We start from the raw sequence: 144,179 nt of genomic DNA on the forward strand, positions 1-144,179 counted from the left end.
TGCACAAAACAGGCCTCTGCAGTCAAAGGATGTTACTTGTAGATTCAATCTGGTTGCATATTGGTTACATTTTCATAGAGATGCAACATACCATTCCTCAAGGCTGAGGTCTGCAAAATCACCTTTTATGTGGGATGTGAATTTGGCTAAGTTACTCAGTTTCTATAAACCTCAGTTCCCCCAGTCGCAAGATACAGGTGATAATAGGGAAGATTATACACATATGGGCACTTAGCACAATGCCTGGCACATAGAAAGGGCTTAGTCAATAGTGACCATTAATATTATTCAGCCTGAGCTAAAAGGAGCCCGTTGATCTCTATCTCATCAAGCAAAATATGCAGGGGCTTTGAAATTTTGAAGGAAGGCTATCTAATATTAATCTTCACTGTCTCCCTCTCATTTTCATTTCAACTCATTAAAGAGAATAAAGCCTTGATGTGCATGGTTTCTGTCAGAGTCATTTGTATGAAGGTATGGGTGTGAGTGTGATGAATTTTCCAAATAAACCTGCTCTGTGTGCTGCAGCAATAGGGAGCTACTCCTTCCAGCAGGAGACCAGTCACTTATAGAAATGTAACCATGGGAGTTCCTGTCATGCATGGCTCAGTGGTTAGCGAAGCTGACTAGCATCCATGAGGACATGGGTTCAATCCCTGGCCTCGCTCAGTGGGTTAAGGATCCGGCGTTACCATGAGCTGCGGTGGTCGCAGATGCAGCCTAGGATCTGGAGTTGCTGTGGTTGTGGTGTAGGCTGGCAGCTGTAGCTCTGATTGTACCCCTAGCCTGGGAACCTCCATATGCTGTGGGTGCGGCCCTAAAAAGATAAAAAAGACCCCCCCAAAAAAATTGTAGCCACGTGTGGAGAAAATTGCAACTCAGGTTTGGACACCTTTGATGGAACTGAGCAAATCCTTTAAAAACAGTTAAATCCATTTGGCTTCAGAAAAGCTTTTCAATCTATTTTGAAATTTTGCAATGGTCAATTTGCTTTTTTCCCCCTTAGCTTTGTTGAGATCTTACTGACATATGTAAGTTTAAGATGTGCAAGGTAGTACTTCGATAACATGTACATATTGTGAAATAATTACCACAGTAAGATTAACAAACTCCTTTCCTTCATGTAATTACCATTTTTGTGTGTGTGATGAGAACTCCTAAGATCTATTCTCTTAACTTCCAAGCATACAATACAACATCGATAAAAATATAGGCACCAAGTGAAACTGTGGGTTATATGCCTTTCCCCTTGCCTTCACTAATCAAGGTCATTTTAAGATTTGCATGTCCTCCAAGCAGCAGTAAGGTATTTCCCCAGGTTGCTGTCCAGGAACTTGGAGTCAGCTGTGTCTAGTCAGAGATGAACTGGTTAGACTGGATAGGACCACCGAGCCTCCAGCTGGGCATACCCGAGGGTCCATTCTCCTTGGCCTTTTGAACATGCAGAGGCCTGTGGTTTGGTTACACCTGCAAAAGAGCAATGATCACACCTTTTCCCAATCACCCTTCCCCGAGTTCCCCAGCCTCATGCCCTGCTGCCTTATTCCTCATCCCACAAATACCTGCAGCTCCTCACCTTGGGGGTGTTGGGCAGAGAGCAGAGGATGGGCTTGTTCTCCTGCTTGTTCTCCCACTTGTTCTCATTGATCTTCGTCGTCTCTTGTTTGTTCTCCTCTAAACCCTCTCTGTGTCGCAAACCTCAGCGTCTTGGCTTGCTGTGCTTTGGGCAAGAGAAAGCTGATTTGATAAACTCCTGCTCTCCTTTAGATCCCCAGAACTTAATCATTTGATAGTTAGAAGTTGGTGCCCTTAGATCGGCATCTCGATTTCCCCCACTGCCCCCCTGTCCCTGGACTCTACTTTTTATAAGTTCATCTTTTTAAAATTCCACATATGATTGAGATCACGTGTCTTTCTCATCTCATTCATCTCACTTAGCATAGTGCCCTCAAGGAAGGTCCAGCCATGTCACAAAAGGCAGGATTTTCTGTTCATGGCTAGGTAATATTCTACTGTATGTATCTACCACATATTCTTTATGCATTCATCCCCAGTGGGCGCTCAGGTTGCTTCCATCTCTTAGCCATTGTGGGTAATGCTGCAATGAACATGGGGGTGTGGAAGCCTCTTCAGCACAGTGTTTTCAGATAAATACCAGAAGGTGCATTACGGAGCCCCTTCACATTCCTGAACAGTAATACCATACAAATGAATATCACTTCCACAAAACTCTTAGGCAAGCAAAGCTTTTTATTAAAAGAGCTCGCTTGTCCACAAAGGACAAGATAGGTGAGAGAAGTGCCACCTCCCTGTATAGAAGGGGTGAGTTGCTTTTAGGACAAAATTGAGAGTTATCACTGATAATCTCCAGAAATCTTCAAACTTTATTAATCAGCAGCAGGTGGCTCCGTGATGGCTGTCAGGAACAGGGAATGCTTCTGTGAAGGGAAAGGAATGTAGGAGAATTTTCTGCAAAAAAACACCAGACCAGATAAAGTTAAAATTTCTAGTTGAGCTTCTTATCTTGTGGCAACTGAGTATACTTATTAGTGTAGCAGATAAAGTTAATCTTTCATTCCTGAAAGCCTGGGTTTTTTCCCTCTAGGACCCAAGCCCCCAGGGTCTTTGTGTTTTTAGCTTGCCAGGCCTGTTTTGCCCAAGGCCATTCCCTAGTCCTCTTCCAAAATGGCTGTGCTCTTGTCTTTTTGTTTCAGTACGATTGCTGTAGTTCTATTTTTAATTTTTTGAGGAACTTCCATGCTTCTTTCCATAGCAGCTGCACCAATTTGCATTCCCACCGACAGTGCAGGAGGGTTCCCTTTTCTCTACACCCTTGCCAACACCTGAGTCTGTTGTCTTTGATAAGAGCTATTCTGACAGGTGTAAGCAGTTTGTCGCTAGCTGCTGTATAATCACCTTGGTTCTTCCATTCTCTTATTCTGTTGTTCACGGTAAAAGTAAGATTTGTACCCTACAGGAGACACAGTAAATACTATACTTGGTGACTAAGAACTGAGCCAGTAGCCAGAGAAATCACTGCGCTGGGCTCTCAGTGCAGGGGTGTTTATCTGTTAACCTGAGACATCTCAAGCTCTAAGAAGCTGGTGCTTCTCTGGGAATCTCATTCAGGGAAATCCAGCCTACTTAATTCCAAAGGTGTTTTATGACTGTTTTGCAGTTCCTCAAAGCAGAGTCAAGTTTAGTAAGACCTTTATTGGAATCATTGCACTTGACTGGCCTACTTTCACAAGAAGGTTGGCAATGGTGCATTTTCAAAAATCAGCTTTTGCAACCAACGTGCACGTGAGGGTGTTCATTAAGTCCTTAGTGAGACATTGAAGTATCAGAAGATGAGGGCGGATGCTTTGACCTGGAGAGGAGAGTGGAAAAGACAATGGAATGAAAGGGTAGCCCCATGGTTTCGTGCCGAGGCCTGGAACTGGGGAAACCTCACTTCAAATTCCTCCTCTGCCCCCTACTAATTCTGAAGACCTTGGAAATCTTTTGCCGTTTCAGCATTAAACTATCAGTCTGGCATTGAACTCTGGCATAAATCAGTGTGTCACTGACCTGAGAGGAGGCTGTAGGTGCTCCTTGTGCATTTCTCCATGAGTGGAGAGGAACCCAAGGTTTAGCGTTAAAAGAGCTAGGGTTGGATTCCAACTTTCTCAATTTCCTTAGTGGAGTGGGAAGATAAATTCATAAGATCAATCTGAGCACTTAAAGTAGGCCAAGGACAAGTCACATAAAACTCTTGATCACTGTCATTTCCCTTCTAATAATAGCTAGCACTTACTGAGTATTTGCTGTGTACAGGGCACTGTACAGGACTCCTCTATGGACCTACTCATCTAGTCCTGTGGGAGGAACAAGGCTTACAAGAAATTCATATCTTGCCTAAGAGATGATGTCAACACATCAATGCAAAAAATCTGAACCTAATAAGTCAAACTGCACGGCTCCAGCGCTTAACCTAACTTCACCCCCCCAAACTTTTTCAGAAGAAATCACAAGTTGATTGATATTGTGTTGCTTTTCCTTATCAAACGTGTAGAACTTTTACCTCAAAAAGGCTTGGGAGTGGTTCTCAACTACTGCACACAGAGACAACCCAGAGAGTATTACGACTTTCGTAAGAGGTCAAGTATAAAGCTCAGGCTACAAGCTCAAATGTACTAACTAACTAAATAAATAAAACAATTTTTTTCTGTGATGAAACTTTCCAGTTCCATTCGGGCGTGGGGTGGTGGGGTAGAATGGAGACAAATCCAGGTGATCAGAATCAGTTAAGAATCCATCACTTATCTATTACATCTGGAGTTCTCACCACATCCTGACCATCTGGTCTCTGTGGTCACCTGTCCACTCCCCTATCCTCTGAGAGGGACGTCTTCCTGATGGATCATTGATCACTAAAGCGCATAGGCTCAGCTCCATTTCAATGGCTTCTGAGTCCCTCTCAAAAGAACAGGACAGGAGTTCTGTTGTGGCTCAGTGGAAACAAACCCAACTAGTATCCATGAGGATTCAAGTTTGATCCCTGGCCTCACTCAGTGGGTTAAGGATCTAGTGTTGCCATGAGCTTAGGTCTCAGAAAGGGCTCAGATCCTGCATTGCTGTGGCTGTGGCATAGGCTGGCAACTACAACTTCTGTTCGACCCCTAGCCTGGGAACCTCCATATGCCACAACTGCAGCCCTGTTTTAAAAAGTACAGGACAAATTGAGGGGGGAGGGGGTCTTCCCTGCCCTTCTGTGGCCATGGGAAATTCTAGAATGCTGTCTCATAAGCCTTCTGCTTAGACAGTCCGCAGGCCACACAGTCATTTCTACCTTTTGCCAGATAGAGGGCAGGCATGTGGCAGATTGCCAAAGGTTTCCACCTCTCTAGATGCTGCCCAGGAACTGAGACAGAAGTTCCCTTTCTTCTCAATAGATTCCGAAGCAGTGGTGTGCTTGTAAGTGTGGAATGATCAGTTCTCCACAGGGAAAATTCTTGATTTGTCATAGTTGCCAATTCTGCAAATGCTCCCACCCTCATCGATTCCAAACAGCAAACAGGGCAACACTGAACGTGGAGTTGAGCAGGTACAGCAGCTCCGGCACAATGCTGCCTCAAGCCCACTGAAGTGGCTACAATCCTCACTCACTCACTCAACCCATCTCCATCTAGGAGAGTCTCATACAGGAACCACCCCCCCCCAACAACCCACCAACATCCAGCCCTTCTCCTTCCCTTTTCCATCCCCAGTCTGGCCACTTTGAGTCTCTCGGGGGCTAGAAACAATTGACTTTGCCTTACCACGTGGTCATCCAGTTGTATCTTTTGAAAAAAATCCAAAAGCAGACTCTCTGCTACACTAGTTACTACTCAAATTATTCAATGACAGTCCTTTATAGGTAATAACCACTTACAGTCTAGAGCTGAACTGAGCAAAAAACAGTTTAACAGAAACTACCCAGCTGGAGGGTGAATGGGAAGGATCTATATTTACTATATCAAAGTGATACTCATTACATTACAGAGAATTCACTCCCTCACTTCCCAAACCCTCACTGGCACTGCCCACCAAGGATCGTACCCCTTACCCGCTCATGAAGGCATGACATGGGCTTCAGTAGATGCTCAGGCTACAAGTTCAGCTGTGCAAGAAATGCAATGCCATTTTTGTCTATTTTGAAAATTAACCTTTTGTTCAGGATGGCCATATGACCAATTCAATAAATTTAAAATGTAAACCCTCTTTGACACCCCCAAACTTCATGGGTTTTTTTTGATATATACCTGTTATGGACTGAGCCATGTTTCTCCCCAATCCATTCCCCAAATTTATATGTTGAAGTCCCAACCTCCAGTAACTGTGACAATTTGGAAAGAGGGTGTTTAGAGAGGTAATCAAGTTAAAATCAGATCATCTGGGGGGTCCTAATCCAATGTGACTGGTGTCCTTATAAAAGAGATCAGGACACAGGGAGAAACTACGTGAAGACACAGGGAGAAGGCAGCTGCTACAAGCTGAGGAGAGAGGCCTCGGAAGGAACCAACCCTGCCGACAACATGATCTCAGCTATTTGACCTCCAGGAATGTGAAAAAATAAGTTCCTGCTTAAGTGCCTTAGTTTGTGGTACTTTGTAATGGCAGCCCAAAATGATACCCTGGAAAAATGCTTGTGCTTTTTACAAGGCAGGTATTTGTGCGACAGGACTCTGGCTCACAGAACTTGACTTGAAGGAATCAGAAGGACAGAGGACAGAAGAACATAGCACTGCTGCAGATTCTAGGAGCTCCCCTCTACCTACCCCTCCACCTCTTTGGTGCACACCTGTTGCTGCCTTCTGGCCGGGGCACCTGCTCTCCCTGGCCTGAGGGCTTTCTCATCACTTTCATGGTGGGAGTTGCCATGACACTGTTTCATTGATGCTTATTCGCTTTCCTTTCCATCCCCACATCCTTCAGTCAGTGACAGATGGGAGCTCCCTCAACTCAGTCCTCAGACATGAGCTCCCAGAGGTTTCCCAGCTGTGCTGAGCTTCAGTTACCCGGCATGGTCGCTGGTTTAACAAACACCCCTTTACTGGCTGCTTCTCTGATGACTCTCCAGGAGAGGTGACTTGCTGTAGTTGCAGGCTTCCATATGAACAGCATCCTCTCTCTTTTCTCTTTTTCCTAACTTCTCTTTCAAGTCCCATTCGTGTGGGTGGTGGAATTAAGTCAGAGGAGACCATGCTCAAGGTCCAGACAAAAAGATGCCAGTGAGCATCTCTTAGGATTGACCTCATGGCCCTTAGGCCACTGCCCTAACTTCCTGTCTCACTTTCCAACTAAAAATGTTTTAAAGGATAAGTTAAATACCTTTCATTCTTCCTGGCATCCCTCACCGCCAATAAAATAGAGAAATGAGAAAATAATAACAAAACTCAAAAATTTTAACTGCGTGCCAACATTAAGTGCTTCGCATGCATGGAGTTATTTCTCACAATAATCATTTGTGAGAATTATGCTTATTATCCCTATTTATCCCTTCTCATGAACTGGAGCTCAGAGAAATTGGGTAACTTGCCCAGGATCACAAAGCTAACAAGTGGCAGAACCAGGATTCAAACATCCTCTTGTCTGACCCAAGAGCATAAGCTCTGTTTAAAATGAATATCTGTCAATTCCCGTCATGGCACAGCGGAAGGGAATTGACTAGGAACCATGAGGTTGCAGGTTCGATTCCTGGCCTCTCTCAGTGGGTTTAGGATCCGGCATTGCTATGAGCTGTGGTGTAGGTCACAGAAGTGGCTCAGATCTGGCATAGCTGTGGCTGTGGCATAAGCCAGCATCTACAGCTCTGATTAGACCCCTAGCCTGGGAACCTCCATATACCGTGGGTGTGGTGACAAAAAGACAAAAAAAGCAAAATAAAATGAGTATCTAGGCATATTTCTTTTTTCCCAGCTTCACTGTAGCCTTGTTAAGATTGTCAGAGAAAATCTATTGTAGAAAGACTTGTGGGGATTGAAACATTCACCCAGAGGAATATATGGTAATACACTCTAACACAATTGACCTTGTATCCTTGCCGAATCTGTATCTGAGATGGCCTGCCAAGGCCAAGGAAAAGATGAGTTCTAAAGTAACCAGAGCCTTGGAGCCCAGGAAAACCAGAAATCAGAGACAGGGCAAATATTCTTTAAAGATTTGCCAGGGAAAAAGGCATAGGAGATTTGTTATATTTTACTTAGTGCTCATAAGGGAACTGCGTTAGTGCTTTAGTGTCACCAGTAACACATGCCAACACATACCCCCACGTGCAAACCACGCATACCGTGTTTCCCTGTAATTATGATGAATTTTTTTGATATTAGGGACTAGAATTCAACAAAATAAACCTTACGCAGGAAAAACAAAGACTCCCTGGCTGCCTGTAATGCCCTTCAAAGAAAAGGAATTCCCTGGGTAGCTCAGAGGGTTAAGGATTCAGCATTATCACTGCGGCGGCTGGGGTTGCTGCTGTGGCCTGGGAACTTCCATGTGCCACAGCTGTGGCAAAAAAAAAGAGGGAGAGAGAGAAGGAAATGGAAGTTACAGAAGATGTGAAAATCCATGAAGCATGGGGGGAAAATGATTTTTACTCCTTATATGGAATTAGCAAAATGTCTAAATGTCTGGTAAATTATTTTGCAATTGTCACTTGTTTAAGTGGAGTATGACCTACAGAGACACCGGGATGAACCTTGCACATGGCGGAAAAAATCTGTGGAATTTTGGCAGTTTTAATGAATAAACGAACATAGTCACAATATATATAAAACGATAGTCAGATTTTTAAGAGCTTCACTAATCAAAATGCTCTGCCTCTAAGGTTTTTAATATTATTTAAGTAATGATTAAAGAACTGTGCATGTTTCTCTGTAAGTCTTTACTATCTGTATTTTTATATCTCTTCAATTTATGGGAACAAACTGAATGACTTTTTTCTTGGTCCCCACATTTTGATTCTGAAAATGAAAAAAACTGGTATGTTCTTAGAGCTTTGACAGGTGATGTTTTTAAAGTCTTGGCAGCTATAATTCACAGTAATTTAAGTGATCAGGCTGGAGTGTGTATTAATGCCAGGTTATACTCTCCAATTAGTATAATACTTCGGATGTTTCATCTTTGCAAAATTACAAGTTAAGCCTTATACTATTACGACTTCTTTGCAGAACAAAAGCGTATTATCATACAAACCTCTTTTTAATTTTCTTTGGTTTTTCCAGACCCTTAACTGTTTTGACCTGAATAATTTTTAACAGGAACATGAACTGTTAACATAGTCATTGTGGGCAAAATTTTCCTGGATGACATGACCAAACTGACTGTAATTGAATTTTAGTGTACTGCTTCTACGTTTTCCCATAATGTGTGGCCTTTAGGATAGTTTATATTTTCTTCTTGAAATAACAAAACCCTGAGTTTTGGTTCGTCTTTAAAAAAAGAACTTGCAGCAAACATAGGAAATCTCTGATATTAAAACCCTGAGTTTTTGTTCACCTTTAAAAAAATAACTTGCAGCAAACATAGGAAATCTTTGATATGGGCTGTACATTCATTCAGGGACCAACCTTGCCTATCTTTCCTTTCATCAGTAATTACCGTGGGTCCTTTATCACTGCATTGCCTGACTCACCCCTGATAACATCTCCGATTCATGGTTCCTCTCCTACAGTTTGCATACATCAGGTAATTGATTCCACCTTCCAGAGTCGCTGAGTCACAACCCCGTGGTCACAGTTTTCTTTGCTTTACCACATAACGGAAATAGACAAATCATTTCAGCACTCCTGCCCCAAACTGCCTCTGTGTGAGCTGAATGTAGGTCATCGCAGACAGGGCAGTGATGAGAGAGCCATGGTTTCAGGACATGCCGCCTCCTGTTTTTTGATTTAAACTCAGTCTCTCTAAAACACACATTTCCTCTCCATTGTTTGAATGAAAACGTACCTTCAACACAATAGAACTAACGTTTTCACCTGAATGACATTTCGGTAACACACATGAAACATCTTTACAGACCTTAAGCCATTTGATTCTAAGTCTCGCACATGAGAAAAACAGACTCAAAGACGTTTAACGAGCTTGCTCAAGGTCAAGTTGGGATTTGACCATAGCTTACTATAACCCTAATGCCAGTGGCTCCCAAACCACCTGAATGTCAGAATCACCTCAGGATGACACATACAGATTCCCAGGCCCCACCTGGGTAATTCTGTGGGTGAATCATGGGTAGTGTCCTTCTACAGTCTATTATCTGCTATTTGTAGCTTATTTTTATTTTCTAGGTAGACTTCAGTTAAGAAAGAAAATGAAACCGAAGTACTTTAGAGGCCAAGGAAAGATGTGCATGGTTTAATAAATCTTATAGCAGCTTATCTTTAGCTGCTCTTTTCTCTTCTGAAGTGGATTGTTTTTTCCACTTCAAATGATATAGAAAGAAATGATATAGAAAAAAAGCAGAAACTGGTTTAGTGGCTGCCACGGTGAGCTTGTAAACTGCCTCTAGGGGAAAATCAGGAGGAAACCCTAGTTTATAGCCGTTGCCAATTTCTGTGGTGTAAATATTCCCACCATTTTCAAACAGTCAGTTTCAAACTACTGACACTTTAACAAACTGCTTGCAAAAGTTCTGAATATTTAACAACTGGTCCAAAAGCCAGATTCAGTATATACCACTGGGTGTGAAATACATGGAGGGAAACATCAATTTTCCATCATTATCAAAATTGTCCATTACGTGGTTTGAATTGGTTATGAATTCCACAAACATCACACTTATCTGTTGGCCTCTTGCTCTGACTTCCAAAGGGGCCTCGATGACCTCTGTCCTCCTCTCTCTCACTTCAAGAACATGCTATGATAGTCTGGGCAATAATGAAGCCACAGAAGATACCAGTAGATGGGGAGCATTTAGTGGAGGAGAAGTGGATGCCATCTTTAGAATGACCAGTCTTTCCTCTTACCTGCCTTATAGCAGGGGTAGCACAGCAGGGGAGATGCCCTCTGCTTGAGAGAGGCTGTTATCCTTAGCAGACCTTGTAGGACCAGGTGGGAATGAAACACGAAACAGGGTTTACGGAAGCTTGGCTCTAAACCTGAGAGCAACAAAAACGGCTGACTCTTTCTGTTCGTCTACTCACCATAGGAGAAAGATGCATAAGGTCAAGTCAGAATTCGGGATCAACATTAACGAAGATACTGCTGGCTTGCTTTCATCCATGAGTTAGGCTAGAGGGGCAGGGTGGCTTCTCAGGAGGGGTACAAGCCTAGCTCATCAATGACAAAAACTGTTCTTTTGCCTGGAGTAGCTTTTGTGTCACTGACTCATCTTGGGAAACAATGATGACGGTAGTTTGACACAGACTGGGCCCTGAGCACGCTATCATGACCAATGCCACCACACAAAAAAGGACCAAAAACACATTCCAAAACCAAACACAAATGATTTTAGGATCACTTACCATTTTAGATTATTTGTTCCTTTGGTAAACTTCCAGAAATTGGGATAAATATTTTGGGGGTGTCTACAACTGTAGCAAAGATATATAGTTCATCCTTGAGCTCCCTGGGTAGCCAATTGCATCACTACTTATATAAGGACAAACTTACTTTGAATATTAACTCACTCTCATTCTGGCTGAATCCATTTGTACAATAATTCACTGCCCATACACTCCTTTCTCCTGACTAGAAAAATAGATGTTTATCTCCTAAGGTGAAAAAGTTATAAATTAATTCCCAAATGAATAAACTAGAGAGAACTGCATCACAGTGGAACTCACAATTTTGTTGTAAACACTCCAGAGCAGGTGGCATGGGTAGATTTCGAGTAAGAAGACCTAAATTTTATCCACCTGTTATCAGATGTTGGCCCAGTCATTAAATCTAAGATGATTTTCCCATCTGTAAAATCTGTTAAATCTCATGGTAACATATCCTACCATATACTAAGGGTGTCTATCATGTTCTTTATCCTTAATTCTCAAAATCATCCTTTAAGAGTTCTTTAACACTTTTTTATTAAAGTATAATTGATTTACAACATTGTGCCAATTAAGAGTTCTTAACTTGGGGTTCAGACTCTCCCAGAGAGATCAAGGGGAGTCCCAATGCGAGCATGCATTCCCATACACGGATAGGAAATTGATTTGAACAAAGCCTCCCATATATATGTGTGTGTCTGTGTGTGTGTGTTCATGCATGTTTATCTGAGTTTTCAACCAGGGACACAGGAATCTCAGCATCCGGGTGAAGATGGGGGTAGAGAAGAACAGAGGCAGTAGGTGCGCACATTTGGGGAAAAACTGGGGTTCTGCTGTTTGCTCCAGATCTAGTTTGTGAGATACTAACTTCTCCAAAAAGGCCAAACCACCAGTTTATTAACAGTGATTTGGGTGCATACTATATACTCAAAGTGGAAGTTATATTAGATGAATAAAAATCAAATTACCTAGGATTTTCCAGAGAAATGAAAGCATATGTCTACACAAGATTTACACACAGAGGAGTTCTTGCTGTGGCACAGCAGGATCAGTAGCATCTCTGCAGCACCAGGATGCAGGTTCAATCTTCAGCTGGATACTGTGGGTTAAATGATCCCGCCTTGCCACAGCTGCAGCATAGGTCACAACTGCAGCTCAGATCTGATCCCTGGCCTGGGAACTCCATGTGCCTCTCGGTGGCCAAAAAAGTTAAAAAAAAAAAAAAAAAAAAAAAAGGTATTATTTTTGGTTAGGTTCAGGTAAGATTTCAAACTTATAATTAAGACTTGCACACAGATATTGATAGTAACTTCATTATAGTCCCAAACTGCAAATAACCTGAAAGTCCACCATGAGTGGATTAAAAATGAACATATGTGCCAAAAGACAAAGATGACTCTCAAAAACATGAGTGAAAGCCAGATATAAAAGATAGTTCCACTTATATAAAATTCTTGCAAACGTATACTGCAGAAAGCAGATTAACAATTGCTTTGGGGACCAGGGGTGGAGGGATGGATTGAATTGCAAAAGGAAACAAGGAAACTTTACTGATGACGGAAATGCAATGTATCTTGGTTGTGGTGTTGGTTTAACAGATGTACACATTCTTTCCAAACCCATCAGGCTGCAATTTTTTTCTTTTTTTTTTTTTTTGTTTTTCTTTTTGTTGTTGTTGTTGTTGCTATTTCTTGGGCGGCTCCCACGGCATATGGAGGTTCCCAGGCTAGGGGTTGAATCAGAGCTGCAGCCACCAGCCTACGCCAGAGCCATAGCAACGCGGGATCCGAGCCGCGTCTGCAACCTACACCACAGCTCACGGCAACGCCGGATTGTTAACCCACTGAGCAAGGGCAGGGACCGAACCCGCAACCTTATGGTTTCTAGTCGGATTCGTTAACCACTGCGCCACGACGGGAACTCCTGCAATTTTTTTCTAATGGTTACTTTATTGTACATAAAAGTAGGCCTTAAACTGATAAAAAATTGAATTAACAATCCCAACTCCTAGATGCCAGCAAATCTCATGGATCCTTTCTCATGTAATTAAAGCTTACTCAACCAACTCAAATGCATGTCCTCTGAGTTCCTCTTTTGGTAAGAATGATGGACTAGTACCGATCCTTCAACAATATTCTCTCCCTTGGACCACTGAAGAGGGCTCTTAAGAGGCAGTCAGAAATACACTGCAAGGCTAAATTGTCATGCGGAGACTGGGGTAATGCCCTTGACCTCATGAGAACCATACCCTAATCCACCTTAATGCCTGATAGACCAAGGTTGTGTGTGTGACTTATCCAATGGGTATATCCAGATTCCACAGCCTAGGGCTTAGATAATAGACTGTGTTATGTACAATTCCTTGAAAACTAGCTCTAATTCCTCTCTTTACTGTAGATCAGTGATGAGCCATTGAAAACTCTATCCTAACTAACGAATCAACTTTTAAGAAGACAATGCCTCTTTAGCTTCCAGAGGAACAATGTTGCACATTTATTTTATAACTACTATGCCTCTGCACACATTTGTATAGAAGCCAAGATGATTTGTGTTTTAAAACCAAGTTATACACTAATTTTTAACTTTTACTTCCATCGTCAGTGTCTTAGTAACTTCTTAAATCAACAAACTGTTTTAAAAGGTCAGTGGGATGTAAGCAAATACTTCCATATGCCCACAGGTTTTTTTTTGTTTGTTTGTTTGTTTGGTTTTTTTTTGTCTTTTTTTTGCCATTTCTTGGGCCGCTCCCACAGCACATGGAGGTTCCCAGGCAAGGGGTGTAATTGGAGCTGTAGCTGCTGGCCCACGCCAGAGCCACAGCAACACCAGATCCGAGCCACATCTGCAAGCTAAACCACAGCTCACAGCAACGCCCGATCCTTAACCCACTGAGCGAGGCCAGGGATCGAACCCTCAACCTCATGGTTCCTAGTCGGATTCATTAACCACTGAGCCACGACGGGAACTCCTGCCCACAGTTCTTTATAACCTCATGATAACATAGGATCTTTAACAAACTTACTGTGAATCAAGGATTTGCAAAAGCACTCTTGGCCAAACTTAGCACTTTAGAACAGAGTATTCACTTGTTTTCTAACAGGCATGAATATTCTGTGTTCAGTACCTTCTACGTATTGTTGTAAATATTTTATGTATTATATTTTATAAAATCCAAATTCTTTAGAAAATTAAATTTATCATGATTCTCAAGACAAAGAGTAAGACCACAGAACATGTCCTATGAGTAAAGCAGTATAGTTGAAAATTTTGTTTTAAAGTTTTAAAGAATGAGTCTGCATTTTTCCACAAAAATACTATGGACTCAATTTTCCCTGTATTTGGACAGAAGCAAAAGAAGTGTAACATGTTTAACCTATTGTGAGCAGAATGTTTTTAAGAGATAACTATTTGTTTCACATAATAAAACACTTGATCAATTTTTATTTCAAGATCGCTATAAAGTTTCAATTCTCAATTATACAAATAATTTTTCAAAATTCAGACATTATTCAAATGTAAGCCAAAGTCCTTATACAAACAGAATACACACAAAGATCAAAAATATACATATTCTCTCAGCAAACGTTGTTACATAAATAAGAAAAGTATATACAAAGCTAGTATTTTCAATCTAAAGTACAATTATCTTAAAACACTGTAGCTATATACAGAAGGTACTAAAATAAAAATAAATACCACAGAAAAAATTAAAGGAACAACAAATTCATTTTATGACATCTATAATTGGAAAGATACATAAAGCCAATCTTGGGGGAATGCATACTTCACACTTAGATCTTAATTTTTACTTCACTTTAGTCTTTTTTAAGAATATTCTCTAGATAGGTGAATTTCATAATTTTACCAGCTCTCCCTGACACCTAACACAAGTTAGAACATGTGAAGAAATACAAATCTATCTATGTCTTTGTACTTTGGGATAGAAACAAAGAATTCTTCAAAAGTTAAATTTGTATGAACCTGTGTTAAAATTTTCCAAGTAAACTGAACTGGCTATTGAAAAATCAAACAATTCTTTTAAGTAGGAAATGATAGGAAAAAAATCCAAACATTTGAAAAGTTTTAACATATTAAAGCAATAAAAATACTCTGCCAATGGTTCACCTAGATAAAAGCAACTCAATTAAGTGTATGTCTAATTACGTTTTGCCCCAGAAATTCTTCCTTTTTTGAGCTCGTGCCAGAGTCTGAAAAGCCCGAAGACTAGAAGCTGCAGAACGAGCAGAAATCTCAGATAATCTGTCTTCATCTGCAACGAAAGAATTATACTCAGTGCAAAAATTCTCTTATAAAAATACTGTTTTAAAACATTAACAGAAAATTAAAAGCATCAAGCTCTGTAATGTCAATACTGACTGTAAGAAACAAGTATCTATTAAAATATAAGATATTAACATTTTTAAGAAAGTTCACAGTAATTTTCCAAGTTTATCATATTTGGAAATCAAACATTTTAATGTTAAATGAGCATTCTGTTTCTTTCCTGAAATCCCACAATGATATCACCTAAACACATGGCCCGTGACTTCGATCTTACTTGGAAACAATTCATCATCGTACTGTCTTGTCCTACTTTAAAAAGCACAGCTGTTCTGAGCAAAAAAGCTTTTTTAATGTTTTAAAAACAAAACGTCATATCCTAACATGGTACTCACATCACATTTCTAAAAATAATTTCACTTAATGTAGAAATAATGTTTCACTTTAACATGCTACCCTTCATTATTACTGAAATTCATCATTATAAGCAAGCAAATCTACTATCCAATTATTTGCAAACACTGTTCTTCCATTAAAAATAAAACAGAATTGGATTCAAACCGTCCAGATATTGGTATTTCAAAACATAACTTGATTTCTAATTAACTGAATTCTTAAAGTCCCAAACTTGCTAAGAGGAGAGACATCCTTTAATGTGTGTGAAACCATAATACATGAAGTATTAATTCAAATTGACATTCAAATTTAAAACATATATTTATTAATTTCATACTTCTTAGGGTGGATTAAAATAGCAATTTTAATTGTTCAACATCAAGAAATCCTTCCTGCCATTAGAAGCAAACGAATTTGTCAGAATAAAAACTATACAAGATAAAAAATTATTTTCCCTAGTCATACATTTTTTGAGATAATACAGACATTTGAAGAAAATGATGGATATAGTGCTAGGCCAAGTTCCTGAGCCACTAGCCAGTCAGGGGGGGAAACAGAGAGTACTGACCTTGGGTGTGATGCTAGGCATAATCTCTTATCATCTCTTTGCTTTAAAAAAGATTCAAGGCTTTAGTTCCCAGTTTATTCATTTACAAAATTGGGATAATTTCACCTTCTTCACAGGGTTTTAAGATCTAACGAAATGACACCTGTGGAAGTACTTTGTAAACTATAAAGTGCTAATCGAATGTAAGATCATTTACTATCATAAACTACCATATAATAAAACCTCATACATTGTGTTATTTGACTACTGAATTACCTTCATCATTAAAGGCTTCATGCTGAGGTAACTGGAAATTATTCATCCTTGATTTTCCCACTAAAGCAAAAAAAAAAAGCCAGAAGAAATTATCCTTCAAAGCCACCTAACAGTATGTCTTATTTATAGTCAACTCTAAGTGAAAGTAGGCTTTCAGATAGTTTATTAATTTTGTACCTTTAACAGAAATTACTACCATAGGGCCACCCGTTAATTTGTATGTGCTTAGCAAATATGTACACAAACAATAGATAACTTCCCAAAATTCTTTTCAATGATAATATTGATCTATTCTAACTTTAATATAGTAAGCTTCCCTTTAAAGATGGTAGATGAACTATTTACATCTACAAAAAGGACATAAACTCACAGGACAAAAAAAATGGGAGACAGTGACAACATTTTGGGAAGTAGAAAGCAAATGGCAGGGCAGTGAATGTGTGGCTGACAGCCAAGTGAGCTGAATACTAAGGCAGCAAACCAAGGAGCAACCAATCTGCTCCCTACAGTCCGGGAGTACTGAGTACCACTGAAATTTGGAGTGAAGCTAAGATTGAATCCGAAATCTAGTTGAAAGTCTTTCTACAAAACAGTCTGCCAGATCTTTTAAAATTTACACAAGGTAACCTCCACCTCTTCTAAGAAAAGAATGTAGGTCTCATCTCTAAAGGTTTATCAGAGCTACTTTAACTGAAGGACACTAGATTCAACTGGCGGCAAGGACACCATATTCAAAATAGGAGTATTATTACATACACCATTTAGCTCCTCAAACAGATAAAACCAATGCCATCTATGAAACAAGAACAGTATGCTATATAAAAGGAAAATGCAGTATTAAAAAAAAATCTTAGAAATTAAAAATGTAGCAAAATATTGTTTTAAAAACTCAGGTAGAGATAGAAATTAACAACCATTTCAAATTAAAATAAAAGAATGGAAAATAGGAGAAGTAAGATAAGAAAATATCATGTTCAACATGTCCAAAATCTGAAAAATAGGAGTGCCAGAAAAAGGAAACAGAAAATGGAGGGGAAGAAATTACAGATTAATAATTTAAGAAAATTTCTCAGAATTGAGAAACATGAGTTTTCAAAGAAAAAAGATCTACTAAGTACTATTAGTAAATGAAAAGGAACTCATTATAAAATTTCAGAGCACTGGGTATAAAGCGAAGATGCCAAGAGCCACCAGGAAAAAAAGAAAGCCACATAGAAAAGATCAAAGATAAAAAGAGCACCAGAGTTCTCAACAATAGTGAATGTTAGAAAATAGCAGATCAATACCTAATATAACTAATGGAAAGTAATTTATCACCTTGAATTCCACACACAGGCAAAATCTGGTAATGTCTTAAAGACATTTTTGGTGGTCGCACCTAGGAAAGAGGTGCTCCTGGCATCTAGTGGGTTGTCTGTATGTTTACAGGAAAGAACATGAAAGACACTTCACATTTACTTACACAAAAGTGAACTGGGGTACAGCACAAGTGAGAGTTTCCAAAGATGAGGGATTTTTTCTATTTAAAGAAATCTATTACATTAACTAAAAAACTAAATAACACTGTATTAACATACAGCACATACTTATAGCCTTTGTACTTACCAGTGTAACAATTTCATTTTAATAGACAAAAAATTAAAACTTAAATAATTACCATTATGCTGAAATTCTGGGTCTCTCAGGGAGCCCTGAATTCGACGAGCTGGATGCCAGTAGGATGGGGCACAGGTGGAGAAGGAGACTGCTTGGGTGTGTTTGTTGGATAGTCTGGAATTTTTGAAACTGGAAGAGTTGCCTCAGCAGATCTGGAGATATTGGGTTCAGAATCTTCCCTCAAAGGCAGGGGATCAACTGTTTTTAAACCAGCAGCTGGAGAAGTCAGAAGGGATATAGCACGACTTTCCTTCTAAATGACAACAACAACAAAAGATACATATATGCCTGTGTACATACATAAATACATAAAGCAAACATTTATATAAATAAATAAATAAACCAAACATTTAAATACACACCAAAAAAAGCCCTATAAAAGCAGTAGGAGAAAATATGGGGAAAATTTATGAAACCTCCATGTTAGCAAGGCTTTATAAGTCTAACAACCAATACAGATAAACATTCTTAGCTAAATAAAAACAAAAAATATACAAATATAAAATAAAATGACAAACTTGGAGAAAATACACAACTGGATTGACAAAGAATTATTACCATTATTATATAAATATTTCTTTAAAAGTAGTCAGATAAACCTAATTTAAAGGTAGAAGAAGGATATATATCAGCAATTCATATACAAATTATAGTGAACATATTCTATATCCTACTAATCCTTCCTAATAATCGAATAATTTCAAAATAAAAGCACTGAGGCACAAATTTTTAGTTACCAAATTACAAAGATTAATTTTTTTAAGAAAACAAACTATAATATGCTAAGTTGACAAGGATGTTAAAAAACTGGCAATCTCATCCAGTGTTACTGGCAGCACAACCTTCCCAGGGAGCTAGCAGAACATATAGCAAAGGCCTTAAAATTGTGTTCTTTACCCATAAAATTAATACTTAGAGTCTTTTCATAAAAAGAGGTAATAACAATATGAACAAAAATGTAGCTAAAGGATAGATTTCTTTACAGCACTTTTTTCAAAATAGGAAATTAAGAAATAACAGTAGGCACCTAGTTTTAAAAAAAAAAAACTTTTCAATAATAAGCATCTGGTTAAAAAAACTATAACTACAGATCATATATCATGTCACAATTAAACATTACAACTTAATGATATGGAAGAATGCTCATAATTCAGTGCTACATGAGAATATATATTATGAAAATTATCAACAGTGTAAGAAAAAATTATATATCTAGTTAATTCAAATTGAACATCAGATGTTTCTGAATAGTAGGTGTGATATTACTTATTTTCTTTTTTAGTTTCTATTTTTCCACAATGATGACGTATCACTATCATAGAAAATCCCTGTAGAATTTTACTTTTTAGGAGAATGCAAACAAGTAAAATAAACATAGCTCCAAAATTTCCTGAGTATCCCTTGTAATTGTTGCCTTTGGTCACTAACCTTGAGTTTATCAATGCAATATTCAAAACATTGCTTTCTGACCTTATACATCATTTCCTGCACTTAGAGGGCTCGATGCTTCAAAGTGGAGATAGCCTGAGTTCTCATTCAAAAAACAAATATTTAAAAATCCATATCTAAGATAAAACCAAAAATCTTCCAGTTGCTTCCCTTTTTAAGTCTCTTAGGAAAATTCTTTAAATTTTTTTTCTACATAAACATGCAGAACTTGGAATTCCTGTCAAATTGGTTTTTATTACTCTTGGAAAGACCTGACTTAAATCTGTAGCATATCTGTAATACACGGGGTTCCCAGATTTAATTTAACTGATTTCATCTGTTCTTGATTTCACTGCTTCTACTTCCCCGCAGTAGAGCGCATTCTTCACTGAGTAGCCAGAATGACTTTAATTATCAGGTATGTCAGAGATAATATTTGCGTTGCTGCTTGAAATCCTCCAAGGGCTTCCCAGCGCCCTTAGAGTAACATCCCCACTCCCTCCCCAGCCTCCCTTTTTACTGCAATTCCCCCACTCTCTCCTCTACTCTCTCTAGGCTCCAATCACACAGGCTTTTTCACTCTCTTTGAAACCCTCACTGTTGAACATCTGCACTTGCTGTTCTTTCTACCTAGAAAACAATCTCCGGCCCAGATCTCCACATGGGCACCTCCTTCATTAGCCAGGTCTTAGCTAAAGTGTCACCCCCTCAGAGATGCCTATTCTGATGACCCAAAAAAGCAGTCTCCTCCACCCCTTGGAGGTCATTTGCAGTTTTATTTAATTCATAGTACTTCCTACTATCTGAATTTTTTTTTTCTTTTTTGGCCTCGTGGGCATATGTAGTTCCCTGGCCAGGGATCATATATGAGCCACAGTTGTGACCTATGCCGCACTGTCAATGCCTGATCCTTTAACCCACTGTGCCAGGAATTGAACCTGCATCCTGATGCTGCAGAGACACCACTGACCCCATTGCACGACAGTGGGAACTCCTGAAATTATCTTTTTAAAAATTATCTTTTCAGTCTATTTCTCCCACTGAAAATGTAAGTTCCATGAGAGCAGAGATTTTGGTCTTGATTACCAGTGAATTTCCCAGATCCTAGAACAGTGCTTGGCAAACAGGAAGAGCACAGTAAATACTGAATTGAGTGAGTGAAAGTGAAACTTCTGGTATTTCTCTCCAAAGACAGCTCTTGTGTGGTTTTCTTACTCAGTGCATGGCACCCCCATCAATGCTGTTGGGCAAGCCAAAAACCTAGAAGTCATTCAAGATCTCTTGTGCCCCATTATCCAACCAAGCCCCAGGCCTTGACATTGTTCTGCTTACACAATTCTGCAGTTTCATTCACTTCCATGCCCACCCTCCTTAGTCCAAGCTATCACAGCTCCTACCTGGATTACTGCAATGGGCTTCTAAAGTCTGCTCTTGCCTTCTATGCCAGCCAGAAAAGAGCTTACAAAATATAAATCAATCACAACACTCCCATATTTAAAATATATTTCAATGGCTTTCCTTTGCACGTGATAGAAATTCTCAATATTGCGGTCTTTTCCAGCCTCATCTTGCACCTTGCTCCCTGCCACACAATGTACTGGTCTTTGTTTCTTAAAACCTCACGTCCTTTCTTTCCCTAGCATCTTGTCATGTGCTATGATTCTCCTCTCCACCCTTTTTACATGGTTAACTCTTCATCCACTATATCTCAACTCAACTGTGACTTCTTCAAAGAAGCATCCCTCACTTTCAAGAAGTTTCCTGACCTCCATGACTAGGTCATTTCCTTCCAGAATAGCACAGAATAGCATAGAAGTATATAACTTCTTTGAAACTATAATTAGTTTTAATTTTACTTTTTTGGAGGTGTGATTCTCCCAAGACTACAGGTTCAGTAAAATCATGTACCACGTCTATTTTTGCTCATTATCACAACCATAGCATCTAGCATGTAAGTATATGGATAAGAAACATCTGCTGAATGAATGAGGTGAGCTAACACACACATAGATTTTTAATATGATTTATAAAATGTGCAAATAGTACTTGACAACCAAACCAATACTATGAGAACTCTACTCTAGGAGTTCCCGTCACGGCACAGTGGTTAACCAATCCAACTAGGAACCATGAGGTTGTGGGTTCGATCCCTGGCCTTGCTCAGTGGGTTAAGGATCCAGCATTGCTGTGAGCTGTGGTGTAGGTTGCAGACGTGGCTCAGATCCAGCGTTGATGTGGCTGTAGTGTAGGCCAGCGGCTTCAGCTCCAATTTGACCCCAAGCCTGGGAACCTTCATATGCCGCGGGAGCGGCCCAAGAAAAGCAAAAAAGACAAAAAAAAAAAAAAAAAAAAAAAGAATTCTACTCTAAAGTCTTGTCAGACAGTGTTGTTTAGGGGTTAAAAATGTGGGCTGAGAACAGACTGCCTGGGAACAAATTCTACTCCACCATTTAGCAGCTGTGTGACTTCAGTTTCACCACCTAAATAACAGAATAGAATAATAACAATATGTACCTCCCAGTTTTTGTGATGACCTCCCGAGTCATCATGAAAACTGAACAAGTTAATATATATAAAGTACTTAGCACAAAGTCTCGAATACAGTAAGTGCTCAGTAACTACTGTTATCGGTTCACCCCGACACGGGTTACCCAAATTGCTGCTGCCCCATATACTCCCACAATTCAAGGTATGTCATTAAAAGTTAATGAAAATATGTCTGGATATTATGATGCTATATTCTTCCTAATTCCTATGGTAAAAAGAGATATATAATGATATTAACCAAGGGCAACTGAATGACAGGGATAATTTAGTATAAAACAAATGACTTGTGGATTTAATTTTATTATAATAGGAGTTTTGGTAAGAAAACAAAGGGGAAAAATGATTGTGTATAGCAAGTTTAATGACTCCTCTGCCTACCGTAACCAAGGGGTGGAAAATGGAAAATAACCAAATCTAGCCCATGGTAGTATTGGTAGGAAAAATTCACATGGAGGGAATTCTAATCAAGTTGTTAATATGAAACCTGCTTATTTTAGAGGAATCTGTAACTAAAATGTTACAAATGTATTGTGTGAATGATGAGGTAGAGACTGGCATTAACATGTTAAAGGAAAATATGACTCTCAATTTAATTTGTTATCTTTTTCTTTTTTGGGCATCACTGGATCCTTAACCCATTGTGCCAGGCCAAGGACCAAACCTGTGCTGCCACAGAGACAATGCTGGATCCTTAATCTGCTGCACCACAGTGAGAACCCCTAATTTTACTTTAAAAATTTCTTTTTATTACTCGGGAAATCAACTCCATGATAAATAAAAATAATATATATAAAGACAATGGCAAATATGGATTTGGGCTGCCATTTCAGCTTAGGGTAGTCAGCACTACAGCCAAAGCTGCCCAGCTCACCTGTTCCAGGTGGCAGCCTGGATCCCTGAGAAGGGGGCAGAATAGTCCTTGTGGGGGCAAGAGGTCCTAACATCTGTCTGATCAATCTTCTGACCATATTCCTATTGTCACATTTCCTTTAATAAGCCCATATACAAATAAGCAATGGGAAATGGTTTAGGGATTGTTACTCTAACAACATTCATTCAACACCTATTTAATGAGTACCTGCTCTGAGCTACGCTGTTCCAAATATTGGGGTTTGTTGGGGCCTGGACTCTGATCCTCTCCCTCATCTCTCCCCAACACCTGACAACTCTCCACTGTGTCGTTTGGAATTCATGAACAGCCATGAGCAAAATCCCCAGAGAAATTGAACCTCTTCTCTGAATGTTCTCTATCCTACTTCAGCTACTTACTCCCCTATGGGAAGCCTTGTCATAACTCATAACTGCAAGCTTTCTACAACCTCATTTCTGGGCACTACCTCCTAACTGTAAAACGAATCCCCAAAGGTACCCCAGTTCCAACGAGTCCTTAAGTCTTCTAAGACCTTCCATCACTGATCCTGTCACCTCTGCACTGTGCCTTACCTTCTCAAGTCCTATTTTCCCTTTCAACTCAACCTTCAGAGCCAATCACTATAATCCCTTCCCTACATCTACCTTAGCTCCCCTACCTCTTTTACTCACTTCGTCTTGCTCCCTTAACAAATCATTAACCTCAGTTAAATCCAACTGTCTACTTATCCAGTACCTCTGCAAGCCAACTGTGCCTGGGAAAAAACACACACCCTATCCTTACTGGTCTTACATCAGATTTGGGACCATTAACCTAAACATGGCCCTTGATATTGCCCTGCAATAATCTCACCATTAACTTGACTCACTCACTCTCTTACCCTCTGATAAGACTATATCATACCTTCCTTTCTCTACTCAAAACTCAACATTTTCTTCCCCAGCCTTGTTCTCTTCATCTGCTACCAAGAAACAGTCAGAAGACTTTCCAAAAGCTCCCATCGTATCTTCCTATGTTTCATCAGCAGTGCCCATGTACTCTGCCTTCCCTCTTGTAACCATGCAGGCACTGTCACAGTGCCTAAGGCCAACCCTTCCACATCTCCACCAGATCCTAGGCCCTTCTTCCAACTCGAGACATCTATCCAACAATCTTCTTCTCACGTCTGCATGGTCTTTCCTCCCTTTTAAAAACTGTTCTCATCAACACACAAATATGCTGTTTTCTCCTCGATCTTGATCTAATGTCTTCCAACTAACACTCTAGTACTCTGCTCCCCTTCTTGGAAAAGGCTCTTGAAAGAATTGTCTGTGGGGGCTGCTGCCAATTCCTCTCCTCTCATTTCTCTAGAATTCACTTGTATTTTGTCCTTCCCCTCCCCATATCCAAAAGTGCCCCTAGCCAAGGTCACCAATAACCTCTATGTTGCTAAATCCAATAATGCATCCTCCTACCTTATTGACCCATCAGTAACAGTGACACTCCCTCCTCATCTTTGACTACCATCTCCTATTTCCCACCACTTTATTGGCTAATCCTCCTCAGTCTCTGCTGGTTACTCCTCAACTGCCCATGAAAAACAGGGCTCAGACCTGTCTATTTTATACCCACTCCCTTGACAATCTCCCTCAGTCTCAAACCCTTACATACCCATACCACCTATATGATAAAGAGCCTCAAATCTATATCCACAGCCCAACCTGCCCTCTATACTCCAAACCGAGTCAACTCCATATTCAACACATCTACTTGTGTGTCTAAATAAGCTTCTCAAATTTAATGTGTCCAAAACAGAACTCTTCGTCTTCAACAACAAATCTTTTCCTCACACTGTCTTCCCCCTCTCAGTTAAATGCCAACTCCATCCATATTATTGCTCAGGACAAAAATCTGAGTCATCCTTGATTTTTCTTTCTCCCACCCCATATCTTGTCCATCAACAAATCCTGTCAGCTATACTTTTAATGTACATCAGAATCAGATTTCATGTGACCTCCAAGGCTACCTCTGTGATCCCAATGACCATCACCTCTTGCCTAGATACTATAATTGAATAACTAGTTTCACACCCTTGCTCTTGCACCCTTCCTATACAATAGCCACAGAAACCTTGGAAAAACTTAAGTCAAATTATCTCACTGCTCTGCCTCTCCAAAAGCTTTCCACTTCATTCAAAACAAAATGCAAAGTCCTTGCCACCATCTACAATGCCCGAAACATTCAGTCCCCCATCATGCCTGTGACCTCACTGCCCATCCTACCCTCTCCTGCTCTCAGTTCCAGCCACACAGATTTCCTGCTTGTTCCTTAAGGAATCAGGTGTCTTCTCACCCCGAGGGCTTTGCACTTGCATTCTTTTTGCCTGGGATGCCTTCCTAGATACGCACGTGGATCAGTCCTCCACCTGCTTCAGATTCTGTTCAAATGCCACCCTCAGTGAGAACTTCCCTGGCCCCTTCCTCTGCTTTACTTTTCTCCTTAGTGCTCACCACTATCTAAACTACTATGTATTTTACTTAGTTATCCTGTTTATTGTCTCTTTCCTCCACTAGAATGTAAATTCAGTGAGGGCCAAGACTTTTGTCTATTTCTTTCACTGCTACATCTCCCATGTTAAATCAGTGCCTTGAACACAGCTGGAACAAAACTACCACAGAGTAAATGTTCAATAAATAGTATTGTTTTTCCTCTCTCTCTTCCTGGTGTCACTACTGACAAGATTTGAAAGTGTATTAGCAGAAGTACAATGCCACTACCAAAAAAAAAAATCCCTTTGCTTTCTGAAATTAGGTTAGCAGTGTCATTTCTATAGATGATAGAATTTTCTAAAATCTGAATCTCTCATTCATTGTATGTAACTAAAATAATTACTTTCTGAATAGATGTTTTCCCCCAAATATAGATATTCACCTTCCTAAAATCATTCTTCAAAGCTTCTAAGCCATCCTGAGAGGATGTTCTTTTCTTCTGTTCTGGGACTGGAGGCTTCACTTTAGATGGAGACACTAAGACAGCACCACCTGGAAAAATGCAGTTTTCCATTAAATTAAAGTATCAGGTAGAAAAAGCAGTGAAATAAGAACTGTGCAGTTTTTGCCTATTACCAACAGCTGGAGTGGTAAGATCGTGGTGAGTCCTCTGGATTCCTCCAAGTTCTCTTAACTTCGGAGTAGGAAGCCTGCCTCCTTTTCCTGAAGACACAGAAGATGACTCCGAACTACAAATTAAAACAATCTATTACAAAGCATGTCCTCCAGAAAATGTGATAAAACATAATTTGCCATTATTTATGCAAAAATAAAGTATAAACCTGTAAGAGAAAGCCATTCTGTTTCTGAAAAAACAACAAACAAATCCACATGCAGTTAAGACTAACTGAATATTGGAAAAGAGGAGCAATCACTGCAAGTCAGCAACACACCAGAGAATTCTTCCATTAAAGCAGAGTTCCATATTGGCTACAGAACTCATGAATGAATGATAAGGGGGTTGGACTATGCACAAAAAACACCATAATTAATGGTAGAGAATGACTCCCTCAACACAATTTGCATATAAATCAACAGGAATTAGCTATTCGCAGAAAAAATCACTTATTTTAATGTTACAAAACATTATCTTTTCCATCTTTTTTTGGTTTAACCATCTGACAGTAAAATATATCAGCTATTCTCCTTAAATCATCAAGTCGAACTTCCAGAGATATTTACAGATCTAGCAAATCATAGTTCGCAGGATATAAATGAAAACAACCCTGAGTATTTTCTCCCCAAATAGTTCAGTGTTCAAGCATTCAATTAAAATTAGTGATGACTGGAGTTTCCGTCGTGGCGCAGTGGTTAACGGATCCGACTAGGAACCATGAGGTTGCAGTTCGGTCCCTGCCCTTGCTCAGTGGGTTAACGATCCGGCGTTGCCGTGAGCTGGGGTGTAGGTTGCAGACGCGGCTCGGATCCAGCGTTGCTGTGGCTCTGGTGTAGGCCAAAGGATACAGCTCCGATTCAACCCCTAGCCTGGGAACCTCCATATGCCTCGGGAGCGGCCCAAGAAATAGCAAAAAGACAAAAAAATAAATAAATAAATAAAAAATAAAACTGTTATTTAAAAAAAAAAATATTAGTGATGACTCAAATACCTGAGTGAACCAAATTACATAAGCCATACAGAAATGCCTATTTCATCTCATTAAAATAAACTCTGCCCTTTATTAGTCATAAAACCAAGAGTGTAAACCACTATAATTAATTAGTGGCAAAACAAAATACATATTAACTGTGAACGATAATGCTTCTATATAACTCTCACCCTTCTTGCATCTTGTCTGCTTTAGATTCTTCCTGCACTTCCAACTTCTCTAGTTCTCCCACATTAACCTGCTTGTCCCTTTCCTCCTTTTCTTCCTCCTCCTCCTCCTCTCTCAGATGTTTCTGGTCTTCGGTGGTATTCTCTGCATCCCAAGCCAGCCGTCTTCTAACAGGTATGGGAGCATCGGACACGTCCAGTTTCTCTGTGGTAGTTTTCTCAGGCTGTTCTTCCAAAACTGATGTTCTTTCTTCTAGTTTTGTAGGACATTTCTGTGAAGCCTTAAGGCTTGTAGGATCTCTGCAGAACAAAACAGGTTTTATTTTAAATTTGAGTAGAGGTTTCTAGTTTATACTTATTTTAATAAGTCTGTCATTCCCTTCCACTGTTCACAGCTGTATGTTTCCCACTGATGTTGCCTTGCCCAGACACTGAAGAAGAAAATCTAATTAAAAGTTCACTTTACAGTATAAGTTACAATCTATTAAAATATTCCAAAATAAAATACATCTCATTTCACTCCTACCATCACACATACATGCCTGCACCACTGCTGACAAAACTTCTATGTATCCCCCAACTGGCATTTACATACATAAACTAGGACTCCCCTCCCCCACTCGGTCTAACTTGTTTAGTTATTCAATTAGGGTTTGTGCACAAATTCAAGGGTATTTGTGGATCAAGTAAGCTGATTCAAATTTTATACTTCAGATAGATTCATCTTTTCAAGTCATTGTTAAAGAACAGATTTTGTGATGAACTTTCAAAACAAGATGTTGCATAATTAGAATTTATAGTTCAATTTGGTATGTGTGACTATACTAATACACCATAAAAACCAAAACCTATTTTATTTGCTACATATCAATGTGCTATTCCTCTTATAAAAAGCTAAACTGAATTCACTTTAAAATCCCAAATAGCAGAGATTGCTTCCACTGAATCAGGGTCAAAGTTCCGTATTAATCACAAAAATCCATTAATGAATGAAATGGATGTATACTAATAGCAAATATTCTCTAAGTTTTTATTGTTGTTGCCTTTTTTGTTATTATTTACTTTTTAAAGTTGGTTATGTCTACTGTATAGACATCCCTATTCTACTCTTGTTAACAAGGAATATTATAAAATCCAGCCTTCCAGATTTAAATTATGTATTATTTCTACATAAGTCTGCAAAGCAAGTATGTATGCATAGCTTTACTTTTCAGAGAACAAACTAAAAATAATGAAATGTAACAAGTGGCTGGTATATCTCCATTTGACTAGATAAATTCTGAGCCTTCATATCATTTTCCTATATAATTCCATGATCTAAATAATCGACAACATACTTTTCCACCATACACAAAGAACATCTCACCCAGCAAGATCTAGGGCTCTAATGTTGCTACTAATGGTTCCTTCTGAGCTCGTGGTCGAAGAGACATCCCAACAGCGGTTGTTATCAGACAGAATCTGATTCAAATGGTCCCGAGAAAAATGTGTTCCCTGAACTCGTTTCCTATAAAACTCAGCCTTCTCTCGCAGTTCTTTAACCTGTGCACGAGAGTATTACCATGTATTATTGTAAATGCTCCTTTGCAAATACCAAGTAGCACATCCAAGACACTGCACAAATACAGCCAGACACCAAGAAGAAAAAAAGGCAAAAATAGCCACATACATTCATCAGACTATGTGCATTTTTAAGCAGAAATTAAAACAGTCAAGCTGAAGCACAATGCAGTTATTTCATTTCAGGCCAGCAGGCAAGGAGAAATTTGCAGCAGCTAAGAAAAATATTGACACCTACTTCTCACTTCAACTGAAATGACACAAGTACTCTATGCATTATTAGTTTTTAAAAACTCAAAAGCAACCAACCTCCGCATACCACATGGCATTTAGAGAACCCTAGGGGAGGAATACAGAGACACACTTAATGACAAGTTAATGCCATAGTTGAATATTAATGGGAATCACTGAAATACCTTATTATTCTTCCTTCTAAATATATATCAAACTTGTCAATTTTTTTTAGGATTTTTAGTAACATTTAATTCAGTAACTAAGCTATCTTAACATTGCCTTGAAAACCAATCACATTCCTGCATGAGTTGAATGCTGTCCCTGACAAGGTAACCTAAATACTATTACTATTTCCCCACCTCTGGAAGAGTAGTGACATATCAGAAGCCCCTCACCCCAGTCTTTATTTCTTGTCTTATACACAGCTGCTGCTACTACAGAAGCTCCAAAGACTCAGGAGGCTTCCACCTACAAATTCCTCAATATTCCCTTGTAATCAGCAACGTAGAAACCTCAACTTAAAAAAATATATATTAATTACATAATTTAAAATAAGATCCCACAATATAATAACTGTAATATAGTCAACAAAGTGACAGGATGTTTTAAAAAATGTTCCAAAGAACTACAAGGTGACCTGAATTCCCTAATATGCATATATGAAAAGGCATCTTTTTTACACATCGAAACCCTTTCATTTTATACATCATACTGCCACCTGCTGGCTTCCCTAAATACAATTCCACAACGTAAAAAAAATTTAGTTGTAGATTAAATTTTTTTTTAATAATCTGTTAAAAATAATTTCAAAAAATGTATGTTTTCTAACATAAAGACAAAATATAAGGAGTTCCCATTGTGGCTCAGCAGAAACGAATCTGCTAGGATCCATGAGAATGCAGGTTCGATCCCTGGCCTCACTCAGTGGGTTAAGGATCCAGTGTTGCCATGAGCTGTGGTGTAGGTCACAGATGCAGCTCGGATCTAGTGTTGCTGTGGCAGTGGTGTAGGCAGGTGGCTACAGCTCTGATTCAAACCCTAGCCTGGGAACCTCCATATACCGCAGGATTCAGCCCCAAAAAGCCAAAAAAAACAAAAAACAAAAAAAGACAGACTACAAGCCTTAAAAGGGTATGTGGATATTGTCTGCTAAAATTGTTTTTCTTTTACTTAAAGGCAATAAAAGCAAATAATGAAACTTGGTATTGCAAAAGCAACTGGGGAAACATATCCTCAGCTCCTTAAGGAAATACTACTGATGTAAAGGTATGCAAGTGATACATTTGTAGGGAACCAGCCAAAGCAAAGGGCAGCACCTGCGAGGGCAAAAGAAACCACATAATCCCTACACAGACCTATTGCTCTAATGAATCAAAACTGAAACATTCCTAAAGGATAATTCAAAATATTGTTTTCTTTGCTGTCAAAAAAAATTGAGCCATGTTCATTTATCATTTCTGTCAACTCTTATACTTTGGAGAAAATTACTAGTAATGGTTCTTGCATTTTAACAAGTAGAACTGAGAAATGGACTGAGTCTGCTGAAATCTTAACCAGGGTATTCTGAATGCACAGGAACCTTATAATAAAGTACCTTGATATAACTTTACTTCTAGTAAGCTCCCCCCATGCTTCAAATGTGTCATGGCTACTTCATCACCTACATGACAAAATCTTCATGCTAAACACCTCTTCCTCCTGTGTTCTCAAAGTCCTTTATGCGTATTTCCTTTAGTACTCATTTCATTCTTCTGGAATTATTGCTCCTGTCACTCTCCCCTACTAATCTCTGAACCCCTTGAGGTGAGGGAGGATGTAGCATTTCAACATTGACTCCACAACCTGTCCTGAGTATGGACTAAGTGCTGGGCTGAGTAGATGCCTGGTGGCAAAGGCAAGCGAGGAAGTTCCCACACTCAATGTGCGCACAATCTAGTTGAGAAGGCCGACCTCCTCCTATATGAGAAATTACTACCATCATAGTGGTATGATCTATGCCATACTATACGAACAGGACATAAACTGAAGGGGTGGTTCAAGAGGAGGTCCTATCAGTCCTGAGTGTAGGGTGAAGCTGGAATGAGCCACAGAGAAGGCTGCATTCCAACCATGTGGGGGTAACCTCACTGTTTGACAAACCAGAGGATGACCCTCCATGTACACAGTGACCCAGGTTTATCTGACATCAATTTTTTTTAATTTTAATTTTTTTAATTACATAAAACTCTATTCAGTTCTGTTACTGACATTCAAAACTCCATGTTTTAAATTGACTTTATCAGCAATCTTTGTTAATAATCTTTGTGCCGATGTTATATTTTATGAATACATGATTTGAAACTTCCATAATCCTAAACTAAGATGAAAAATGGGAGGTCGGGAGTTCCCGTCATGGTGCAGGGGAAACGAATCCGACTAGGAACCATGAGGTTGCGGGTTCGATCCCTGGCCTTGCTCAGTGGGTTAAGGATCCAGCATTGCTGTGAGCTGTGGTATAAGTTGCAGGTATGGCTTGGATATGGTGTTGCTGTGGCTGTTGCATAGGCCAGCAGCTGTGGCTCCAATTAGACCCCCAGCCTGGGAACCTCCATATGCCGTGGGTGCGGGCCTAAAAAGCAAAAAAAATAAAAAATAAAAAATAAAGAAGAAAGAAAGAAATATAGGAGGGTGATATTTCCAAAGTAAGGTGTTCTATTTGAAACAGGAAAAACATCAATGATGTGAACTCAGTATTAAAAACAATCCTTACAGCCCCAAACCAGAGCCACTAAAAAGGATATAAATAAACCATACCAAACTCAACTAAAGCAACAAACACACCCTTTTCCAGGTCAAGTAATACCATCAGATTATATGATATAAACACTGTGAGCAGCATCTTTTCCTTTCTGGATTTCTTTTCCCAAATTAGGAATTCAGCTAAATTGTTTTAAATTTATATGTAAGAAATTTCAAACTCAGAAAACTGAGGAATAAAATACTCCTTTTCCCCCAAAATCATCCCCCCAAAATAAGTAATCAACTTATACCCAGAAGTCTGTCAAATTATAGAAAGTTTCTCAAATGTCACACTTTATCTTGAAACTAAGTCCTATTACTGGAAGACACATGAAAAGAAAATTATCTCAACCAGTGTGGTTGGGATAATTAGAAGACTCAGTCTAGAAAAAAAAAAAAAACAAAAACATTTAACACAGATCCAGTAGTTATTCTGAGGATGGGACTTAACAATTGCAATTGCTGATTATTACTTAAAAACAACCCTTTAAGTGAGCATTTTACAGAATAATAGTGCCATTGATTATAGTATAGAGATAACAAATATATAACCACTGGATAAATAAAACCAACTACCTTAATATTATGTGAATGCAACCTCAGGACTTAGGATTAAACATCCAGTGAAGAGACTATAAATAGATTCAAAAAGTACAATATCTCAAACAACAAAGAGGGAAATGAAGATGCTATGTGGACTAGAAAACTATAACATGATTCAAAAACAGAACTAATATTCTAATGATAAAAAAGTCACTGATGTCCAAGTACAGTTGAAGAGTATGAATCATGTTTCATGAAATGTCAGATGTAGGAAAATGAGGCCACCTACAGTAATTGTCTTTCAGGAGGGAATAAATGTAAGATTTAAGTAAAATATGGCCTATATTAAATGTCTCTGACCTGGTCAACTAAAACTGTCATCACTAACAGTGATCACTAACCTCTTAGCTAAAAATCCTTATACTTCTCTAACTTCAATTTGTTTTTTGAATAATTTTGACCATGAGGTTAAGGCAAATTATTCCACTAGTTTAAATATTTTCAATCAATCACCAACAGCAACCAATAAAATAGTAAATCTTGAAAAGACAGATCTTAAATTAAAAACAACAAAAATGTTCTCTGACATGAAGGCAGGATAAGGACTGTCACCTTATCACTTCAGACATAACAATCATCTCCGTCCACTAAATGTTTAGATCTGAGGCCTAAATACCAACTCATCTTAGTTGAAACAAGTCTTAGAGACTAAGAGATAATTTTTCCAAAACAAGGAACTTCTCATGAACCCAACCTACTGAAGTAACCAAAGGCAAAAGGCCAGTGGCTAACACCTATCAACTGGTCACACTCACGCTCTATGGCCACATGCTATGCCCTACCTTTGTTCTGCTTTTCCTTCTTCCCCAACAGACTCCTAGACACAGAGCTCCTCCCCAAAGTCTGGCATGGTCAGAAACTGCTGGAGTTTAGTTTTTGGTCATGGCTGCTTTCAATGCTCACATTTTGAACTTGATTTCACCAGGGTAAATACAGGAGTTTTCCCCCAATAATAACCAGGGCAGCTTCAAGTTTGGCCATTCACTCTGCTTATATTGACTGAGCCATGCTCAAGTAGGGAAGGAGAGAGCACCACAAGCAGCCATGGTGGATGGAGTCAAGTAACCTCCTAGGACAACAGTCAGGGCATAGGAGTCACTAGGTCTGGGAGCTGCCAGGGCCAAGCCATGGTGGATGGAGTTAAGTAACCTCCTAGGACAACAGTCAGGGCATAGGAGTCACTAGGTCTGGGAGCTGCCAGGGCCAAGAGCCAGCGGCTGAGTGCTAGAGGCTGACTACGTGTAATTGTTAGCCATGGTTTAAAGTCTGGACCTAAATAAAAGATTCATTCCCCATCCAAATCATCACTCTCTTTATAATGATGGGTGGGGGAGCTTTTACTAATGTCTAATCTAAAATGTTCTCATTTAGCTTATTCACTCAGAGAGGAAAGCAAACCATCAAGATATAGTTTAAAAGATGCAAACTATACAACAACCAAAAAAAGCTCTACCATTTATCCTTTGGCTGTAGGAAGCTAGTACTAAACTAGCACTTCCCAATTCTAGGATAATCCTCTCCCTCCAACCTGTCCTTAGGAGCCTTAGAATTTCTCCCATATGTCAGGGTATCCTAACACTGTAACTCGAACCTCTACCAGCACAGGCCACTCCTTCTAGGGCTGACAGTGGGTGCCAGTCAGACAAACTAATCTTGAAAAATGTAATCAATCAACTTTTAGTTGAGAGAGTGTAGGTCTGAAGGTTATAGAATTACCAAATCTATGTAACTCTATAAAGCTATAATTCTATAAATTGACTTCATTAACATAAATATTTGATTTAAAAATATTTTAACTTTAAAAACCTTATAATAATTAAATACTAATCTCTAAGGAGCTGGTTGGTATATATAAAAAAAAGTAAAACACATTGATAAATTATATCCTAACACATACAATTTTAAATTTCTGATACTTTTAGTGCTATTACTGTAACAAAAGTCTTTAAATTGTAGGAAACTATTGTGATATTAAACTGATATCATATCAAAGAAAGTGTGGACTTATTGAATTTATATACTCACCTGATTTGGTATGTTTTCCTTTACACGTGTCCAAGCCCCAGCTTTATATAAATACTGGGATGGGCTCAGAAATTTTGCTCTATATTCAGAATTCACCTTCCTAACAGAAATGAAATGAGAGTAAATATTTCACCACGTTGATCATCTAAATAACATAATACTTTTCTTATAAACTACATACCCAAGCCTTTGATGTTTCCAAGGAGTAACCTTCTTTTTAGGCTGGTTTGAGTCTTTTGATTCCATCTCTGCTTCTAATTTTAAAGGATCATCTGTTTTATTACACTAAAATGAAAATAATTTAAACTTTTTATGCTCAATATATGTTACACATTAAAGTGAAAACACAAATGTTATAAAGCATACTTGGATACTGAATTACAATTTTTTTTAGAAGCTTTAACTACTAAAGATAACATAGAAATCAACAAGCAAGTTTTGAAATTAGTATATCTGTTAGTTTCTTGAAATATATAGCTCAGGACATGGTTTAATTTTCTAACAATAAAAATTTTAGATACTTGGCTAAGAAAAAATTTTAATTAACAAATAAACACCTAAATAAATAAACTTGATGTTACTACCTATTGAACATTGGCGTTTTCCCTTGATATTCTAAATTTACATTTAACTGTTACAACGCAAGGTTCCAATGAGTAAATCCAGCACATTGATTTATTGAATAACTTAACTCCTTTTTCTCTTTGAGAATATGTAAGTCCAAAAAAGAGTATATTTGTATAAATTATACATATATATAATTATGATTTATATATACATATGTAATTTTTACGTGTATTTATATATGTGTGTAGATATATAATTTTACTTTCAATCATATAATTTTTATTCTTAGAATCCATAAAATGTCAGGTATGACATATCAGCAGATTCAAAAATAGGACTTATCCCCAATTTACCTATAATTTACATTAATTTTAACTTGATGCTGCAACTCAAACAGCTCCAGTTTCATATTTTCACAAAGTAGATGTTTAGCTATCCCAAGGTAAGTCGTGTGAATTTCACTAGCTGTAATCTGAAATACTAAAACTTTGGTTTAAAATACATGTGTGTATGTGTGTTTCGGTCTGATTTTCTTATTTAAAGTATACATTTCTATTACCACTATAAGCCCTGGAGCTTACTTTACTATAAGGCCAATCATTTGATATTAGATGTAGCAGACTTATCTGCTGTATTGCTAAGCATTCATCACACTTATAATATTTAATTATGTATGTTTATGTCTCCCCACTGGTCCCAGAGCTGCTTAGGGCTCAGTGTGGTTATCACTGCATTCTCAACGCCTGGCTTCTACCAAGTGCTCAATAAACATTTGACATTTAATGAACAAACAAGTTAATGAACTAGCTAAAAACAAAAATCTCAAGTGATGATAAGTAAAAGAAAATCTGTAAAGTTCCAAGTGGCAGTAAGTAGAGTTCCAAATCATGAGGACTGTATTTTGTTAAAAGAATTGACAAATACCTTCTTTTCAGGAGATATTATTTCAAAATTTCTGTTCTCCTTCAAATCATTTCTTAATTTTGGTTCTTTCACTGGAGATAAACCCTTAAAATTTCTTTTGTACTCAGTTTCATGGATGACAGAGTTACCTTTGAATTGTGGAACAAATTTGCTTTTATTGTGGAATACCTTAAAACAAAAATTACTATAGTTAAGTTTTTTTATTGGTTAAATACACAGAACTTAGTTCTTTAATTGTTTAAAATTTCACATATAAAGTTGAATCACAGGATACAAAAAGGGGAAATCATATACAGCTATTTGTAATTTCATTTCACATGTCTAATTAACATCCACTGCAACAAAAGCAAATATGGACAAATGGAATTGTACCAAAACAAAAAAGCTTCTGTACAGAAAATAAAACAATCAACAGAATGAAGGAACAACCTATTGAGTGGGAGAAAATATTTGCAAACCACACATTTCAAAAGGGGTCAGTATTCAAAATATTTAAGGAGTTCCAACTCAATAGCAAGAAAACAACCTGATTAAACATCAGCTTTTTATGCCTTGGCAAAAGGCATAAAACCAGACACATAGATTAAATGGAACAGAATAAAGAGTCCAGAAATAAGCCCACACATACACAGTCAATTTATGACAAAGGATATAAATGAGGAGAGGTCTCTTCAACAAATGGTGTTAAGAACACTGGACATGGAGTTCCCGTCGTGGCGCAGTGGTTAACGAATCCAACTAGGAACCATGAGGTTGCGGGTTCGGTCCCTGCCCTTGCTCAGTGGGTTAACGATCCGGCGTTGCCGTGAGCTGTGGTGTAGGTTGCAGACGCGGCTCGGATCCCGCGTTGCTGTGGCTCTGGCGTAGGCCGGTGGCTACAGCTCCGATTCAACCCCTAGCCTGGGAACCTCCATATGCCACGGGAGCGGCCCAAGAAATAGCAGCAACAACAACAACAACAACAAAAAGACAAAAAAAGACAAAAGACAAAAAAAAAAAAAAAAAAAAAAAACACTGGACAGCCACATGTAAAAGAACCAAACTGGACCACTGCCTTACACTATACAGAAAAATTAACTCAAAATGGATTAAAGACTTCAATATAAGCCCTGAAACCATATAACTCTTCTAAGAAAACATAGGCTAAGCTCCATGACATGGCCTTGATGATTTATTAGATTTGACACCAAAAACAAAGGCAACAAAAAGCAAAATAAATGAGGCTACATCAAACTATTAGGTACATCCGTACAGCAAAGGAAATCATCAACAAAGTACAAAGGCAACCTATGAAAGGGGAAAGAATATTTGCAAATCATATATCTGATAAAGAGCTAATATTCAAAATTATAAAGAACTACAACTGAATAGAAAAAAAATCTGATTAGAAATGGGCAAAGGAACTTTTTTCCAAAGAAAACATACAAATGGCCAGTGGGTACATGAACAGGTGCTCGATATCACTAACTTCAAGGAAATAAATCAACTTTACAGTGAGATTTCACCCCACACGTTAGAACGGCTAATATCAAAAATATAGAAGATAAACAAGTGTTGGTGAGGGTGCAGGGAAAAAGGAATCCCTGTCCACTGCTGGTGAGAATGCAAATTGACAAGGCCACTATTGAAAGCAGTATGGAGGGTCTTCAAAAAATTTATAGAACTGCCATGCGACCCCACTTCTGGGTATATATCCAAGGGAAATGAAATCAGTATCTCAAGAGATATACGCACTCCCATGTTTATTACAGCATTATTTACAGTAGCCAAAGTATAGAATCAATTTAAGTGTCCATGGACAATTGAATGGATACAGAAAATGGAATATAATTCAGTCTTAAATAAAGAAAATCCTCTCTTTTCTAACATGGATGAACCTGGGGAACATATGCTAAGTGAAATAAGCCAGGTATAGAATGACAATGTAGTGAGTATTGAATGGTATGATCCCACTCACATGTGGAAACTGAAAAAACTCATAGAAGCAGAAAGTAGAACGGTAATTGCCAGAGACTGGGGGACGGGGGAATGGGAGATGTTAACTGAAGTGTACAAAGTGTCAATTAAGCAGGATAAATCAGTTATGGAGATCTCAAGTACCGGATGGTGACTACAGTTAATAATACTGTACTGTATACTTAAAATTTGCTAAGAGGATAGATCTTAAGTGTTCTCAGCAAGCACATAAAAAATGGCAACTATGTAAGGTGATAGATTGCTAATTAGCTGGACTGTGACAATCATTTCACAATGAATACATATATTAAAACTTCACATGCACACCATACGTATATAATTTTTGTCAACTATACTTTAATAAAACTGGAAAGAAAATTCAAAGGTCAACTTTCAATACTCATTACTATGTTTTGAATAATAATTACTATAATCAAAATTATGCTTAAGCCAAAAGAAATAATGATCCACACTTTTCTCCATTAGCTTTACAAGGCAGCTCTGTATCAGCTCTACAGGTTTTTTTCCTCCTTGACATAAATGTTTTTATTCCTGTAACAATAAAAAATTCTTAACATTCAGAACATCTGACATATGCATTTGCTCAATTCTTTTCCTTTGCTTGCTTATTTTTAGCTTAAGGCAAGGAAAAAGGCAGGTAATTATTATGTTTCTATTTTTGTTTCCTTTTATCCTTAGTATTTCATAATATGTTTTCCATTTTATGATATATTACCACTGTTTACAAAGAGAATAAATGGAAAAGATATGGAATTCAAATAAAGTATATTATTGCTTCATGTGCTTAATAGTATACATTCATACAGATTACAACCAAACAGTATATCTTTTTAAGTACAGCATAACCTCAAGGATTTTTCTGCCAAATACTGTTCTAAGGCCTTTACATATTAATATAAGACATCCTTTCAGAAAACAGGTGTCTTATAAGCTGAACAGCTCTTTTAGAGGTTCTCCATCAACAAGCATTGAAAGTTTGTCACAGAGCTCTTCAATCCACAGACCTGAAACTGATAGGCTTTCAACTAATGACGAGCATTTGCTTAAAAATAAATTCTTTAAAACCATCACTAACAAAAGCAATAAAGCTAGTAGTGAAAGTACCACTAGTGATTTATATCATACTTCTGATACTATAAAAAACATTTCTACACAATGCTTTCACCGAAACATGTAAAAGTTGTCAATAGGGCTTTGATTTGAACCATCTCTAGCTTTTTTTTTTTTTTTTTTTTTTGTCTTTTTGCTATTTCTTGGGCCGCTCCCGCGGCATATGGAAGTTCTCAGGCTAGGGGTCTAATCGGAGCTGTAGCTGCCAGCCTATGCCAGAGCCACAGCAACGCGGGATCCGAGCCACGTCTGCAACCTACACCACAGCTCACGGCAACGCCGGATCGTTAACCCACTGAGCAAGGGCAGGGATTGAACCCGCAACCTCATGGTTCCTAGTCGGATTCATTAACCACTGCGCCACGACGGGAACTCCCATCTCTAGCTTAAAGGTAAAATATTCTACAAAACCTGAATCATCACAACTTTCAGGCTGCAGGTAATTTTGTAGGTACACTTTCTATCCAAGAACACTTGGGAGCCAGCAAAAGAAGTATTGTTTCTATTCACTAGGTTCATTATGTTATTTTATGTGTTTCTAAAATGTTAGATAAATTTCAGTTTTTTAAAAATGGAATAACAAGCCTAAAGCTGCTCAATTTATAGGATAACATTAGTCTTATTGTCTTCATATATGATGACATGTTACTGCCTTGCTGAATCTAATTATCCTCTCAGTCCTTAGAGGGGTGTATAAAGTATACAGGTGAGTGAGAAAGAAAAGACTAAACTGTCCTGAGCCTCTGGGGATACTCTAAATGGAAATATTTGCCACCTAAACCCAGGAGTATGGTTAAGAACATAAATGCGAATTAAGAGTCTAAGAACTGTCTAGAGAATGAGCAGTAAAAGAGCAGACTGTGTTAAGCAAAGGTGGTCCAATACGAAAATTGTGCAAGGATACAATGAAACCTAACATCATATTTGACTACCATTACAGCTTTTGAATTTTATAAATAGTTAAAATGACAATTCCTATGACTGCTCACTTTACATAAGGGCAAAATTATACATCTGTGTCACTTTCAACCTATTCTGTACTTATTAAAATAATTATCCCACATGTATAACTGATTCACTTTGCTGTACACTTGAAACTAACACAACACTGTTAGTCAACTATACTTGAGTAAAATTGTAAACAAATATCCAAAGCAGTTACGCTTTTCTTAGAAGACAGAAAACATGCAGTATATTAGTTAATGAAACACATCAGAATAAAACCAATTTAATAATTTTTAATAAATACAAAAAATTTTACAGCATGCAAAAACTTACCAGTCCTCAAGTTTTCATTACCCTGTCTCATATTTAGTATATGTGATGGATCTGGCAACAATGATCATCAGTAGCCTAGGACAGTATAATATTACTACTATAAATCAGAAGTAATAAGATGATTTTAGCAAAACTCTCATTTTCACTTTTCTAGAACCTACCTCCAGGCCTACTTAAGCATCTAATTTCTTTCAGCTCTTAGTTCTATGTAAATCTGCAACACTAGGTTAGATGATGATACTCAAAAATGCACTGCATCCATTAAACTACCTGATTGGCTGCAAAAGCTGGAGCAGTTTCTTTAGGGGTCTTCCAAACAAACTGCCTTTGATATTCAGAATTTCTCAAGGTATTACGTGTGGGAACAACAGTCAATCCAGCTTTCTTCCGGAGAAGTCTATCCAACTGTTAGGGACAAAAAAAAAAAAAAAAAAAAACCCCACTCAAGGTCATTAAAAATTTCTATTTGAATTTTTTTTCACTGTAGTAAAAAACATAGAACATAAAAATCTACCCTCAATGAAATTTTAAGTTTATATAGTACAGTATTGTTAACTATATGCATTGTTAATATAGAAACTTTCTTCAATTGATAATCTTCCTTTTAAATCGTCAAATTTAAAGTTGTCCTTTTAAATCTTTTCTTAATTAAGTCAAGGAATTATTATGCATCCCAGCAAAAGATAACATTTCTTAGTCCCTTCCTACCCTTATTCATAATTGAATCTATTACTAAGAAACGATAGCACATTACCTCATCCACATTTGGCTTCTGGGACACCCCTTCCCACCAGACTTACATGTCACTTTCCTTGACTCCCCTGTTCCCCTGGTTTTCCAACACTTCTAAATGTTTCTCTGTAGTTCCAGTCAGCAGTGGAAATGAAATGGGGAGGAAGCAGTGGAGTGAAGAAGAATACGGGAGGCAGTGAGGTGTCTGCACGGGTCTTTGCAGCCTCTGCTTATGTGCTCACAGGGACCTGCCAGAGGCCAGCTGGGACATAAGAGAGCAAAACTGCAAGATATTTGAGATCCAGCTAGACGTCTCCTTCCTTTTGCATTTTTTTTCAGTTGAGACTGTTTTTTTCTGCTAGTACACAATAAGAAATTGAAAAGGGCCTAGGTGTAAGTCAGCTCACCATCCCTGCCAGTAGTAATGGCCTACTATTCCCCTCCTCTGTCTCAACTTGATCTCTCCCTTAGGACTCAGGTGCTGATATATGATAAATAAAATCCAGAGGCAAACTGTCCACCCAATGAAGGGAGAGCCTGATATAGCCAGTACAAAATGGCAACTATTAAAAACAGAACTAACTCATAATAACTAAGGTCAACAGACTCTTATCAATGATTCTACAGACATTAGACAAGAAAACAACAATGGAAAAAATTTAAGCACAAAATGTAATACTACTGAAGCAATGATGAATTTTACAAAGAATTCTATGCTTCTGGGAGTTCCCATCATGGCTCAGTGGTTAACAAATCCGACTAGGAACCATGAGGTTGCAGGGTTTGATCCTGGCCTTGCTCAGTGGGTTAAGGATCCGACGTTGCCGTGAGCTGTGGTGTAGATTGCAGATGCGGCTTGGATCCCGTGTTGCTGTGGCTCTGGCGTAGGCTGGCAGCTACAGCTCCGGTTGGACCCCTAGCCAGGGAACCTCCATATGCCGCAGGAAGTGGCCTTAGAAAAGGCAAAAAGAAAAAAAAAAAAAAAAAAAAAAAAAAAAAAAAGAATTCTATGCTTCTGAAGTGAAACAGAGTGAATATACCTACCCCATCATCTACGTTTTCTGAGAGAAGCTTGGTAGAATGTTCCAGTTCCACATTTTCACTAACTGGCACATGGTTTGCTGCTATATCCTCCTTATTTTCCACAATGTCTGAAGCCCCTTCAGCTCTGGAGTCTGCAGAGTGAGATCTGGTTCTCTTGGGAACCCTTGAAGCTTCTAGTGCTAGAACTCTTTCTTGGTTAATATCTTCTTTTTTTTCTGCCTCCTGTGATTCTGGTGTTCTGGGGCCTTCAGGTTCTGGTGATAGAACCACATCCTTCTCTGACGTAGCTCCATTCCACTCAAGAGACTTTGAAATCTGTGGGTCGTGGTGAGGAACTCTTCTTTTGGAAATAAAACTTGGCTCTTTTGTGATTCCTATAGAATATAATATACAAAAATAGCAGCATAAAGCTACAAAGACAACTATCAATCACACTTTTGAGAGGAGAAATGGAATTTAAAACTCAGTTGAGATACACAAACAATAACTTTCAAACGTAGGATTTTTAAAAAGTGCAGTTTTTCAACATAAAATCTTTACTTTTGCTTTAAAGAAATACCAGAAGTTTGACCATAATTTTAAATTGGGTCACAATGTTCGAGTTATCCTAACACAAGCCACTGGAAGGGCAACGTGATGGACCTGGCAAGCCAGGTGGTATGTGTTGCCTTCGTTTCTAATTACTTTCCTGTGCTACTTAACAGAACAATGGGTCCTGGTACTGCCAAAATCTGGAACTTTTCACAAAGCTTCTCTTATGCAGAGCAGACCAAGATGAGAAGGGATGAGATGTCACTATGCTAGATCTTGGTTCTCCATTTGCCTTAAGTTCCTGAGAAGTAGAGAGAATAAGCCCTTTTAACAAGAACTAAGATACTATTTCTCTATATTTCTGTGGGGCAAGAAAATGTCCAAAAAACTTAACCTTCTAACCAGGTAAGAGGAGCTGTGTGGAACAACAGCCACTGAGACACTGTCCTAGTTTGGAGCCATTCTTTAAACAGAAAACTGTGCAGGGTGGAAAAGAAAGATTAAGACTAGAAGGGAAGGGAAGGTGGACAGACAATCTGGTGTAAAGTAAAACCAGAGTTCTTTAGCCTCTGTCATGGATGTTGTGGCCATTGAACAGAGGATCCCCACTCTTACAAAAGTCTCCCCTAGACGATGGTCTTCAAACTGGGTGCATATGCGTCTGAAGGCACATAAAAACATTCCAAGGGGGAAGCAGAAAAGGGCAGCTGAAGGGAATTTCTTTCCAGATCCAAACTTCTACACGTGCTACTTCCTGACACTGATCTGCCAAAGGGCTATGTCTGCCATCTGCAGTTTCTTCTCTCACCACTCCTTCCGTAAGCACCCCTTTCCAATTTCACAAGAGAAAAGACATGCCTCTCAATCACCCTATGGAATTTTAAAAAATATCATAGGAGGGGAGGAACACAGGAGGGACAGTTCAAGAAAGCACAACTCCTAAGAGAGAATATTTGTCAGCAAAGCAAAGAAGGCAGAGATTAGAAATAACAAAGGAATGGTGCCTTATTTCATCCAGCTCCACACCTTCTCCATCCACATATCTTAGAATTAAAATTTAGGTGTAAGGGAACCATCATGTGAAATGCATGTATGCATATTGACACATTTATTTGAACCAAAAAGTAAAGTTAGACTTTTTTCTCAGAGAAAATAATTCTAATTTACCTCATTAGCTTGCCATGAAGACTGACTTTAACCATTAAATGATGAATATTTACATTAACTGAGCTAAGTTGGCAGCTCCAGAGTCTTAACAAAATATATGTAAAATACATACACAAAATATTTGCTATGCCAGAAATTACATCCTTTGAAACTATTCATTACACTTAGGATTAAAAAATTAAACATCAACTTAAAAATGTGAAGCAATATAGAGACTTTCTAAATACTTTTAGCGGGTATGAAAGCAAAAAAGCTTGAAGACCACAGCCCTAGACATCTCTGTTTTAACACAAAGCAGGGCTGGTAGAAAAAGAGCAAAATGAAAAGAGAAGACTCTCAAGTGGTCCACCCTTGGCTCCCAGCACCACCAAAAACATGCTATAAGGAAAAATACACACAAAACGTCCAGCCAGTCCTAGGTTTGTACAGCTACTGTTCCTTGCTAGACTCCCACCTCTGTTTCTGAACAACCTGGAATTCTCACTCTGCCCCTCTCCTCTCCCTTACCTAATATTTCCTGTTAACATCCCTCCATCTGGACCACTCCTTCCTTCAAAATGTACCATACTCCAAAGTGGCTTTGCTTCCAGGGTCTCTCTTTATCACCCCTACCTCAAATGTAGCAAACTGAGCCAAAACATTATGGGGGCAACTATGTGGTTAACCAAGTCCCTAGTGTCATTATATCCCTCTTGGGCCTCAGTGGGCTGGCCACATTTTCAGAGATTTATTTTGGGATTCTTAATCTAATGGAGCCTCAAATTTGTGGAGTATTTGGTCATTTGGAAAGGATTATGAGCACCACCCTGCCCAAGATGCGGGGAAAGCCAGTCTTGGAAGCCAGGCTCTGGGCAAAGGATGCTGACACTTAAGAGGAATCCTAAAAGAATCACCCACTCTAGTCCGCTCTTCCCTTTGTTCCCCAAACCTAATCCTGGAAATATTGTCTAATTTCTCAATCTTGGCACCTCACTTGTAAGTCTTTCTTTTCTTGCCTTCAAACATCTAAGACTTGAGGAACTTATATACCACACATTCTGGCACATTCACACATGTCACAGGTAGGGCACCAAGCACTCATCTGCATATATGCACTGAGACACCCCTCCCAGCAGACCTATGTGAGAAGCTTCCCAAGTCCCACTTGATGAAACAGGCCCAATCTGCCCAAAGTCACACAGCAAATGTGGATTCAAACATAGCTTCATTCATTCAAAAGTAAGCTCTAGAGTGTGCCAAGGCCCTGTGTCATGTACTGGGTGGAAACAAAGTGGTGAAGTGAAGACTGGCAGGCAGAGCCCTGCTCTCAGAGATCTTAGATTATAGGGAGGGAGAATTAAGCAAGGACGTTGAATGGAGTCAGTCTGTCTTTTCCCCCCTCTACCATGCTCTGGGAAACCCTGGCTAAGGGCTCTGACTTCCTTGGGAGACAGGTAGGAAGCATGTGTGATGACAAGAATGGGGCCTCTAAGCAACACAGACTTGATTTCAAATCATGGTTCTGTCACTTACTAGCTGTGAACTTTGGACAAACTGCTTAACTAGCTAAGCTTCCATTCCACAAGACATTGGGAGGTCTCCTCCCACACTTGTGCACCCTCAGCTTTCATGTCTCAGCCCAAATATCACCTCCAAAAGTCTTCCCTGACCACTGACTCTAAAGTGTACTCTCTCCAACCCACCCCTCTTCCAAGTTATCACACCAGACTACAATTTTATATAACAACCTGAAATCCCCTGGTTTATTTAATAAGCTGTCTTCCCCCACAGTTAAGGGTTTTTGTCTGGTTCCAGGCTATATCCCCAGAAGCTTGGAATAGTCCCAGCCTACAGTACCCTCACAAAAAATATCTGTTAAACAAGTAAGTCAAACAGGCCAACTGAACAATGCTTCCTAATTTTTTAATAAATCATTTTGCATACTTAACCCCAATTAGTTGCTTGACTTACCTAATTGATCTGACCTAAGTCCGGCCCATGGGTACCTTCGCCCCACTGAGGGATTATAGGACTCTGACAAATATGACTTTTTCCACAGAAAGTTTCTCTGGTATTCACTCAACCCCTGTAATGCAAAGTACAATTTGAGGTCAAGGCAATTAATGAAAGTTGTTTTAGACATCAGTAAAAATAATTTCTGAACCTCTAAAAAGAGTTGAAAGACTTTAGATTGATAATTAAACACAGAAGAGCTCCTTAATAATAGCTAATATTTATCCAGCCCTGCAGTAGGCAGTTCATAGTGTTATATCCTTTAATCCTCACAATCACTTGAGGCAGATGCTACTAGGAATCTGAGGCTCAGCGCAGTTACCCCCTTGCTGCTGTCTGATGCCAAAGCCTGAGCTCTTGTCTGATAACGAGTGACAATCTAAATCCTCATCACTATAATTATCCTAATTACTCTATCCTCACCGAATACACAATATTATATATTATGTCTAGACCCTTTTGACGTTTTGTAAAGTCAACCAACAAAAGACAAATTTCCCTCCCATTCTGGATACAAACTCTCAAGATAAAAGAAGACAGGGTTTGTGGAATACTTGGGTCAACTGCTGTGTTGAAAGCTGCTTGACAGTTACTAGCTACCTGGTATTTCTAACAAACCTTAAACGCACAACTATGCATAATGTGTATTTCTTAAACTCTATCTAGTCAAGCTCTCATTTCTCAAGGCTTTAAAGGACATAGGCACTTTAAAGTTTTAAAAAGAAGTGGGGAGGAGTGCTAAATGCTAAGCCGTGACGTGGTCCACAGCTGTCCCAATCTGAAGTCACTTTAGTTCCCATTATAGAGCGCCCTCCTTCCATCTCCACGTCTCTTGAGTCCCCCGCCCCCCAAATAAATCTATCTCAAACCATCTAACTCTTCTACTCGGCAACTCGGAAGTGCGTGTGAGTGGAGATGGGGCTAGGCTAGAGGAGACGAGCCTCCTCCAGAGGATGGTGACAAGCAGGCTCGGGAGCAGGCAGGCTCTGCGGGGCCGAGGGGCACGGCCCAAAAAGCCATCGAGGCCCTGGCGCCCAGCACCCGCCCCGCCCCAACACCCCAAACAGTCTTCGGGCCCGGGACCCCGGCCTCACCTTGAAGCGCACCGGCATGTCGCCCGGCGGCTGAAGCCCCCGCCACTCCGACAGTTAACGGGACAAAAAGCCCCGAGGGGGCGGGGCGAAAACAGTAGGTTCCCTAGCAAAAGCCTCGGCCCGGCGTCCCCGACTACGCGCCGGCGCACTCGGCGCGTCCTTCCTTGAACCCTGTCGCTCTGCCTTTCCCCGCCCATTTTGCAGCCTAAGAACCAATAGAAGCTCGGAGAACCCGTGCCGTCATTAAGTTCGACCAATCAGTGCCCGAAAGGAGGAAGGGCCCCCCTCAACCGAATCCCGAGAGCTGATAGAGATGGCGGGCGGAAGGCCCGCCAATGAGGCTCTCGGAACCGAGGTGGGCGGGGCCCCGCGGGAGCTTCGTTCTGAGAAGAGGTCGATGGCGCCGGAGTTTGCGGCCTCCGCGCAGCAATGGGTCTGCCTGCCGCGGAGATGGGTGTGTCACCGGCTTCGCTGGGCTCAGGCTCTTACGTCATAAAACAAGAAGGTGTGTTCATATTTCCACCATGTATGACAGAATGGGATGTTTCTTTTTATGAAATGAAAATATTCAGGTCTGTTCTTCTGATATCAGTTCTGTAACAACCACGCTACCGTATTTACTGTCACATCAAAAGGAATAAGCCAGAAAATATAGGCAGACAGAAAAAAAAATTTTTTTTTTATTGAATCTTGAAAGACAAACTGCTGACTTCCAGTGATGTTCTTGCCTCCCACGACACCCACCTCAAGAGGTACATGTAGCTCCTAGAGTAGAAAACTTTTATTGATAAATGCTTGTGAGTCTTTACTTACGAAGCTTCAGCCTTGCCTCTCCTCTCACCCTTTTTTTATAAAATAAAATTCCACCTAATTTTTACAGACTTTTGCCATCATTATCAATAAATACTTCTTATTGATATACCAGTGACAGAAGGCTGTGTTGCCCTGACAATGGGAAAGAAATAAATTGTCCAGATAGTTCTCTAATATGCTTGGGAACAATGAACATACATTTATATACATTTATTTAGTGATAGTACAATGTATGTCATGTGCTAAATTTCCAAATGAGAGGTATAAATGATAAGGGCTATAGGGATTGGAGGAAGGAGGCATCCCTAAGAGCAGAGATGATTAGAAAAAGCCTCAGGAAGAAATATTCAGACTGAGCCTTAAAGATTAGAAGAACTAAAATAAGTAAAGAGGAAAATGAGGAGTTCCTGTCGTGGCTCAGTGGAAATGAATCTGACTAGTATTCATGAGGAGGCAGGTTTGATCCCTGGCCTTGCTCAGTGGGTTAAGGATCAGGTGTTGCCTTGAACTGTGGTGTAGGTCACAGACGCGGCGTGGATCCCCGCATTGCTGAGGCTGTGGTGTAGGCCAGCAGCTACAGCTCATATGGACCCGTAGCCTGGGAATCTCCATATGCTGTGGGTGTGGCCCTAAAAAGACAAAAAAAAAAAAAAAAAAAAAGGGAAAATGGGACAATCAAAAGTTAGATGTCTGAATGGAATGCTGCCAGGCTTCTTCCAGGAACAATGGATGCAGTTTCATTTTACTTTTTTCATTTGTTGACTGAAGAAAAGGATACCCTCTTGTAAACTTTTAAATATTAATACCAATCCTTGATGCTCTCCTTTAAGCACTTTCTACAGAGACCTGTCTTCTGAATCCTAATTGATGTCTCTGTTCTTCATCATTACTGAGATACTTAAAAATTCATTTGAAGGAGCCACCTGATATCTGAAACAAAGAGAATATTAAATCAGTCCCTATGCAGCCATGCATCTAGGGGGCCCTTGATAAATGTTAATTGGTGGTGACAGCATCTCTGTCGTGTAAATTAAGACTGGAACAAACAAGACACAGTGGAACATAAAACAAAAATCCTCTGCAGGATAGCAGCCTGGATCTTACAGGGTGGGAGAGACACAGCCCTGGTTGTACACACAGCTTTGTTACCACTTATTGCTAAGGTGAAATCAGTAAAAGCAAGTATGTAGAATGTGGCCTGCCTGCCAAACAAGGGCAATGATAACTGCTGAGCAAGGAACAAATGACAAGAAAACCAAACAGCAGATGGTAAAAAAAAAAAAATGACTTCGTCATGACTTAAGTTTGCTGAGATATGCTATAAGGACTCAAGGAAAAAGAATATTTTACTTTATTACTCATAACAAAATCCTGTTTATGAGCCAAAGATGTAGACATAAAAAAAAGGGCCTACCTCAGTAAATGAGAGTTTTGTAGCCTGTGTTTACCAGGTCCTACCACTCTGGGCTACTGCAGAAAACGGACCATACACAGTTCCACCTAGGTGTTCTGGGGAGTCCCTAGGAAGTGTCTCACATGTGCTTACAGTGACCACGTATAGTTTGCTTAGCAACACTGCCACTTCTCCCAATAACCACACATCTCTAGGTGTCCCTCTGCCTGCCACTAACATTTACTAGGGACTGAGTTACCATGGGGCACAGCATGGAACCTCCTCAGGCTGTTCAACCCTACTGGGGATCTGTGACAAGGTACATTCTTTGTGTTACCCTCTATTGAATGAGCACCAAAATGTCTTAGCTATTCTTCTTATATTTTAGCCTTCCTTCTCTCTAGAGGGCGCAAAGTGAAGTCCATGGAGTCTAAGCTAGAACGTAATTCCTCAAGTGATGGATCCCATTCTGTGTTCTCTTTTCCAGTTAAGTAAGGTGGTCTTACTGAGTTAAGGGTGTCACACCTGGTTCCCTCTTCCCTTTCTTGATCTCTCTGTTTCTCATGCAAATAGACTTTGTTTATTGCATGTGATAGACTAAACTGGTACATCCTCTATAAACGCAATTTGGCAATGCTTTCATCCGGCAATTCCACTTTTATACATTAACTTACAGATATACTTGCCCATATGTGAAAAAACAATTCATTTAATGTTGTTTACTGCATTGTTTATAGTAACAAAAGTTGGAAGCAGCTCCAATGTCCATCTGTAGGATTCTAGTTAAACACATTAGGGTTCCTTCAAAGCCCAGAGCAGCCAGAGCAGGAACAGGCAGAGCAGCAGGTCCAGACACAGCACAGGCTACTCTGCTCCTGCATATGGAGGTTCCCAGGCTAGGGGTCAAATCAGAGCTGTAGCTGCTGGCCTACGACACAGCCACAGCAACTCAGGATCTGGGCCACGTCTGCGGCCTACACCACAACCCACGGCAACTTCAGATTCTTAACCCACTGAGCAAGGCCGGGGATTGAACCCACAACCTCATAGTTACTAGTCAGATTTGTTTACACTGCGCCACAACGGGAACTACTCCGTTCAACTTTCTGACCCAGCAAATCCAGGAGGGATCTTGGACCCCTCAGACATCAAGTACATACTATATCTGTCAGGGCCCAGCTGGGAAAACAAACTACCAGAAACATTTCAACAGAGAAAACTTAATATAAGCTATTGGAGAACTTAAACAAACTGAAAGGAGAAAGAGAGCATGGTAATTCTAAGAAGCACCTCACACCCTGAGGCTAGAAGAATGGAGGGAAAACGCTGAGGTGATTCAAATGCAGCCCCAAGTAGGCTGGAGAGACCTCCTGGGAGGTGGTCAGACCTCTGAGAAGGAGTCACTGCCCAGCTTCTGCTGGTGCCTCTGAGGGGACAAAATGAGACTGCCTCCCTCCGCCCAAAAAAAAGAGAGGTAAGAGATGGGATTGAGGAGACTGCAACCAACTGCCACCATGGAGGCAAAGGTCATTCATTGGTAAGGGATGCAGAGAGGAAACGTTAGCAAGAGAGAACTTTCCAGGTTCTCTAGTGTCCTCTCTTAGCAGACCTAACAGAGAGCTAACAGGGTCTGCAGATTCCAGAGTGAGACAACAACTGAGACGATATCTTATTGACTTGCATGCCCCCTTAAAAAGAAAGAAGCATTTTTTTTTTTATGAGCTAACATGGCATGATCCCTGCCCCTCCCCCCAAAAAGGCAAGTTGTAAAAGAGTGTGTATAGTATACCATCAGTTGAGATAAAGGAAAGACAAAGAAAAGAAAGAAAAAAATGTCATGTGATGGCATCACGCCCAGACATTTTTTTCCCTCATGAGTCTAATTCCATTAGCAGTGGCTATGAATATGAGCATTTTATTCAACTTATAAATATATGGCAATTTTATGGTATTGATAGTTATCATTAGGGGTATCTTCCTACTTAATAGTCCTTCCATTGACTCTTTTTAAAGTCACTTTGATTCATATATATGTATATGATATATTTATCACAACAGGGCCTTTGCCTCTTCTAGAGACAAAAACATAGCAAGATCCTTTAAAGCAACTTTTATTTGTACTTGAAGTATAAATATACTACTCATTCTATTCAAAACAGGAAGTCAGTCACTTCACAAATCTAGCAATCTCCCATCATTTTCTCAGTAGCACCTGAAACATTGGAGGATTTGTGCTTGCGCCTAACTATATTCATTTTTCTTTAACAGACAAAAATGTGTTCTCTATAAGCAAAACACTTACACAGACAACAAAATTTAAACAGCCCGGGTCTTCAAAAGTGATTACCATCAAATGAGGGGACAAACATGTACACAAAGAACACAGGAAATGATAAAGAGAAGGAAGCAAGGAAGGAGCTAAATGTGAGCATGCTGGAATTCTCAAGATGCTTTTAAATCCAGAGCCTGAAAGCTTGATCTAAAACTGGGAACCAAAGAGTAGAGAGAATACTGGAGCTGCTTTTAAATTCCATCCTGGGAAATACCTGATCTTGAAGACCTTTCACTTTCTCTTTTGTTATGTCCTCAGGTAGCTGAATCCAGGCCAGAGATCAAGAAGATTTTAACTAACACTTGCTCAAGATTCGTTCCCTAAAGGTAAATTACTTGCAGTCTGTTGTCTCTTTTTTTTTTCCCTTATTGCTTCAGACATGGGAGCAAAGCTGTTATAGAAATCACCATTTTATCAACATGGTAGGACATCATCCTTGCAGTTGTATATGTATAGTTTTCTCTGAAATACCTTACCAGGTAACTGAAATTCCAGTCTCCAAGCTCAGCAATGCTCTGGTGCTTGTAACTTCATCTGGGGTCACTTACATGGGCTTTCCTTGGTAAATCTTAAGCTCAGCCTTTGCCAAAAAGCAATCAGTCTGACAGCCACTTTCTTTGGCATTTTTCCAGAGGTATTAACTGCCTTTTCCTCATATGAATGAATTTCTGATTGCGCAACTGAAAAAAAAAGTGAAAAAATTAAGGCAGGGGATTCTTTCTTAGAAGCAAAATTGCTGATACTTCACATTAATGTCAGTAAGAACCAAATAAACAAGGTCTGTGATTAAGACTAACAATGAGCCAAGTGCAATTTGCCCTCCAGACTTTTAGCCCCAGATGCCTTTGTTGACAAAGAAGTGTCTGGCTTTTGAATCAGTGGGGCACCTTTTGGAGGCACTCCAGGTTCTCCTGACAACATGGACTATTTTTTTTTAATGTGTGTGTGTGTGAGTCGGAGGGGCTCCTTCCCATACAAGGTTATGGCTGAGTGAAGTAATTTTCAGGAAGGCATAAGCCACTGCAAGCCTCACGTACCATAATAATACATGGTGCCTCCACCGAACAAGACCTAGGGAACTAAATTGGGGGCGCAAAATTCCTTTCATTTTAACACCTTCGCAGTTGAAGTTTCTGTTATCTAAGAATTATATTCCCTTTTCTTCTCTGACTATTCATCATCTTAAATCATGTCCCTACAAAAGCACCCACAGATTTTTCTAGAGTTGCTAGCTTGGCAGATTTGGAAGCTCTAATTCTCTGACCTCTTAAAACCAGATGTCGTGTCTTAAGGTCAGATCAGAGGACATTACCCACTTGACTTCCTAAGAACACTATAAATCTCTATGCTATGCCAAAATAAATTTTGAAATGTTCTTTAATCACATTTATGTATATGTGCTTAATAAATATAGGTCAAGACCAAATATTATTATTATTATTCCTTCTGAAATCACTGTGTTTTTTTTTTTCCTGTTAGCATTGCTATATCAAGTATCAATAAGAGACCAAGAATTTTTCAGAACAGAAATCAGTTTTCCTTTCTTTAGTGACTTATTGTTGTTGGTTCCCTTAAGAAATTTTTATTTGAATATTGCTGAAGCAATGACTTCATAAAATCTTAGTATTATGTTGTTCATCCTTTACTCTCAACTTCTGTTAATTGAATTAATGATGTTTGACAGTATAGTGATATGCCCCATTGTGAAATATACTAAATATATGAGTTTAAAGAAATTGTTTCAGTATTATTGAGCACTACCTATGAAATAAGTTTTAGGAATTTTGCTAGTTTTGGTTAATCATAGCTACGGCAGATACCGAGGCTGACTCCCTCCAAATCCATTCTAACTTCCTTCTCACGTACTTCATAAGCTGGAAAGCTAAAAATCCCTTTGACCCTATTTGACCCTAGATGCCTTTGAGGCTGAAGTTCAGGTGTAACTTATATTCTGATGAGACGCACTTACATAAACTGAATTAGATGGAAGGAAGGCAAAGCACAGTCATCTACCATGATGGTATTCAATCATGGCAATAACAGCAGCAGCATGGGTCCGAGTTAGCTGTTTCCTAATCATAGCAGAAGTGACAGGATTCTGGTGCCAGGGCTTGCAGCAGTGGATTATCAGCTTAGCAGGGAGTTTCCTGGCTCTATGACTTCCTCACTTTAGCGAATCTGTGAATCTGTTGTATGATATGGCCCCAGGGTCTACTTCTTCAGACTTCCCAATGATTCTGTAAGCTACTTGTATCAATCATCTATTGCCACGATAGTGTGGTATGGCAAACTTTCCTAAATATAGCAGTTTAAAACAACGACTGTTATTATTGCATGAATCTGTCAGTCCACTGGCCAGTTCTACTGTACAGGTTGAGCTTTGCTGAGCTTACTGAGCTTACTCATATGTTTGTGGTCAGCTGATGGGTTAGCTAGAGGCTGGCTGGTTTCTCATGGCTCAGCTCAGACAGCTCATCTCTGCTCTGTGTCGGCCCTCATTGTTCAGCAGGCTAGCCTGGATTGTTTTCATGGAGTTCCTAGAGAAGAGCAGAGTGTGCAAGGCCTCCTGAGGATTGGGCTTAGAAACAGCATGTCATTTCTACCATATTCCATAGAGCAAGATTCAAGGAGTAAGGAAATAGACTCAATCCCATGACGGAAAGAGGAGTTACAAAGTCACATTGTAGGAGTTCCCGTCGTGGCGCAGTGGTTAACGAATCCTACCAGGAACCATGAGGTTGCAGGTTCGGTCCCTGCCCTTGCTCAGTGGGTTAACGATCCGGCGTTGCCGTGAGCTGTGGTGTAGGTTGCAGATGTGACTCGGATCCCGCATGGCTGTGGCTCTGGCGTAGGCCGGGGGCTGCAGCTCCGATTCGACCCCTAGCCTGGGAACCTCCATATGCCGCGGGAGCGGCACAAAGAAATAGCAAAAAAGACCAAAAAAAAAAAAAAAAAAAAAAGTCACATTGTAAAGGAGGAATGAAAATTGGGGCCATTATTACTGCAACAAATCTGCCTCGACATTGAATATTCTGAAGATACCCTTTCTGTTTTGAATTCCTGGAATAAGCGATGTTCTTTGCATTTTAACTCTGACTTGCACAATGATAGTTTAGATGCTCTTTTTTATCTCCAGTCCATCTTAAACCTCTAAAAAATGACAGTAAGTGAGGAAAATAGGTACAAACTGGTAAGGTCAAAGAGAATGGCAGAGGCAAAAATGGCAATATAAGGGTGGCATGGAGAGCAGTCTGTGGGTTCTCTGGAAAGCAGACTCCAAGATGCAGTTGCAAGCTCCGAATGTTTATTAGTAAGAACCCTGGTTGGGGGGTCCACACCTCTGGAGTGAGGGCAAAGGAGCAGGAATGAATAGAAGTCAAACTGCAAGGTAGCCTTAGCACTAACATGGCTCGCCAGAGTTGTCCTGTGTCAGGCCATACTGGGCTTCCAGGGGAAGGGCCTGACCTTGGGCAGGGTGGCTCTCTGGAGTGAAGGTAATCCCTAAGCAGGCTGACATCAGAGAGCACAGTCGGTAGCAGCAGGATATGGACAGTGCATCACTGTAAGCATCTTCTTACTAAGCAGTCAGGGTTCCTAACAAGCAACATGTGTTTGAAGCCAGAGACCAAAACACCTCTGCTCTCATTGGGAGTTAGTCTCAACACGACCATTAGAGTCTTAGTCCCCAAACCTTCAGAAGTGAAGAAGGACACGCGTCAGCACTTGTACTCTTCTTTCCGGCCCTTGGCTTGAATTTCACTGTGCCTTTTTCCTTCCCTACGATGGCTTCCTCTACCTGACCCTGTGGCACAGTGTTATACTTGGCCTCCACAGAAGACCATCCATAGCATTGTATTTCCAGAGATTTTGGTAGAGTTGGTACCAGGCCAACAATTAGGAAAGTCAGATCCAGGCAAGGAGAAGGATGGGAATTAGAGCTGAGAGGAGCCCAGGAATCCCTGCTCTAGATGGGAGCAAGGAAAACAGAAACTGGACCTGAGGATCTGGGTCCAGGACTTGTCTTTCTACCAAACAGGGGTGTAAAACACAGTATTAAGGAAAATTGTCAATGTGAGTGAGCCCAAAAGAGAAAAATATATTGACTCCGTAAAATTAATTCCAATTAAGGTCATTTATAAATTGGCTACTACTATCTATGCATAATTATCACACAGCACAATAACAAGTAGATGTCATAAAGTGTGTATCCAATACATTAATTAGAGAGCTGAACTTTGCAACTATGTGGACAGCCGTTGGGGTTTGTTGCTTTTTCCTTGTGATTCAAGTCTCACATCATAGCACTAGGAGGACACATGAGCCAGAGGGCAGCTTCATTCTCTTCCGAGGAAAAAGAACTTTGGAACAAATCCAGGAGTCAAATAAATATTCTTTTTATAATAAACCACTTTCTTCTTTTAGTTGTGCTGTTCTTTTGAGCATGGGCTTTTATTGTTAAGAAAGTGAGTGTCCATTTCCAACATTTGCTTCATCTTAGGCAAATACGGTAAGGTATGTGCAAACATTTCATGAATTGAAAAGTGTTATAGAAATATGGGCAGTTCTTGTTAGTAGGTATGGTCTCCTTTTGTATAACTCCTCATTGTTGCTATTCCTAAACTTACATAATTTAACTATTTCTTTTTCTTCTCCTTCTTGTTATTGAGGAATAATTGACATAATTGACCATATTAGTTTTAGGTACACAACATGATTTGGTATTTGTATATACTGCAAAATGATCACCACCGTAAGTTAAAGCTATCCTCATACATACATAGTTAACAATTTTTTTTCTTGTGATGAGGGCTTTTAAGATCTACTCTTTTTTCAGCTTTCGAATTGCAATATATTATTAATTATACTAGCCATATTGTACTTTATATCCTCATGACTTAAACTTATTTTAGGAGTTCCCATCGTGGCACAGTGAAAATGAATCTGACTAATATCCATGAGGATGTGGGTTCAATCCCTGGCTTTGCTCAGTGGGGCAGGGATCCAGCGTTGCCCTGAGCTGTGGTGTAGGTTGCAGACATGGTCTGGATCCTGCGTTGCTATGGCTGTGGTGTAGACCGGCAGCTGTGGCTCCAATTCGGCCCCTAGCCTGGGAACTTCCATATGCCGCAGGTGCGACCCTAAAAAGGCAAAAAAAAAAAAAAAGAAAAGAAAAAAAGCCAACTTATTTTATAACTAGAAGTTTGTACCTTTTGACCCCCTTCACCCATTTCTCACATCATTAATCTGTAAGTCTCAAATTTATTATGATCAATACCTTTTATGATTTGTGTTATTGTTATTGTCTAATATTTATTGAGCAGTTGCTACATGTCCTAGGACTGTATATACTGTATCACAATGGCTCTGTCAGGAAAATAGGTCCACTGTAAGTGGTTCAGGAATAAGGGACTTCCTATAGAAATGAGAGCTTACGTGGCTGGAGAGGAGCTAGGGAAGTAAAGGTCTAGGAGGTGGCAGCTGTAGGAGGGGAGAGTCACTGACATCTTCAGCCTAAAGCCCTGGAGTGTGGATGGAGAAACTCAGCTCATGGGGGAGCCTGAGAATCCTGCATAATGACCAAGAGAGAGCTCATGGAGAGGGTTGTGAGTCCCTGTGTTGGTGAAGCCCTGACGAACCTTGGCAATTTTTATCCCACAACAGTGGTCTCCCTTTACTTCTGCCTCCCAAGCCTTGCACAAATCACAAAGTCTCATTCAGACTCTAACCTGGAACCACATAGGAAAGAGGATTCTGAGAAAGGAAGTTCCTAGTCTTAGAAAAGAGTGATGTTGTAGTGCCAAGTTACCAACAGGCATCATAGCACACTGACAACTCTACTCTCTAGGAGGTATGTGTTACTGCTAACATTTGAGGACAGTTAAAATTCTATGTTCAATAATTTGCCTGAGGATGAACACTAATAGGTGACAGAGCCAAAACTCAAACCCAAGTCTGTCTGATGCCCATGATCATCCTTCTGACAACTATTCTCTAATGGCCCCTTGAAATCTATAAAATACTGATATATCTGTGTATCTGTCATAATATCTCTCTTAATATTATTTCCTGTCTCTGTGAGTACCGGAGGCATATGTTTTGTCTGTTCTAGAACCTTGTGGTTAAGAGATACAAATCTCAGACTAAGGTGATGTGTCAGAGATGCATGTCTCCCTTGGGGCCAAGCTGGGACATTTCTGCTGCCTAGTGTCAAGTGAACTGTTAGGCAGCTTACAGAGATACATTGTCAGAAAGTCTCTTTTCTTCTTCTAGTTGGATAAAAATTAATGTCTATGCCCTTCTCTTGTCCAGTTTTCTCCACATACTGTGCCCTAAACAATGCTACCTTGAATTATCTGTTTGGAGGGAGATAATGCCTTCCATTACCTGAAGCTGGGTGAGAGGAGCTTCAGGGGAACTTTGTGACACAGAAAGACTGTTACTTAATTCCTACTTGGCGACATACAAAATAGTGAAAAATTACCGCTAGGGTTGCTGGTTTAATGGCAGAATGATGAGAGGCTGATGCATTAAGAACAGACTACACTCTGCCCATAGTAGGGCAAGACTGTCTGAGTTTCCTCATTGGCCAAGTTGGATAGATGAGAGGGAGCCAACTGAGGGTCATGTTCACTCCCACCTAAGACTCTTGCCTGGAGGGGAAACATGATCCAATGGAGGCTTGCCAGAAATCCAGGTGCTGAGGGTGGTATCGAGGCGGCTACTACTGTGCAGCCCCACCCACACCAAGGGAGCTGCAGTCAAAGATCCTCTGTGGGCACACCTCCCAAACATCCCTTGGGGGAGAGCCAGCAGTTGGCACCTGCCACCACAGAGGAAATCATCAGGTTACACACTGCACAATCTATGAAAGATCTTTTTTATTATTATTATTAATCACCTCTCCTTTGAGCTTGGCCCTGGAAAGGCCAGAAATAGCAGCTAGTAAACATGGGAAAGAGAAAGACAACGTAAAATGTGGAGGCAGAGAAGTCTTTTATGCATTTCTCCCCGTTTGGGCACAAGTTTAGAGGGAGGGAGGCAGAAGGAAGGGAAAACAGAAGGGGATCAGAGTTTTCTACTACTGCAAACTTTCAAAGTCACTAACAGGAGGACGTTTTTATCATGAAAAGCAACCAAGGGATTTTTTCTTTTTCTGAGTGACTAAAAAAGTTTGGGACCTACCTGAGATTGTGTCCAGGAAGAGCATTTAATAGGATTTAACAGGGAAAGAATAAAGTTGATTTGTGCCTTAACCGATTCAGTCCAGCCTGTAGGTAAAATGATTATACCAATATAATAGAAACAATGGGAGAACATAAAGGAACTCTTAGAAACTAAAGACATTATATCAGAGTCTTAAAATTCCATGTAAGAGTTAGAAAATAAAATTAAGGACATCTCCTGTAAGTTAGACCAAAAAGGGAAAAAAAAATCTTGAAAAGAAATAAAAGACAATGAACATCAACAGTCATTGAAGAGGTCTAAAATCTGACTTTATATAGAAATTTAAAAGAGAAAATATCAAATTACCCATAACATTTTTCGCAGAAATAGAACAAATAATCCAAAAATGTATATGGAACTATGAAAGACCCAGAATTGCCAAAGCAATCCTTAAGAAAAAAAAAAAAAAAAAAAAAAGGCAAAGTAGGATATGGAACTATGAAAGACCCAGAATTGCCAAAGCAATCCTTAAGAAAAAAAAAAAAAAAAAAGGCAAAGTAGGAGATATAACTTTCCCAGACTTCAGACAATATTACAGAGCTACTGTAATCAAGACAGTGTGGTACTGGTACAAAACAGACATACAGACCAATGGAACAGAATAAGGAGCCCAGAAATAAACCCAGACACCCACAGTCAATTAATCTTTAACAAAGGGAGGCAAGAGTGTAAAAATGGGAAAAAGACAGTCTCTTCAGCAAGTGGTGCTGGGAACACTGGACTGCAGCATGTAAATCAGTGCAACTAGAACACACCCTCACCCCTCACCCCATACACAAAAATAAACTCAAAATGGCTTCAAGACTGAAACATAAGACATGACATCATAAAACTCCTAGAAGAGAACATAGGCAAAACATTCTTTGACATAAACCAATCCAATTTTTTTAGGTTAGTCTCTCAAGGCAATAGAAATAAAAACAAAAATAAACAAATGGGACCTAATCAAACTTATAAGCTTTTACATAGCAAAGGAAACCATAAAAAAGAAAAAAGAGAGATAACCTAGGGAGTGGGAGAAATAGTTGCAAATGATGCAACTGACAAGGGCTTAATCTCCAAAATAGACAAACAACTCATACAATTCAACAGCAAAAAATCCAGAAAACCCAATGGAGAAATGGGCAGAAGACCTAAATAGACATTTCTTCAAAGAAGACATACAGATGGCCAGTAGGCATATGAAAAGATGCTCAATATCACTGACTTTTAGAGAAATGCAAATCAGAAACTACAATGAGGTATCATCTCACACCAGTCAGAAAGGCCATGATTAATAGGTCTACAAATAGCAAATGCTGGAAAAGGTGTGGAGAAAAGGGAACCCTCCTACCCTGTTGATGGGAATGTGAATTGTTACAACCACTATGGAGAACAGTATGGAGGTTCCTAAGAAAACTAAATAGAGAACTACCATATGATCCAGCACTCCTGGGCATATGTTTGGACAAGACTATAATTTAAAAAGACACATGCACCCCTATGTTCATTGCAGCACTATTCACAATAGCCAAGAAATGGAAACAACTTAAATGTCCATTGACAGATGAATGGATTAAGAAGCTGTGTTTCATAAGAAAGGATGAAGTAATAATGCCGTTTGAAGCAACATGGATGCAACTAGAGATTATCATACTAAGTGAAGTAAGTCAGAAAGAGAAAGACAAATACTGTATATAGTTATCAATTATATGTGGAATCTAAAATATGGCACAAACTGGAGTTCCCTTTGTGACACAGTGGAAACAAATCTGACTAGTAACCATGAGGCTGCAGGTTCGATCCCTGGCTTCAATCAGTGGGTTAAGGATCCTATGTTGCTGTGGCTGTGGTGGGGGCTGGCAGCTGTAACTCCAATTAGACCCCTAGCCTGGGAACCTCCATATGCTGCAGGTGTGGCCCTAAAAGCAAAAAATAAAATAAAATAAAATAAAGTAAAATATGGCACAAATGAACCTATCTACCAAACAGTAATGGACGCACAGACATAGAGAACAGACTCATGGTTGCCAAGGGGGAGAGGAGAGGGAGTGGGATGGACTGGGAGTCTGAGTTTAGCAGATGCAAACTATTACATTTAGAATGGATAAGCACTGAGGTCCTATTATATAGCACATGGAACTATATCCAGTCTCTTGTGATAGACCACAATGGAAAAAAACATAAAAGAAATGTATGTATATGTATGACTGAGTCATTTTGCTGTACAACAGAAATGGGTATAACATTGTAAATCAACTATACTTTAAAAAATAAATAAATAAATATAAAAAATAATGAATGGGGAAAAAAAGAAAAAGCAGGAGGAAAATTTGAGGAAGAAATTACCAAGAAAAATGTGAGAAATATTTTCAGAATTGAAAATATGGGCTTACAAATTAAAAGTGCTCACCAAGCATATGCATTAATTATTCAGCAAATGTTTGAAAGCACCTTATTTGCTAGACCATATTCTAGAACTACAGCAAAGACTAAAACAAGCTAAGTCCCTGCCAAAGGGCTTGCATCCTCCTGGAAGCAGACAGTTAATAAAGAGTTAATGACATGATATGTCAGCATAGGTGTTATTGGGAAAAATAAATGAGGACAGAGGAATATGGAACAATGGAGGTGGTGGGAAGGGATTGTTATTTTAGATCAGGTGGTCAGGGAAGCTTTCTGATAAGGTGACATTTGAACCAAGGGAATGAGCCATGGTGGAAATGTAAGCACAGCAAGGGCAAAGTTCTTTGTCCACCTTGTTTGCCATGTATCCCAAATACCTAGAATAGTGCCTGACACATAATAGGCATTCGTGAAATATTTGTTGAATGAATGAATCAAAGACATGGGAACAGCCTATTCAAAGACTCTGAGATGAGAACATCCTTGGCTTGTTGAGGAATGCCTGTGTAGCTGGAGCAGAGGAAGCCCTAGGGTGGGGCAGGGGGGCAGGCAGGGGAATGGTAGGTTTGCCTTTGTAGGCTTGACAAGGACTTTGAATTTTATTCTGAGACAGACAAAAATCCATTGCAGGGTTTTGGACATCAGAGTATCATGATGCTATTGACATCGTTAAAGAACTACCCTTGCTGGAGTCCCCATCATGGCTTAGTGGAAACGAATCTGACAGCAGATTTGATCCCCAGCCTTGCTCAGTGAGTTAAGGATCCGATGTTGCAGTGTAGGTCGCAGACACGACTTGAATCTGGCATTGCTGTGGCTGTTGTGTAGGGCAGCTGCATCTCCAATTCAACCCCTAGCCTGGGAACCTCCATATGGCATGGGTGCGGCCATAAAAAGACCAAAAAGAAAAGTTAACTACCCTTGCTTCTGTGAGGAAAACAGACTATAAGGGGCCAGTCATTTGAATTTATTAATATTAAGATGCATAAAAGATAAAGTGGAGATACCATGTATTTTTTTGCTACATAAATGAATTTGAGGGCAGGGGCTAATTGCATGTCAAGTTTATTCTCCTTTTTTATCTCAAGGGCCAGACAAATGACCAGATTTTAAGGACCATTTCCAACCCTGACACTTGACAATCCAATAGCCCTCTCCTCACAGCTACAGTAAAAGCTATTGATTCTCTCCCTTTAAAACTCCTATAGGATTGTCCCATATGTTTTCCCTTCCTTTTCCATTTGCATTCTCCCTGTTGCCTCTAGCTTCATGAGGTATAGTTCTCTCTTATTTTGGAAAAAACAAAAACAAAAAGAAAAGAAATCCCTTCATTTGACTATCCTGTTCTTTTTTCTTCTTCATTTCCCTGACAAAACTTATTCCCCGCCTCTAGTCTCTGATGAGACTTTTTTTTTTTTTTTTCCCTTAACCCTGATTTCTATGCCCAGGTCCCTCTCCAAACCAGTCCTTTCACGGCCAAGCCTGCAGCCTGTTCTCAGATCTGTTCCCCCTCCCTGGGGCTCGACACATTCGCCGTGCTCCACTCCTCGGTGTGGGCCTCCCCCAGGATGCGTTCTTGGCCATCTGCTCTCCTGTCTGCCTGCTTTCTCCTTTGGAAGACGAATCCGTTCCCCTAACTATAATTAACACCTCTGTGCTGATGACTCCCAACTGTTGTTTTCCATCTTCACTTCCTGTCAGAGTTTGGACTTCTTGAGAGTACTAAGCCCAGTGATGGTCTAGCCCAAGCCCTGGAATCAAATGGCTTGGGTTTAAATCCCAGTCTCACTGTGTAAACCGTGTCACCGTTTAACCCCTTGTTCCTCATAAAGTGAGAAGAATAATAGCGCCTATCTCAAACCGTTTCCGTGAGGATTCAGTGAGTGTCTATGTGTAAAACACATAGTGCCTGGCACATAGTAAATAAGTATGAGCTATCATTACTGGAGGTTATACTCTCACTGCCAACTATATTTCTGCGTTGACAAACTCCTCACTTGCTCCTCTCCCCCTTTAACTGGAGAGGAGCAAATGAGGAGCTTTCTATGGTATCTCTAGTTTTCTATGGTATCTCTAGTTTTCCATGGTATCTCTAATTCTCAGACCCACAGTTTTGAACATAGGGAATAATCTTTGACTTACCCTCTACTTCATTTCCTCTATCCAGTCAGTGGACAGATAGGCCTTGTTAATAACTTTCCTGTTTTTTTCCTCGAAATGCCACTTCAATCTTTTTCGTTCCTGTTCCTCCTTCTGCTATGCTCCAGACTGGCCTCTATCTCCTCTGACACAACCAAAACAACCGCCTCCTCATCAGTCTCCATAGACTCAGCCTCCAACCCCCAAACTCTGGACATCTTTTCAAAGTCTCTGGCTGGTGTTCTGTCCTTCACTCAGAAACTTGCTGTTCTCCTCTGTTTTCATTCCCATAAGGTGGAGAATCCTCTAAGCAGGGAGAACTACTCTCTCTTTCTAGAGCTTCCTATACCTTTCTACCTCTCTTTCTAGAACTTCCATAATGAAGTTCTGTTCTGTGCAGTCTTATTTCCTTCCACTCACCTGCTTTGTCAGCTCTGTCTCCTGCTGCCCTGAGACCATCTCACATTCTTTCTGGCCTCTCTGCTCTCTTGCATGTTGTTCTCATCTGGAATACCCACCTCCCTTTTCTCCATCCACCTCAGTTCTACCTGTCCTTCAGCCCAGCTCAAACTCAGCCTTCTCCCTGAAGAGCATAAACCCATTTAATAAGCACTCTTTCTGTTATTGCAGCACCCGAAACCATCATTTGATTCTGATTACATATTTTGTAGCATATTACTCCATGTAGTTTCAAAAATATTCATTTTTATGTGTATTAGATTATAAGACCCTGGAAGGTTGTAATGTTTCCTAAACTTCAGTGTTCCTGCTCCACCTCTTCCCTGCCCTATACCAAGGGAAATCGTAGGTAAATGGTAAAGACTCAGAAAACCTTGGTAATAATACAAAATAATAGTAATAATAATAATATGCACTCTACTATATGCCAAGTACTCATCTAAGGAGCTTTACACATATTAATTTGTTTAATGCTCACAATAATTTTATGAAGTAGCACTATCATTAACTCCATTTTACAACCATGGAAACTGAGACACTGAGAGTTTAAGTATCTTGCCTACGGTTGATCACTAACGCAGAGTAATCTTCACATACAGAGATAAGTCAAAGAATGCAAAATATAATCTAGGAAGACTATATTGCAGAAAATACATGGAATACCAAAGGAAAAGAAATTATAGGATTCATCCTCACTTCAGTTATGGAAAATCACTGTATTCCTGGGTTATGAATAAGTAGGACTCACTTTTTTAAAAAAAGGATGAAATTCATCTTCCCTTTCTTTCTCTGATTCTAAATGAATCATAGAAGACACCTGAAATGACATCCAGGCCCACCTTCCACCTCCTTACTCTCTTTTTATAAGTGAGGCCACTAGGATGGCTTTGAGAGCTCAGCCAGCCGTGACCTTCAGTCGTGATGAAGTAAGCATCCCTGTAAATTGGCAACTGCTTTGCCCTAGGAGGAGGCACATGTTCCATAGTGGGCTCTGAAAGTCACATGCTCTCTTCATTACCTTGCCCCAAGGAACAGTTTGGCTATGCACAAATAATGAAGTGCTGTATTAACTTGTGTCTCTTTGATTATCAGTCACGTATTCTCCACAAACAGCTCATCCACACCTACCTAAACCCTAGGCCTTCACTCTTCAGAAGTGAGTACAACAGGGCTAGTGGTTCTTCTGTCACCGGCTCAACAGCCTGCATGCTTAACCCCCAAAAGCACCACCCCCAAAACCTGGGCTGTCCTCTCCCCCCAGCACTCCTCACCTCCTGCGTGTGAAGGAAAAACTGTAGCTCTTCTCCAGCACACAGTTAAAGTGATGAGTTGAAGATGTGAACAAATCAGTCATTTTCCTGTGGCCTAAGTAGGAGTCTGTACCTCTGGGCTTTTTATTAGAGGAGGGGAAAAAGGTGGCCTGTTACCTCAGAACTCTCTACCCACTTCAGAGGCTGGTGCTTCAGAGGATCTGCCCTGATTGCCACACAGAGGTTTTGCATACCTAGTTAAAAAGTTCTTGGAATGGGAGTTCCTGCTGTGGTGCAGTGGGTTAAGGATCAGGTGTTGTTTCTGTAGAAGCTCGGGTCAAAGCTGTGGCTCGGATTCCATCCCTAGCCTGGGAATTTCCATATGCCACCAGTGAGTCAGAAAAAAAAAGTTCTTGGAATGGTTATCTGCTTACAGTAGTAAGTTAGAAAATGAAACGGGAATTAAGAAACCTTGTCATGTAATTCATCTTTCATACTACCTCATTGGTATTTGAATATGTTTCCTCTACGCTCAGATGATTTCCGTAAGGGTTGGAAACTTCAGATTTCACTTCATTAAGCACGATTAAGATCACTTTGAAACAGGAGTCATTCTACCTCCAGAAAAACTTGTGTGTGTGCGGACGTTTTAGCTGCCACATGCATTCTTGACTGGCATTCGAGTGGATTATTTGCTGTCTTGCCTTTGGCATCTATTCTTCCTTAATGACTTCGATCCTCCACCACCACTGAAAGTGACTTGAGGCACTACAGATTGCAAAGGCAGCCTGCTAGATGAAGCAGAGAAGCTGCAGGAAGCATACACTGTGAGAGAAAAGTGAATGCAGTTCCCCCGAGACCGGTGTGCGTTAATGTAACCATGGTTTTTAATCTCCTCAGATAGTCTCTCTGTAACCATACGTGCCTTGTATAGTATGTTCAAAGGAAACATGATAATAGCTAACAGCTGGACTCTTTCTAGTACTTTTTTATCAAGTCCTTCTAGTTTGCAGCTTTCCAGAACAAAGAGTAACCCTAATGCTTAAGCCCAGAAGCTTGATTTATACTTAGTGGAATGAAACCTGTCAAAATTTTATTACCAGTCGATTTATACCACAATATATGTATGGAGCAGCTATTGTACACAAGGATGACTTATTGTGAGGCACTAGAACTTTCCATTCGTTAGCTTTCTCTCAACTTTGGAAATTGTAATGTCTCCTTTGTTTGTATTTCAATAGCTGCCATTTAGCCAGCTGCCATAAAGATAGCCATCTCCATGTGATTTCTTTTGGAGCTGCAATTCGCATATTAAAGTAGAATCCATATCTTTCATCCTTCTTGGGTGATGAACAGAAAAGATCCTGTCCACAACTGTTCTAACACCTGCGTGTTCTCCCTCGCTCATAAAACCCAATGCAAGGTTAACTCTTGGACTATGTGTAATCATCACAGTCCTTCTGAAATCCGCAAATGCCAAGGCATTTGCTCCACAAGACAGCCTGGAACCAAGGTGTAATCAAGCCTTTCGTTGGTCCCCCTGGACTGGGCTATGAATCATCTTCCTTTCTTACCCAGCTGGCACAGATAAATAGAAACTGAACAGCATTTTGTCTCCTAAAGAGTATACCTTCCTTAAATTACCGTAGGGTACTAGCTGTTGTATTCACTTGCAGCTTTTATAAAGCCAGACAGATCTTAGGAAGGCCAAACTTATCTCAGGAAACAACCCACATGGGGAGAAAGCCCATTGCACACTTCAAAACCTCTTAGGGAGACGGAATATGCATAACTGTCCTCAGGGTCACCTGCTTGGGAAACTTGAGCTGATGACACCTGAACAGCACTGTGGCTCCAAGCAATAACACCATCTTTTGTTCTCAGTTTCATTTCACTGCCTAAATCCTTCTGTCACCTGCCTCTTCCCCAGGGGCTGAGCTAATGGGAGATTGTTACACCTATCAGTAAGTCCATCTGGTTCACTGAAATCTTCTCACAAATAGTAGCTAGTCAAAAGATGGGGAGAGTGGCACAAAGTGGCCTCATATCTGTGAATCCCCCCAACTTTGTGGGAAAAAAAAGCACTAGTTTACCCTTCACTGGAGCAGCAGCCTATAAGGTAACGGATCCTTTCAGAACATTCAGACATGGCCTAAATTAAGGCTGATGTTTATTTGGCTTGTTCCGGGTATTTTATTCAGGTCAAGTTTGTAATGCTTCAGCCTTCCATTGAAAGTGACTTTCTTTCTTAATTGTCATAACATGGAGTGAGTGTAGGTCATCTAAGTATATATTTCCTTCTAAAAGGAAATAATGTATTCACAATACAACAAAGAGCAGGGAAATCTTTTCCCCCCTTTTAGATTCCTGCTGAATATTTTAAGAATCAGTATGAGTTGTAGCACTTACTCATTTTTAAACCATGGGTCAGAATGGTGGCACTCCTCCAGTCTGTGGCTGGGACAGAGTTTCCCCAACTATGTGCTGTAGTAACAAAGTGCAAACACTCTGGGACCACCTGCCTGGGTCAGAATCCTGGCTCCACTACACTAGCCGTGTGATTGTAGGCAAGTGTCTCAATCTCCACGTGCCTCCGTTTCCTCATTTACAACATGGAGGTAATAGTAAGGCCTACTTCATGAGATGGTAGTGAGGATTCATTTAATTAATATAGATGAAGTATTTAAATAGTGACTGGCTGATCGTAAGTGGTAGATAGTATCACAATTATATTCCCCAGAACACTTGTTCCAAGAGATGTTCCTGAGGAAACAAGAATCTGTGGTCAAGTGAGATTGGAAATGCTTCACAATAACATATTTCATCAGACCTGTAAAGTGGCAATTATGTACTACTAAGAGAGAAAAGGCTGTGCCAGTTAAACTCAGACATGATGCTCTTCCAGGGATTTGGCAGTTCTCCTGAGTTGTTGCATTGCTCTGACATGTGGTAGGCAATCCTTTTGCACCTACCTCAGTAACAAAATAGAACCTCAGTCACTGGGTACTTCCTTTCTCAAGTTCTATCAAGCACTGGGTTATTGTTTCGCTAGAAAATAAGAAATTGCTGTCAACCCTGCAATGATGAATTTTTGCTGCTGTAACATACACTTGCCCTCACTGTTCTGTTGCCATACCTCATGGCATGTATAGTAACTTTTCATTCCAGAGCCAAATCATGGTGTGATCTTTATAAAGATATTAATCAGGAGCAATTAAACATCACATGTGTTGTAAGAATGTTCCTAACTCAACTGACATATGACAACAATAGCTGCCACCAAATTCACATGTGCCCACACAATGACTACCAGTGCACAGCTGCTACTTGACCAACAGCCACTAGAAGATATCTCTGTCCCTCTGTCCATAAGAAGCATCCTAGCTTCAGAGACAAAAAAATGTGGGAGAGGAGCACTGCTTAGTATCAATTAAATATTTGTGTTCCCCCTTTAGGAGATTCCCAATGTGTGTTAGCTCACTAAAGGTGGGAGGACATCCATCCTGCAGTGAAGAAACTATCTTCCCTGATTAAAGCCAATGTATTGGGCCACACAGACACCTTTACAAGCTGTACCTGTCAACACATTTGGACGTGCTGAAATAAAACCTAACACATTTGAGCATTACAAAGTAATTGGAAGGGATTTTTCCAGCCACTCTATAGTCAAGTGACAGCAAAAAGAAGACTGACTGACCCTGGTGGGGTTTAAGACATGCTACCCCAAAATATGGCCCCTTGGCATAATATTGAATATTTTCAGCTAGAGGAGTTTGAGAAAACAGTAGAAATAGGAAGGTCACCCTGGCCTTTGCCCACCACAGCCTTCTCCTTGGAAAAGTCGTAAAACTCTCCTATGAGAGGTACCTTCCCTATACATGAGGGAAAGGAGCACCCTTATCTCCAAAAACAAACAGACCTTAAAGAATCTTAACAAATAGATCTTGCTAAGGTTTCCCCTCTTTATTAGATATACTTCATACTCCCTAACCCATCATATTTCAACATTGACCACTCTATCAAACCCATTGTAAAAGCACACAGACCTATTTCATCAGATATTCATTTCCTTATGAGGGCTCCCATATCACATACAACTTATATTCAGTAAGTTTGCATGCTTTTCTATATGTTAATCTGTCTTTGTCATTTTAATTTTCAGACCCAGCCAGGGACTCTAAGAGGGTCAAGGAAAAGTAGCCCTCAAATAACTCCCAGGGACTAGTGTTGAGTCAATATCTCCACACTATTAAGAGAAACACTTGCTTTCATCCGAGTCCAAGTTTCCACCATGATGAGGCTAACTCCTTAGAACTGGTCAAATTTCAGTTTAATAACATACATTCTCAAGCCTCAATATATATCAAGCCCTGACCTACAAAATGGTTGGGGAACTTCCATTTTATCATCTTTTAAAAAATGAAAAAATAACAACACATAACAATTGCGTTATTGTATTATACAATTAAGAGATGCATGTAAAAAACTGAATACAGTGCCTGGCATGCAGTGTTGCAGGGTTCATTCCAGTGAGGGAGATGGAAGGGAAATGCAGGAAATGCTGAAGGACTTGGGCTTCCTGTGAGCCATGAGAGCCACTGATACTTGCTTGTCCTTTATTCTAAAAGGACAGATTACCTTAGAGGCCACCAAGCTGATGGCTTACTATACACTGGTTTAGTCTAACTTTATTTATTTATTTATTTATTTATTTATTTATTGTCTTTTTAGGGCTGTACCCATGACATATGGAGGTTCCCAGGCTAGAGGACCAGTTGGAGCTGTAGTCGCCAGTCTGTGCCAGAGCCACAGCAATGAGAGATCCGAGCCACGTCCGCAACCTACACCACAGCTCACTGCAACGCCTGATCCTTAACCCACTGAGTGATTGGGCCTGTGTCCTCATGAATGCTCCTTGGGTTCATTAACTACTGAGCCATGATGGGAGTTCCTAGTTTAACTTTAGATTCAACTCAGTCTAATTCTTTTGTAACTGCAGAATCATAAGAACTAAATGAGGCTTCAGCCAGCCTGGCCTTTGGTCAGCTGCCCCCTGCAAATGCTGGAGTATGGCAAAGCAAAGCAGTGACTTGTCCTACCTTCAGCTTGGCATTTGGGATGAGAACCAGCAGTGAGAAGATCATTTGGCCAGAAGAGGGAGAAGGTGCATATGGGCTCAGGGAGTTAAGCCAGACACAGAAGTCAATGCAAGACTTTCATTCCAGCCCCAGATTGGCAAGCTGAGGGAAGGATGACACCTCCAAGTCCTGCCTGATAGGCCCCCACTGGCCCCCTGAACCAGGAGCCATCCAGCACTTTTCGAGTTATCCAGGCCCACTTTTGCTGGAGCCTGAGTTTGAGTTAGAAATTCAGGTACAGAGATTCTGAAGATAGGAAACTTGTCCTCAAGGCACCCACTTCACAGCCAAGCTCCCACTACTTCCTCCCTGTCAACGAGGCTTAGCTAGCTGCTCCTACAGTTTTGTAGTGCTTTTCACATACTCACAGCCACTCTGTGGCAAGATGTCAGATGCTTAGATGCTAGCCTCCTGCTGGGAAAGAGAAACTAAAGTGAAAGAGAATGTTTTAAAGGAGATTATTTGGAGGGTGGGAAAACTATTAAATCAGTGTACTTTCTTCTCTGTTTTTCATCTTAAGTGACTGAAAAGAAGGGGAGGAAAGGGGGGAGAGAGTTTAACACTGAAAAAATGACTACTGGCAGAAAGTTGCAAGAGAAGTGGTTCTGAATGTTCTCTTCAAAGCAAGATACTATTTTGTGTTACTGCAGGGTCAGGTCTTGCTGTATTAGTTTGAAAACTGAAAGCTATTTGGTAACATGGAAAAATATTTGAAATATTCACTATGGAATTTATATGCTTCATTGTTCCAGATTAAGTGTTGTAATAAGGATACCTTCATGTGCCAAATAACCTCTCAAGAAACAAAGAATATCAGATTTTCAAAAATTTAATTGAACTCATTTACAAAATGTTAAGACAATCTGGTATGATATCCATCTGATATCTCATAGGTGGATAACTAGTATTATAGATGTTCTTTCACTTGTCTTCAAGAATTACAGTTAAAGCCATCTACTTATGGTGATTTCTTAATAACGGAAGCAAAACACCACACAGACATTAAAATCTCAGTAATTGGCTGCCATAACAAAGTTGATAACTTTTTTTTTTTTGGTCTTTTCTAGGGCCACTCCCGCGGGCATATGGAGGTTCCCAGCCTAGGGGTCTAATTGGAGCTGTAGCCACCGGCCTACGCCAGAGCCACAGCAACGCAGGATCCAAGCTGCGTCTGCAACCTACACCACAGCTCACGGCAGCCCACTGAGCAAGGCCAGGGATCAAACCCGAAACCCAATTCCTAGTCGGATTCATTAACCACTGCACTACGACGGGAACTCCCAAAGTTGATAACTTTTAAGTTGGCTTGGCTTCTCCATGCAGACATTAATAGGGTCAAGGAATAACTTGTTGAATCAACAAAAATTTTTCCCACCTACGAAGATGAAAGAAGCAAGGTAGATGAGACAAATGAATAGAAAAACATGCTGCCCAGAATCATACCCATAGAAATGAGTGGGGGAAAATTAAGAGAAGAAAGATGGAAGTGGAGGCATAGGGATACATTCACAGAAAAGTTTAGTAGAAAAGGCATTTATAAATCAGTGAAAGAACTTAAAGATGGTAAGAAGAGGGAGTTAATCTTATTTTTATGGCAGTCTGTGCAACTGCCTGGAGGATGGAGAGAGGCCCCAGAGCAAAAGATAGCATATATCATTCGTTTCCATGGCAATGACTAAGGTGTCACCATCAGAGCATTATGATTTCAGAATAGGAATAAGATATAATAATGGCATATACTAACATGTTCCTTTAGTCCTTCCCCAACTCTTAGTATTTATTCATTAATTTTCACAGCACCTGTGAAGTAGAGACTATTATCCATTTTATTTCAGAGATGAAGAAACCGGAACAGGAGCAGTCTAAATGCACACAATGCCTGAAAAGTAATGTTGCTGCTCATCTTTCACCCTACAGTATATATAAACTTTTGAAATAATCAGTAGTAAAGACCGTTTCAGTGGTTTCATGATAAGTAATATGAGTATTTTGAGCTAATCATTTTTGGAAAAGGTACTGGTGTTGTACGGAAGAAAAACCATTTCTAACAACTATTCATTTGTTTCTCCTTTGCTTTCAAAACAAAATTTTCACCATTTCCACAGGTCAGCATTGCTTTCCAAACCTTTTGAATCAAAGATTACCAGACCACCTTCCTCAGTTTACTTCTAATGTAACTGGAATTCTTTCAGGCTTTTTATGTTTTTTCCTGGGCTTCATTTCACTTTAGACTTCCATTTTTCTCAGTCTCTTCCTCTTCCTCTGTTGTATAACTCCCTTCCACACGCCTTCAAAACCAGGAGTAAGACCTGTGACCATATTGCTGTCAAATTCTTAGACCTACTTAACATGGAGAGGAAGTTTGGACAGCAGCTAAGAGGGCTTCAGAGTCAGACAAACTGTGTTCTAATTCTACCTCTGCCATCTGACAGCAGAGTGACCTTGGACCAACTACTACTCTAACCTTAACGTAAGATATATTAATATTACTTCACAAGGTTTTGTGAGAATATTTGAGAATGTATACACTCAGCAGTTATTATTCTTGGGGCCATGAATACACAGAAGTATCTGTCTAGACGGTTGTCCTTCCACTTTCTCATACCATGTTTCACATTCCCCACATAAGGCATTTTGATACTAGTCTCCTCGTGAGGGTTTCTCTCTAGTCATATAAGGAAGACAGAGAGAATGCTCAGAAAAGCTATGTTCATACTTACGATCTGTTAGGACCTCAGGCAGTGGCTAAGGGGCTATAGATCCAGAGACCAAAGTTTTCTTTCTGTGTGTCCCCTTACAGACTGTGTCATTTTGGGCAAGCTACTTAACTTCGCAGACCTTTCAATTTCCTCTTCTGCCAGGTGGCATCACAGTGCTTCATAGGTGGTCATAAGGACCCTGTGAAGGTTGAATGTGGTTATGAATATGAAAATTGCCTGGCGCTGGAGCATAACACACAACAGAAGTGCAATAAAGTATGAACTGAATGTGACTATGAACTTAAAATACTCCCTACCATTCTCACTTTCCTCAAATTTAAGAGTAATTAAGTAAAGTCTGGTATATCCTATGATGCAGTTACTAAAATCATGTAGCAGAAAAACATTTATTGACATGAGAAAATGCTCACGATCTATCACTAAGTGAAAAGTGTATTATTTGGGGGGGGTTGTTTTTAAACACGTACACACACACAAATTAGGAAAAAGGGACAGTAAAGATTCTTGCCAAAATGTTAACAGTGATTATCTCTAGTTGATGATGGTGTTGTGTCTGTGTGTGATTTTCTCCATTTTTTCAGTGCTCTGCATTAAGAATGAATCCTTTTCCTTTTAGAGAGAAGTAAAAATGAAATTTAAAAACAAAATTATGGCAAGTTTTTATAAGTCTTATATGGTGATTCTTAGGGATATCAAGCATGACCATGGAAGAAAAGCAGTAAACACAGCAGGGAACGTGCAGCAAGCCAGCAGCAGCCAAGGGGGTGGGGGTGGGGGGCGGAGGAGAAGGGAGGGAGGAAAAGAGGTCAGAGAGAGGACAGGCAGTAAGTTGAGGCTAAGACTCAGAAAGAGCCTTGCTGTTCTCCAAGCATTTGTTGCTGGGACTGCCAAGAAGCCTGTGGGGATACAGGGTCGTGTCCCCAGCCAGGCAGGCCACCAAAGTTCAAATTTCACTAGGGAATCAGGAGTGGGTGGGCTTCTGAGCCCCAGTGGCTTTGAACTGCCTGTCTTTTTCTGTCTGGGTCCACAGAAAAGGTGATGTACTTGCCGGCTTACGTAAAAGCTAAAGAATGACCCAGATGGCCTATATGTTGGCTTTCAAGCCTAAGAGACTGACTTACTAAGGTCTGGTTTACTTTCTTCCAGTGAGCAATAAACCAAATGCTATCGCCACTAGGTGGCATGCCCCAAATACTATTTCACTTTGAAACTGGCAAAAAAGTTCGTGTGTCAGGAACTACAGACACCCTGTAATACAGCAAAAACATTGTTAGAAGCAACAAGGTGACGATCATTTAAGGCTTTCAGTTTCTCCCTGTTAAAAATGAGTAAAAAAACAATCACTACCACCACGGCAAACAATCCTCTTCAGGGTAATAAATTCAATGTGTTTCTCATGGACGTATCTGAGAGTCTCCTTGGAAGACTGCCTTATGCCCATCAGTGTCTATAACCAACATTTATTTTGGTTGGCATCCTTTGCCAACCAAAATAAGTGCCCCCACAATACTCCAAAAGTGGAAGCAGGTATCTTGTGTCATTTTGGACTAATGTCCAACTATACATGCAAAATCAGCATTAGTTGAGGGAGGACAAGGAAGGTCCCCATGTAGGATCTATTACAGTTGAGGAAAGACAAGAATGGTATTCAGCCCAAAATGAATATACTCCTTTTGGCCTGATAGGCTTCTCTTTCTTAATATCAGTGCTGCTGCCAGGACCTCTATGTTTAGCTAGAGCTATCAGTCATTCATACATTGCTGTGGATTAGTTTTCTCTTGTGTCTTTTCTCCTAAAAATTACATGCTATTGGTTATTTTGTAAGAATAGAATTTTGGTCAAATAGCTAAAAAGGATAACTTTGCAGTGCATGAAAGGAGCACTCGGGAAGTTCCTGTTGTGGCTCTGTGGTAACGAGCCTGACTGGTATCCATGAGGATGAGGGTTCGATCCCTGGCCTCGCACAGTAGGTTAAGGATCTGGCGTTGCTGTGAGCTGTGGGGTAGGTGGCAGATATGGCTTGGATCCTGTGTTGCTGTGGCTGTGGCTGGCAGGTGTAACTCCAATTCAACCCCTAGTCTGGGAACTACCATATGTCACAGGTTCAGCCCTAAAAAGCGGAAAAAAAAAAAAAAAAGGAGCACTCAGAAAAGATAGGATAGGGCGAGACCTTGAATTTGATCTGCATGTGATTGCCGAGGCTTACTGAACTCTAAGCATTTTTGAGTGAAGAGGAGAGAGAGTAGATGGAGAAATAATTAAAGGGAAGTGCCGAAAGAAAGCGATGTGGCAAGACATGGTTTGCATAATTTGCAGATTTGCCTAGGACTATCTGGATTATAAAGCCCCAGTGATAAAATGAGAAGAAACGTAAGCAATTTGGTATTTTCTGGTTATAAAACTCTAACAGGAAACTCCCCAAATTCCATGTCATTTAAATAAACTAAATATATGAGCTGTGACCATGAATATAAGGACAGATTAAAAAAAAAAAAACAAAACACTCATGAATATACACATAAATGGGTAGAAAACTTAGGAAGCTGACCACTCATTTTAATGATGCAAACATTTTGGGGGTTCCTCTTTTTGAATTGATTTTAGCAACTGACACATATTTTTTTAAAAGCCAGAGTGCTATGAAACATCATTCTTTCTGAACATGGATTTCATTTGTTGGTAGAACCAAACATCATTTGGAGCTAAATCTAGCAAATAGGAAGGTTGATCGATAATAATGCTTCATTTCTGGTCAGAAAGGAGATGTGACTTTGAAGTATTGATTAGAGGTATGTGCTCTGAATCAGGCTGGGCCCAAATCTCCATTCCACTATTTTATTAGCTTTGTTACTATAAGCCAGTTGTGAGATCATTTTGCGCCTCAGTTTCCCCATCTATAACATGCAGATGATAATAGCATCTACCCGATAATGTTGCTATGCAGTTAAATGAGATAGCATGTCTAAAATACTTCTATGGTGTTGGTATATACTATTTTCTAAATAAATAGTAATAAAGGTAGTAGTGGCATTAACAATAATATATGTATCAGCAGCCCCAGAAATATGTGGTTTATGAACTCAGAGGCAATTTAAAAAGTATATAAGTCTTCCTAAAGTAATAAGTTCTATAGCCACACCTAATTTGCTAGTGTGTTCTGACATATTCTTTAATCTTCTTTTTTCTTATTAGCCAATCCTTATTTAAACTCAGGTGGTGTATATTTTCCAAAGAGCTCCTCCAGTCAGTGGAGAATATTCAAACAAGCAGTTTCTGCATCAGTGGTTTTAAATTATTGTCCCAATACATTAGAATTAATTAAGATGCTCTATTCTCTAGACATGTAAAATTGTATGTCTTTTGTTAATTCACAATAAAGATGTACCAAGCTAGTGCAAATCATTTTAAAAACTGCTAAAACAGATCTAGTTAGTCACTGATTAAAATAGATCTAGTTAGTCAATGAAAACATAACTATCAACCATGAATTTTGGACTGTTATGAGCTGCTCTCTGTGCTAGCCACCAGAAATATAGGGATGAACCAAAGAGACATAGTAGACCTGCAGGAAGTTCTTGGATTCTTAAAACTCTGTCTAGCTAAGAGACTCTTTCTCCCTCTCTCTCCCTCTCTCTCCCTCCCTCTCTCTCCCTCTCTCTCTCTCTCTCACACACACATACACACACACACAGAGACAGCATCATTTCTGGAAGAACACTCAAGACACTAGCAATGGTGCTTACTTCTGGGGAGCAACCATTTTATGCCTTTTTGTATTGACTTACCATATGCTTGCATTCATCACCTTTTCCAAAAGTAAACAGAAATTAAAAATGAAAACTTTTATATAAACCAAGAAATTTATTAACTCATGTCTAACTCTGATCCATCTATTCTATGTGACATCTTTGCACTTCCCTCTTAATACAGAAAGAAAATTAAGTCATTCACTGCAACATAGTACTGATATTGATCCCCAGCCCTTTAATTACTCTTAATTTCCCTTGTAAGCACACAATAACAGCTGTGCAGTCAATCAATCCATGTGCCACAGTGATAGCCTGTTGAAATGCTTTGCTAAATGAATTTGGTCATGGTGGGATGATCAGGATCTCCCCGTGTGGCTGGGTAACTGCTCTGTAGTGGCCAGCAGGATCTGCAGCCCACTCTGCAGAGCCATCCAGCATCCTCCTCATCCGTCAGCAGCATGTCTCCTGGAGAACTAAGCAGTGACCTTCCTCCATGAATGCTGAGGCTCATTTTCTTTTTGAAGCTCTTTGCTATGTACTTGACTCCAGAGAGCAGTGAGTCCTTCAGCTTTAACCTTGCCAAGAAACCATCAATCAGTCTATCAGCAGACATTTATTAATCATCCCCCATGTTCAAGGCACTGTGGTGGATGCTTTGGGGATGTCAAGAAATATAAGATGTGGTTTATAACCTATAAGAGTTTATTGTCTAGTTTAAGAGATAGAACATGCAACAATTCAAAAAGTAGAACTGTAAAAGGTAGATAATTAAAAGTGACAAATTAAGAGGTGAAAGGGGAAAGGGAGCTATCATTTATCAAATGCCTGTACATTGTGCTGTTCACTTGATCATCCTGCCAGCCCTGCTTTTAACTCCATTTTTATAGACTTATGATGAAGAAAGTTGCCTAAAATCACACAGATAGATGATGGCTGCACCTGCATTAAAACTTCAGTAAACTGGAGTTCAAAGCTCTGCTCTTCTGACTGCAAAACTTTGCTCTTCCCAGTGTGTATAATACCTCCCCATAGAAACAAACACTCTAAGGGTTAACTGGAATGAGTTATCACTTTGATGGTAACCTAAGACATTGTGAAAAGAATGTGAAATTTGAGGAAGACTTTAAAGGGGTTAAAAAGCCAAGGGTGGTTAGAGTGTTGTAAGTTAAAAGAAAGGAAGGAAGGTATATTTCCATTTGTAAGGAAGGGCCTGCTCTCTGGGGATAGAAATGGAAAATCCAAGCTGAGGAGAAGAACCCTGAGTGGTGTGCTTGACCCTGTTATCTGCTCTTCTCAGCACAGGTATACAGCATGGTTCTGAGAGCATGGAGGTGCTTCTGGGACCAGCCAGTTAGTGAATAAGTGAGCACTTCTTAGGAGATGGCCCCTCTGGGCATACACTTGGAAGGGCATGGGCCCAAGCATCTTAAAACCTTATATGTCTCCCTAGGAATTCTTGGTATATGTCAGGGACCCACAATATAAGACCAGCTATTTCACTTGATTCTAGGTAATGAATATATTGAAAGAAACACATTTATGTTGGAGTGGAATCCAACATTGACATTCTTTTAAAAATATAAGGCATCAATGCAATGCCTTGCTTGTAGTGCTCTGGCCCAGACAGCTGGGAATAATTGGTTACTCTCATCTACCTTTGGGAGTCTCATGGTAAGGGTTGGGAAGTGCCAGTGTGGACAAGGCACATACATGGCATAGCACATGATATCATAGAGGCAAAAGGTAAAGGAAAAGGGATCCATAATGCTCCTCCAGGGCTCCATGTTTCAGTCTGCTCTGTCATCATATTGTTTTCATTTCTTGTACTGACTAGTCAGTTTCTCATTAGGAACACTCCATGTGTTGCTTTGTCCTTATTGGGCATCTTCTATTTTGCATTTTGTCTCATATCCTACACCTGATCCATCAGCAAATCCTGTTGCCCCTACCTTGGAAATGTACCCAGAATCCAACAAGGCCACCATTTCCACTGTCAGCACTCTGACCCAAAGCTCATCTTCACACCTTGGCATTGTTACAGTAGCTTCCTCACTGGTCTCCCTGCTTCTGCCTTTGTTCCCTGGAATCTCCTCTCAACAGCAGCTGAAAGGATCATGTTTTAACCTACATCAGATCATGACAGTACTCTGTGTGAAGCCCCCGGTGACATCTTGTCCCACTCAGAGTAAAAGCCCAAGGCCTCCCACTGGCCTACAAGACCCTTACAGTTCTTTATAATTACTCCTCCATTCTTCTGCCTTCACCATTCCCCAGCCACACTTGCCTCTTTACTGCCTGAGCAAGCCAGTCACCTTCTTCCTCAGGGTTCTGGAATCTTCTCTTCCTTTTTCCTGGGATACCTTTCCTCCAGATATCCACCTGGCGTTACCACACCTGCTTCCAGATCTCAGCTCAAACATCACTTTTTCATTGAGGCATGTCATAATCTTGCAAAGTCCCAGCATGCACTGCTAGCAATGTCTGGCATACCATGTATTATATTTGTGCATTGTCTGTCTCCCTCCACGAAAAGATCAGTTCCACAAGGGCAAAGATCTTTATCATTTCATTTACTTCCCACACCTTGAACAGTATCTGATACATAGTCGGTAGGTAACAAATAATAGTTAAGTGAATGAATCTGGTAGTCTTTGGCTCAAAAATTGTTTGTTTTTAATAAGGCATACATCAAAGTAAACTACCTACCAAGAAGCAAAGAGATAATGCATTTAAAATTTAAAACAGGTTGCAGAATTTGTGTAGTATAATCACATTTTCAAAATTATATGTTTGGGTCTATATTATGGAACTCTTATTAATGTTCACAATTGAATAAACAAAGCTCTGGAAAATATACCCCAAACTATTGGGGAGTAGAAGTGAAGTTTGTGGGAGCAAGGGAAAGACCAGCTTTACTTTATATACATCTGCATTAGTTAAATGCTTTACAATGACATGTATTATTTCATAATTTAAAGAGAAAAACATAAATTCAGCAAAGTAGCAGGATACAAGAATAACATTCAGAAATTGGTTGGATTTCTGTATACTAACAATAAAATATTAGAAAAGGAATATAAAAAACAATACCTTTTAAAATTGCACCCAAAAAAATTAAATACCTAGAAATAAACCTGACCAAGGAGGTGAAGAACTTGCATGCTAAGAACTATAAAACATTAATCAAGGAATTTAAAGAGGATTCAAAGAAATGGAAAGATATCTCACACTCTTGGATTGGAAAAATTAATATTGTTAAAATGGCCATACTACCCCAAAGCATCTACAGATTTAATGTGATCCCTATCAAATTACCCATAACATTTTTCACAGAAATAGAACAAATAATCCAAAAATGTATATGGAACTATAAAAGACCAAGAATTGCCAAAGCAATCCTGAGGAACAAAAACCAAGCAGGAGGCATAATTCTCCCAGAATTCAGAAAATATTACAAGGCTGCAGCATCAAGACGGTGTGGTACTGGTACAAAAACAGACATAGGGACCAATGGGACAGAATAGAGAGCCCAGAAATAAACCCAGATACCTATAGTCAATTAATCTTTAACAAAGGGAGGCAAGAGTATAAAAATGGGGAAAAGACAGTCTCTTCAGCAAGTGGTGCGAAGATAACTGGACTGCAGCACATAAATCAATGAAACTAGAACACACTCTCACACCATACATAAAAATAAACTCAAAATGGCTTCAAGACTGAAACATAAGACATGACACCATAAAACTCCTAGAAGAGAACATAGGCAGAACATTCTCTGACATAAACAGTACAAATATTTTCTCAGGTCAGTCTCCCAAGGCAATAGAAATAAAAACAAAAATAAACAAATGGGACCTAATCAAACTTACAAGCTTTTGCACAGCAAAGGAAACCATAAACAAAATGAAAAAACAACCTAGGGAGTGGGAGAAAATAGTTTCAAATAATGCAACTGACAAGGGCTTAATCTCCAAAATATACAAACAACTCATACAACTCAACAACAAAAAAACAACCCAATTGAAAAATGTGCAGAAGACCTAAATAGACATTTCTCCAAATAAGACATATAGATGGCCAGTAGGCACATGAAAAGATGCTCAGCATCACTAATATTAGAGGAATGCAAATCAAAACTAAGGTGAGGTACCATCTCACACCAGTCAAAATGCCCATTAATAATAAGTCTACAAATAACAAATGCTGGAGAGAGTGAGAGTGTAGAGAAAAGAGAACCCTCCTACACTGTTGGTGGAAATGTAAGTTGTACAACCACTATGGAGAATAGTATGGAGGTTCCTAAGAAAACTAAATATAGAACTACCATATGATCCAGCAGTCCCACTCCTGGGTATATATCTGTACAAGACTACAATTCAAAAAGACATATATACTTGTATGTTCGTAGCAGCACTATTCACAATAGCCAAGACATGGAAAAAACCTAAAAGTCCATCAACAGATGAGTGGTTAAGAAGATGTGGTACATACACATAATGGAATACTACTCAGCTGTAAAAAAAAGAACAAAATAATGCCATTCGCAGCAACATGGATGCAACTAGAGATTATCATATTAAGTGAAGTCAGAAAGAGAAAGACAAATACTGTGTGATATCACTTATATGTGGAATCTAAAATATGGCACCCCTATCTACAAAACAGAAACAGACTCACAGACATAGAGAATAGACTTGTGGTTGCCAACAGGGGTGGGGCGGGGGAGGGAGTGGAGTGGACTGTGAGTCTGAGTTTAGTAGATGTAAACTATTACATTTAAAATGGATAAGCAATGAGGTCCTACTGTACAGCACAGGGAACTATATCTAATCTCTTGGCATAGAATATGATGGAAGACAATGTGAGAAAAAGAATGTATATGTGTGTATATATATATAATATATATATAACTGGGTCACTTTGTTCTGCAATAGAAATGGGCACAACATTGTAAATCAACTATACTTTAATTTTTAAAAATAAATAAAAGAGAAATAGAGGCTGTCTGGCTCACAGACAAAAAGAAAAACATCTTAATAAACTGAGTACCTTGCAAGTTCCCATTGTGGCACAGTGGAAACGAATCCGACTAGTATCCATGAGGACGCAGGTTCAATCCCTGGCGTCACTCAGTGGGTCAGGGATCCAGCATTGCCATGAGCTGTGGTGTAGGTTGCAGACTCAGCTTGGATCTGGCGTTCCTGTGGCTGTGGCGTAGGCCAGCGGCTATAGCTCTGATTGGACCCCTAGCCTGGGAACTTCCACGTGCCACTGGTGCAGCCCTAAAAAAAAAAAAAAAAAAAAAAAAGGAAAGAAAAGAAAAGAAACTGAATACCAGTCTTATGTCCATTGAAAACTTTCCATTTTCATTTTTAACAGATTAGTTTCCTTTGGATGGGGCATGTGCTAACTACATGGTTGTTCTGTCCCAGAAATCCTTTCTTGGCTATTGTAGAAAATATTATAAAGATTGGTGCCATCCAGAAAGCAGAGGACTGTGATGTTCTTTCTTCCTTTGGGTCACATTTTTTTAAAAAAGATTTTCTGTTCTTATTGGCATGTTCATGAAATGAGAGATATTACATACAGGATTGTCACAATCCTCATCTTCAACCTATCTTTGTGTCCCACACATTCTTCAGATTCTATCACCTCAGTATCTGCAGTTTCCACACCCCAGAGCATAACAGCGTGGTGCAATTGTCCTGTGCAATGCAGCAGACCAACAGAAAGAAGCCGGGCCCTACTGCCTTTCACAACACAGAGGGTCTTTCCGCTCCAGCTGAACAGACGCCCAGAAAGCCTGGGGCAGAAGATTCTTACAGTCTCTACACAGAGACCAGGCCAGTAGGAACTGAAATGGCTCCACCTAGTCAGCGAGGGGCACTGGATGTGAGCAGCCGGCCTGCTTCCCTCTGTTTGTTGTTTAATTGGGCAATTGGGGTGGTTGTTCACAGGGACTCCATCACTGATCACATCTGGGCTCTCACTGCCAGGCTTATGAGAGTTACTTCTGCTTGTCAGTGACCACGCCCTTTCCCAGGCAGGGCCCACAGGAAGTCAGGCGGGAGGGGAGGAGGCATTTTGAGTTGTGGGAACCACACAGTCTCTCGTGGTGCTGACCAAGATCTACTCCACCCCTCACCAGAGAAGCTGGCCCGGAACACGCTTTCCTCCATGTCCCCAGCTCTCTTGCCCTGAATGGCTGAGTTGGGTGATGTTTACATTCATTTTTTTCATACTTAAGAAGGTTTGGGTGCAGGGATGAACTTGATCACCACTCAGACTGCGCACAAGAAGCCTTACACTGAAGCATGACTAACCTCCATTAATCAAGCCAGGCAAATTGGAAAAGGCTAGATAGCATTATATATTTCTTTTTTTTTTTTTTTTAAAGGTAACAGTGGTTGCCAAATATTTGGCTTCAGTTAACTGCGGTTGGAGTGTACAGCCTTGGTACAACCTTTCTGAGAGGGATTTGACAGCACGTATCAAAAGCCTTAAAGATGTTTATATCCACAGTAATTCCACTTCAGGAATTGAATCTAAAGGAACATAAGATGTATATACAAGAATATTCTTTGGAAGGTTACTTCTGTAGGGATGGAATACTTTAATATTTTAAAGGGTTTTATAAGGGCATTGAGGAAATGCTCATGATAAATGAAAAAGTCTTGTATTTATGTAAAAATGTACATAGTCTATGAAAATACACGTGTACATACATGTAAGATATGTATGTACGTGTTGTGTGTGTAAAGAGAGAGAGCACACCACTGCACCTTCTCCCTGACTTATTACTAGTGATTGGCTGGTCCCCTATGCTGCATCCTCCTCCTCTTTCCTACAGAGACATCTTGGAGGGCCTGGGGTCTCAGTCCTCAGACTTCCTCTCCATCTTCATTTAACTTCCCTAGACCAGTCCCATCTCTTTTCCATCCTTTCTATGCTGATGAACCTCAAGTTTAAATCTCCAGTCCCATCCTCTTCCCCAGACTTTTTACCAAATATGCAGCTACCTACTGAAATCTACATCAGGGTATGGAATTTCCATTCAGATTTCCCATATCCAAAACTGACCTCTTGATTTCCACCACAACGACCCCCCACCAACACACATACTTGCTTCTCTCCTGTTGTTCTCTACCTCTGTAATTGGATCTTCATTTCACCAGAAATGGGATTAGAATTCTGGACAACACCCTTTTCATATCTTTCTTTCTTATAGTCAGTCCGTCAACAAGTCCCCTTCCCTCTCTGTTAAGAATATTTGCTCAATTCAACAACCTTTCACCATCTCCCTTAGTCAGCCCTTAGCCCAGGACACCAGCATCTCTTCCCTAGACTCTGTAAGAGCCTCCCAATTGGTCTCTCTGCATCCACACTACCTGCCTATAATCTAGGATCCATATAGCAACAAATGGTCATTTAAAAATAAATAACTCCAGATCAAAGGAGAGAAATCCATAGTCAAAATATTAAAAGTTACCAAGAAATGATGAGATTATGGGCTGTTGCTATCCGTCTGCTTCTCTGTTGTTTGTCAAATGTCCAATGAGAAGCACATTTCAGTTTTACCAGCAAGAAATCAAAATGTTGTTTGGGGAAAAAGGAAGTCATTATAGGTTTCAGCCTGAAATGTTAGTAGTTTATCTCCCATTAATCAGTTCTGGCAGACCAGCACCAAACAAGCTACAGAGCATCAATGATCACTCAACTTCCAAAGGCAACACAAGGAGCAATGGAGGAATGTCCTAAACCAAGGTAACAAATACACAGCACTTGTGGTGTTACTTCTCCCTCCTGCATGCATAGCAGACATCACTAAATGATTGCCACTATTGCCAGCTGAAACTAGGTACAGCCTCAGAGTCTGTCTTGACACAGAGGCAGCCCTTACCATTCAATTAGGGTTGACGTTTAAGAGAGAAACATATTAGTCATCCGTAATAAGCATTCTATGTGAAGATGGAGACAAATTATCATGCTGCCTCTTGAGTCAGTGATAAATTTCAAATTATCTTTACATCTAAAACTATATATTTTCACAAAACCCCATAATGTAGGTAGGGTAGATATTTTTACTCTCTTTTAAAATAGAACTGAGGGCCCCAGTGGCTAAAGTCACACAGCAGAGCTCTGGTCTCCTCACCCTTTTCCGTGGCTCCCATAAACCTCTGTAGGCTATGAGAGAGGTCAGAACCACACACCAGACACTGACCGCAGCAGAGAGGAGGTGGGGACTGGGGTTAGCACCAAACCCAAGCATAGATGGACTCCAGGTAATGAGTAATTTGTTACTATTAACAACTTTGAAAATAAATAGTGGAGAAACAGATGAAGTGGAGTTCACCAATTTCATAACGAAAGCCATCATCCTCTTTAGGGGCAGGGCCTCTAGAAACCAAACATGTTTGTTGGTTACCCTAGCAACCACGACTGGCCAGTTATCCATTTGACCTATTCTGAAGTAGCTTTTTATTCGAGGCTCCCAAGCCTGCAAAGGACAGATTGCTCCACTGTCTTTAGTATCTTTTCACACTTCCTTGTCACCTTCTCAGCAGTCTTACACAGGTTCAATGACCAAGAAAAATAAAGCGTTCACATGACTGCCACAAAATAGAGTACAAATTCCCACTGCTGTTCCATCTGTCAGAAGTAAGCAGCTTATTCCATCAGCCACTAAGCAGTTCTGATAGCCATCGGAGAGTGTGACGCCTGTCTTTGGCAAGCCAATTAGTGGAAGTTCCATGGGTAGAAATAAGTGGAGAAAACACCTATTCCCAAGGGAATAGGGATGGCACTCTAAAATAGAAAAGACTATCACAGAGATTAATCTTTTTGTAATCTATAGGACCACGTGACAACATTGATGAGGGGGAAAGTTCATTTTCTCTTAATCTCCACACACACACACACACACACACACGCACACACACACGCACACCTCCCATTAACTGCCACGCCTGCCCCTCCACCCTCCTAAGGCATTCCCCACAGTCCTCCACAGTCACATACCCAGAGGCCAGATGCTTTATATTCTTCTCCCACCTTATTCCTTTTTACTCTAGTTTTGGTTTAAAATACTGTATATCTTTGAGCAATATGCGAGTGAGGGGGGCCTTCTCTGGCCAGGAATTTCTTCTTCCTGATGTCATAAGAATGGCTCTGGTAATAGATTTGTTCCACATTTTTTAGGTGCAGGGGTGGAGTGGGGGTTAGGGAAAATATAGAGCACCCAGGTTGTGTTGTCAGCCCCACCTCCTTTAAACCTTACTTCACCCCTGCCACCCCTCTACCTAAGACCACCGGCTTCTGGAATCCAAAACTCTGTTTCAATTAAGAGCAAGAATGTCCTTAAGGGTAAGTCAGTCCCCCCCTGCTGCTGGCAAATGAAATCTTAAGACCTTCAGGTATGCTGGTTAAGAGTGATTATGCAGCAGCACCATATTGTTGAAAGAATGTGGGAGATCTCTGGTGGCTTAGCAGGTTAAGGATCCAGTGTTGTTATTGCTGTGGCTCTGGCTACTGCTGCGGAACAGGTTCAACCTCAGAACACAGTACTGGCCCCTTGTGTTTATTAATTATGTGTGTGGATTCTTTGTCTACTTTCCTCTGCAGGATAATAATGGCTATGAAGTGCGATGTGCTGATATTACTAGAGCACGATGATGGAATATCAGCAATGCCAATTACAGTTGCTGGAGGAGTAAAGTGAGATGAGAAAAACAAAGTGCAGTTTAGCCAAAAAAAGAAATAATATAGCAGTAAATTGCTTACAGGGTATGACGAAGTGCCATGCAACCCAGTAACAATGAGGTATTATATTAAATATGTGCCAGACTAAATCCGCTGTGAATTTAATTCAGTTGCAATAATCAGATTTAGGCAGGGCCCTTTACTCACAATCAAAAAAAAGGACCCCTCCATCTCCATGTCCACTCCAGGAAAAGAGGCAGTGGTATGTATCTCTGATGCACTCCATGTTATAATCTCATGAGTCTGCCAACTGCCCAATGTCCACTCGCACCTCCTATTTTACTCCATGCTACTCACACCTTCCAGCTCCGTGGATCTTGTGGAGTCCCAAGTTTGAGCAACAGGGAACAGGTCTTTCAGGGATAGCTGACAACATGCTTCCCTGATCTGGGAGCTGACAAATGCTGGATCAGAACGACAGGCCTTCAGTAGTGAAAAGGGCAAGGCAAACAAGGAGGAAGCGATCCAGGCAAGTAGGTAGGAGAAAAGGAGATTGTTTGCACTGAAATGGTCAGTGATGGGAAGAGCTGCCAGTGGAAGCAGTCAAAAGCTGTAGTCAGTTGCAGTCAAAGCTGCAGAAGTCAGAGGCCAGAAGGAAGTTATTCCCCAGAGAAGGCCACCAGAGGACAAGGGCTGGGAGGCGGTGAGCCCTTCCATGGGCACAGCTCTCTGGAGCTCTCCTTTCTGGAGCAGGCAGGGCTCTCCTGTTCTTAAAGGGCCTGACTCCTCACAGCAAGACTCAACTAGACCTGAGATAGGTCTGAGAAGAATGAACCAGGCTGGACAAAATTCCATTCTAACAAACCAAAGGGCAAGGTTCAAGGGAAAGCTGTGATTTCACATTCACATTAAGATCACAAAATATAAAAGATGTTCCCCCAGGTCACCAAATCTGTACAGGATCTGTTGTCATCTTTAAAATGACAGCTCTGGACCCTGCTTTAGGAGTGAGGTTTCCCCTCTATCCACAAGAGGCTGGATATCAAAACATAAAACAATATGATAAAGAGGGGAATATAGTTTTATGTTCATTGCCTGGTAATTATAAGGTCCCAAAACAATAGACTTGGAAGAGTCTGGTCCACCACACCTAATAGGGAGACTATGGGTCACAAGGTGAGGACAAATCTGTACGAGAACTCATCACGTGAATTACACCCATCCCAACCCTTCCCACCACACGAAAATATTTCAGTTATACTCTGACAGTGTAGGGAGACATATCCTAGTGTCATGTCGAAGCAAAGCTTTCAGTGGCTTCCCATTTCCCTTAGAATGAAATCCAACCCCCTGACCAGAACCTACAAGGCCTGGCATGATAGGGGTCCTGTCTGCCAGCCAAATGTTAGCATTTGGTGTTGCTGCCCCCTGCCCCCCGCCTCCCTAGGCTGTTTTCAGTCCCTTTTCCCTGCCTCAGAGCCTGTGCACCTGCTGTTTCCTCCACCTGGACCTCTGACACCACCTGCCTTCACTGACAGCTCCTTCTCCTCCTCAGGCCCCAGTTTCACATCTACCTCCTAAGAAGTCTCCAGCTGATACTTTCTGAGAACCTGCAGTGGGCCAGGCTCAGCAGTGAACTTCAAAGCCCCTGCCCTCCTGGAGCTTATATTCAAGTTGGGGAAGACAGACTATAAACAAGTAAATCTGGAAATATACATACTATCAGATGGAGAAATGAAAGTACAGTTAGAGGTAAAGGGAGGAGGGAGGTATTCATCTGAAGATCTTTTCCAATATTCTTTCTCTTGGTCTTTGCCCATTTCTTTTCTTGTGCTCATCACGCTGTGTAACTTTTAATGTATAGATTTTTTGTGTATTGTTCTTAATCTGTCTTCCCCACTAGAATACAAACTCCATGAAGTCAAGAACTATTGCTGTCTGATTTTCCGTGTATCTCAGTACTTAAAGTTGGTGCAGTAGGTGCTTGATAAATTTGTTGAATAATTAGATAAAGAAAGAAGGGAAAGGGGGTAAAGAGTAGGAACTAGAGAAAAGAGCAAAGGAATTAGCCAGCAAAAAGACTAGGTGAGAGGAAGGTGTCTCAGTGGATATTGCCCTCAGCTGGACTTTAACTTATTCGTGAGTAAGTGTGTGTGTGTCTGTGTTGATAGAAGGGTGGGCAATGAGGGTAGAGGTTGCCCTGGTTCCATCTACGGGACTGGAAATAGAATAAACAGAGCAAACTGAAAGCTCTTTCACTCTCCTAAGAGGAGGAAACAGGTGCTCAGAGTGACGGTACAGCCTAGCGGTGCGAGAACTGGGAAAGTCTGCACTCTGAAAATGGAACTGAGACTCTGTCCTTGGAAGAGAGTGAGGAGAGGGGCAAATGTCTTCCCTGTGTCCTTGGCGTTACCTTTGGGAGGTACATGTGCTTCGAAAGTTTTTAATGGTTGAAAAGGAAGTGACTTTGATGAGGATGAATGAAATGAGTGCTCACAAAAATTGCTGGTGGCAATGTGAATTGAAAAATAACACTTTGTCTATGCCATACCACCCTAAACGCGCCCGATCTCATCTGAAAAATAACACTTTGCAGAGACAATTAAGTAAATGCATTAAGACCTTTAAATGCCTAATGACTGTAACATTTTACATTGGATGTTTTAAGGAAATAATGCAAAGTATGAAAAAGCTTTATGCCCAAAGATAAGCAAAGATACTTCTATCAAAATTAACAAATTGTAGTAGGCAAAACAGTCCTGAATGTCCAACAATAAAAGATAATTTAATCAGAGTATATCCACCTAATGGAATTGTGTAATGTAATTATATAATTGCATAATGACTGTTTGCAGTCATTACAAATGGAGTTTAGGGAGACTAGGTGAAATTGAAAATACTTCATAAAATGTTAAGTTAAAAGAAACTTAAGATTAGGAGTTCCCTGGTTAGGGTTAGGGTTAGAGTGGCTCAGCGGGTAACGGATCCAGCATTGTTACTGCTGTGGCTCGGGTCACTGCTCTGGCATATGTTTGATCCCTGGCCCCAGAACTTCTGCATGCTGCATGCTGCATAACAAAAACAAAAACAAAAAACAACCCTTGAGCTTAAAATTCTTATATGATATGATCTCTAAATAAAATTTACCTGATTAGGGAAAATGGGAAACACAACATAATTAAAGCAAAGGTTAAGGGGAAATGTTTCTAAGAATGTAAACAATTCAGTTTAAATTCACTTCAACAAATTGAGCTGTGTAACATGAACTAGGTGCTGGGCTGTGCACTGAGGGTAAGGACATTGCCTCACAGAGAAGGGCTAAAATACTGTACAATGAGCCATTTGATGGGAAAATTCTATGGGTTTTTGAAGCATCCAGTAAGCCCTCCAAACTCGGATTTGGCAGCAAAAGCGGGGAGGACAGTCAGGGAAGGTGTTTTAGGGGAAAGTAGTATCTAAATTTTTGAGGAGAGAGAAGAGATGAGTAAGATAAACACAGGCAAAGAAACAGAGGAAAAGGACCAAGAAAGGTGGAGAAAGTTCCAAGCAGATTGAACAGCTTGTGAAAAAGCCCAGAGGCAGCAAGAGAAGGTGCAGCTTGTTTAAAGAATGGAAGGAAATTCCATTTGGCACAAGTGTAATATGATAGGGCTCAGAGGATAGGAAGCTGAAGAGACAAGCAGAGCCAATGCTATTGAGTAGTTTGGACACTGCAGGCAACAGGAAGCCTTTGAAGTGTTTTAAGGTTTATGTTTTAGAAAGAGCTCTTGCTGGCCCTATAACTAGATTGCAGGGAAGGCTGGAGGGAAGGACGCAGATTTAAAAGCTTTTTCCTTAATTTAGGAGAAAGAGAAGGATGGATTCGTGTAGAGTAACGACATTATAGGTAACTTACCACCTTCGAATTTTTCTGCCATTTCCAATCTTTAATGAGAGTGTGTTATTTTCATAATGGGAAAAATAAGATGTTTTGAAGAAGATGAACTTCATAGTATTTTGTCTAAAAGTCTCTCTGAGCCTTTGGGACTATCTGCTTAAGCCCAAGTCCTGTGTCTGTACAAGAATCCACACCCACATGCTGACCCATAATGCCCTGGGAACACCCACTGAATCTATACTGAAAGGGTGGAATTTTCCATAGTCTAAGGACTCAGGGTATTTTTGGCAGAAGTAACAGCAACTGAAGTATCAAAGAGATGGCTTCCATCTCATAACTAAAACCTGTGTTCGTTCATTCATTCATTCACAAATATTGGGCACCATTCTGTGTTGAGGCACTGAGGATACAGAATTGAACAAAATGACAAACTCTTGGTTATATATTCTATGGAGCAAGACAGATCACCTACCAATACAAATCCAGCTGTGTTCCCCATCTGATGGAGGAAGAACCTTGTGCCCTACTGCTACTTATTGACAAGAAGGGTGTAGGAAACTTTGAGAAGTAATTGCAGGTTTGCTGAGTCACATCCATGCCAAATGTAGCACCTGTTCACAGAGACCTATACCGCCACAATGTTTGTGACTGGGTTGAATAACAGCGTTTTCAGTATCAATTTCATATGCATGTGTGTACATTTACAAATGTAACTCATTTCTCCAAGCCTCTCCATCCAGTGGGTACAAATGAGGTTATAATAACAGTAATAACGCACCTTTTATTAATGTGTTCTGACCATGTAAAGAGGGACCTCAGCAGTCTTTTCTCTGAGGCTTCTATTTGGGGGCATCCAAGGGTACCTCACGTGTACTTACAAATAGACTTTTTGGAGTTCCCGTCGTGGCGCAGTGGTTAACGAATCCGACTAGGAACCATGAGGTTGCGGGTTTGGTCCCTGCCCCTGCTCAGTGGGTTAACGATCCGGTGTTGCCCTGAGCTGTGGTGTAGGTTGCAGACGCGGCTTGGATCCCGCGTTGCTGTGGCTCTGGTGTAGGCCTGTGGCTACAGCTCCGATTGGACCCCTAGCCTGGGAACCTCCATATGCCGCGGGAGCGGCCCAAAGAAATAGCAAAAAAAAACAAACAAAAAAAAAAAAGACAAAAAAAACCCCCAAAAAACAAATAGACTTTTTATTTCTTGCACACCAACCTCATCAGTGATGTTTGCTACACAAGCAAGCAATTGGAGCAGCATCTCATTGCAGCCCTCCATAAGAATGTTGCTTCCCTGCCCAGGGAGCAGTTTACAGAGATCCACAAACAGCAAGTGTTGAGGTGGAAAAACTCTTCAGAAGAGGAAAAATAGAACAAATATTCCTTTCCCCTAACACTATGGAAATATCTAAGCTCAGCCCATGTTAAGGGTTCAGGACTCTGGAAGCACAAGTTCCAGAAGTGATTAACAGTGTCTGGGTGCACTCTGAGTAGCATTTTCTCACCTGGTCCCCAAATCAACATTGCTTGTGGTCCTTTGTCTCAAAGAGTTCCTTGTAGAAAATAGCCCATTTGGCTTCTGCGTGCAGACCCCTCTCCACTGAGCACAAACCTAGTTCACAGGCTGGTCTGGGGAAGCCCTTTGATAATCTCCTTCAAGCCATCTTCTCAGCTCCCAACCCCATGCACAAATCTCCCCTCAGGACAATCAACTTCGCAGAGGCATTTTGGGGGTCACCAGGTAGGCCTAGATGTGGCCAAATCTCAATTCAAGACAGGTGAGGTGGAGAAAATCAATCCCAAAAGATCAAGCATGGTTTAGGAGAGTATTAGGGCAGAAAAAAATCCATCCTGTACCACTGAGAAAGGGGGGTGGGGATTAACAGAGAGGAGAGCAGGCTGGAATCAGTATCATGCCCCTTAGGATACCACACGTCGGGATGCAGATGTCCCAGCCCAGATGAGGTGCCCAACCCCCTTCCTACCCACCTTCCTGCTGGGATCGCTGCTTCTCACACAGGACCCTCTGGTTTAGAAGCCCTGCTGTGGAGGACAGAAGGCCTCGGGGAATCAAAAAGTGAAGACAAGAGATATTGCCAAGAATCATCTCTAAATTTTAATTCTGGACTGTAATCCAAATTTTTTGCAAGTGCAAGCATTGCCTTGTTCAGTGTTCTTTCATTTGGCAGCTTTGGGGCCCTACTCAGCACTAAGAGGTCAGTTCAGGAACCTGCCATCAGTTCCAAAGCCATTGATTAAAACTGCTTATTTATACAAATAGACTTCAGTTCCCTCCCCACCCCAACAAGCCAGAGATCCTAAAGGGAGCACCAAGAGACAGAAACATTAGTCTCAATGGCCAACTCAAGTGCCGCCTTCTCCAGGAAGCACGCCTGGAGCTCCCACCCCAGATCAAACTCCTTATAATTTTTTTCTAACTCCTATAAAGTTCTACAAGACTGTCTGCCTCCCGTCACCCTATGGTGCAATGATTTGTATGCCCATTTCCTCTACCACATGTTAAACTCTCCATGACAGATGTTAGACTTCATCACAGTAACCCCAGCAGCACCACACAAAGTCCCTCCTATAACAGACACTTATAGGTAATTGCTGAGCCAAGTAGGTTCCCAGGGTACTACTTACAAAGGCCATTTTCCTTTGGTTGGTCCCAAGTAGTAGAGAATTCTCATCCAGTCTATTATATTCCTCAGGGAAAAGCCACAGAGGCTGGGGTTCCTTGGCTTAGCACGAGAGCTCCCCAGTTTTGCTGTGACTCCAGCAAAAGTGGCCAAGGATTTTTTGACACTCTTTTCTCCAAGTCCCTGCTGGCATGTGTTATGTATTGTCAGAATGTTTTCCAAAAGGGGATAATGACCTACCCGGGCCTGATACCCAGCCAGTCCTAACCTCTATGGTATATTAGAAATGCAGATCTCAGGTTCCATGTCAGCTTCCACTCGAGATCTACTGAATCAAAGTCTGCATTTTAACAAGATCCCTAGTGATATATATATGTACATTAAAATTTGAGAAGCACTGGTTTAGTCAATGAATAATAGACTATAGGCCAAACCCAGCCCACCCCATTTTGGCACAGCCCATGAGCTAAGAATGACTTTACATTTTAAATGGTTGAAAAAATTCTCAGAACAAGAATACTACTTTTTGACATGTGAAAATTATATGAAATTCATATTTCAATGTCCATAAACAAAGTTTGATTGTAACACATTTTTTATTACTTACTACCCGTGATTGCTTTTGTGCTACAGTGGCTGGCACACTCAAGTAGTTAGACTGTATGTCCTGCTATCTGGTGCTTTACAAAGTTTGTCAATCCTTTACAAAGTTTGTCAACTCTACCCCATGTAGGAAGAAGGGCACTGCCACTTGGGAAGACTAAGGAGAAAAGAGCATCCCTAGGGAGAGCCAGAGTACAGCTGAGGCCAAATGGCTACAGGAACTGACGGAAGGGGATTTACCCTGAAGACTTCCAGAGGGCGAGGGAACGGGGCTGAGTGTGTGGTACAGAAAGACAGAGGTGGTAAAAGAGGAGGCACAGAGCAATGAGAAGACTAAAGTGCAGGACAAAGATGACGTGGGGCAGGAGCTCCTCAAAGGGGTATGGGAAGGCTGGCCAAGGCCAAGGATGAAAGGTCAGGTGGAGTTCTCAGCCTCGAGTTTCCCCACCAAGCACAAATGCAGTTGTTTTGAGACAAGTTGAAGGGTCGGGTGTGTCCCAGTTGTTGAAATTGGCAGACTTCTCCTGAGGTTTCCAAACAGTGAGAGTGAAAAGGTATTCTCATCCTTAAGAAGAAATTGTAAGCATGTGTATAGGGATGAAAGTAACTAGCTCTCTACACCTTTATCGTGAGATGGAATCAGCTGCCTAAGTAAGGAGCTGGTTACCTATGCAGATTCCTTATCCCACAGGAAAGAGCCTCATACAGTGGGAATCTGTATTTTGAGAGATGACTCATGCTTTGAGAACTACTGTTTCAGTGAATGAAAGAACTCAGGCCTCTAGAAGGAGTCAGCCTGAATAGGTCATTCTTCTGAAAGTCCTCATTCATGTAGATGAGAGATTGTGTTCCGGTTTCTGATGGCATGTAAGACATCAGGAAGAGTCAGCAGCACTAGTGAGGAATTGGTAGGCTCTATCTGCTAATAATAAGAAGTGGGAGAAATGGGAGGAAAGCTGCAGGTGTCTGAGAAACCCAAGGAGAGGTTAGGAGAAGGCCTTGGGAGCTTGGGGACTTAAGCTAAGCATTCTAATCTAGAGGACACCACCAAGTGAGATTCAGAGCACACCCTGTCAGAGAGCAGAAATACCTGCCTCTCCCTAATGACATGAGGATCTCAAGAGATACTTGACAGGCAAGGGTGCTCAGGGCTACCAAAGGCAGGTGGCAGATCTAATATGCATCAGTGTTGCTTTCTGAACTTTTAAATATTTCACCCCTACTCTGCTGCTCCCGTGGTCTTTCATGACTGTACCCTGTATATTTATTTTCTCAGGTGCTACATGGGAGCTCAGTGCCAATTAAATTATGACAGTAGCCCCTAAGGAATCTCTAACATCAGGGTAGATATACAGAGGTAACTTATTTTTCACAAGTTACAAAAATAAAAATATAAAGTAATGTGAAGACAAAGCATTGTCTCAAACATCAGTAATTCAGTTTTCTAAAAAAGATGGGTAGGGAGAAGGAGAGGATGGGAAATTAGTGTTTTTTAAAATCTGCCTTGGTGCTGCTGTGCAAAAGCAGTCATCTCCTCTCTGTTTTTCTGTTTCTGTTCATTGAAAGAAACCATGCTGGAAACAACCATATTTGAGGTGCTGCATGAAACATCTGTCCTGTTTTGGCTTCTCATTGAGATGTTAGGTCGGCTTTTACAGGCAGCACCTTACTGCCTTGAGACGAAAAACATTCCCAGGCTCTTTAAGTTATTATGTACGGTTGCCATTAGAAACCAAGTGCACTTAAACAGACTCTCAGCCCACCCAGGAATATAGGTCTGACCCTTAAGGATAGTAAGTCAGGAAGTCAGATCCAAGAAAGGCTGACACTCCCTGCCCAGTTATTTTTAAACCCCAGAGGCTGTTTTGCATATGATATCACTTACATAACTTCTTTTTTGCAAGGACCCCTCTGCAGCCCCAACCCAGCCTCCACACCCATCCCGCCCCGTAGCATCACATAGTGACACATGTGCTGCTCCACCCAGCTGTGAATGTGCCAACAGTTTAAGGATGTGGACATTGAGTAAATAAACACACAAAAATGAAATTGGCTTTTGTGCAACCAGCTTTCAGGGTTACATTTTGTTCCTTTAGGTTTAAAATTTCAGTGCAATGGGATAGGAAAATTGCCCAAACTATATTGCAAAGCTGATAGGAATTTCCATCACTAGAAATAGTATTATGTTACTTTGGGATAAAAGATTTTTTATTTTATACTACAGCTTTCATGTAAGGATATGAATATTAATCTAGAACAGTCCAACTGATTTCTATATACTGGATTTATAAATGAGTTTGTGATAAAAATCATATATTAAAACTTTTAAATAAATTCAAACAATAATTAGTGACTATCCACTCTAAAAAGTGAGAACTAACTAATGGGATTTTGCTTCAAAGAATCTGGCCTATTAAATATGACATTAAGTATTCATCTATTAAAAAAGCTGCAAATGTTAATGACAGAACAAAGCTGTCAGATGCTGGGAGCATTTCATCAGGAAAACAGCCTGAAACACTGGTGGGATTTTGATGAAGTTGGAGATTCAAACCAGCCTTACCTGCTGGTGAGGCAGCTATTGATAATGTTTTTGTTGCTACCAAAATGCCCAAAGAGCAGAAGACAGCAATATGCCACCTTGAATTGAAATTTTCCCTTTTCTGCATTTCTCCTAGCCCAGTCCTATTGTAAATAAAACCTTATAACGAAATTAGCATCAACTTCAATGGAAAATTTTGACATCAACACTATAGTTAATTTGATACCCATGGCCAGGCTAAGAGAGGAATAGAACGGATAATCAGCACATCTAATAATTTTAAAGGATCATTTTAGCAATTTTTTAATCTTCTTTACTGCTAAGTGTCAGGTAGAGATGCTTTTGGCTGCATATAATAGAATATTCAAATAATAATAGGATAAAAAATAAAGTGTTCTAGTTGCTGAACTCAGCCCAAAATTTAGTGGCTTAAAATAACTTTTATTTTGCAACTTGGGAGGGGCTTGGGCAGGGGCAGCCAAAGCTTGTTTGGCCTCCTTGGCATCAGAAGGGCAGCTTAAAGATGGGGGCTGGAATCCTTTGAAGGCTGATTCACTCACATGTTGGTCATTTCTTGATGGGAAGACTGAGAGTTGGGAATTGGGATAGCTGGGGCTTCTTGGGCATCTCGGTCTCTATGTGGGCTCTTACATGGTTTCTCCAGTATGGCAGCATCAGTGTAGATTGACCTCTGATATGTCAGCTCAAATCTCTTGAGTCACACAGGAGAGAGGGGAATTGATAACAAGGCAGGAATTATGACTTGGGGAGTCATGCATTATCATTCCTACTGCATTCTGTTTATTGGAAGCAAGTCTTTAAGGCTGGCCTATGTTCAAGAGAAAAGAAATCAGACTACATCTTTTGATAGGAGGAGTGTCAAAGAACTTGTAGCCATGTCTTAAAAACCACCACATACAGATTCGTTTTCCCTATACAATGTCTATAGGGAAGAAGTTCTGTATAATGTGGTTTTCCTTGATAAAATAAAAATCAAGGGTTTTTTTTTTTTTTGTTAACTCTACCCTTTTTAATACAGTGGTTTATTGTCTCAAAGTCTCAAGATGACTACTGTAGATCCAGACATCCAAACTATGTTCAAGACCAAAAAAAGAAAGTAGGAGTAGTGCCAGCAGATTCTGGATCCTTTTCTCAGGAAATAAAAGAGCCTTCCCAAAACCCGCCTCAGCAGAATTCCACTTATGCTCCATTGGCTGGAACTCTGTCAGAAGGTCACCCCTGGCTTCAGGGGAGGTTACAACAGTGACTGTTTAGCTTCTCATTCTCTATTGTTGAGGTAGGCCAGGGTAGAGAGATCTGAAAATGGGCTTTGGGTCACCACGCCATGCTTCTGCCCTCCATAGAAGACTCATAAAATCATGAGCCGGAGTAGTTTCAAAGAGCTGCTTCTCTTCTCTCAGCCAAAGTTAACAATGAAATGACCTGAAAATTGTTAGCAGAGGAAAAATGCATCAGCTAATGAATGGAAGCATTTTCAACTATATATTTGCAAATAGGATCAAAAGCTAGATATTGAATTAAATGAATCATTTATACAGTTTAAACAGGAAGCAGAATTGGGTGACCACAGAAACATTAGCCAACAAGATAGGGAGGACAAAGAAGAGAGGAGACCACTAACTTTCTGATAAAATGTTAAAGCTGCCTCACAGATTACCTTGGGTTCAGAGACCCAGGGCTAAAAGAAATTTGGGGGCAGGGCAAAAAGGAACTATTACCTTATAACCTTAACCCAAATTTTATATCTTACTTTATAGAACTTTTTTTTTTTAGGGTTCTGTTGTTCAGCAGTGAATAGAAACAAGAAAAATGCTGTGAGCTGATGGATTGTATTTAACCTATCTGCAACAATTATTTTAATTTAAGCTTTAAATTTTTATGACATTTAACTGAAGAAAAAAATCAAAATTCCTTTCTTCTTTCCTGCAAGCCCAGAGCCCCTGGGTCTTTTATCTCATGTTATGGTCTCATACGAGAATAAAGAAGCTGTACCACAGCAGATATTTTCTGGACCCTTCACTCATGTAAGCATTAGTACACAATCCCAACAATAGCTAAGATTGAAGAATGAGATAGCCAGATTTACTGACTCTGATGGTGTTTGAGAGCTCTTTCCTAGGTAAATTAACAGACTTTGTTAAAACATGTGCGTAAGAGTGAGAGCTGAATGTGAAGAAAGAGTGTGCCCACAGTGAAAATGCCAGTAAACCCCAGGCTACAACTTGCAGTGAATATAAGGGAATAAATGAGTATATACTTTTAAAAAAAAGAAAAGAATAGGGAATAGGAAACCTTTTCTCTTATAATGAAAGATTCCGACCTAAGGGAATTAAGTAATCTATCCAAAGTGACATGACACATATGAAACAGAAGAAAAAAAAAAAGCATAGGCATTTGTAAGCATTCCCCTTGATAGTTTAATTTATAATAGAAAGTCATTCAGGTCTTTATTCTAAACAATGACCAAATTGATCTAACACAAAATAGACACCTCTTAAAAATCATAGAATATATTTTGGAAGCTACCAATATTTTTTTAAGCTAGTACTCTTTTCAATGTTTTATCCTCTGCAAAACTTAATTAAGAAGCAAAGAATAGGCTTATAGAGATCATGATCCCACATATTTCTTACTCATATTTCAAATTATAATCATATTACGATGACTCTTGATCCTCACATAGTATAACAAAATAATATATTTGAACTTTTCCATGTTTAAAGAAATACCAATTTAGAGACAGACTGTAAGATACTTCAGGTACTCCCAAGCCACATAGCAAAATTCTAAAGTGCAGAAACTATCATAAACTTATTTTATAACTCTCCATCTAGGCCCAAGATAAGTGTTTCATTCATACTCACAAAATTACATTAAATATTCATCATCTCTCACAGATACGTATATATTTATCATGTATGAAAATATTTTGAAAGCAAATATTCCCCACATTCATTTCCATTGGATTTGGAATGAAAAGATTTGTTAGATATTACTCAATTAGGTGACAAGATTAATAGTCCCCATTAAACACTAATTTGCCTTTTAGCCTACAAAGACTAACACAAATATAAAACAGGGGTTGGCCACCCCTGAAACATATATCTAATCCAACAAGCAAGCTGATGGTAATTTGGTACATGAGCTATTGTGCATTCCATGCCTCCACTGCCCATTTTGCCAAAAATGAAATCTAACAGCAAATGCACTTGTTTTTTCCATTGTGTTTGATATCCTCAGTGCTAGTAGCTTACAGATATGTGTGGGACAAACACACAGGTGCTCAGTTTAGATCAACAAGCACTCATCAAATATCCATTTCCAGGTGCCATGTTGGTGTTGCAGATATAGTGCCAAAAGGGGAAGCCCCTGGTCTTAATTCATACCTAACATGACCGTTCACTAGCTATATAGCCTCAGGCAAGCTCCTTAGTCTTTCTAAGCCCTAACTTTATTTGCAGAATGAGGATACCAATAATACCTACCTCATGCAAGTTTTGTGAACATTAAATAAGATAATTCATATACAGAGCCTGCTGGCTAGTAAGTGCAATAAATTTTGCTATCATCACCACCACCACCATCATCATTATCACAGCACGGTCTCTCAGTTTTTATTTCCCCAGTTGGGGGAAAAGACACATGATGATTGTTTTCATATTTTTGTGCTATGGTAAGTGGAACTTATTTCATAAGGTACTTATTTCAACCTGGACTTCAAGGAAGGTCCCTGAGCTGAGAGTTGAAAGATGAGTAGAGTTAGCCAGATGAAGAAGGAAGGTGTTCCAGAGGGAAGAGCTTGAGCAAAGTCACAAGGAGCAATGTTGTGGACAGAAACTGGATGTGGTTTGCTATTATTAGACAGGAAGTTGAAGGCAGAGAGTGAGGTTCGTAGAGAAGGTGAGGTTCATAGAGAAGGTGAGAACCAAGTCATGGGAGGTCTTATATACCACATTAAGATGACTAAATTTCTTTCTGTAGACCACATTTCCTAAGCCAAGCTATATAAATAGTGTTGTTCATAGAGGTATTTCATGAGGTGTTCCTTAGTGTTCCTCAAAATAATAGCTTTATTGTGACTTGTGTCTGGAAATATCCTCAGCTGTATCCCTGCTGAGTGATTCATAATGCATGCATCAGCATATTGAAAGCTCTGAGAAGCCCTGCAATAAAAGGGCCTCTTGATCTCAGGTTAGCCTAATACTTTTTAAATTGATTTTATTGTAGGACAATCATTTTTACAGAATGCTGAGCCTTTTCACGTTTTAATTGAAATAATGAATTAGATATTTTAGCCTAGTAAAATCACTAGCTATGGAGATGGATTTCAAAGGGACATGACTGGAGAGTGAGAGTGAGAGTTAGAGGATGATCCAGGGTGGAAGAGATGGAAATACTCAAGATCTATTTAGGAGGTAAAATATCTGAGTTTTACTGATAGAGTGGAGTGAGGGAGATGGCTATCTAGAATGATACTCAGAGTTCTAGCTTGAGCCAAAGGAATAGTAGTGCCACTTGCTTCAAAAAGAATATAGGAAAATATGCTACAGGGGGAGGAATGAGAAGTGAGGAAGGTAAAGAATTCAGTTTGGGAAATGAGTTTGAAACACTGGTGAAATTATAGAGAGCAATAAAGTCAGTAATTGTTCAACCCCAATCTAAACAAGGGTCATCTGACAAATAATTACCTGATCGTCCTGGTCTAAATTTTGAAGTTAATTTAAGATTCCATAATGAATTATGTCAATTTTAACAGCATATTTACTAATAATTAGATTAGCATTTGGTCATATTCAAAAATTCAGAATTTTCTGAATGCACTTCTGGATTAAAATATGCAAATTGACAGATGTACAGGTGCATCTCAAATCACTCAAGGTAAATTACTGAAATTCTCTCTTAAAACATGAATCTTCAGTAGAACTACCATCATAATTCAGATTACTGTTACAAATCTAAATAAATGAATTAATTTTTCATGTATGATATAGTATATCATTTATTAAAACTGATTTGTTTTCCTTTTGTTCTATCTCTAAGCTCTTTAAAAGAAGGAGACTTATCTTCATCTTTGTGCTCAGAGAGTCTGAAACAGTTGACACACAGAAAACATACATTAAAATTTTGTTGAATAAAATCAATTAGAGCAGGTCACAGTAATAAATACAAAATAAGTTTTCAATTGTACTCTCTCCCTAGTTGATCTCATCTACTCTCTGGCTTTCAATATGATCTACATGCCAGTGACTCCCAAACTGCTATCATTAGCTCTGCCCTCCCTTGAAATTCAGACTTCCATTTCCAATCTGGTCTGTCCCATTTGCATGTTCAATGAGGTCTTTAAACATAATGTGTCCGTAGTGACACTGCTAGCTGTCTGCTTCCATAATATCCTTCACCCCTTACTCTTTATTAAAATGACCGTTTTCGTTAAGTGAAATAATGTGTTCAGCTAAAGAACCAGCCTCCCTTGCAGTTAGAGATGGTCACGTGACATGATTTTGGTCAATGAAATAAATGTGGAGGTCTGCTTAGGATTTTCTGACATAGACACCACCCTCTGCTTCCTTTCATTTTCCTCCTTCTCCCATCCAGATTGCTAACACTGTGCCTGGTGCTGTAGCACTCCTGTTACATTTATGGGAATGAAAGACATGGTAAAGAAGGGCTTTCAGACATGTTCCTTTCCCAGTCATACAACCTTGATTTCTCCCTTCACCATTCATCCAGTAACTCAAGCCAAAAAAAAAATCTAGGTACGTACTTGATGCCCGCTTCTTGTTCTACCTCTAAATTATATCTTCAGACACTTCTCTCCATTTCTTTCCATCCAGCCAACCCATCATTATAGCCTCCCACTGCTCTCCCTGCTATAATCCATCTCCACACCAGAGTAGTCTTTCAAAAGCACATTTCGGGTTATGTCACTCCCTATTTTAAAACCTTCCGGTTGCTTCCTATTTTGCTTGTAATAATATCCATATGCCTGCCCATAGCTTACAGGACTTTGAAGGATCTGACCTTATCTTGTACCCTTTTCCCGCTTGCTCATTGCACTCAAGCTGTACCACCTTCACTTCATTCTTCAAAATCACCGAATGTGTTCCCACCTCAGGGCCTCTTACTTGCTGTTCCCTCTGCTTCAAATGCTCTCTGTACTGGATATTCCCATGCTTGGCTCCTCATCATTCAGGTCTTAGCTCAAATGTCACCTCCCTTCTCTGATCACCCCATCTCCCCTATGATTCATTATCCCTGTACCTTGTGTTATTTCCTTCAAATGCTCATCATTATCTAAAATTACCTTGCTTATTTAGTTGCTTACTTTTTATATTTCTTCTTCCCTTCTAGAGGATAAGCTTCATGAGCACAGGGACCATGCCCTAAGGGCATTCACTGCTCCATCTCCATGTGTAGAACAATGTTTGGCACAGAGTAGGCCCTTGATAAATATTGTTTTTAACGAATGGATGATTTTTTTTAAACCAACATTTTTAGAAATCTACCAAAGTTTATGGTTTTAAAAGTATATAATTTTCTTGTCTAAAATCTCCAATAGCAAAAGAGAATTTAGATTTAAATAAAAGTTTATTCTAGCATAGTTGACTCGGAGAAACCAGATGTACTTAATCCTATTAATTATCCTTTATCACAGGTAAATATTTTTGCTTACTACATACGCTGTTTAACTTAGTTATTGTAACATAATAAGGGGCTGGATCCCTGATACAAGTTGCCAAGTGTCAAGTTTTTATATAAAACAAACCCTTACGAGTTTGGAAGGGATCCCAACAGACTCACAGTTCAAAGCCTCCAGATCCATTTACATGTGGTAGCACTAAGGAAAGGCTATCCTTCAGACTATTCCTATGGAGAACATAGAAAGCCAGGGACTTTTTCCAACCTCTTCAATTGCAATCCAGTGAAAATAAAGTGTGTAAGAAAAACGTTCAAGGTAATCAATACAGCCTCTTTACAGACGCTTTCAAAACCACAAGGAGAGGGGTATACATTTCTGGTCAGTTCTATTTCTAGATGGTTTATTCAGCAGTTTGGAGGGTTTTTAGGGTTTTACCAGTATTTCCATTAGTAAATTCTTAGAGTTGGAAAGGGAGAAAGTCTTACACTACCACCCATCCTGATACGGCTCAGGGGCTAGTGGCAGAGCAAGTTAAAAGGTTCAGTACCTCATGCTCCCAAAGACATTGTTGTGTTGCATCATGGACAGCCCAGGAAGGAAGAGGAGAGTGACAGGCACTGTGACAGATCATGGCACATAACAAAACACAAGGTCCTAGGCAACAACAAAGAACGCTCTCTTCCCTTGGATCCTTTCATCGCCTCTGCTTTTCAAAGTGTGGTCTGTAAAGTCCTGGGGAAACTTTCAGGGGATCCAAGAGATCAAAACTACTTTCGTAATAATGTTTAGAGAATGATTCGCTTTTTCACTCTGTGGACATTTATATTGATGGTTCAAAAGTAATACTGGGTCACTACCAGCACCTTAGTACATGTCAAAGCAGTCTCACCAAACTGTACCCATAATCACCATATTCTCCACCAGCTCAAACTCATAGAACAGAAGGAAAGCAATAAAGCCAGTTTTATTTAAGACTGCCCTTGAAGAAGCATTAAAAATTGTTAATTTTATTAAATCTCAACATGTCAGGACAGGTCTTTATAATACTAGACAAACTGGAAAGTACACAGAAGGTACTTATACTCCATACTGAGAATGGGTATTGCCAAGAAAAATGCTTGTGTTAGTGTTACAAGCTGAACTAGCCACTTTTTTTTAATGAAACACACTATGAGGTACCACCTTATACTAGCCAGAATGGACATCATCAAAAAGTCTACAAATAATAAAAGCTGGAGAGGGTGTGGAGAAAAGGGAACCATCTCACACTGTTGGTGGGAATGTACATTGGCACAACCACTATGGAAAACAGTATGGAGGTTCTTTAAAAAATTAAAAACAGAACTACTATACGATTCAGCAATCTCACTCCTGAGCATCTATCCAGAGATAACCATAATTCAAAAAGATACATGCACCCCACTGTTCATTGCAGTGCTATTTACAATAGTCAAAACATGGAAACAACCTTCCATGGAAATGGAAATCCCCATTGACTGAGGAATGGATAAAGAAGATGTGATACATATATACCCAATGGAATATTACCATAAAAGAATGAAATAATGCCATGTGCACCAACATGGATGGACCTAGAAACTGTCATGCTAAAGTGAGGTTAGTCAGACAGTGAAAGACAAACATCCTATCATATCACCTATATGTAGAATCTTTAAAAAAATGATACAAATTAACTTATTTGCAGAACAGAAACAGATGCACAGACTTTGAGAAACTTACAGTTACCCAAGGGGACAGGTGGCAGTGGGTGGGAGGGATGGACTGGGAGTTTGGGATTGGCATGTGCACACTGTGGTATATGGAATAATTGGCCAATGGAGATCTGCTGTATAGTACAGAAAACTCTGCCCAGGGTTCTGTGATAATCTATGTGAGAAAAGAATCTGAGAGAGAATGGATATGTGTATATGTATGGCTGGGTCACTTTGTTGTACAGCAGAAATTATCACAACCTTGTAAATTAACTATACTTCAATAGAACTTAAAAAAAAAAATCCAAACAGCAGAGTCTAGGTTGCCACCTACCATGTCCTCACAGTAACCAGTGATTTGTGGGAGTTAAAAAGTGCTCAGGGATCAGTGGCAGGTGGACTAATGGCACAGAAGAGAGCCAGCAGTGACTGGACTGGGGAATAAGAAAAGGCATAATGACGTAAAGTGCTTGATTGCTTTTTGGGCCTATCTGGCTGCAGAGATTTGAACAATGAGAAATGAACTCTGACACAAGATAACTCTTTAAGATAAATTTGTGTCTTCCCTTCCGTTTTTCCCCTGCGAGGTCCTCATTTATGTGAGTACAGGCTCTGTCCTCCCTTGCCTCAGGGGAAAGTTTGAGGTTGGAATTTATAAATTTTGTTTTAAGAGACATTATGGAAAAACCAGTTAAACCTGGGTTGGGGATGGGGTGGGGTGAATATCCCTTGTATAAAATGAGAGTCTCTCTGGCCTAGGGAAGGAGTCAAAGTGTGGTGTCTCGAGTGTCCTGCATTACTTCCTGCCAGTGCCCCAGGGACACAGCAGACCTCAGAGAGACTGGCCATCTATGCACCAAAAGGCAGAATATTGGCCCAGGCTTCTCCAGTCACAACCATAATTCCCAATGCTCTGAAGGTGGCACAAAGGCCACAGAGGGGAGGCTCTTAAAGGCCACAAAGGGAGAGACAGTAGCATCTCAGCAGTAACCTCTGTGGTCAGATGGCTGATGCCTTCCTGGGCCTCTGAGATGTCTCAACTCTACCTGAGAGACTGTAACCTCGACACAGCCTCCAAAGGGAAACCCCAAGAATGAGGAGTTGGATTCTTCACTAGCCTTTGGAATGAGGAGAGAGAGTCAAAGTTAACTACTGAATTAAAAATACAGAAGTATGAATATTATTTGGCAATAAATAGGAATGAAGTGGTGATACATGCTACAGTAAGGATGTATCTTAAAAACACACTGCTAAATGAAAGAAGTCAGTCACAAAAGGTCACATCTTGTATGATTCCATTTTTAGGAAATGTCCAGAACAGGCAACTCTACAGGTGGAAAGTTGGTTAGTGGTTACCACGGGGTGGGCAAATAAGGGATGAATACTGAAGAGTAGGTGATTTTTTTGGAGAAGAGTGATGAAAATGTTTTAAAATCGATTGTAATGATGGTTGTACAACTTGTGACTGTGCCCCAAAATTGCATTTTATACTTTACATTGGTAAATTGTATGGTATATGAGTTATATCTCAATAAAGCTGTTACCCTCCCCCCTAAAAAGTAGAGAAGTATGATATCTCTTGCCTACATGAGTTGTGTACTGACATTCAAAGCCATTTTTTGCGCATGATGCTTTACCAAGTTATCTTGTGAGGCTGCATCCAGATGAATAGTAACTTCTGGACATAGTGTATCAGCTTAGGACCTTGGAAAGTCCAAAGCACAAGTACTGAGGAAAAGTGCAACAGAGGGCAGCACGTCGGCTCCAGGGAACATGGCAGGGAGGCAACAAGTGGTCTGGGCCAGTGGTGTGTACCACCAAGGAACCAGACATACTGCCAGAGCACCACCTTGGAGAACACTAGATCAAGCAATATTCAGATGTGAGAGGACAGCCAACATTAAGAACATCCTCTATAGGTATTCCCATCGTGGCACAGTGGTTAACGAATCTGACTAGGAACCATGAGGTTGCAGGTTCGGTCCCTGGCCTTGCTCAGTGGGTTAAGGATCCAGCTTTGCTGTGAGCTGTGGTGTAGGTTGCAGCTGCGGCTTGGATCCCGTGTTGCTGTGGCTCTGGTGTAGGCCGGTGGCTACAGCTCCGATTAGACCCCTAGCCTGGGTACCTCCATATGCCACGGGAGTGGCCCAAGAAATGGCAAAAAGACCAAAAAAAAAAAAAAAAAAAAAAAAAAAAAAAAAAAGAACATCCTCTATAGATTGCAAGGCCTCACCTTAGAGAAGGGGTCCAGTGGCAGAGTCGTGCCCCAGCACAAGATGGCAATGAGGGCTGCAGCCCTGGAGAGACTAGGCAAGTTAGCCAGGAAGGACCTGAGGCCACCAAGCAGGGAGCTAATTAGCATTAGTAATAATATAAGTATATAACGTTATTTGCATATAATATGAAGCATAAATCAAGCAAACTCTATAATAATAACAATAGCAAACACCATTTTCCAGACATTTTATAGGTACTTTACATTTTAAAATTTACTAAAATCTTTACAACAATCCTCTGAAATCTACTCTCATTCTCCCCACTTTACACCTGAGAAAATTAAGTCACAGAATGGTGAGAAAACTTGACCAAGTTCATTTGTTAATAAAAGGGCAGAGCTGAGATGAAGACACAGGCAGGATGGTCCCAGGACCCGTCTTAACAACTCTACCATGCTGCATTTAGGGTAGAGGCCCATTTATTATAACTGATTAACCAGGACTGCAGGAACTATGGTTGATGTTAAATCCCCCTCAGCATTGAACAAGAAATCTTGAAAGCCCTTTCCCCAGAGGAAAGATTGGCTCTAGAGCCTGGGCTGGAGCTGAGCCTGTAGGTAATGGTAAGTGTTGGCCTCTCTAGAAAGAAGCAGGACAGGGAACCAGGCAACAGCAGACAGCTGTTGTTTTCTTCTTTTATAGTTGAGGAAACTGAGGCTTGAAGAAGTTGCACAATTTGGCTGAAAATCCAGTAAATAATAGAGTGAAGATTGGATCTGAGACCTTCTGATTCCAAGATGGAAGCTATGAACTGGCTTTTGGAAATGGGCAGTCAATGTCGAACAGTAAGTGCACTGGGAAGTGGGGTAGCAGAATAGTTAAAAACATGTGCCCGGAGGCCAAACTCCAGCTATGCTAATTCCCTTGTGATCTTACAAGAGCTGCTTAACCTTTCTGAGTTTCCACACCTTCACCTCTAAAACAGGTTTAGTAATAATAATAATGTCTGCCTCTTGGAGTTGCTATGAAAATTCTATGAAACTCAGTGTGTGTAAAGATCTGACCACCCAACATACAGTAGATGCTCAATAAGTGCTGGCTGTTTGAGCAGGCATTCCTCTTATTATACTGCTAGGTGAAGACAAGCTCTGAGGTAGCCCAGATCTTTCCCCTGAGCTATTTTACCTCCTGACTCAGAGTCTCTCAGTGCTGAAAGGCACGTTAGAATATACTTAATCTCATTCTCTTTTTTAACAGATGAGAAAATTGAGCGTCAGAGCAGTTACACATGTTGCCCAAGGTTTTACAGCTAATTACCAGGAGAGTAAAACCACATTTTTATTTGTAACTTAACAAATTTGTAACTTAAATGTTTTTAAAGCTGTTAGGAGGAGAGAGAAAAGAAGAAAGCTTAAGAAACAGTAAAATTGTGACAACCTCAGGTGGCCCTTGAATCAGGGATGTAAGGTAGCGGGAAAAGACCTGCTGCGACTGAGAAAAGCTGGATGACTGAAGATTCTCTGGCAGAACCTCCCCCTCCTGTCAGTGTGCCCAAGTGCAGGGATGCTTCCCACCCAGCAGGAAGGATTGCTTTCAGATATTCACCCCATATCATCCCACCCTTAGTACTGAACAAAGGAAACTCGAACCTTGGGTGATACACAAGAGAAGTGAACAAAAGAATAGGAACCAGTATCTTGGAAAGCATATGGTAGGTATGGAATGAGTATCAGTAAAATGATCAAAGCAATAAAAAAAAAAGTCCTTTTATAATTGAGTAGATTGCCTTCACTTGCTAAAAGACTAGCTGAAAATTGACTGAAATTAACAAGCAGGTGTTAGATGGGGATGCAGAATGTTAGAGAAGGTGTATTGAACTAAACAGGTAATAAAGAACCTTGAGAATGAGGTTTGAGGTAAACAACTGTGTATGTTGGCACATGTGCACACATACATATTTAGCTGAGAGTGCCTGTCTTCCCCTTTTGCAGTTATTAAGAGCTGCCCTCAAAGGCAAATTAAGTTGTGTCCACTGTGCTATTTACAGTTGTCGGAGGAGGTTTAGGGGCATGATGGGAGATGTGGTGGGAGTATGACAGGGCAAGGCAGTTAAGAATTAAGGAGCAAAGATTCCAAACTGAAATTGCTGGGTCTACCCCTACATAATAATTATGCAACAATTACCATCTGTTCGGTGTCACTGCTGCGCCTTTTAAGAAAAAGAAGTACATTTGAGAAACACTTGACAAATCTACTCATCAAAGAAATTAAAGATTAGAATTTTGTATATTTTCTTAACCACATATATTATTAAAAGAAAGTAACTTGACCCCATTTGATAAAAACACCCTGAGTGATTACTGGTCAAAGAAATCGGCCTAGACTTCAAAGTTTTCCATTGGCTGGAAGCAGTATTTTGATCTTGTTTGATATTTTTAAGCACCCAAGTGATTTGCACAGATTTGCATTTTGAGTTAGGCCCTTGGTACAAATAGGTAAAGGAAAAATGCAGTTAATATGGCAGACTACCCACTAACACTATCAGCTGTGACATCATACACTAAAAAGATGGATTTCAAAGATCACAGATCTTCCTGGAGTGGTTCCCTCAACAAGAGAACCACAAGTGCTATGGGAAAAGAAGTTGCCCTGAAATTGAGGAAAGTTGACAACTGATTACAGATGATGCAGAAGCCCAGTTTTTGTCTGTCTTCTTGGAACTTTGATGGGGCTTGTCCTTTTGTCTTCATGGAATATTTGCAAGCTCACCTGCAACTCTCTCTAGGCGCCATTTCCCTCAGCTTTTTTCACAGATAGGATTTTAGCTGGATGGGCAACTGTTAATGTTTGTCTAGGAGCTGCTGGGTTATCAGGGTTTTGCTGGGATTTTCTGTGTTATTTCTATTTATGTGTTTGGTTTTTATGTGTTTATATCATAGCTTTGACTCACTTTAGTCATTCTGGAGAACTTATATTTAAATATAGACCCACAACTAGACCTAGCACCATTTTCATAATGTTTTTCATTATTCTTGTCCAGATTTTAAATTGCCATGGCCACATAACTACACATAGAAGTAACTTGAAAATAATTTCTATATATCTCCATTAGCTATGTTCGTCTGTCTCTAAGGAAAATGTCAGTGGTCTCCTGCTTAAGAAAACTAGGTAAGAAATCAATGGTGTATCTCACAAAAGGAAAGACTGGGATTGGAGCCTTCATTGACAGGATTAGATCTCACTTCGTCCCATTCCCTCTGGAGCCAAATGCCAACTCCACTGACAACAAGTTTCTGAGGTTTACAAGGTCTGAGAAGGAACCAAAGGGGTAATGACCTCCTGGAAGAAGAGTGGAGATTCCAGGGGAAGAAGACATGGACATAAGTCTGTGGGCCTGGAGAATGGTTGTAAGAAGAGGAGGGACTGAGAAGAGAAGGACCAATGATTTAGAACACCCCTTCCCAAACCCTCAATCCTTTGAGCCGCTTCTTCTTGTTGATTCTGAGAATTTCAAAGTTTGTGAGGTTCCTAGGAGCCACTATGGAAGGGAGACATGTTTACCTAGTGCCATTCTTTGGGGTTGTAGAATTTCTTTGCTCAGGTTTCCTTGAAAATCTTCAGGAAAATAAAAACGTTAAAGAGAAATATAGGAATGCCTCCAAGGCAAATGACCATCTACAAACTATAGGAATGCCTCTAGGACAATGACCATCCAAGGAATGCCTCCTGGACAAACACCCATTTAGGTAACACAAACAGAACATACTTACAGTATCTTAAATCTGGGAGTAACTACCAAATGTAAGATAAAGTGTGTAGAGCAAGATACTGGTTCTCATTTTCTTTTTTTTTTTTTACAAAAAACATATTTATACAGATATTCCTGGCCGTATTGTTCGCATTAGCGAAAAAAAAAGACATGGGGAAAAACCAAATATTTCCAAATAGAGAATTGAATAATAATTAGTACAACATGAGGTCCTGTTGTGGCTCAATAGAAATGAATCCGACTAGTATCCATGAGGATGCAGGTTCTATCCCTGGCCTCACTGAGCGTGTTGGCGTTCTGGTGTTGCCATGGTGTGTGTGGTGTAGGTCACAGACCCTATGTTGTTGTAGCTGTGGTGTAGGCCAGCAGCTGTAGCTCTGATTCAACCCCTAGCCTGGGAACTTCCATATGCTGTGGGTACAGCCCCCCAAAAGCAAAATAGTAATAATAATAATAATTAGTACAACATTTAGTACCTATTCAAAATGGTAATATAGAGTGTATATTACTTGGTATAGAAAGATACTGAAAGAATATTTCAAGATTAAAAAGCATTTTATAAAACGCTATAAATTGGTTGATGATCTTCTTGGAAATATATAAACATAGACGATGTCAGGGATGATATTCACAAACTTGTTAATAGTGAAAATTTCTGGATAATGTATTATGGGTGATTAAAATCAATCTCCTCTTGTGCCGCTCTGTATTTCTAAAGGAAACTCTATTACAATCATGAACTGTTTGTATGATTGCTAGGTAAAGAGACAGGTAGCTAATGAAGTGATCAATGATAGAACTGTAAGTATATACACAGTTTTATACATATAATCACATCTTCCTTTAAGGAATTTGCATCCGAGGTAAAATAAAAACAAGTAAAAAACAATAACAATAATAATATTTACACTATTGAAGGTTGGTGTCAATAAGCTTGTAGGCATTTGGGAACACTGGCAATTTGGTTTTGCCTGAGGATTATGAGGAAAATTTCAGAGTATTGGTTGAAAACCAATGCTCTTTCATTTTAATGTACCTCAAAATCACCAGTGGGACTTGCTAAAAGTGAAGATCACACAGTGCCATTCCCCGAGATTTGGAGTGGGTTCCCCCAAATCTATGTTCTTTGTCTGCACCACAGGAGTTTGATGCAGATGGTCAAGTGAACCAACCAGTTGTCAAAAGACATTAGTTTCTCTTAAGACCCTCAGTTCTCTCCTTCCCCACTTGCTCTTCTTTCCTTCTCCCTCTCCTCTGAAACAGCCCTCTTCAAGCCCACCATGACCGCCATGTTCCCAAGTCCATGGCCAGTTCTCATGCCCATCCTGCTCAACTACACATCAGTTTTTACCCAGTTGGGCACTCTCTCTCCCCTGAAGCACATCTTCCACTTGGCTCTAAGGGCCTCCTCTCTCTTGTTTTCCCTCTCTTTTTCCACTTACTCTTTCTCAGTCTCCTTTGCTGACCTTATCTCCCTAATTTCTAAACCTTGGACTGCCCCAGGGTTTCAATCCACAGGCCTTTCCCCTCTCAACATACACTTACTTCTAAAGTATTTTTGCCAGTGCATTGGTTTAAATCCCCTGTTAATGCTGGGAATCCCCAAATATGGATTTATTGTCCACTCTGCTCTCCTGAGCAGAATTATAGATCCAGTTGCCAACCTGGCATCTCCACTTGAATGTCTAAGCAGCACACACTAACATGTACAGAACCCCTGATTTATATTTCCCCTCTCAAAAACTGCTCCTTCACCAGTGTTTTTCAGCTTAATAAAGAGCAACTCTTTTCTTTCAGTTGCTAAGTCCAAAAACCTCAGAGTCATCACTGACTCCTCAGCTTCTTCACATTCCACATCTGAACCATCAGCAAATACTGTCAGCTCTACTAGCAAGTACATGCAAATCCCAGCCACAGCAACACAAGATCCAAGCCACATCTGTGACCTACACCATAGCTTATGGAAATGCCTGTTCCTTAATGCACTGAGCAAGGCCAGGTATTGAACCCACATCCTCAGAGAGACAAAGTTGGGGTCTTAACCCTGTGAGACACAACAGGAACTCCAGGATGTCACTTCTGAGATTAGATTTCAAGAAGACTGTGGCTTGTATCTTGGGCACACTCTCTCATCTCTTACATGCCTGCTCACTCTGTGGGAGACCAATGCCATATAGACAGGCCCATGTGGCTACCAAAGGAGGCCTCCAGCCAATAGCCAGCAAGGAACTGAGATCCTCAATCCAACAGCCTGGAATAAACCAAATCCTGCCAACTCTTCCAGCTGGTACACTAAAGACTTGAAGCAGAGACACCATCTAAGCCATGCCCAGCTCCTGAACCACAGAATCTATAAGATACTAAGTATTTTCTGTGTTAAGCCATTGCGTTTAGGGCATTGCGTTTAGGGGTAACGTCTTACTCAGCAATATGTAACTAATACATTGACTACCCTGTGTAAATTCGCAATATCCTCCTACCCTTGCCATCTAGTATTCCTATTCTTCTTTCCCCAGAACTTTCTCCATAGCACTGAACTCCAAAGCCTTGCATATTATCTGCTTGTTTATTTGTTTAGTTCTGTCTCCATCCACTAAAATAAAAGCTCCATGAGGCAGGAGCATTGGTAGGCTATGTCCACTGCTATATCCCCAGCACCTAAAACATGCCTGGGATATAGTAGTCACTCAATAAAAATTTGTTGAAGAATCAGTAAATTTGAGTAAGGGAAAGAGCTTTGTACAATGGTGAAAACACTACTCACAAAGTAGTGGTGAATGTTAAATGAGCAAAATACATAACATCTCTGGCCCTTAGTAGGTGCTTAACAAAATAAATTTCTCCCCCTCAAAAGAAACTTTCATCAAATGACATTGGCAGGGACAGATAAAATTGTAGAATTTTCCAGACAGGATGCTTCTTTGCACAATACCTGGCAAAGAAGATGGGTAGTTCCTATAAATTAAGATAGAAAACATCACTCAGTTGCTGTTTTAATTGTGGGTCTTACCCAACTTGTCTCCATTTAATTCAGGATCTCTGAAAGCAAACAGCACTCCACTAATGTATGAGCCGCACCTTCAGTTTTCTATACTCTGCTAGAACTCAGTCATCTTTCAGCCTGAAGGAGATCTCATCACAGCAGGTCTTTCAAACCTCTGTGGGCTCTGAATTAGATTCTCACTTTGAGAGTCATCCAGAGAAAAATAAAAAATAGTTCCTCTGTCATTCATATTGAATGGCCTCTTAAAACCCCACTGTCTTCATAACCATTGCCAAACAATAAGATAATCCCCTGAGAAATAGGCAATTATTACCATTTCAAAATCACTGTGCAGTTGCCTCTGAAACGAAATCATTGGGTTATATGATCTTCAGTTACTATGGAGTTATGCCATTCTCCAGCAGGAAGCAATGTAAGCAGACCATTTCTACAGAACAATAATGTTTAAAACTTTAATACTGGCCAAGCAATAGGAGCAATTTTCCTAATAGAATCGAACTGAGGATAAATGGATGTCTGACAAGCTACTCAGCCGTACCAATGTTTCTTGAACCCTTCAGGAACTGTATTTTATTCATTGTTTTATCCAAATCTGGCACAGTTCCTGTTACATGAGTGGTGCTCAGAATATGTTTGTGGATTAGATGGATGAATAGGCAAATGAAGGAGTTATTATAAGCCCCTGGATGACTGTCTCCTTATATAAACTAATCCACCTTGGCACCGTATCCTGGGTGGTCACTTTTTCTTGCCTGAAGCAGCTGATGGCCTCACAATTTCTTAGTGGTTAAACAGACTTTTTTAAATCCTGGTCTGCAACTCCCCAGGCATGTGATATTGGTCCTGTTACTACCACTCTCAGGCCCAGTCTCTCCATCTGTAAAGTTGACATAATAATATTTACCTCACAGGATTATTAAAGGATTAAATTAGATAATGTAAAATACCTATAACAAATACCTACACAATCAATACATAGCTGGTCATTAAACCTAGACCTATCCTCTGTCTCTATGATGAAAAATAACTCACTTGGCCTGTTCTCTCTCAACCAGTTTTGTTTCCCAAGCCCCCAGGTAGGTTGGCCCTTAGTATCGAGAAATTTATACATCAGCAGAGTATTTCCATTATTATGTTTGCTAGCTCCTTTTATTTAAAATTTCCTTTCTATTTACAAAGTGTTCTCAAATACATTATATCTTTGAGCCTCACAACCTAAAATGTTAGTAGAGCAAGAGTTCCATTTTACAGATGAGGAATCTGAGGCATAAAGATTTAAATTACTTATACAAGATCACACAGTGATAGTGAAGTGGGGTTTCAGACTCAAGCCCAGAACCTCTTCGTTATGTTATATAGTCTCTAGCAAGTGGATGGAGGTAGAAAACTGATAGAAGGGCCCAAATACCTCTGTCAATCAGTATCCTGCATGAAGCCACACAGCTAACATAAGACAGTGGGAAGGCAGCCCCTTCTGGAATCTCAAACGTGGGTCTTTATGAATTGTTGGGCCAGTGGGCATCTATAACCAACAGTGGAAGGGAGCCTTTGAAAGGGTGGTACCAAGCCTTGTTTTATTCATTCTCTTGTGTCAGATGGTGGTGGCAGTCTGGGCCACTCCCACCAATAATTGCTATGGGGACAGAAATCTTGAAACTGATTTGGAACAACCTGAATCTCTAAATGAACACATGTGTTTTTGTGCATATCACAATCCTGTTTTACTGGTCCTACAAATACACAGCCCCAGGCCACCCAAAGAGGGAATCTTTTCTAACCCCTTACCACTTTGTGGCACAACCAGCTAGATCTAGGAAGGGGTAAATTCATAATCAATGGCTACTTGTGCTAGGCCCTTTATATATCTTATTCAATTTCATGCTCAAAACAATTGCTGTCTCCCTGTAGTGAACAAGGTAATGCTTCCCCAACATCCAGACCCTCTTATCTTGGTACCTGTTCCAATTTCTATTGGGTGCCCACACCCATGTAGTCCATATGCTCTGGAAAAACTTACTTGCCCTGCTGCTAGGAGATGGGACAGGTGCATGGGCTTAGGCTTATCAGTATGATCTCATCCTCTATCACAGTTCAAGAAAGACATGTGATCAAAAGTGTCAATAAAAAGCAAAAAGAAAAAGTTTGCTGGGAGTGTTAGAAAGAAGCTCACTTGTATCTCCTCTCCTCTCCTCTCACTCTCTAACTCTTCTCTCTCTTCCTGGAAGGTATGGTGAGTTATTGCAAAACCTGGAATCCCTTAGCCATTCAGAACAATCAGCCATAGGGTGACAGTGGCCCACAAAAGTTGGAGCAAAGGGATAGGAAGGAATCCAGTCTTTGATGAGCCATTGAATACTGACTCAAACAACTAAACTTTTCCCTACATCCTAAATTTTCTCTTAAATGGTATTATTTGACTACCATATATCAATTTACCTAATTTGAGTTGGGCATTCTATTACTTGCAACATAAAAGGTCTTAACTGTATCCACTGGGGTAAGTCTAGGCTGGTGTAACAAGGACACCCAACAATCAGCTTATAGAAGTCAAAGATCATTTCTCTGTCTTGTAACAGTGGACAGGTGTCTGAGGTGGGCTAGAAGCTCTGATCCATGTGTTCATTTAGAGATTCAGGTTGTTCCAAGCCCCTGCTTTCTCACCCAAGGTCTTGTCCTCATCTCCATGGGCAAGGTTGGGATGCCCTGGATTCAAGCTTATAGGAAATGGAAAGAACATGGAGGAGTCTCATGTCCTAGAGCCAAATGTGTCACACAGCACCTCTGCTCACATTGCTCTGGTGGAGGATTTGTCCCTTGGCCACTCTAACAGCAAGGCACACTTGGAAATATGTTAGTAGCCATATGTCCAGCTACCTGTCTATTACCACGAAAGAAAATAAGAATGGATTTTTGTGGACTGCTGCAGTCTTAGCCACGTTTACCATTACAGAACCTGTTTTATAGAGGAGAAAATTTGGGCCGAAAAAATTTGCCTTGTTATATAAGCAGTAAGTGGCAGAGCCAGAATTTGAACCCAAACCTGCAATTCTCACTACTATATGCTCCATGAAGTAGACTCTTCTGGCTCTTCCATGTATGTAGTAATCCCTCTCTACCGTTCCAGCTCTTAAGTAGCATCGCCTACCATTAGCAACATACCTGGTATAGTTTGCTAACCCCTGCTCTGTCAGTTACCTGGTTCCCTGCAAGAAGTACTAATCTAATACATGAAAAATGAGTATCTGTATAAATTTGATTTCTACTTCTCTTATTATGCAGCTGTCTCTCTTTTAATCTAAGGAAGATTTGTATCCAGATTTGTATCCCCTATTTTATGGACTATGTTTGCACATTTTTTGCTTTGGCTATTAGTCTTTTTTATTGATTTGTAGGAGCTTTTTACATATAAAGAAAATTAGTCATTGTCTATGAAATGAGTTCCAAATATTTCCCCCTCTTATAATTGTCTTTTGACTTTGTTTATGATGGGCTTTTCCACTGCAGAAGAGCATTCCTTTATTCACTCTGAAGCATCTCATTTAATTGGGAGGAGGAGCTCTTTAAACAAGCCAGACTTCACTACACATGTAGGAAAGGAGTATGAACTTGAGAGAACTTCACCCTCGAAGGTTTCTTCTCCTGTTTGATTCCATCCTTAATTACTCCCTACTAATGATATTGTCAGAGAACTCACCTCATTGAGTAAAATTAAGATTACTAACCATGACTTCCAGCAGTAGCAGAGTTTTGCAAAGGAAGCCAAATTTTCTGCCCTTTGGCCTCCCAGCTAAATCAGAGAGGAAAGTAATGTTCTGAAAATCCCCAGAGAACAATGTTGACACATCAGCTTTCATTCTTTCTGAACTTACTTCCTCCATACAATTCAATTATAAAAGACTTTCCTAAGTAGATATTCAATGAATGAGACTAGGCTGAGGAAGAATGGGCCTGTGGATAGGTTATCAGATGGACAAGGAAAGAAAATAAAGAAAAGGAGTAAATGAGTAACAGGAGACATTGCATTGTAAGTGAGGGGAATTTCATAAGAGCAATGAAATTGCTGTCACAGGCAGGCAAACGGATTTCCCCACGCAAGGGAGGAAGGCCAAACATCAGTCTCAGCAGTGAATTTCAGGACCCCAGAGACTGTAACAATAGGGGTGGGGCAGAGGGAGGAGTGATGCCCCTTTCAAAGGCCTAGGAAGGAATGTAAGTTGCATTTCTTTAATATCACCAAGCACATGTGCTGAGGCAGCTTTGGAGAAAATTCTGGTTCCTTCTGCTTTCTCAGCCTGATCCATGGCAGTTACTGAAAACCCTTAACCTTCCATCCTAGCTGGTCAGCATTTGAGTGAATTCTGACTGCCTTGCAGGACATTTCCCCACCCCATTGATGAATGAGTAGTCTAGAACTCTGGAATTGTACTTCTGTCTCTCTCTATGCTTTTCCCTTCCTCCAAGCTTCCCTTTTCTTGCCACTTTACAGCGCAATGCTGTGAAGCACCTGGCAGGGCAGCCCTTCCCAGGCCTGGGCTTCTGCCTGGCTTCCTGACTCCCATTCCAATGCTTGTTCTCCCTGGAGCATTGCCCTGAACTTCAGCCTCTTTGGCAAGGACACTGACAGAAGCTGGCCCCTAGCCACCATCCTGTTCCTCTCAGCAACCAGCCAGCATCATGTTTCAACCCGGACAGCCCTCCCCATGACCCTCTACTACTCGCCTCTACCTAACTACTGACTGGACAAGTGTTTCCACGATCTAGTGCTCACTATTGTCCCTGCTGTGCTCCCCTCCCTCCACTAGATGGGACCCCATGGACATCTGTACCAGCCAGGACAAGCCCAGATTTACCACAGACAAACACCAACTTAACCTGCTTTGTACAATAAGCACATTTATTAACTTATGTAACAAGAAGTCCCAAGATGGGAAGATTCCAGGCCTGGCTAATTCCATGGCTCAAGGTGTCATGGCTTAAGGACCCAGAATCTCTCTTCTGCTCAGCCATCCCCACCATGTTGCATGCTCTTTTCACAAGATGGGCATTGTAGCTCTGAGCAGTCAGTGGTGGGCTGGAATCAGCAACCTCAGGCTCCTCAGAGCCACTTGCTAAATTTGCCAGCCAGTTGTTGAGCTCTTGGTAGCTTAAAATAAGCCATTGTGAGAGAATTTATACCACGGAAATGAAAATAGGCAAATGCCACAAATCAGGGCCATTTGTTTTTGGAGAGTGAATTAATGCAGGTTAACATTGCATCATATCCTCACACAATAATATCTAGAGACAGGAGTTCCCATCGTAGCTCAGTGGTTAACGAATCCAACTAGGAACCATGAGGTTGCGGGTTCGATCCCTGGCCTCACTCAGTGGGTTAAGGATCCCGCGTTGCCATGAGCTGTGGTGTAGGTTGCAGACGTGGCTCCGATCATAGGCTGGCGACTACAGCTCTAATTGGACCCCTAGCCTGGGAACCTCCATATGCCGCTGGAGCAGCCCAAGAAATGGCAAAAAAGACCAAAAAAAAAAAAAAAATCTAGAGACAAAAATGGTCTAATTCAGCAAAATATCTTTTCTTTCTTTCTTTCTTTTTTTTGCTTTTTAGGGCCATACCCACAGCATATGGAGATTCCCAGGCTAAAGGTCGACTCAGAGCTACAGCTGATGGCCTATTCCACAGCCACAGCCACAGCAACATGGGATCCAAGCCTTGTCTGCGACCTACACCACAGCTCACGGCAATGCAGGATCCTTAACGCACTGAGCGAGGCCAGGGATCAAACCTGCATTCTCATGGATACTAGTCAGATTCATTTCCACTGTGCCGCAATGGAAACTCCCAAAATATCTTTACTGAAGAGAAAAGAAACCTTACAGAAGATCTCCCCACTCCCATCTGCTTGGCCTGATTGTGTCGTGTGCCCATATTTCAACCAAAGATTGACAAATGTAGGGTTATGATGACTCCTCTGAAGCATACTGAGCAACTGATACCTGAAAATCAGGGTTCTCTTAGCTAGAAACAAGGTGGGGAATGGCCTTTGGATGAGCAAACAGAAGGGTTTGTCACACACACACACACACACACACACACACACACACACACACACACACACACATATTATCTACCCAGATGATTGAGAGCTTATCTCTCTGCCCTTCCCCACTGTGGAGTTTCCAGAAGATTTACAGGGCATATGGGTTATAAAAGCCGAGGTTTTTGCAAGTTTACTTCACTAAAAGAGTGAAAAAAAACAGGAATCAATAAGGGATAACTTTTCTTAGGTTCTTGGCCTGCAGTTTACCCAAGTGGTTCAAAAAAAAAAAAAAAAACCAAACCTGACTTGTTTGTTTTAAGCACTATCAAATGAATAGAAATTGTCCTGTGTTTTCACTCAATAATGCTTTTTTATAGGTATTCACATTCCAAAAGGATTAAATGTTAGCCAAGAAGAAAATTGCATTAATTTTTGTGTTGACATGCAATATAAATTAAATTAAATAAATACAAGACTAGATTCAGTTAATTCACTCAAAATTAACTTTTCTCAATTCAGGCTTAACCAGTACTCTTGTTCCCTCCACCTTGAGTAGACTATAAGTTCCAACTCACTGAATCTTTTTTTGGAGTCGTTCCCTCCAAAAGCTTGTCTAAGGTTACAGAACTTTCATTGATATTGTGAAGAGTCAGGCTCCATGCTGTCTGTCTTCACGTAGCTTTTATTGCCCGCAGGAAGGGACCTCAAGCCTGCTCTCTGATAATTTCAAGAAAGTGTCTAAATTGCTCTTCTCTGCATCCTATCCAACATCTTGTGCTTTTCCCCTTTCCATTAATGAAGACAGAAATAGAAATCTTCTGACCACATATGCCTATGTTTGTCATCAAGAGTTGGGCTTAAATATATTAAACTTTTATACAAGTCTCTGTAGGGTCTAAAAAGAAGTACAGAACTCAGTCTTTATCATCAAAGAGCTGACAGTCTGGTTGGAGAAACATACAAGCAAATGAGCACTATTAAGAAAAAGCTGTAGACATTGAGGAAAAGGAGAAATCATTTCAGAAGAGGTGGTTAGAAACTCTGTTTTCATTATTATTTTCCATTTTATTACAAAATTTTCAAACACACAGAAAAGTTGAAAGAATAGTGCAATGAACACCATATCCCCTTCAGTTAAACTTAACAACTGTTAATATGCTGCCATATTATCTCCCTAAATATTTTGCTATACTTTTTAAAGGAAGTTGCAGTCATTCTAACACTTCACCCCAGATAGTTTAGCATGCTCCTCTAAAAATGGACGTTTGCCTAAACACCACAATACCCTTACCATACCCAAGAATATTGATAATCATCTCAATTATCATCTAAAATCCACTTAATATTAACATTTTCCCAATTTTTTCCCCAAATATATTTTACCTTTTTTTTTTTTCAATCCAGGTTCATACATTATATTTGGTAGTTATGTCTCCTTGGCTTATTTTAATATAGAAGAATTTTCCTCATTTTCTTTTAGTGATATGAACCTTTGAAGACACCAAATCACCTCTATTGCAAATGGTTCAACTTTCTGGATTTGTCTGATTGTTATCTCAAATTGCTGTCTAACTTGTTTTTCTAGTCTTGGTGTCTTGTTAAAGACCTAATTAGATTTAAGCTGAGTCAAAGTCCTAACTGGAAGCAAATGGCGCGCTCAAAGGGTTTAGCTGAAGGGAGTTAAGTGAAGGGAGTATTTCCAGACATGTGGGCAGCCTAGGGAACTCAGGGGTGGTGAAGAGCTCAGAAATTACCACCCTGGGCCTGAAGCATCCCGACAGAGTGGTGTTAGGAAGCACTGCTGGAGCTAGGGTTTTGGAAGAGGGGCCCCAACAGGAGCCACAGATGTAAAAGGAACACAGTCACCACCAAAAGTGCACCCAGGCGGAGAGTGAGGTGGTAGGGAATAAATACCCTGAACATTTCTTCCTTGTGCTTCAGCTTTCTGCTAGATCTCCATTGACCAAATCTAATTAGAAGCCAAAACATGAGGGAGCCTGTGACACATTGTTGGGAGGAACATCTCCAGAAGCACAGGGCAGGATGGAGAAAGGCTCCAAATGGATTTACAAGGGTAAATAGAGAATAACCAACATACACCATAAACATTTTTTGGCTAGACTGCTTCAAAGGTTATGCTGTGAATTTCCGATTGTATCCCATGAGGAGAAACAGTTTATCTTGCCTTACCATTAGCAAAGCTAAACTTCACCAGTTGGTTAAAGTGATGACAGACAAATCTCACCACAGAAATGTAAAGGTGTGTTTCTACTTTTACAACAAGCAAGTAATCTGAGAAGAGACCCTTTAGCACCTTGAGAATGTTCTTTTGCCCCAACAACTTTTCACATAATCATTTCAGCATCCATTGATGATTCTGATCTGAATCAGTGATTTCACTGGGATTGCAAGGTGTTGATTTTTATAATTTTTTTTTATTCCATATTTGGTCGAACCAGGTAAAATTTTGTAGACTAAAAATAGTTGAATTTTAACAATACCATAGGGTTCAAATTAAAATATTTATTATCTAGCACTCTTTGGGGAGGAAATTTTTCTCTCCTCAGTCAGAGAAAAATTACAATTCCTCCTAGAAAGACAAGGTAAATATTTCCTTCCTTTCCTTTATATACAGTTGTCAAATAAGAGTCACCACTAAATGAATTGCTCCTCCTCCTCCTTCTTTTCCTCTTCTCCTTCCCTCTCCCCTTCCTGCCCTTCCTCTTCTTCCTCCTCCTTCCTTTCCCCCTCTTCCTCCTTTCTCTGTCTTCCCTTCCCTCTCTATTCATTTTTTTTTCTTTTTAATGCCTGAATGGTTACAAATGTAGCCAATGGGAGTGCCTTCGAACTGGGTCCTTCTTAATAGGACCCTGCTAGTTTTGAAGGATTTCTTTTCTTTATGAAAATATGGGCTATCCTAGGCTCACCCGGGTTGTTACATTTCCCTGCCCCAGATCCCCAAAGAGCCTTGGTTCAGCTTAGTGAAAAACGATATTCAGTGCAACATCTATGCACTGGGCCTGCTCATCGCTACTGAGGTATTATTGCTTGTAGGCTCTTACAGTGGACAGAGCCCACAGGTATATACATACGCATGTACATAGCTTAAATCAGCCTTCATATTAACTTTCCAATTAAAATTTAGCATTATAAGGTAGTCAGGAATAGTTACGAGGAGCGAAGATTGGAGCTGGCCTTTGGAGGTATGTATAATATCTTTTCTAAAAAATAATTTTTCTGCAATGTAATTGCATTTCCAAAGAAAAACAAAACTAAAAAATAAGAAGAGAATAAATGTATCCATAACCTCACCCTTTTAACACAACCATTTTAAACATTTTTATGTAAGTCCTTGGTGGTTAGGATTTTAATAGATAGAGAGGTGACAGAGGGAGATTCCAAAAAGGAAAGCACAGGTCTTAAAGTATGTGTAGGACTTGAAAAAGAAAGTGTCTGTGGGACATTGTTCATCTTTAGGCCTCTATTAACATTGTACTTTCTGGGCATATAACTTTCCCCCTGTCTGCCTGTCAGAATCCTGCTCAGCCTTCAAAACACAACTCAGTAACTTTCCCTGATTCCCCACCAAGTGTAGCCTTGCTGTACCTACCGTGCATTTCTGTGGACCTGATACCACAAAATTTCTGACACGTTTTAGAGGTTTTTGTTTTATTTATTTATTTATTCATTCATTCATTTATTTATTTATTTATTTTTAGGGCCGCACCTGCGGCATATGGAAGTTCCCAGGCTAGGGGTTGAACCGGAGCTACAGCCACTGACCTACACCACCACCAACATGGGATCTGAGCTTCATCTGCGACCTACACCATAGTCACGGCAACGTCGGATTCCCCAACCCACCGAGAGAGGCCAGGGATCAAACCCGCATCCTCTTGGATCCTAGTCAGGTTCATTAACCACTGAGCCACAAAGGGAACTCTGTTTTAGAGGTATTTGTGTAGCTGTGTTATCTCCCTAGCTAGTTGTCAGGCTCCTTGAAATCAGGCATTACATTTGTTTGTCTTCATAGTCTTAAAGCTCTTTGCTCTATAGCTCCTGTGTAAGAGGATTTTAATAAATATTTGCTACTTTGAATTGTGGGGCATCCTAAAATGAGTCTTAGCAGGTTTGCGCTATTTTGTGCAGACCCCCTGTAACTGTTCTTTTCTCAGGTTGAAGAAAACATTCCCTTCCCATGACCATCTTTCACTGTAGTTATTTACTGTTGAAACCTAGGGCTTAGGTTATTTCTAATTGTGAAAATATACTCAAGGTTACTTATTACCATCCTTTTAGTTGCCTAGTAATGCTTCAATTTACTTTTAAGCCTGCTTCTAATTTTCAAACAATAATTTTAAACACCTTTAAGTAGAATATATTAGTTTTTAAACAGATATTTAAAGTGTTCCACATTAATATGTAAAAATGTCATTAGATTGAGAGGTGTGAAAAAACGCTCTAATGCCTCACAAAGGAAGTGATTGAATTGCCTTCTTAGTAGGCTGTAAAGAAAAAGACAACCTGCTGATATTGTTTAAACTCGCTGTGATAGAGGCAGATGGATACATTATTGTAAGAGACCTGGAGGTCCCTTTCAGCTCTCTGATTTTAATTGAGCTATATAAATTTACACAGTCCCACCTGTCTTGTGACTAAACTAAATTGGTTTGGCTCTAAACCTCATTACTGGCAAATAGTAATCTCAGTAATACTTGACAACAAAGAAATCCACTGGCCTCCATTTTCTTACCTATAAGATGAGAAACTTGAATTGATTAATCTCCATGGTTATGAGGCACTCTAACTCCATAAATCTTTTGAGAGTCTAGTATAGTTCAGGTACATGCTTTCTATGATGTTGACTGAGAATGATTTTTTAGCTCCTAAATTTTCCTAGTAGCTGATAGATTTTTTTTAAGAACAAATTTAGCTCTATTGAATACTTTTAGATCTCTAACAGAAGTATTATAGTTGAGGAAGAGGAAAAGGACAGACAGACATATTGAAGACCTCTGGACGTGGACTTGAATCCCAACTCTGCTACTTGCAAGCTACATGACCTTGGGCGGTTTACTTACCCTCAGTATTTGCATCTAGAATTAAATAACAGCTACCACCTAACATCCATTAAAATGGCTACTGTCACAAACATAGAAAACACCAAGTGTCAGTGCGGATCTTAAAAAACTAGAACTCTTGTGCACTATTGATGGGAATATAAAACAATACAGCGCTGTGGAAAACCAATATGGCAGTTCTTCAAAACATTATAAATAAAATGAGCATATGACCATTTGATAATTGGTTCACTAGCAAAATTCCATTTCTGGGCATACACTCAAAAGAATTGAAAATAGAATCTCAAAGAGATATGTGTACACTCATGTTCATAGCAGCGTTATTTACAATATAACATGGAAGCAACACTAGTGTCTGTGTATGCATGGATGAGCAAAATGTGATGTACACATACAGTGGAATATTATTCATCTCTAAAAAGGAAGGAAATTCTGACACATGTTACCACATGAATGAAACTCGAGGATATTATTCTAAGTAAACCAGTCACAACAACAAAAGACAAATACTGTATGATTCCACTTAAATGAGATACTTAAAGTTGTCAAAATCATAGAGACAGAAAGTGAAATGGTAGTTGTAGGGGCTGGGGGGGAGGGGAGAATGAGAAATTATTGTTAAATAGATAAAGAATTTCAGTTTCGTAAAAGGACTAAATCAGCAAATTCTAGAGATAAATGGTGGCAACCACTGCACGCTATTGATGTACTTAATACCACCAAACTGTACACTCAAAAATGACTACAATAGTAACTTTTATATTATGTGTCATTTACCACAATTTTTAAATTGGGAAAAATTACATAACAGTTTCTATCTTGTGGTATTGTTTTGAAGGTCAAATCAGATAACAGAGACAAAAGCCCCTGACATGCCATCTGGCACTTTGTAGATGATGAACAAATGTTTATTGACATGCCTGTTAGTGCAGTTTTGGTAGAAAGAGATGGTTGGAATTCCCAGATCAGACTGCCTGTTGTGCTAATCAAGGCTTCTGGTGGTTAACATCAGAAATCAACTTCAGGAGTTCCCCGTCGTGGCTTGGCAGTTAACAAACCCATGAGAACATGGGTTCGACCCTTGGCCTCACTCAGTGGGTTAAGAATCTGGCGTTGCCGTGAGCTGTGGTGTAGGTTGCAGACGCGGCTTGGATCCTGCGTTGCTGTGGCTCTGGCATAGGCCGGCGGCTACAGCTCTGATTCGACCCCTAGCCTGGGAACCTCCATATGCCATGGGTGCGGTCCTAGAAGAGATAAAAAGACACACACACACACACACACACACACACACACACACACACACACACACACAAAATCAACTTCGGCTAACTGAAGCCAAAAAAAAAAATTACTAAAAGGATATGGGGAGTGTTCACAAAATCGAAGGGAAGCCTGGAGAACCAGGCTCAGTAGAGGGCAAAAAGCAACACCACTTTAGGGTCTTGGTAGCAGGGATAGTGTAATAATCTAGACAGAGTGTTGAGCTCCAACTGTATTCAGTCTCTTTGTCACACTGATCAGGATTTGGGTTCCGAGGAGAGCACACTTTTAATTTCACTCAGGTCTTATACCTTCCCCTTGGCTGAAGGTGATCTTAGTTAACAGTCCCAGCAAGCATACAATCAGTGAGAGAGAAGTCATTTTCCAAAAGGAAAATATTAATGTCATTGCCAAAAAATGGTGACTAGATATAGGACTAACTAAATTAAAAATTGAACGATCAAAATTTCCACCAGTCACCAACACTTTGCATTTTGGGAAAGTAGGTGTTTGGGACAGGAAAGTGCTCCATGGAAGAGCTTTTAGACCTCCCCCAAAGATCCAGCAGTTGCAGCCACAAAAGTTGTCATTAGAGAATTGGACATGTAGCCAACCTTACCCTCTAGTCTGGAAGGTTCTACCCAGAACTAACAGTTGTGTCCAAGTTGTGCTGCTGTGTAGCCCCTCTGTCTCTATCAAATCCTGTGACACAAGCCTTCATCTTCTCCTAATTGTACTTGTCATTAAACCCTGCACTTTGTTGCAGCCAAAGACTCAAGTCTTTGTATGGAATTGCTGACTCCCAACCTCAATTAGTTCTTTGTATGATTAGATTCCTTTGTAGATCTTTGCATGTAACATTTTCCCTTTGAAATTGTAGTTCAGTTTAATTGGAATGGTGTCTATGTTATTTACCACTCTATGCCTCAATTTCCTTCTGTATAAAATGAAACGTGAAAAGAGGTCAGGGAAGTAAATGATCAAGGAATAAGGAAGCTCATGTTGAAAATTTGAGGAGTATAAAGCCCTTTGGACTACATAATGTATGCTTCCAGTGAGAAACGCTGGAACAGTTTCACACTACTTTTTACTACTGAGTCTAATATAGTCTAATGCAATGCATCTAAGAGCTTATTATGAGACAAAAAATAACCCCCCAAAACCTCATCATAAAGACCACAGTATGGACTAGAACAGTGCCATAAACCAGTGAGGAACTGACAAATATCCAAGGATCTGGTTTCTAGTTTAGCTTTGCTACAACAAATAAACTAGGTTGCCATGGAATATTTACTTACCTCTCTGAGCTTGCATCTCCTCCCTGTAAAATTAAGGGGTTGAACCAGAGCTGACCTTTAAATCTCTCCCTGCTTTTACATTCTGTATTTCCAAACAAGGCATAGCTGGACCCTCAATAAGAACTAAAAAGAAAAGTTAAAGCAAGGTGATAGGACAGAGAGTAACCAGGATTCTATTTGAGAAGCCATGGTCAGGGAAGACGTCTCTGGGGAGGTGACATTTGCAGAGACTGAAGGACATGAGAGTCGACATGTGGATATCTGGATGAGAGGGTCTAGGTAAGGTCTTTCTTTTTCAATGCTGGTGCTCAGTTTTCTGCACAGTGTGAGAACTCTCATTCCCTAATACATTTTCCATTCCCATTGAGAGGGACCCATGAAGAGATCATGCCAACTAGGTCAGGTCCCAAGAAGTCTAGATGGCACAGCTGGGACTTAGTGCCCAAAACAAAGGATGCAGTCTGGAAGTCATGCCTCAAAGGTGGTGATGGTCAAATCCAGGTGAGCAAATCCAGAGCAGGTCATCAATTTAAAGGGATTATTGAAGAATAGAACCCTAGGGCTTAAATGAGTACAAAAAAAGAGAGAGGTTGAAGTCCTAAGAAGTCAAGCTATAAAATGATTTTGGCCTAGAATGATTTCTTTCAAACTCAGAATAATGACCCATTGGAGAGTTATTATATCAATTTAATGGGACATGATGAGCTTAATTTAAAAATTAGAAAAGAGAGTTCCTATCATGACTCAGTGGTAACGAACCTGACTAGTATCCATGAGGATGCGAGTTCGATCTCTGGCCTCACTCAGTGGGTGGGAGGATCCAGTGTTGCTGTGACTGTGGTGTAGGCCAGCAGCTGCAGCTCTGATTCAACCCCTAGAGGGGGAACGTCCATGTGCCACAGGTGTGGCCCTAAAAGGATAAATAAATAAGTAATTATAAGAGGATGGACTTACTAAAGTACATCACATAGAAGAAGGGCAAGTGATTGTTTTGTGAAACTTTTGTTTCAATTGTATACTCATATGTGTCAGGTCACTGTGTAAGATTTACTTCTCACTGTGAGTCATAAAAAATTTGAAAGCCAGTGGCCTAGAGAAATTCCTGATATGAAGTACAGATGGCAGTGGCAGCTTTTCATTCAAAAGATTTATGTGGGTGGGCCAAGTTTATTTAAAGGGACAAAGCAGAAACACCATTGATGGGAGAACAAATGCAAACAACCTTTATGGAAACATTTTGCCAGTATATTCCAATATTCTTAAAAAGAATGAGTATTTCCATTTTCCCAAATCTATCCTGAAATGATAGTCCCAAATATACACTGAGATTTTACCACATTATTTATGAAAGTGAAAAATTGGAAATACCTAAATGTTCAACTTCAGGAGAATAGAAAAATTATTATATGCCCTGCATCGGCTCTCCTAAATTGACCTAGAAGGAATGGGAATCTCACTAAAAAGGAAAAGCAAAACAAAACAAAAAATGTAAATTATGACTGAACCCCTGCTCAGAGGTTACTGTGGGTTCACTTTCCCATCCACCGGCTTCCTCACTCCTTGGTCATCGGCTCCCTGACCCCCTTGCAGGTTTATGACAAGTCCCCAGGTGTCACCACCCTGTTGATTTTAGAACTCTAGTTTTTGGACTTTGTTCTCATCGTAGACTTCTGCTTCTTAAAGTAACCAGTTCTAGAATCTCAATTGGTACCCTGTCCTTACTGCCTCCTGTCTCCTCTCTTAATCCCTAACGGATATGTCTTCCTCCTAGACCTGCCTCTCACTGAGACCTCACCCATTAGAGAAAAAAAAAAAAAAAAAAAAAAAAAAAAAAAAAAAGGACAGGAAAATGTGACATATCCTATAATGTTGTTCAGCCACTAAATTTATTTTTATAAATAATTTTAATGACTTAGAGAAAGATTTATAACATCATTGTGGCTAGGTCAAACACCAAGACCTCGGCCTAAAGAGAAACCAACCATCTAAGGAGACGTGATCTGGGCCTTACCAGGCTCTCTTCACTGTTTAGCAATGTGTTTAGCAATGTGTGAAAGCAAAGAGGGAGGAAGTAGTTTCTTAGCATAATAAAGTCACTCATTAGTTCAGGGAATATGGACAAAGTTATGGAAATAATATACAGAATAGATTTAGGAGGCGTTTAAGGAAAGGAGTCCTCTAGATGTAGAACTTGTTTAAATTTCAGATTTAAACAAATCCAGGAGACAAAGAGTAGAAGCCAAAAGTCAAAGAACTTTGTTCTCCCACCTTCTCCAGCAAGAGGCCACCCCTCCTACCCATCATTCTTTGTCACTGTGGCCACCACCCACAAAGAGTACAGCTTTGGACCTGAAATGTTGGTTGAGTAAGCATTATTTCTAAAGGAAAAGAGAGAAAACTCAAATGCCTCCCCCCTAGGGCATGAGAATAACAAGTGAATGAAGCTGACCGAGTGTAAGAAAAAAGTGGGAGTGGTGGGGACTAGGATGGATGAAATATGCAGGCCCTGCCCTGCCCCAAAGGCAGCTGCTCCTCAGTTCCCATCAGCTGCTGCCCTGGAGGAATGTGGGCTTGGTGTTGTCAGAGCTCCATGATATTTTCAGCATCAAGAGATGATAGAAACCTAGGTTTTTATATGAAAAACATTCTAAAATAGGCCAAACAAAACATGTCTGAAGGTCTATCTCATACTTCACCAAAATGCGAATAGCTCCTATCTTTGAGTAATGGGATTTGGGGTCATTTTTTGTTTTCATTTTTACGTTTGAATGCATATTGTACAATCTTAAGAGTAAAAAGTGATGTTATTTTTATAACCAGAGAAAATTGTTACTTTTTAAATTTTTAACAATTAATTACTGAACAGAACATTAAAACAATGATCAAACAACAAATGCTACAGTAATTTTCTCTGGGTGGATGTTTACATGAGACTAAGGTTTTATAATATGTTTTCCTTCTCAACTTTGCAATATATCAAGAAATTCAGCCTAAGCATAGCAACATACCAAGCCTCACTCAGGCTTACTGATTCTAGGTTTGTGGTCATGATCTTTAGCAATTGTTTCCAGATCAGGGTTTATGAAAGCAAATTGTTTGTTCCATAATATTATCATCATTTCTATTTGATTAAGTATTTAGCCCAGACTCTCTAATATGCAAGTCTTCCTCATTCTGACTGGAGGTGTTGGAAAAAAAGAGCAGGTAATGCTTCCATCAGAGTAATTATAGGATAGTTGACTACATAGGGCGATTATGAGTAGTAAACGAGTTCCCATCTATAAAGCACTTAGGTGGGTGTCTGACACAAAGCAAGCATGAAATGAGTGTTAGCTATCATTGTTATTATGACTGCTGCTAGCATTGTCATTGTTATTATTATTTTATTATTCTGAAAGCAGCAGTTAAGAATGGAGTGGAAGAGATGTGAGAGGGAATGAACAAAAGAGGAGACATGGGAGCAGAAGAATAGAAGGAGACAGAAAAGGCATTTCTGATTTGCTGTTTCTTAACTTAGAAGACAAAAAGGAGGGACTAGAAGGATTGAGACTATGACAGATCTGAGAAATCATAGTAGGGCTGGTGGGCCCAGGGTAAGGATGTATCTAGTGGGATCCAGCAAATCCCCAACTATCTACTAGACCTTGATTTCTCTGACTGCAGGTGACACCCATTATGGGTCATGAAATTAATTTAGTATATGGCAATCCATATATTTTTTTGATGAAAGAGAATGTACCAGAGCAGAACATAGTAGTGCAAGTAGTAAAGGCTGGTACTGTAGGAGAAAATGTCCCAACAAGAAGGTCGAAAGGAGACACCCCGGCCATGATGACTCAGCAAAATCTGGCCAAACTGCCCCTAACCCAGCCAACTACCCCAACCACCCCTCCCCAACACACCTGCTTCTGTAAAACTTGCTCCCGCATCTACGACTTTGCCAGTTCTCTCTCTGGTCTGCCAAGCACGGATCTGGAAGAACTAGCCCACAAAAACCTTGTGAAACTGGGGCTCAGACTCGGGAGAGCGATCTCCTCTGAGCCCGCCGGCGTAATAAACATGAGTTCTCCAACTCTGAGTGCTCGCTTGGTTTCTCTCCGGGTGAAAGAGCTGCTGGAGCTGGTACACTGTGGCCACAGAGCTGCTGGAGCTGGTACCCTGGCCATAGGGCTGCCACCAGAGCTGACACACTCCGGCCTTGGGCTGCTGACAGCCGCCACAACAGTATTGCCTCTTGAAAATTTGTTTTATCATTTACGTGTAGGTGACAGTCATGATGTATGTATGTGTAGGTGACAGTCATGGCAGTCAAAATATTTTGAAAGCCTTTTTTGCTAGACAGAGGTGAAGCATTTGCTTTCCTCTGTATTGTGACCCTTCTTTAATAGAAGGAAAGAAAATGTGTGTGTGTGTGCACACACACACACACACACGAGCTCACCCACATGCATGAGCGCATATACATCAGTTACCCTGAAAGTATTTCAGAAAATGGAACTGTGGAGAACTGAAGAATCCCCACACAAATGGAATGCCCTACCTATAAAGATATTTATTCCAGAGCAAACTTAAATAACAGCTAGTGTTTATTGGGACTTTACTGTACTACAGGCACTAGGCTAAGTACTCTGCATTTAATCCTCCCAACAATACTATGAGATGAAAACAAACACCAGCAGTATAAGAAATCCCTGGGATTAACAAACATTATATACAACCTACGAGATAACAGATAACCCCCCTTCCTGTCTTCTCTCCTTCCCTCCTTCACTCCTTTCTCTCTCTCATTCTCTCTCCCTCTCTCTTTCTCTCTCTCTCTCTCCACCTTCTATCCCCACCCCCCAGTTTCATATCTCAGGAAAGGAAAAGAATGGTTAAAGAGACAGAAAAGAAAAACCATGAAAATTAAACAGATGGGAACAAGAGGAGAGGAAGAGGGAAGAAGGTGATAACAGGAAAAGGAGGGGAGTATTGAACGTGATTGACATTGTACCATATGGCTCTGAGAAATTATCATTTTGAGCATAAAACCTTCGATGAAGCTCTTTAAGGGACTCAGTCTTTAGGGAGGGCATTGAGAAGGGCCGAGGGGAGTGGTATGCCTCAACCAAGCCCTGTCCCTCATTCTGCTCAAGGACAGCCTTGACAGCAAACATTCATCAGTTAAGGCTTGACAGCCAGCTTCAGATGGACTGCTTCTGTGAAACCAGTTTGAGGTATTGGTATTAGCATCTTTTGCAGGGGTAGCCTAGAGTCATGCATTTTCTCCTCTCAGAGGAGCCCTCTATATCTATTTGATGTCTGTGATGCATGCTAGTGGGCTTTGGCTCAATGTTAATGATTTTGCTCCCTTTGAAGTCCTGTGAGATTTTATTCCTTTTGGTTTCGAGGAGTTATATGCCCCTGTGATTGCAGCCCAGTCACACTTTTGCTCTGATAAAAAGAAGCGATGGGGGAGGCCTGCTGTGTATCCTCTAACTGATGCTGCTACCAGACACAAGTATTCAGCTTTCCTTTCAGAGAAGGCAAGGGAGGGATTCTGTTTCCAGGTCCCTGGTCATGTGCTGTTACTGTCTGATAAACTGAGAACTCTAAACATGTGCTATTCACGAATAGTCTCTACCTGAAAAAGATCCCTTCTGGCTTAAGTCCAATGGACTAATGGCTGGGGAGACAAAAACGTGGTTAGTGACCTAGCTCTTATTTCTTAACTGTTACATGACAGACCACATTTAAACGATTTTATCAATAGGTATACTTCACCAGCATTTCTGTCAATGCTATCATTTTAATATTTTGAACTAGGGTTTTGTTTACTGGCTGCCCCCACCCACCCCACCCTACCCCCGACACACACACACACACACACACACACACACACACACACACTTCCTTCAATGAAGTAATGGGCTGGTGTAGGAAAACATCTGCTTGAACTGATAATTAAGTTATCAAAATTTCTAATCTACCAAGAAAAATCAGATTTCAGGCAATATTACCAATACTAGCCCAGAAACTCGATTTTCAATCTTCTTGACTCCGAAGAAAAAAGTACCCCTTTTTGCTTTTGCATCTTCCACCTGGGACCCAGATTTTATCTGTGTCAATGACACTCTAAATATAGGATCTTTTAGTGACTCAGGTCAGGCAGAGGCACAAGGAAACTTCCGGCTGGGGCACCAAACCCTCATTCCAGATCCAGTCTTTGAAAGCACCCGAAGCGTCTCAAAATATAATGAGGGCAATGGCAGAAAAAAAGTCTTCAAATCAAAATTAATTTTAATCTACTTTAATTAAATGCCTTTTAGCACTTTGTGGGGATAGATGACGATTGTGTTACAAAATCGAGTCTCTAATCTGGTTTTGTTGCCAAGTGTCAGCTGACCTACTTTAAAGTTGCCCTGCCACACATGGCCTCCACCCACTTCCCCTCCTTCCTGCCCACCACTCCTTCTGACCTCTGTGCTCCCTTTGGGTTCTTTTGGGTCCTTCACAGACTCCTCTTTCTCGTCTCACTCTTCTCTATGGGTGGGGGTCCAGAAGCTGGCTTTGAGGTCCCCTTCTTTCCTTAACCTACGGATGAGACACCCCAGCCTCCTGGCTTCTCCTGTGTCCCTCTCAAAGGGAAACACCCAAATCTCTAGACATGATCTCTCACCAACTTCCCAATTCCTTAAATCCAGGGGAACCACTTGTTCCCCTTTGCGGAGACAGTCCCAATTTATGTCTGTCATTCCAGACAGACTTTGTTATTAATATGCCCACTTTGACTCTCAGCAAGGTCTCAGATGATATATGATTAGTCAATATATTATTTAGTCACCCTACTTAAGATTAAAGATTTCCCCCTGAATATCTTCTTGATCCAACATTTCATCACTACACTTCTTCTTTTTCTGGAACACTGGCCTTCTTTCCCCACAGTCCCACTTCTGTTGGTGGTTCTGCTGCTCTTTCATGGCTCAGAGGCTGGAAGCCTGGGTGCCTTGCTGACCCCTCCCTCCCCATCCCATCTTTATCACACACAGAACCAAGGTCAGAGGAATGGACACAGCTCTTGACTGTGTCACCCACCAGCTCCATGCTCTGTCTCTTTGCCTCGATATGATATTGTCATTTGTAAAACAATGAGGACAATACTTTCTAACAGGGTCTTTACAAGGAATAAATGAAGGTGCTTTTAAGGGGTCCCCACCACTGTGCCTGATACAACTGATAGCTTTTTAGTCACATTCATTCAACACGTGTTTATTGAGCAGCTCCTAAATGCTAGGCCTCCAGGTCCTGTGGGTGCATCAATGAGCAAGACAGTCAAAGATATCTGACCTCGTAGAGCTAACATCCTAGTGGAGAATGAGACAATGAACAAATAAAGAACTGGTGTCAGACAGGGATAAGGAAGGAAAAGGCAAGCAGAGTAAGGCAGGTGGAAAGTGCCAAGGTGAATGAAGACGGTTGCTATTTTCAGTACATTGATCAAGAAAGATGTCCCTAACAAGGTGACATTTGAGCAGAGACCAAAAGGAGGTGAGGGAACTAGCCCCGCAGATATTTAAGGGAAAAACAGGCACAGACAAGTTCCCTGGGGCAGGCCAGGTCTGATATATTTGAAGACCAGGATGGATGACAGCTTTGTGCAATGCAGAGGATAAGTGGATTCCCAGTTGGGGGGTAAAGTCAGAGGTAACGAGAGCCCAGTGGTGCAGTCCTTGCAGACCCTTATGAGGAAGGAGTTCAGCTTGTCCTCTGAGCGAGGCAGGAGCTGTTGGACAGTATGTGCAAAGGAGCAAATGTTTAGACATAAGGCTGCAAGAGGTGAGGCCAAAAACAGAGAAGGGTTAAGAAGAGCTAAGGCAATCGAAGCAAGAGTTGATGCCCTGGACCAGGGTGGTGGCAGCAGAGGGGGTGAGAAATGGACGTTGTTCCTTTGAAGTCTCAGATTTCCCGTGGCATTTCAGTCACAGCCACAGCCCTGGCCCTGGCCTTCATCACCTAGCACCCAATTACTGCAATAAGCCCCTCTGGGTCCTCACTGGGCCTCCTGTCCCTGTTTCTCCTTCTCTGACTGTCATCACATCACTTCCCTGTTCAGGAAAAGCAACTGTGCCCTAGCAGTTATGCACCAAATCCAATCTCCTCCCCCAGCTCTCTAGACCTTCCACTGGGTTCTGTATATTCAATATTCTTTCCTACCATAGCCAGTCCCAACCAGTGATCTACAAATTCAGTAGCAACTCAGACAGTACCTGGCCTCCTAAATGACCAAGAGATCTGTTATTCAATATGCTATTTAAAATTCATAGTTCTTCTATTGGAACCTACTACCAGGTATGTATTACAACAACAGATGATAAAAGCCAATATTAAGTGTTTACTAAGTGCCAGACACTAATCTAAAACCTTTATAAACAACAACTCCTTTAATCTTTACAACACCCCTATGAGGTGGATACTGTTATTATCCCCAATTTTACAGATAAGGAAACTGAGACACAGAAAGGTTAAATAAATTGCCCTACCTCACAAAGCCTATAATGGGAAGAGGTGGGTGTGGAGCTGGGATTTGAATCCAGAAAGGCCAACTCCAGGGTCAGGAATCTTAGCCAAACCCTCTATTGTCTACCAAATTTCTTAATGTGAATTGTTAAACTGTAAGCATGAGTAGCACAAAATTCTCATTACCACCCCCAGGCCTTGGCTTAGCCTCTTCGCCTCCCCTCCTCACCTAGCTCCACCTTGCCAAATCCCACCCAGCTCTCAAGTAACTCAACTTCCCTCTTCTATAAACCTTCTCTAAACATATTAGACCTCGCTGACCTTTCCTTCTCCTAGCTATTTGAAATCCATTGCAAATCACCATGTTTTCTATTTGTTTTTCTTGTATATTCCCAACTACACTGCAAGCTGCTTATGTAGCACAGCTATAAATTATATCTCTTTTTATATCTTCACAGAATGTAAAGCAATCGTGGGCCATTCAGCTCAACAGACATTTTAAAATAAAGCCTTCAGTGAATCAGCTATTGCATAGGTCCTGGAGAAACAGTCAAGGCAGTGCTCATTCACCCTTCTTGCCCAGTTGGGAGGTTCCAGGAAAATGCTTCCTGAAACATAATCATCTATTACAATCAATCCTTTTGTTATAAATGCCATCAGTGACACTAGGTCCCACAAGAGAATCTAACAGGCCCACCGTGTGATAGTTTTCCAAACAGCTAAGGCTATTTGCAGGATGCACAGGTTGGGTTGAATGGTATGTAGGGCTGCAAGCACCACTCTTCCCGAGGCAGAACTCGGATATGTGGGATGGTATCCTCTGCAGAATGTAATGTGGTGCGTGGTCCAGTAGTTGCTCTAAAATATAGACACACTTCAAATTCACATATTGCAGACTTCATTGATTCATGGAATTGTAAAAGAGTAAGGGATTTTGGGAATCATTTGACACAAGTTTCATACTTGAGCTCAGTGGAAACCAAAGCCCAAGAGGGATTAAGTGTAGAGCTCCGGGTAGATCCTATATTCTTTGACCCCTAATTTAAAGTGCTTTCTACCTCATGCCCAACATTCACCAAACTAGCAGCCTTTAAAGACCACCTTTGACATGTGGGTACCCAAAGAAAATCTACACATCATCATATTTGCTTGTTTATTTTTTTGGTATAATTTCAGTACCAACTCAAGCACTTTGAGTATCATCTTATTTAGTCCTCATAATAATCAGGAGAAGAATCATTAAACCCATTTTGTGGATGATAAACTGAGACCCAAAGAAGTCAAAAGACTGGCCTATATATAGCTTATGTAGTTAATAACGAGCAGGACCAGAATTTTAACATAGTATCGCTCTAAACTCTTGCTCTTGCTGCTATGCCATGCTGTTTCCACGCTCCAAAAATTAGTCAGGTGTCAGTCATAAAAAAGGGGATTGGAAAAGTAGATGGACAAATTCAGAGGTTCAAGGAATTAACATGTACAGAGAAGTGGGGTGCTCAACCATGGACACAATGTCCTTCATCTCTGACAATCGTGGCTTCTCGCTCTTTCCTCCCTCAGCATTCATGTCTCCATTGCAGCAGAAGCAATGACGGGAGCATTTTCCAGTGCACAGATCAATTCCATTTGCGTGGAGAGGAAAGCTGCTTCTCACATAAGATTGTTTTGCAGCAATGATTCATTCTATCAAAGGCATCACTGCTATCTTTGATATGAACACTATCATCATCAGCCCCTTTGGAATCAATCTTGAAGCCAGGTATCATTTGTTTAGCCTGGTGAAATTCTTCACAGTTCTCTAAACAACTTCACATGCTTCTGGATAACTTGACCCTGTGTTCCTGGGAACGAAAAGGAGTGAGGCACCAATATTTAAATCCTGGAGTGGCTCCAAAGGGTAGTACTTCAAAGAACTCTACACAAGGCAATTTCTTAAAACATGTAAACTTTTACTGCCGATTGACTTATGTTTCTTTGCCAGGGTAGAGATTTATTATCCTTTAAAATGCAATGCTGGACTCCAAATCAGTTGCATGCTCTGGTTTCAAGAAACCCTGATGAGGTCCTCTCAATAACACAACCAGAGATAGGGTGACCAGCCTTCTCGGTTTGCCCAGGACTGAAAGGGTCCTAGGGATTTGGACGTTCCATTTTATGTATTTATGTATTTATTTGTTTGTTTGTTTATTTATTTATTGTCTTTTTGCCTTTTCAGGGCCACTCCCGCAGCATAGGAGGTTCCCAAGCTAGGGGTCTAATCGGAGCTGTAGCCGCCGGCCTACGCCAGAGCCACTGCAATGCGGGATCTGAGCCATGTCTGTGACCTACACCGCGGCTCACGGCAACACCAGATCCTTGACCCACTGAGCAAGCCCAGGGTTCGAACCCGCAACCTCATGGTTCCTAGTAGGATTCGTTAACCACTGAACCATGATAGGAACTCCTGGACATGCCATTTTAAAATCAAGAAATTCCCTGGCAAACCAGGACAAGGTGGTCACCCTAATCTAGAGGGTTTTTGTTGTTGTTGTTGTTGTTGTTGTTGTTTTAAGCAAATCTTTTGTCTTACTAAACTGCAAGAAGTGTCTATAGAACCAAACGCCTTGGCAATGCAGGGTGCTAATTGTCCTTTAATGTCTTTAAACATCATATTTTTATAGGGGTGCAGAAACCCAAAGTATAAATGTGTGACAATAAATACAATAGATCACACAGTGATCCTTAATACCTCCAAGTGCAGATGAAATACATCAAGCAAATGAAGAGCAAACTGACACAGGCGACAATGATTCATTTCAATATGTAAAGGCCCAGCAGGGACTTCTATATAAAAGCAAGTCTTTAGCAGTCAGCTCTGTAGTCTTTGATTCATTGCTATGAATCAAAATGTGCCAGATTTCACTCTTCTAATGGTGGGGGGCGGGAGTGCTTCAGTCCCATGCTCTTTGTTCAGACTCTTACCTCTGCCTATGTCTAGCAGTGTTGGAATGGGCAGCCCAAACGATGTGCACATTAATTAAATCTTCAACAGGGGCTGAAGAAGGGAGCCTGGGGAGAGCCCAAATTGCTTTAATCCTTTCTGGAGAATATGAAGGGTTAAAGCTTTACCAATCTAGCCTCAAAAAAAAAAAAAAAGGAAAAAATCCTTCAAGTCTCAGCCCTGCAGTGCTAATTGATTGATGTCATTTATAAGTAATCTAATAATGTTGAATAATTTATTTTAAAATGGGAGATGTTGAAAAAAATATAGAGCCATACTAATCTGTGCCTATTGAGGAATATTTTTGTGATCATCGTGTATGAGTTCTGAGTGTTGTTTTTTAAACAATTTTCAGATACCTCATTTTAGTGTTTATCATAAAATGAATTTAGGAAGTGAGTAATTTTGAGCTGTGAGGATGGATTATAAATTCATTATCCCACAAATATATGCCAACCACAGTGCTAGGTGGTAGGAGGCATTGTGGAGAACAGAGAACTGATGCTCACCCTCCCCCATAGGTTTCCAATCTAGTGGGAAGCCTAACAGTAAATAAGAAAACAAATACACAAAATAATTTCAGACTGTGATTAATAAAAATTAATATAAATTTACTTGCAGGTTCTATATCACTTTATCTATAGCTCTTTGAAAAATTCACAACAGCCTATGAAACCTCAACATCATATATTATTCAACAAGTTTTTTTCTCAATTCAGTCGTTGTTAGTTCCTGCCTCGTTTAAAAAAAAAAAAATCTTCATGAAGAATGATTTAACATTACATCATAATTTTCCCAACAGAGGAACTACATTATCCACCTTAGGCTATTAAAAATTCTTTATTACTTTTTTATTGTTTTATTCAATACTTTAAAAACCCTAGAGACAATTTACAGCATCAAAATGCCAGGCCTTACAAATAAGCCAGAAGTGCAGTTCTCACCACTCATGAGGCCTCTTTTCCTTGCTAATAAGATTAATACCTGTTCTTTCTGGTTCCTAGAACAAATAGAAAAATAAAGGGGAAAATCTGTGTTCCGTCCCTGTAAGTATAACCAGTGCCACACACAGGAGAAGGGACACAGAGGATAAAGCTGCATTAAGGGTACAAGATGGCCTTCTGGCTTCTCTAGAGAGGACAACCTTAGGCTGGCTGCACCTCCCCTCGCCCAGTCTCCAAGCATCCTTCTCTCCTTTTCTGCAGTGGCAGATCTCCCAGCTTCCCTAAGAGCCTTCTCCTTCGGTAAAGCTTAATCTTCAAACTGGACCCAAATCACTCATACAAATGTATCAGTGATTGATGACGGTAAGGATATTATCATTTTAATAGGAAACAAGGTGTTTAAGAAGAATCTTCGAGCATAAGATCTAGCACTGGTGAGTGACCAAGGGTAGTATATATTGGGCCAGCCCTAGAGAACTTACCTCTATGTTTGAAGTCCCCTGGTCAAAAAACCAGCTGGCACATAGGGCTCTGGTTGTTTTTGGCACAAATCTCAGTTTGGTCACACTCCATGGTCATGTTATAATGTACCACTGTTATGGAGTGACACTCAGGCAAACTACTCAACTTAAAAAAATTACTGTAGGTACACTCAGTCCATTTTGGATTATCTTGTGTAATGTTCAATGTACTGAAATGTCCTCTATCTATTGTATTGTTATTTAGAATTTTGTGAGCTGACACTTGTCTCTCCAAGGCAGGAACTTTCTTCTAAATCAGCACATGGAAAATGTTGATGGATAGCCTCTGCACTATTAAGTATAAATTAATCTTTCCAAGACTCATTACAAATGTTGTTTTGTTCTGAATGCCTTTGATGTTATTATTATTCATAACAATAACAGCAATTATGTTTACTGGGTATTTGCCACGTTCCGGGTGCTTATGCTCACAGCAGCACCCATATTCATTATCCTTGTCCTTCTTTCTGTAGTTGAAGAAATCACCCAAGGTCACATAACTGCAGAGAAACTATCCTACATTTGTCTGCCTCTTTTTCGGTAAGAGCTGAAGAAGCTCTATCAAGGTTTTTGCTCCTGCACAGGTTAGGGACAATAAAGCAGGAAAGGTATTATGTCCTGGATATTACACGGGACACATTAGGCACAAGGTTAATAGATAAGCAACTTTTAAAAAACCTCTGTGTTTTCTGAGGAATATTTATGAGTCTGGAGGTGAGTCAAGAATGAAACAGGCAATTGGAGAGTGTAAGAACTATAATCAATGCCATGGGCCTCAGAAGAGACGGCCTAAACAGAGGAAAGAGAGTTCCAATTTAGACTCGCCCTTTCCTAAGTAGGCAAAAATAGAGCAACAACCTGACTGGCAACCACAGGTTGAAAGCATGGGATGTCAGGACCAACCCTCCTTGGCAAACTCAACCTTGTCCCAGACTAATTTTCAAATGCTCATGCTTTGTTGGGTATTATTATTAACCTTGCTGTCATAGGAGAAACAGGGTTTCAGTCCCAGGAGACCTGGGGGTGGCTTAAGTATGGTTCTCCATTCTGTTCCTTCCTCCCACTCTCTCTCCATCACTGCTGCCTGGCAAATCAGCCTAAAAATAGTCCTAACTACCACTGTTAGACTTTATCCCAATCTACAAAGTCCTTTCACATCCCTTATTTCATTTAACCTTGTAAAATGAGTAGTAGTAGTAGCCCCATCTTAAATAGGACAATGGTTCAGAGAAAAGTTTTCACTTACTTGAGAACATACTGCCAAGAAGGACCAGACCCAGAACTAGGTCCAAGCTTTCTGGGTCCTGTAAAGCAAAAGGAGACCAAACGAAAGACCATCAAAGAAAACGTTCCATGTAATTATCATTTGCTCTTCCTCATCTCAGACTTTAAAATTAATAACAACTCAGTAGATGTATGGTGTCCTACCATTAACCCTCCCCACCTCTACCAAACACATCTCAATCCCACAAGACTATTTACTATCTTGTAGTTTAATTTTATTCATGAGCGTTTGCAGAGACCATTGCTTTCCATCAGCTTCTCTTCCCCTCAACCCCCAAGGTTTATAGACAATGCACATGAGTATCAGCAAGTGTTAGATGGGTACACGAGAGGACAGATCCTCCTACATGTCCTATATAGGCCTGGGATTGAGTTTCACTGCTTAGTTATGCACTTCTGAGGGAGACAGCTTTTATAAAGCACATACATACACTGCATACTTTTTGTCTCTACAATATAAGCAAGAGTGCTTGTTCTTACTATTAAGAAAGAAGTTCATTCTCAATGAGAACAGCTTCTGTTCACTTGGAAGTAAAAAGGAAGAGCAGAATTTGAAATTACTGCAAGCACTACTTAGGTTAATGGTCAGTAATTCAAGAACCAATTATCCAGTTTGTGGATTTTCTCTGTTCCTACATTATCTCCCTCCTATTGCCTACTTGGCATTTTCTCTATTCATTATTATTTCCTGTAGAGAGTATTAAAGAAAAAGACTGGAGGTGAAATTCAAAATAAAATTACAGTAAATGATTACTAAGCACTTCCTTTGTGTCAGACGCTGAGATAGGTATGAGAGTCCTAATTAAATAATATATGTCCCCTGTATATGGGTTACTGTGATAAATGCTGCATTAAAGATATGTATAAAGTATTAAAAAGAAAAAAAGAAAAAAAACCAATACCCTGATGAGGGAGTTCCCTTCATGGCTCAGCAGTTAATGAGCCCAACTAGGATCCATGAAGATGCAGGTACGATCCCTGGCCTCACTCAGTGGGTTAAGGATCCAATGTTGGAGTTCCCGCTGTGGCGCAGTGGTTAATGAATCCGACTAGGAACCATGAGGTTGCGGGTTCAATCCCTGCCCTTGCTCAGTGGGTTAAGGATCCGGCGTTGCTGTGAGCTGTGGTGTAGGTTGCAGACGCGGCTCAGATCCCGCGTTGCTATGGCTCTGGCGTAGGCTGGCAGCTACAGGTCCGATTCGACCCCTAGCCTGGGAACCTCCCATATGCCGCGGGAGCGGCCCAGAAATGGCAAAAACACAATAATAATAATAATAATAATATTTGACCCCTAACTTGGAAACTTTCATATGTGGCAGGTGCAGCCCTAAAAAGCAAAACAAACAAACAAACAACCCTGGTGAAAGAGTAATTATCCTGGAAAGAAGGTGTGGAGGTAAAAACAGAGGATGAGGAAAAAATAGGACCAACAAGGACAGTAGGAGTGTAGGCAGTGGGGTCGAGAAGTGCACATGCTCCAATGCGCTTTACTGTGGCTTTAGTGAACACGGGTGAATAGAGATGCGTCTGGAGTGATTTCATGAAAGATTGTGTGGATAGTGACCATACATCCTGGTTTGTCTGAGTCACTCCCGTTTTATGGTACAATTTAATTTTCTATTTTTTGTAATTATTATAACATCCTCTCGAGATACTCTCAAAAGTATTTTGGTTTGGGCAATAAATTGTATGGCCAGGTGTGTCATTCTGAGGCACATATGTCATCACTATCCCTACTTCACCCACGACAGATATTACTAAATCATCATGGTACACGTTCCTGATGAAGCCTGCACTTGCCTTCAGAATCCTATTAGAAGTGTCACTCCAGGCATAGATTGAAATTGGACCCACGTATTCCTTCCATGCTATGGGCCAGAAAAGGTGCATCCTGGCAGCTCACAGACTATATCTGGATTGCATTTGTATTGTGTTTGGCCCACACTGAATCTTCTAAAATTCTAAAGCCACCATTTACTATCATGAGACTTAACTTAGAAATCTGTATTTCTGGCTTTATTTGAGAAATGCAAAAATCCAGCAACTTTAAGACTTGTGTTCCAATTCAGTGACATTGGCTGAAGCCTGAATAGCAGATACCACCATTTTGTCCCAAAGCTACCTGAGGTCATGTCCCTCAGTAATCCTTGCTTCCTGGTATCCACACCCTTGTGTAGCCTCCTCCCAGGCTGTATCAGATTCAGTATGTGTGATCAACAGAATAGGACAGATATGATGCTATGTCACTTCCAGTGCTAGGTCATGAAAGAACCTGTGACTCTGCTTCTCTTGTATCACTTGCTCTGGAGGAAATCTGCTGGCATTTTGTGAGGAGAGGCCCACATGGTGAGGAAGTGAAGCCTTCATCCAATAGCCCATGAATAAGTCTTTTTGAAGTGGGTACTCCAGCTCCAGTCACATATGCAGATGACCGACCAAAGTCACCATCGATATCTTGACTACAACCTCATGAAAGACCTGAGCCAGAACCACTCAGCTGAGCTGATCCCAAATTCCCCACTCTTAAAAACTGTGTCAGAAATAGGATTTGTTGGGAGTTCCTGTCATGGCTCAGTGGAAACGAATCTGACTAGCATCCATGAGGACGCAGGTTCCTCGATCCCTGGCCTTGCTCAGTGGGTTAAGGATCTGGCATTGCTGTGAACTGTGGTGTAGGTCGCAGACGTGGCTTGGATCCTGAGTTGCTGTGGCTGTGGGGTAGGCCTGCAGCTACAGCTCCGATTCTACCCCTAGCCTAGGAACCTCCATATACTGCAGGTGTGGCCCTAAAAAGAGAAAAAAAGAAAAGGAAAGAAAAGAAAAGAAATAGGGTTTATTGTTTTAAGCTGTTAAGTTTTGGAGCAATTTATTACACAGCTGTAGATGACTAATATACCAACACAAATGATTTTCTTACAATCTACTTGCTTCTACCAATTATGTTACCTATATTACTCTAAAGACGGGTAAGGTCATATCCCCACTGTAAAGAAAGAAATTTATGGAGTTCCCACAGTGGCGCAGTGGTTAACGA

General features: G+C 40.3%; 1 protein-coding gene and 2 long non-coding RNA genes across 3 annotated transcripts; 1 reads left to right on the top strand and 2 right to left on the bottom strand.

Annotated features, from left to right (window-relative positions):
• MDM1 (Mdm1 nuclear protein) lies at positions 14,415-47,100 on the bottom strand. Its single transcript, XM_013997708.2, is given in 16 exon segments — positions 14,415-15,273; positions 16,504-16,563; positions 18,161-18,232; positions 18,235-18,412; positions 25,916-26,025; positions 26,110-26,222; positions 27,311-27,607; positions 28,674-28,849; positions 29,177-29,206; positions 34,508-34,607; positions 34,689-34,792; positions 35,999-36,166; positions 40,634-40,768; positions 42,140-42,513; positions 45,788-45,902; positions 46,924-47,100. Coding segments are annotated over 16 exon segments (2,160 nt in total). The 5' UTR covers positions 46,942-47,100; the 3' UTR covers positions 14,415-15,163.
• On the top strand, positions 47,306-110,410 carry LOC102164628. Its single transcript, XR_002344013.1, has 4 exons — positions 47,306-47,428; positions 51,720-51,787; positions 107,176-107,318; positions 109,586-110,410. It is a non-coding gene; the product is annotated as an uncharacterized LOC102164628 (long non-coding RNA).
• LOC102164543 lies at positions 48,374-73,521 on the bottom strand. Its single transcript, XR_002344012.1, has 3 exons — positions 72,777-73,521; positions 51,938-52,141; positions 48,374-48,666 (listed from the first exon to the last, which is right to left on the bottom strand). It is a non-coding gene; the product is annotated as an uncharacterized LOC102164543 (long non-coding RNA).

Source organism: Sus scrofa, chromosome 5, assembly GCF_000003025.6.
Source record: "Sus scrofa isolate TJ Tabasco breed Duroc chromosome 5, Sscrofa11.1, whole genome shotgun sequence".
Taxonomy (NCBI): domain Eukaryota; kingdom Metazoa; phylum Chordata; class Mammalia; order Artiodactyla; family Suidae; genus Sus; species Sus scrofa.